The sequence below is a fragment of the Bufo bufo genome, chromosome 2 (assembly GCF_905171765.1).
Source record: "Bufo bufo chromosome 2, aBufBuf1.1, whole genome shotgun sequence".
NCBI classification, from domain to species: domain Eukaryota; kingdom Metazoa; phylum Chordata; class Amphibia; order Anura; family Bufonidae; genus Bufo; species Bufo bufo.
In genome coordinates, this window is record NC_053390.1 from 757187814 (window position 1) to 757331992 (window position 144179).

Genomic DNA, 144179 nt, shown 5'->3' on the forward strand with positions numbered 1-144179 from the left:
TCCGGAAATGTTCGGGTTCGGGATCCGAACCGAACTTCGTCCCGAACCCAAACCCCATTGAAGTCAATGGGGACCCGAACTTTTCGGCACTAAAAAGGCTGTAAAACAGCCCAGGAAAGAGCTAGATGGCTGCAAAAGGCAGCAACATGTTGGTAAATCCCCTGCAAACAAATGTGGATAGGGAAGTGAATTAAAATAAAAATTAAAAATATAAAAATGACCCAATATCAATTAGACAGAGGTCCCATAGCAGAGAATCTGGCTTCACGTCAGCAGAGAATCAGTCTCTTCATGCCATAGCAAAGAATCTGGCTTCATGTCAGCAGAGAATCAGTCTCTTCATGCCATAGCAGAGAATCTGGCTTCATGTCACCCACCACTGGAAGAGGCCACTGTCACATATTTAGGCCCCGGCACCCAGGCAGAGGAGAGAGGTCCCGTAACAGAGAATCTGGCCTTATGTCAGCGCAGAATCTGTCTTCATGTCATAGCAGAGAATCAGGCTTCACGTCACCCACCACTGGAACAGGCCACTGTCACATATTTAGGCCCAGGCACCCAGGCAGAGGAGAGAGGTCCCGTAACAGAGAATCTGGCCTTATGTCAGCGCAGAATCTGTCTTCATGTCATAGCAGAGAATCAGGCTTCACGTCACCCACCACTGGAACAGGCCACTGTCACATATTTAGGCCCAGGCACCCAGGCAGAGGAGAAAGGTCCCGTAACAGAGAATCTGGCCTTATGTCAGCGCAGAATCAGTCTTCATGTCATAGAAGAGAATCAAGCTTCACGTCACCCACCACTGGAACAGGCCACTGTCACATATTTAGGCCCAGGAACCCAGGCAGAGGAGAGAGGTCGCGTAACAGAGAATCTGGCTTCATGTCAGCACAGAATCAGTCTTCATGTCATAGCAGAGAATCAGGCTTCACGTCACCCACCACTGGAACAGGCCACTGTCACATATTTAGGCCCAGGCAGAGGAGAGAGGTCCCGTAACAGAGAATCTGGCCTTATGTCAGTGCAGAATCTGTCTTCATGTCATAGCAGAGAATCAGGCTTCACGTCACCCACCACTGGAACAGGCCACTGTCACATATTTAGGCCCAGGCACCCAGGCAGAGGAGAAAGGTCCCGTAACAGAGAATCTGGCCTTATGTCAGCGCAGAATCAGTCTTCATGTCATAGAAGAGAATCAAGCTTCACGTCACCCACCACTGGAACAGGCCACTGTCACATATTTAGGCCCAGGAACCCAGGCAGAGGAGAGAGGTCGCGTAACAGAGAATCTGGCTTCATGTCAGCACAGAATCAGTCTTCATGTCATAGCAGAGAATCAGGCTTCACGTCACCCACCACTGGAACAGGCCACTATCACATATTTAGGCCCAGGCAGAGGAGAGAGGTCCCGTAACAGAGAATCTGGCCTTATGTCAGCGCAGAATCTGTCTTCATGTCATAGCAGAGAATCAGGCTTCACGTCACCCACCACTGGAACAGGCCACTGTCACACATTTAGGCCCAGGCACCCAGGCAGAGGAGAGAGGTCCCGTAACAGAGAATCTGGCCTTATGTCAGCGCAGAATCTGTCTTCATGTCATAGCAGAGAATCAGGCTTCACGTCACCCACCACTGGAACAGGCCACTGTCACACATTTAGGCCCCGGCACCCAGACAGAGGAGAGGTTCATTCAACTTTGGGTTGCCCCGCAATATAATGGTAAAATGAAATTAAAAATAGTATTGAATGAGGAAGTGCCCTGGAGTAGAATAATATATTGTTAAGGGGAGGTAGTTAATATCTAATCTGCACAAGGGATGGACAGGTCCTGTGGGATCCATGCCTGGTTCATTTTTATGAAAGTCAGCTTGTCCACATTGGCTGTAGACAGGTGGTTGCGTTTGTCTGTAATGACGCCCCCTGCCGTGCTGAATACACGTTCAGACAAAACGCTGGCCGCCGGGCAGGCCAGCACCTCAAAGGCATAAAAGGCTAGCTCTGGCCACGTGGACAATTTGGAGACCCAGAAGTTGAATGGGGCCGAACCATCAGTCAGTACGTGGAGGGGTGTGCACACGTACTGTTCCACCATGTTAGTGAAATGTTGCCTCCTGCTAACACGTTCCGTATCAGGTGGTGGTGCAGTTAGCTGTGGCGTGGTGACAAAACTTTTCCACATCTCTGCCATGCTAACCCTGCCCTCAGAGGAGCTGGGCGTGACACAGCTGCGTTGGCGACCTCTTGCTCCTCCTCTGCCTTCGCCTTGGGCTTCCACTGGTTCCCCTGTGACATTTGGGAATGCTCTCAGTAGCGCGTCTACCAACGTGCGTTTGTACTCGCGCATCTTCCTATCACGCTCCAGTGTAGGAAGTAAGGTGGGCACGTTGTCTTTGTACCGGGGATCCAGCAGGGTGGCAACCCAGTTGTCCGCACACGTTAAAATGTGGGCAACTCTGCTGTCGTTGCGCAGGCACTGCAGCATGTAGTCGCTCATGTGTGCCAGGCTGCCCAGAGGTAAGGACAAGCTGTCCTCTGTGGGAGGCGTATCGTCATCGTCCTGTGTTTCCCCCCAGCCACGCACCAGTGATGGGCCCGAGCTGCTTTGGGTGCCACCCCGCTGTGAACATGCTTCATCCTCATCCTCCTCGTCCTCCAGTAGTGGGCCCTGTCTGGCCACATTTGTACCTGGCCTCTGGTGTTGCAAAAAACCTCCCTCTGTGTCACTTCGAAGAGACTGGCCTGAAAGTGCTAAAAATGACCCCTCTTCCTCCTCTTCCTCCTGGGCCACCTCCTCTTCCATCATCGCCCTAAGTGTTTTCTCAAGGAGACATAGAAGTGGTACTGTAACGCTGATAACGGCGTCATCGCCACTGGCCATGTTGGTGGAGTACTCGAAACAACGCAACAGGGCACACAGGTCTCGCATGGAGGCCCAGTCATTGGTGGTGAAGTGTGTCTGATCCACAGTGCGACTGACCCGTGCGTGCTGCAGCTGAAACTCCACTATGGCCTGCTGCTGCTCGCACAGTCTGTCCAGCATATGCAAGGTGGAGTTCCACCTGGTGGGTACGTCGCATATGAGGCGGTGAGCGGGAAGGCCGAAGTTACGCTGTAGCGCAGACAGGCGAGCAGCGGCAGGGTGTGAACGCCGGAAGCGCGAACAGACGGCCCGCACTTTATGCAGCAGCTCTGACATGTCGGGGTAGTTGCGAATGAACTTCTGCACCACCAAATTCAGCACATGCGCCAGGCAAGGGATGTGCGTCAAACCGGCTAGTCCCAGAGCTGCAACGAGATTTCGCCCATTATCGCACACCACCAGGCCGGGCTTGAGGCTCACCGGCAGCAACCACTCGTCGGTCTGTTGTTCTATACCCCGCCACAACTCCTGTGCGGTGTGGGGCCTGTCCCCCAAACATATGAATTTCAGAATGGCCTGCTGACGTTTACCCCGGGCTGTGCTGAAGTTGGTGGTGAAGGTGTGTGGCTGACTGGATGAGCAGGTGAAAGAAGAGGAGGAGGAAGCTGAGTAGGAGGAGGAGGAGACAGGAGGCAAAGAATGTTGCCCTGCGATCCTTGGCGGCAGAAGGACGTGCGCCAAACAGCTCTCCGCCTGGGGCCCAGCCGCCACTACATTTACCCAGTGTGCAGTTAGGGAGATATAGCGTCCCTGGCCGTGCTTACTGGTCCACGTATCTGTGGTTAGGTGGACCTTGCCACAGATGGCGTTGCGCAGTGCATACTTGATTTTATCGGACACTTGGTTGTGCAGGGAAGGCACGGCTCTCTTGGAGAAGTAGTGGCGGCTGGGAACAACATACTGTGGGACAGCAAGTGACATGAGCTGTTTGAAGCTGTGTGTGTCCACCAGCCTAAATGACAGCATTTCATAGGCCAGTAGTTTAGAAATGCTGGCATTCAGGGCCAGGGATCGAGGGTGGCTAGGTGGGAATTTACGCTTTCTCTCAAATGTTTGTGAGATGGAGAGCTGAACGCTGCCGTGTGACAGTGTTGAGATGCTTGGTGACGCAGGTGGTGGTTTTGGTGGTACATCCCATGTTTGCTGGGCGGCAGGTGCCAACGTTCCTCCAGAGGCAGAGGAAGAGGCCGAGGCGGCGGCAGCAGCAGAAGAGGCCGAGGCGGCGGCAGCAGAAGAGGCAGCAGGGGGAGCCTGAGTGACTTCCTTGTTTTTAAGGTGTTTACTCCACTGCAGTTCATGCTTTGCATGCAGGTGCCTGGTCATGCAGGTTGTGCTAAGGTTCAGAACGTTAATGCCTCGCTTCAGGCTCTGATGGCACAGCGTGCAAACCACTCGGGTCTTGTCGTCAGCACATTGTTTGAAGAAGTGCCATGCCAGGGAACTCCTTGAAGCTGCCTTTGGGGTGCTCGGTCCCAGATGGCGGCGGTCAGTAGCAGGCTGAGTCTCTTGGCGGCGGGTGTTCTGATTTTGCCCACTGCTCCCTCTTTTGCTACGCTGTTGGCTCGGTCTCACCACTGCCTCTTCCTCCGAACTCTGAAAGTCAGTGGCACGACCTTCATTCCATGTGGGGTCTAGGACCTCATCGCCCCCTGCATCGTCTTCCACCCAGTCTTGATCCCTGACCTCCTGTTCAGTCTGCACACTGCAGAAAGACGCAGCAGTTGGCACCTGTGTTTCGTCATCATCAGAGACGTGCTGAAGTGGTATTCCCATGTCCTCATCATCAGGAAAGATAAGTGGTTGTGCGTTAGTGCATTCTATCTCTTCCACCCCTGGTGAAGAGCTAGGTGGATGCCCTTGGGAAACCCTGGCAGCAGAGTCTTCAAACAGCATAAGAGACTGCTGCATAACTTGAGGCTCAGACAGTTTCCCTGATATGCATGGGGGTGATGTGACAGACTGATGGGCTTGGTTTTCATGCGCCATCTGTGCGCTTTCTGCAGAAGACTGGGTGGGAGATAATGTGAACGTGCTGGATGCACTGTCGGCCACCCAATTGACTAATGCCTGTACCTGCTCAGGCCTTACCATCCTTAGAACGGCATTGGGCCCCACCAAATATCCCTGTAAATTCTGGCGGCTACTGGGACCTGAGGTAGTTGGTACACTAGGACGTGTGGCTGTGGCAGAACGGCCACGTCCTCTCCCAGCACCAGAGGGTCCACTAACACCACCACGACCATGTCCACGTCCGCGTCCCTTATTAGATGTTTTCCTCATTGTTCCCGTTCACCACAATTTTGAGAATGGCAAATTTGGGAATAGCTTTTCAACCCAGAACAGAAAGTGTGCTTTCACTACAAATAACTTGACCAGCTAAAACAGTACAGATTTGGTTGAATAGAAATGTGAGGCCTGTTTTTTTTTTGCGCTGTGTGACAGGTATAGGTTTAATCACAGAATCAGACTTCTATCTGCACGGTAGCGTGTGTCTTAGGTTTTTCTGAATGACACTATCAGCACCTTCAATGTAAGATATCCTTTTTGGGATAGATTTCAAGTAGGCCTCATATACCAGAAACTAGTTATTTTGAGAATGGCAAATTTGGGAATAGTTTTTCAACCCAGAACAAAAAGTGTGCTTTTACAGTCACTACAAATAACTTGACCAGCTAAAACAGTACAGATTTGGTTGAATAGAAATGTCAGGTCTATTTTTTAGGCGCTGGGTGACAGGCTCAACTTGCCCCTGATGTAGTATATGGCCAAAAAATAACCACACTGTTGATGGTTAAATGCACTTGCGTGACACAGGCTCAGCCTGCACAAGATGTAGTATATGGCCAAAAAATAATCAGACTGTTGATGGTTAAATGCACTTCGGTGACACAGGCTCAGCCTGCAGCTGATGTAGTATATGGCCAAAAAATAACCAGACTGTTGATGGTTAAATGCACTTCGGTGACGCAGGCTCAGCCTGCAGCTGATGTAGGATATAGCACAAAATAACCACACTATTGATGGTTAAATACACTTGGTGATAGCTTGTGCTGGCGCACCACAAGTCACAAAATGGCCGCCGATCACCCCAGAAAAAAAGTGATCTAGAAAACGCTCTGGGCAGCCTCAAAAAAGTGAGCAAGTCAATATTAGCACTTCAATGATCCACAGCTGCAGATCGATCACAGAATGAAGTCTTTTGGAGGAGTTAATCTGCCTAATCTCGCCCTAACGTCGCAGCTGCAACCTCTCCCTATGCTTCAATCAGCAGAGTGAGGTGCAGCGCAACGTGACCCAAGCTTATATAGAGGCTGGGTCACATGCTGCACTGGCCAATCACAGCCATGCCAATAGTAGGCAAGGCTGTGATGGCCTCTTGGGGCAAGTAGTATGACGCTTGTTGATTGGCTGCTTTGCAGCCTTTCAAAAAGCGCCAAGAAAGCGCCGAACACCGAACCCGAACTTTTACGAAAATGTTCGTGTTCGGGTCCGTGTCACGGACACCCCAAAATTCGGTACGAACCCGAACAATACAGTTCGGGTTCGCTCATCCCTACACATGACCTAACCCTCAGGTGAACACCGTTAAAAAAAATAAAAAAATAAAAAAGGTGTCATAAAAGCCATTTTTTGTCACCTTACATCACAAAAAGTGTAATACCAAGCGATCAAAAAGTCATACGCACCCCAAAACAGTACCAATCAAACCATCATCTCACCCCACAAAAAATTAGAACCTACCTAAGACAATCGACCAAACAATGAAAAAATATGGCTCTCAGAATATGGAGACACTAAAACATGTTTTTTTTATTTAAAAACGCTGTTATTGTGTAAAACTTAAAGAAATAAAAAAAAGTATACATATTAGGTATCGCCGCATCCGTAAGAACCTGCTGTATAACAATATCACATGACCTAATCCCTTAGGTGAACACCGTAAAAAAATAAAAAAAAAAAATAAAAAAAATGAAATTTTTGGTCACCTTACATCACAAAAACTGTAATACGAAGCGATCAAAAAGTCATACGCACCCTAAAATAGTACCAATCAAACTGTCATCTCATATTGAAAAAAATTAGCCCCTACATAAGACAGTTGTCCAAAAAATAAAAAATAAAAATATAACTGAAACAAACAACCAAAAAAAGTAGTCATATTTGGTAGTGTCACATCCGTAACAACCTGCTTTATAAAAATACCACATGATCTAACCTGTGAGATGAACATTGTAAATAACAAAAAATAAAAGAAATTGCCAAAACTAGGGGTGCATCAGGTGCTCTTCAAATGTGACATGGCAGCTTAAAATTATCCCAGTGAAATCTGCATTCCAAAAACCATATGGCATTCCTTTCCTACTGTGCCTTAATTGTGCGGATCTCAGCCCCCTGATCGGGTGCTGCCAGGCAGCAGGGGCCAGATCCCCCTCCCTCCCCAGTATTAAAGCATTGGTGGCCAGTGCGGCCCCCCTCCCTCCCTCCCCAGTATTAAAGGCATTGGTGGCCAGTGCGACCCCCCCTCCCCAGTATTAAAGGCATTGGTGGCCAGTGCGGAAAACCCCCTCCCTCCCTCCCCAGTATTAAATTAATTGGTAGCCAGTGCAGCCCCCCCCTCCCTCCCTCCCCAGCATTAAATTTATTGGTGGCCAGTGCGGCCTCCCCTCTCCCCCCCCCCCTAATTAAAATCACACCCCCCTCATCATTGGTGGCAGCGGAGAGTTCTGATCTGAGTCCCAGTTTAATCGCTGGGCCTCCGATCGGTTACCATGGCAGCCAGGACGCTACTGCAGTTGGTTACTTAGCAATTTTAGAAGCATTATACTTACCTGCGCTGTCTGTGGCTGGCCGGTCGCTCCTCTTACTGGTAAGTGAAAGGTCTGTGCGGCGCATTGCTTATAGCACAGACCTGTCACTTACGGTCACGAGGGTATCGAGAACCACGCCTGACTCCGTTATACCCGGGGTCAGGAAGTCGCAGCGGTTGGCTGCACGCTCTATTTAAGATAGGGCTGTTTTCCTTATGGTAGCTTTCTGGGTTTGCTTTGCAAACCCTTTTGGCTCACTCAGGGATCCGTAGCTCCTTCTCCTCAGCTGTTCCTTGTCCAGCACTCCCAGACCTCCTTATATTCCTCTCTCACACTTCTCTGGTTGCCAGAGATAGAGCTTCCTGCCTGGACATCTATTCTGACCTTCTGGAGCTGTGTTGCTGCGTTCTCTGGTAGTTGGTCCAGAACGCTACCATCCGGATCCCTGTTGGACCTTTTTGGTCTATTGTGGTCGCCCACCTGGGTGTATGTGTTTGTCTGTTTTGTCTGTCCTCTCCCTGGTGTTTCCCTCCTAGTGATAGTGGTGCGGACTAGCGATCCCACCGGCCCATTCACTATCTAGGGCTCATATAAGGGAAAGCCAGGGTTTAGGCACGTGATCGCCGCACGGGTGAGGAACCCGTCTAGGGACATCAGGGCAGTCAGGTGCCAGCCGCAAGGTGAGTTAGGGGTCACCACCTTTCCCTCTCCCTTGGGCAGGGCTTTCCCCGTTTTCCTCCCTGTGCGTGACGTCGGTCATTACATTAGCTCTGGCCCTTATTTTGTGTAGGTAAAAAAAAAAATTTTTTTTTTAATTTTTTTTACCTACTTAGAATCCAGTATGGATTAAATTGCTGCTCTGTCCAAACAATTTCATGGCCTGTCTTTGGAGGTGGTAGGATTGAAGGCGTCGGTCCTCCAGCAACAGCAGCGATTGCAACTGACTGCAAGCCCAGCGGTTGCTACTGGTAACCAGGCTGTTGCGGAACCCAAGGTCCCTCTCCCTGACAGATTTTCTGGGGGAAGGGACAAGTTTTTGACATTCCGTGAGGCCTGTAAGTTATATTTTAAACTGCGCCCTTACTCCTCTGGTAATGAAGATCAGCGGGTGGGGGTTGTTATTTCCCTGCTGCAGGAGGATCCGCAGTCCTGGGCGTTCTCTTTACCTACTGATTCCCAGGCTCTTTGGTCAGTGGATGAGTTTTTCGGGGCCTTGGGTCTCATATAGGACGACCCTGACCGAGTCGCACTGGCTGAATCAAGATTACGGAAACTCCTACAAGGAGAGCGGCCGGTAGAGGAGTATTGCTCTGAATTCCGTAGGTGGGCTACGGATACCCAATGGAACGACCCGGCTCTCAGGAGTCAGTTCTGCTCTGGGTTATCTGAAAGGGTTAAGGATGCGCTTGCATTATATGAGACCCCCTTTTCCCTTGATGCGGTTATGTCCCTTTCTATTCGTATAGAGAGACGCCTTAGGGACAGGTTGAAAAAACCGGAGCAATTGGTAACCCCTCCCAAGCAGCAGTTAGTCTGTACGGACTTAGACGAGCCTATGCAGCTAGGAGGAACTACTCGTCAGGTCCGTCCTCCTGAGGCTCGCCGTAGGCGTGGGGTTTGTTTTTTTTGTGGGGAGAGGGGTCATTTCATTAATGTCTGTCCTTCTTTCCTCAGAAACAAAAGACCGTCGGAAAAACTACTAACCCCAGGCTGTGTGGAGGATGTCAGCCAGGGGGTATACGTTTCCTCCATACGTACATCGCAATTTGTGTTGCCAGCGGTTATTATTTTTGGTGATAAGACGGAGACTATTTCTTTCTTTCTAGACAGTGGAGCAGGGGTAAATTTGATAGATGCCCATTTTGCCCGCACTTTGGGTTTGTCTCTCTGTACTTTACAGAGACCCATTCTGCTCCCCTGTCTCAGAGAAACCTCACCCACATTGTTCATAATTTACACCTTCGGGTAGGGGACCACCATAACGAGATGCTTTCAGGTTATGTTCTGGAGGGGCTTCCCACTCCGGTAGTGCTGGGTCTTCCCTGGTTGGTAGCGCACAATCCAGTAGTGGATTGGCAGGCCAGGGAGATATTGGAGTGGAGTGAGCAGTGCAGAGAAAATTGCTTAAATAGCAATTGCTTAGTCGCCTCCATAACTACCCTATCTACATTTATTTCGGATTTTGAGGATGTTTTTTCTGAAAAGGGTTGTCAGAAGTTACTACCTCATCGTCCTTATGATTGCCCGGTTAACCTTATTCCCGGCGCAAAATTACCCAAGACCAAGTTATATAATCTTTTGGGTCCAGAGAGACAAGCCATGAAAGATTATATCTCCGAGAGCTTGGCTAAGGGACACATCAGACCCTCTTCTTCACCCGTGACTGCAGGGTTTTTCTTCGTTAAAAAGAAAGATGGGGGCCTGCGTCCTTGCTTAGATTTTCGCGAATTAAATCGGATAACCATCCGAGACCCATACCCTCTTCCTCTCATTCCTGACCTGTTTAACCAGATTGCGGGTGCTAGGTGGTTCTCCAAACTTGATCTTAGGGGGGCCTACAATTTGATTCGTATTAAGGAGGGGGATGAGTGGAAGACAGCGTTTAACACCCCTGAGGGGCATTATGAAAATCTAGTTATGCCTTTCGGTCTGACCAATGCTCCTGCCGTCTTTCAACATTTCGTTAATGACATTTTTAGTCATCTAATCTGCAGGTTTGTGGTAATATACCTAGATGATATTTTAATTTATTCGTCTGATCTGAAAACACATGAGGTGAATGTCAGACAAGTACTGCAGGTCCTACGGACGAATGAATTATATGCTAAAATTGAAAAATGTGTCTTCGCCGTTCAGGAGATACAATTCCTGGGTTATTTTTTATCTGCTTCAGGTTTCCGTATGGATCCTAGGAAGGTCCAGGCAATTTTAGATTGGGATCTTCCTGAGAACCTCAAAGCACTACAACGGTTCTTGGGCTTCGCGAATTTCTATAGGAAATTCATAAAAAATTATTCACTTATTGTAAAACCGCTTACTGACATGACTAGGAAGGGGACTGATTTTTCTAAATGGTCTGACGCCGCTAAAGTTGCTTTTTCCTCTCTAAAAGAGGGGTTTACCTCAGCACCTGTACTAGTCCAACCTGATGTCTCTCAGCCTTTTATTGTTGAAGTCGATGCGTCAGAGGTGGGAGTGGGGGCGGTGCTGTCTCAGGGTCCGTCTCCTGGCAAATGGCATCCTTGTGCTTTCTTTTCTAAAAAACTATCTGCAGCAGAAAAGAACTACGATATTGGCAATAGGGAACTATTAGCTATTAAACTTGCGTTTGAGGAGTGGCGTCACTTCTTAGAGGGGGCAGTCCACCCCATCACTGTGATTACGGACCACAAAAATCTTCTGTACCTCGAATCAGCTAAGCGTCTCACCCCTAGACAGGCTAGGTGGTCGCTATTTTTTACCAGGTTTAACTTTGTGATTACCTATCGTCCTGGGGCAAAGAACACCAAGGCTGATGCACTATCTCGTTGTTTCCCTGGAGGGGGTAATGTGAGTGATCCGGTGCCCATTCTTCAAAGAGGAGTGGTTGTTTCTGCGGTACACTCTGTTTTGGAGGGGAAGGTGTTAGAGGCCCAGGGGGACGCCCCGGTCTCTTGCCCCTCAGAGAAATTGTTTGTACCGTTGAACTTACGTTTCGAATTATTAAAGGAACATCATAATTCGGCACTTGCTGGGCACCCGGGTAGTAAAGCAACCTTGGAGCTATTGTCTCGTTGTTTTTGGTGGCCAAGGTTGCGTCAGGATGTATTGGATTTTGTGTCTTCTTGTTCTACCTGTGCGCGCGCAAAAGTTTCGCATACACGTCCTGCAGGGTCTCTATTACCACTCGTCATTCCCAATAGACCGTGGACACATCTGTCAATGGATTTTATCACTGACTTACCTTTGTCTGCGGGTAAAACAGTTATTTTGGTAGTAGTGGACAGGTTTAGCAAAATGGTACACTTTATTGCGTTACCCGCACTACCTAATGCTAAGACTCTTGCTCAGGTATTCGTCAGTGAAATCGTGAAGCTTCACGGGGTCCCCTCCGATGTTGTTTCGGATCGGGGTACCCAGTTTATTTCTAAATTTTGGAAAGCTTTTTGTTCCCGTTTGGGGGTACACTTGTCCTTTTCCTCAGCTTTCCATCCTCAGTCGAATGGACAGACTGAGTGTACCAACCAAAACCTTGAGACATATCTAAGATGTTTTGTGTCTGAAAACCAAGAGTTGTGGTCATCATATTTACCGTTAGCTGAGTTTGCCATAAATAATCGTCATCAGGAATCCACTGGCAAGTCACCATTTCTTGGTGCATATGGTTTTCATCCCCAATTCTGTACTTTCAAAGAGGGGGGGGGTCTTCTGGGGTTCCCGAAGAGGAACGGTTTTCGTCATCTCTTTCATCGGTATGGCAGAAGGTGCAAGCTAACTTGAAAAATATGGGAGGTAAATACAAATGCATGGCTGATAAGAGACGGTCGCCAGGTCCGGACCTAGGAGTGAATGACTATGTGTGGTTGTCTACTAGGAATATTAAATTGAAGGTTCCCTCTTGGAAACTGGGTCCTAGGTTTATTGGCCCTTACAAAATTTTTGCCATCATCAACCCCGTGGCTTTTCGCCTGGAGTTACCTCAGACTTTTAAAATTCATAATATTTTTCATAAGTCGTTACTCAAAAAATATGTCCTACCTCTAGAACCATCACCGCTGCCACCCCCTCCTGTTGTCGTGGATGGTAATCTAGAATTTCAGATATCCAAAATTGTTAATTATCGTCGGGTCCGCCGCTCTCTTCAATATCTGGTGCATTGGAGAGGTTACGGTCCTGAGGAAAGAATGTGGGTTCCTGCGTCTGAGGTAAACGCCGACAGGTTAGTTCGGGTTTTTCATGCCTCTCATCCTGAGAGACCTGGTCCTGAGTGTCCGGAGGCCCCTCGTAGAGAGGGGGGTACTGTCACGAGGGTATTGAGAACCACGCCTGACTCCGTTATACCCGGGGTCAGAAAGTCGCAGCGGTTGGCTGCACGCTCTATTTAAGATAGGGCTGTTTTCCTTATGGTAGCTTTCTGGGTTTGCTTTGCAAACCCTTTTGGCTCACTCAGGGATCCGTAGCTCCTTCTCCTCAGCTGTTCCTTGTCCAGCACTCCCAGACCTCCTTATATTCCTCTCTCACACTTCTCTGGTTGCCAGAGATAGAGCTTCCTGCCTGGACATCTATTCTGACCTTCTGGAGCTGTGTTGCTGTGTTCTCTGGTAGTTGGTCCAGAACGCTACCCTCCGGATCCCTGTTGGACCTTTTTGGTCTATTGTGGTCGCCCACCTGGGTGTATGTGTTTGTCTGTCCTCTCCCTGGTGTTTCCCTCTTAGTGATAGTGGTGCGGACTAGCGATCCCACCGGCCCGTTCACTATCTAGGGCTCATATTAGGGAAAGCCAGGGTTTAGGCACGTGATCGCCGCAGGGGTGAGGAACCCGTCTAGGGACGTCAGGGCAGTCAGGTGCCAGCCGCAAGGTGAGTTAGGGGTCACCACCTTTCCCTCTCCCTTGGGCAGGGCTTTCCCTGTTTTCCTCCCTGTGTGTGACGTCGGTCATTACACTTACTCTCGGAGGGCGGAGCTCAGGAGTTGCCCCCTCACTGGGAGTATGATTGTCCGGTCAATCTTATCCCCGGAGCAAAATTGCCAAAATCTCGGTTATATAATCTTTGTCCGTGATCCTTATCCCCTTCCCTTGATTCCGGATCTTTTTGATCAGATTGTTGGTGCATAAGTGCAAGATAATGCACCTGGGGCGTAAAAACCCAAGGGCAGAATATAGAATATTTGACACAGTCCTGACCTCAGTATCTGAGGAAAGGGATTTAGGAGTAATTATTTCAGAAGACTTAAAGGTGGGAAGACAATGTAATAGAGCAGCACGAAATGCCAGCAGAATGCTTGGATGTATAGGGAGAGGTATAAGCAGTAGAAAGAGTGAAGTGCTTATGCCGCTGTACAGAACACTGGTGAGACCTCACTTGGAGTATTGTGCGCAGTACTGGAGGCCATATCTCCAGAAGGATATAGATACTCTAGAGAGAGTTCAGAGAAGAGCTACTAAACTAGTACATGGATTGCAGGATAAAACTTACCAGGAAAGGTTAAAGGACCTTAATATGTATAGATTGGAAGAAAGAAGAGACAGAGGGGATATGATAGAAACTTTTAAATACATAAAGGGAATCAACTCGGTAAAGGAAGAGAGCATATTTAAAAGAAGAAAAACTACCACAAGAGGACACAGTTTTAAATTAGAGGGGCAAAGGTTTAAAAGTAATATAAGGAAGTATTACTTTACTGAGAGAGTAGTGGATGCATGGAATAGCCTTCCTGCAGAAGTGGTAGCTGCAAATACAGTGAAGGGGTTTAAGCATGCATGGGATAGGCATAAGGCCATCCTTCATATAAGATAGGGCCGGGGGCTATCCATAGTATTCAGTATATTGGGCAGACTAGATGGGCCAAATGGTTCTTATCTGCCGACACATTCTATGTTTCTATGTTTCTATAGTCATGCCCTTTGGTTTAACTAATGCTCCAGCAGTCTTTCAGCGCTTTATCAATGACATTTTTCATCATTTGGTGGGGAGGTTCGTGGTTCTTTACCTCGATGACATACTAATTTACTCTCCCGATATGAAGACTCATCAGGAACATTTGAGACAAGTGTTATTGATCCTTCGGGAGAATAAATTGTATGCTAAATTGGAAAAATGTGTGTTTCCTGTTCAGGAGCTGCCGTTTTTGGGGTACTTGCTTTCTGCCTTCGGTTTTCATATGGATCCCGAAAAGGTCCGTGCGGTACTGGAATGGGATCGGCCGGAGAATCAGAAAGCCCTGATGCGGTTTTTAGGATTTACTAATTACTACAGAAAGTTCATCCTGAATTATTCCACCATCGTCAAACCTTTGACAGATATGACTAGGAAGGGCGCCGACTTCTCTGTCTGGTCGGATGAGGCATTACAGGCTTTTTCTGCTATTAAGAAATGTTTTGCTTCTGCGCCCATTCTGATGCAACCTGATGTGTCTCAACCCTTCCTTGTGGAGGTTGACGCGTCAGAAGTGGGAGTCGGAGCAGTCTTGTGGCAGGGTCCCTCTCCTAGCAAATGGCGCCCGTGTGCCTTTTTCTCCAAGAAACTCTCGGCCGCCGAAATTCTGATGTTGGGAATAGAGAGTTGTTGGCCATCAAATTGGCCTTTGAAGAGTGGTGCTATTGGCTAGAAGGGGCTACCCATCCGATTACGGTATTTACTGACCATAAGAATCTGGCCTACCTGCAATCTGCAAAGCGTTTAAATCCTAGGCAGGCTAGATGGTCATTGTTTTTTACCAGGTTCAATTTTGTGGTCACCTATCACCCTGGGATTAAAAACGTCAGAGCGATTGCGTTGTCACGTAGCTTTCGGGGGGGGGGGGGGGGGGGGAGATTCGGAGGACCCCGCTCCGATTTTGGCTGATGGGGTGGTGGTTTCCGCTCTTTACCCCGAGCTGGAGATGGAAGTGTTGGGGGCTCAAGAGGAGGCTCCCGATTCTTGTCCTCCAGGGAAGTTGTTTGTTCCTTCTGAACTGCGATACAAAGTGTTCAAGGAACATCATGATACTGTCCTTGCGGGACATCCTGGAAGTAGATCCACTGTAGAACTTATTTCCTGGAGATTCTGGTGGCCTGAGTTGCATAAAAGTGTTGAGAGTTATGTAGCAGCTTGTGAGACCTGTGCACAGCCATCAGGATCTCTTCTTCCTTTGTCCATCCCACCTCGTCCTTGGACGCATTTGTCCATGGACTTCATTACTGATTTGTCGAGTTCCTGTGGGAAATCTGTGATTTTGGTGGTAGTGGACCGCTTCAGCAAGATGGCTCACTTTGTACCATTATCCGGTTTGCCCAAGGCGAAAACTCTCGCTCAGGTTTTTATTGATAACATTGGGAAATTACATGGCATTCCCTCTGATGTGGTGTCTGATAGGGGGACGCAATTTATTTCCAGGTTTTGGAGGGCGTTTTGTTCTCGTCTGGGTATTCAGTTGTCTTTCTCTTTGGCTTTCCATCCTCAGTCGAATGGTCAAACTGAGCGCACTAACCAAAACCTGGAGACTTATTTGAGGTGTTTTGCCGCTGGATGAATGGTCCTAGTTCTTGTCTGATAAGTGACCATTTTTTGGCGCATATGGTTTTCACCCTCAGTTTGGTACTAGTTTTGAAACCGAATCTTCTGGGATACCGGAAGAGGAGAGATTATCTTCCTCTTTGTCATCTATCTGGCGGAAGATTCAAGTTAATTTGAAAAAAATGGGTGAAAGATATAAACGGATGGCTGACAAGAGACGTATCACTGGTCTGGACCTGTGTGTGGGTGATTTGGTGTGGTTGTCCACTAAAAACATTAAGCTGAAGGTACCCTCTTGGAAATTGGGTCCAAGATTTATTGGCCCTTACAAAATCTCAGCCATTGTCAATCCGGTGGCGTTTCGTCTGGAACTTCCGCAGACCTGGAAGATCTATAATGTGTTTCACAGGTCCTTGCTGAAGAAATATGTGGAACCTGCGGAACCATCTCCTTTGCCTCCTCTTCTTGTTTTGGTTGATGGTAATCTGGAGTTTCAGATCTCTAGAATTCTCAACAGTTGGGCCTGGGTGTCTGGAGGTCACCCGTAGAGAGGGGGGGGGGGGGGTACTGTCACGCCCTGCCCTGTGGGTGTTCTGAGACGATCTGTCAGAGTTGCTGCACATGGCTCGATCTCACAGTTTGTTTTGGGTTTGAACAGAATCCCACCTCCTATCAGGTGTGGTTCGTTTGGTCATTGGGGAGGCTTTTTATTCCTCCCTCTCCCTATAGCCTTTGCGGGTTATAGTTCTTCCTTGTTGAGCGCTGGAAGTTTTGGTGGATCGTCTGCTCCAACTCATCTATAGAAAAGTCCTTTTCCCTTTTGTGTCTGTTTTTACTAGGCCCCTAGAGTGACGCTAGCTCCTTCGGTGGTTGAAGGAAGCTGGTAGTCTCTATCCTTTTTCCCTACTGCTGAGGGTTTGGTCCAGTGTGTTACAGCTTTAGGTACGTGGGCATGTGCATATCTACCATTGAGATATGCACATGGGCATAACAGCGTAGGGAAAGTCTTTTAGGGATTGCTAGGAGTTGACCCCTTTGTTCCCTAGCTTTTGGGGCCTAGTCAGTAGTTTTGTTTGCTTTGCCGTTTCCGGTTTCCTTCCCTTATCTTACCTACCGTGACACATATGGGGAATGTAAAGTAATAACTATTTTTGGAGTTATTATTATCTATTATAAAAGAGAAATTGAAATTTGCCAAAATTTTGGGTAAATTAGTTTTTTTTTTATGAATGAAAATTAAATATTTTGACTAAGTTTTACCACTGTCATGAAGTACAATATGTGACCAGAAAACAATCTCAGAATGGCCTGGATAAGTAAAAGCGTTTTAAAGTTATTACCACAAAGTCAGATTTGCTAAAAATGGCCTGGGCAGAAATGTGAAAAATGGCTTGGTCCTGAAAGGGTTAAATACCAATTCTAATTGAACCAGGAAATTTATTGGGCGATTCATGGATCAAACCCCTGTTGTGAATTTTGCTGTTAAGCTCCTTGTTCGAGAACAGCAAGTTGTGTAAAAAGTGCTGAAACATTGAACAGTTGGACAAGTGCATTCAAAAGTTTAGAGAAGGTCACATTAAAGGGAACCTGGGGGTCATTCTAGATAAAAGTGGTACAATACCGACTATAAATGAGTATACATGAATAATGGAAGCTCTTAGCGCACATACGTGTCGGGCCCATCTACCAGGCGTCAAGGTGGCTTCCGCAGATGGGTCCCTATCACTAAAGAAACTGCCTCACTTTGGACTTACTTAAGCCTACAATATTCAGGGCAGTGTAGGAACCAGCTACAAACATATTCTGCTCAGAAGTCCCAGGTAGATGGGCGTGTCCAGTCTAAAAGGGGTGCCACCCCCAACATGTTGCAAGAAAATTTAGACTAAAACCTTCAGGATCACAGGTGCATATCCATGAGGCAAACATAATTACAAAAAACAAAATGGCTGCACACCATTATATATACAAACAATAGAGCTAGGAAATGGGGGTCATTCTAGATAAAAGTGGTACCATACCGACTATTCATGTATACTCATTTATAGTCAGTATTGTACCACTTTTATCTAGAATGACCCCCATTTCCTAGCTCTATTGTTTGTATATATAATGGTGTGCAGCCATTTTGTTTTTTGTAATTATGTTTGCCTCATGGATATGCACCTGTGATCCTGAAGGTTTTAGTCTAAATTTTCTTGCAACATGTTGGGGGTGGCACCCCTTTTAGACTGGACACGCCCATCTACCTGAGACTTCTGAGCAGAATATGTTTGTAGCTGGTTTCTACACTGCCCTGAATATTGTAGGCTTAAGTAAGTCTAAAGTGAGGCAGTTTCTTTAGTAATAGGGACCCATCTGCGGAAGCCACCTTGACGCCTGGTAGATGGGCCCGACACGTATGTGCGCTAAGAGCTTCCATTATTCATGTATACTCATTTATAGTCGGTATTGTACCACTTTTATCTAGAATGACCCCCATTTTCTAGCTCTATTGTTTGTATATATAATGGTGTGCAGCCATTTAGTTTTTTGTAATTATGTTTGCCTCATGGATATGCACCTGTGATCCTGAAGGTTTTAGTCTAAATTTTCTTGCATTAAAGGGAACCTGTCATCAACTTTATGCTGACCTCACGGAGGTCAGCATAAAATAGTAGCAGAAAACTAGATTTTTGTACTCACCGTCAAAATCTATTTCTCTTCCGTTCATTGGGGGACACAGGCATTGACCATGGGTATAGCTGTTGCCGCTAGGAGGCGGACACTAAGCACACAAAGTGTAAGCTCCTCCCTCTTCAGCTATATTCCATCCTGCAGGGACCAAGCTAATCAGTTTAGTGCAAAAGCAGTAGGAGAAGCCAGACAAGAAAATCACATTATGTACAAACCACACAGGCTCGAAAAGGCCCATAAACAAAAAAATGGGTGGGAGCTGTGCCCCCCAATGAACACGAGTGAAACAGATTTTACGGTAAGTACAAAAATCTAGTTTTCTCATCCGTTTCATTGGGGGACACAGGCATTGACCATGGGACGGTCCAGAGCAGTCCCTGAGGGTGGGCTTAACTACAACCCCCCTGCCAATCAGACAACTGCTGTTTGCAAACTCTACGCCCCAAAGAAGCATCAGAAGATGCAAAGGTGTGCACTCTGTAAAACTTAGGAAAAGTATGCAAAGAGGACCAGGTTCCGCCTTGCACACCTGAAGGGCCGAAGCCCCGTGATGCACTGCCCAAGAGGCCCCCACTGCCCGAGCCGAATGAGCAGTTACCCGGAAGGGCGGGACCCGGTCCTTAATGCGTTACGCTTTCACAATAGCCAAACGAATCCACCGGGAAATGGAAGTCTTTGACGCTGCCAGCTCTAGTCTCGGCCCCTCTGGAATCACGAACAGGGCATCCGTCCGCCTGAAAGATGCCATCTGGGACAGATAGATACGCACTGCACGCATCAGATCCAGAGTATGGAGCGACTGTTCTCGAGGATGATACAGGTCCGGAGAAAATGACGGAAGAATAATTTCATTTAGATGGAATGTCGACACCACCTTTGGCAAGAAGGACTGCACAGAGCTAAAAGGACCACCTTATCCTGATGGAGAATCAGGAAGGGCGACCGACATGACAGAGCCGCGAGTTCCGACACTCTATGGATAGAAGTAATTGCAACAAAAAAAAACACCTTATAAGACAGGAAGCGCAGCGACACCTGCTGCAAAAGGCTCAAACGGGGAAGATTGGAGAGCGTTGAGCACTAGATTAAGATCCCAAGGATCCAATGAAGGACGGAAAGGGGGTGCAGCATGAGCCAACCCCTGCAGAAAAGTCTGAACCTCCGAAAGCAAAGCAAAATTTCTCTAAAAAAGAATGGAGAGAGCCGACACTTGCCCTTTGAGAGAGCCGAGAGCCAGCCCAAGTCTATGCCCGACTGCAGGAAAGCCAAAAGTCGCGGCAAAGAAAAACGAACAGGAGAGAGCTGTCTCCACTAGCACCAACTAAAGTAGGACTTCCAAGTCCGGTGGTAGATTCTGGAAGACGACGGCTTCCTGGCACGAATCATATAGTCTGGACCACTGCATCTGAAAACCCCAGAGCCTTCAGTAGGGCGGCTTCAACAGCCACGCTGTTAAATGTAGCGACCCGAAATTCGGGTGGAGGATCGGCCCCTGCGACAGCAAGTCCTTCCAAAGAGGAACACGCCAAGGTTTGTCGGCGAGAAGTGAGACTAGGGATGCGTGCCACACCCTACGCGGCCAATCTGGGGCCATGAAAATTACGGGCAGTCCTTCGGACTGGATCTTCCTGAGAAGCCGCAGAATGAGCGGAAGAGGCGGGAACACGTAAGGAAACGTGAACCGACTCCACGGGATCACCAGTGCATTGTATGCCAGGGCCCTGGGGTCCCTGGACCGTGCAACAAAGTCCTCGACCTTGTTGTTGAACCATGAGATTCACATCCAGCTGACCCCACCTCTTGCAGATGTCCCAAAAGACCTGCGGGTGAAGAGCCCACTCGCCGGGATCGAGACGCTCCCGGCTGAGAAAGTCCACGATCCAGTTGTCTACGCCTGGAATGTGAACTGCCTATAGTGCCAGAACCTGTTTCTCCACCCAGCTGAAAATCAGCGCCGTCTTCTCCATGACTGTCGGGCTCCGGGTGCCGCCCTGGTGATTGATGTATGCCACCGCCATGGAGTTGTCAGACTGCACCACCCGCACTGGACAACCCCTGAGATGGTCGGCCCAGTGTTGCAGACAGCTGAATCGCCCTCAACTCCAAAACATAGATTGGAAGGGAGCCCTCCTCGCGTGACCATACCCCCTGGACTGAGAGATTTTCCAACACTTCCCCCCCAACCCCTGAGGCTTGCATCCGTTGTTAACACCCTCCAACGGAGAGGGAGAAATGAAGAGAGGTCATCCACCATCTGAGGGTCCGGCGCACTGGGGAAAGGAGACCCTTACCGATCCGGGGAGCGATCCCAGCTGGACAGAATGTCTCGCTGAAGCGCTCTGTTATGGAACTGAGCATAGGAAACTGCTTCGAAGGAAGAAACCATGTGCCCCAGAGCCCGCATGCAGCGACGAATGGGAACCGGAGCTGGCTGCAACAATGAGCGAATCTAAAGATGGAGAGCGGATAGTTTTTCCGGAGGCAAGAACACCTTAGCCTGACAAGTGTCCAGTACCATGCCCAGATAATTCAATCACTGTGATAAATAAAGACAAGACTTCTGTCTGTTCACGATCCATCCGAAGTGCTCCAGGGTGTCCAGGACTATGCTCAGGCTGTCTGCCTTCCCTTGGAACGACGGACCCTTCACCAGGATGTCGTCTAAGTAAGGGATAGCCATGATCCCCCTGGCATGACTGCCGCCAGAACCTTCGTAGACCCTGGGAGCCGTGGCCAGGCCGAATCGGAGGGTCACAAACTGGTAGTAAAATGGACCCACTGCGAACCGGAGAAACCTCTGATGACTGACGCATATGGGCACGTGAAGATAAGCTTCCTTGATGTCTATCGAGGACAGGTACTCCTTCTGTTCCATGGACACAATGACCGACCTCAGTGACTCCATCCAGAATCTGCGGACGCGAAGGAAACAGTTGAGCGCCTTGAAGTCTAGAACGGGACGGACCGTCCCCTCTTTTTTGGGAACCACAAAGAGATTGGAGTAAAACCCCTGAAAACGGTCTTGCGGAGGAATCGGAACAATAACACCTTGCTGCAGCAGCGTGTGAATTTCCAGAAAAAAAGAATCTGCGGCTGCGGCCGCTGGAAACGACCGAAAAAAACAGGATGGAGGGGAGGATTTGAAATCCAGCTTGTAGCCCTCTGCAATTACCTCCCTCACCCACGCATCTGAGACGTGAGCCAGCCAAACATGCCGAAACACATAAAGCCGGCCGCCCACCCGAATGGAGGGCGCCGGGAGCCACCCGTCATGCAGCGGAGCTCTTAGGGTTAAAGGACTTGGAGCCCTGTTGACGGGAATGCCAGGAAGGCCGTGTTTTGAAGGAAGGCTTGCGCTTCTGGCCTGCGACCAACTTATTGGACGCTCCCTTGGGGCCGGAAAAACTCTGAAAGGGACGGGGAAAAAAGCTTCCGCTTTTTTGCCTTATTAGGCCGCCCACCTGTAGCGTCCGAAATAATCTCATCCAGGTGCTTACCAAAAAGTCTGCTGCCGGTAAAGTGGAGGGCCGTCAGGGTCCGCTTTAAAGCATTATCTGCCACCCAGCAGGAGAGCCATAGGGTACGGCGAATAGCCACCAACTGGGCTGACGAGCGAGCCATAAACCTGGCCGCATCCAAAGATGCTTCACAAATATATGCACTGGCATGTGAGAGCTGCAGGGCCACATCTGCAAGTTCCCCCAAGGGGACTCCCGAGTCGAGACCCTGATGTAAATTACTTGCCCACTCTCCCATAGCTTTGCTCACCCATGTAGAGGCAAACACCGGCTGCAGCGCTGTGCCCACTGCTTCAAAGGCAGATTTTGCAAACGCTTTCAGCTTCTTATCTTTGATATCAGAAAAAGAAGCCCCATCCACCATTGGCAAGGTAGTATGTTTAACCAAGCGGGAAACTGGTGGGTCCACTATAGGTGAAGCCGACCATTTCTTAGTCAAATACTCTGGAAAAGGATGTTCAAGCGTTTTGGCAACATGAAATGTTTATCAGGTAAATTCCACTCCTTGGAGAGAGAGGAATAAAACTCCTGGTGGCTGGGGAAACACTTGTGCGAATGACGGGACTTCCTAAAGGAAACACCTGCGCTGGCAGATGACGGAGCTGGATCCTCAACCTGCAACGTCTCAATAACTGCCGTAATTGAATTGTCCACCATAGAGGATAGTTTGGGCGACTGACCCTCCGATAAGACAACATCCTCATCTGACCCTCTCTCCTGAGAACATACCTCTTCAGCTGAGGACACGTCGGAGTGAGACTCTCTAAAAGGAGGAGGAGAGGCCGAGGAAACGGGAGACACAGACACCCTTTGGAGGAAGATGTTCTGGCCCGTTTTGTCGGATGGTCGCGATGGGCACGTGCCCCATGATCCCCAAAGTCGGACCGGTCAGAGGACTGCTTCGAAGTCTTCTGCCCTCCTGGCTCCAGCCGGATCACCACCTTCGTTGTGCGGCCCTTTGGTGAGGGACGCTACACCGGAACAGAGCGGTTTCGCTGGGGCGGGCGTGGTGATGCGATTGCCGGCGGGAGACAGAGGTTTTTACGGGAAGCTCTGGTCCTCCTTTTCTTCCGTAGAGCGGGAACAAGCAAGGGGTTTATGTGACCCCCTGGTCTCCCGTCTTCTGCCGACAAACGCCCCAATATATACACAATAGCTTTGTTGGTATTGGAGACATCCTATAACACCCTAGACAGGGAACGCGCCCATTCCGGTTCTTCCGTAGGTTGGGCAGCGGGAAGCAATGGGTTTGGAGCCGAGCCACTTAATGGCAGTGCAGCACACGCAAAGCAGATGGAGTCTAACTGAGGGAATGGAAATTTTGCGTGACATTATGCACAGGCAAAATGACGCACCAACGGGACTGCCTACTTCGGGACCTGGGTTCAGACATAATGACACCCCTGTCACCCCAATTAGGAAAATGGGAAGGTTAGGCCCTGCAAGAAGGGACAAATAAAACTTACCCAGCCCGAGTCCCTCCAAGCAGCCAACACCATCAGAGTCCCGCCAGGTGCTTTAAATATCGGAAGTGGGCTCTGCCGCGCTCGCCGGTACACATGTCGGCATCCCCGACTGAACCCAGATGCTGGCCATGGAAAAATAATCCCGGGGGGGGGGGGGGGGGGGGGGAATGTTTGGGGGCCCTGCAGGAGTAGGCCGCACAGAAGCCGGGACCTCAATTAATAATGGTCCCGGCTGCCCAGCAGACGTGCCTACCAGGAAGTGGCGCTCAGGAGGAAACTCCACCCCTCTCCTCTCCCCGGCACGTTCAGGAGGCCGCCGTCGTGGAAATGGACACCCCCAGGTGCAACCAGGGACTCAATTACCAATGGCCCCGGAGGCCCTGTGGAAGCCGCCGGACCAAGGAAGCGCCGTGCGTGCGGCCACACAGCAGGAGCAGTCCCTTGAGCCCTGCACCAGGTACCATTTAAACATTACCGGGCTCCCATTACCGTCCATATTACCTAGGGCGACCACATGGGGACCATCACATGGGGGGAGGAGAAGGTACTGGAGGGGGCACTGTGGGCAGTCTCCTACTCACCTGTCCGAAGTCTTCTTCCCCCCTGGCTCCAGCCGGATCACCGCCTTTGATGTGCGGCCCCTTGGTGAGGGACGCTACACCGGAAACAAAAGGGGACTTTCACTGGGGCTGCCGTGGTGATGCGCTTGCTGACGGGAGACAGAGGTTTTTACAGGGACCTCTGGTCCTCCTTTTCTTCTAGAGAGCGAGAATGAGCAGGGGGTTTCGGGTGACCCCCTGGTCTCCCGTCTCCTGGGTGGGAGTGCAGGCAGTTTTTACCCGGACTGCCTGAAGCTTCCCGCTAGAAAAAAAGAGAGAGACAAAATTAGTAAATCAGCAGACCTGCAAAGCAGGAAGGTCTTCCTCCTACAGACACTAAGCTAAAACAACTGATTAGCTTGGTCCCTGCAGGAAGAAATATATGAAGAGGGAGGAGCTTACACTTTGTGTGCTTAGCGTCCGCCTCCTAGCGGCAACAGCTATACCCATGGTCAATGCCTGTGTCCCCCAATGAGACAGATGAGAAATGCTGATTTCAGCGGTGTGTCACTCAGGAGCTAAAAGTAAGTGGTTGCTGAGAACCAGCATCATAATCATGGCAGCCCGAGCCTGGAAAAGAGTCAAATCTACCAGAGAAGAGTCATGGTTATTCATAATCTCCTGCTCTCCCGCCCACCTGCTGATGATTGGCAGTTCTCTCCTAGAGAGAAAGGGAGAAAACTAAGTAGAAGACTGTCAGTCATCAGCAGGTGGGCAGGAATTCATGAATAACTATGACTCTTCTCAGGTGACCATGACTCTTTTCCAGGCCCAGTCTGGAATAATTGTGATTTTGGTTCTCGGCAACCACTTAATTTTAACTTATAAATGACAGAAATCAACTCACCTGTCTCTACTTTATGCTGCCATTAGTATGGGCAGCATAAAATTGATGACAGGTTCCCTTTAAGTTCACCTGTAAAGGTTAGAGTGCATTTTAGATTGTGTGAATTTAGAAGCAAACGCTTACACAATACATACATGTGTATGGGTATTTTAACTGCGCAATCATGATGCAATGTAGGGATTAATGGAAAAAGATTAAATGTGATAGTATACATATGTAGAATACCTAATTGAACTGTTGGGTAGAACTAGTGTAGACAGACAAATATTTCATGTATGAAATGACGGAATAAGTGGTTTAGTAAAACCCAGGAGTTGGGTCAGTTTAATAATTACAAAGATCTTTCGAAATAGAAGAAAGGACAATGAAACACAAAGGAACAAGAATGTACTAAACAAGTGCAGACAGTAACTTTGACGTCATGCACTACAAGTTGGGCTGATTTCACATGGTGTCTTGCAGTGTCCATAAGAGGTATATGTCAGGAGGATTTCCAGATGTATAACCCAAACAGTTGTCACAAAGGGACACTCATTTGGCCCTCAATGGGGGCCTATGGATAGGGCAAATGGACCCTGCAAAGCAGTGTGAAAGCATCCTTATTGTGACGTGCACTCAGGATGACGGCTTCTTCTTCTGTTTATTTTTCTTCTTCCAAAGAGCTGGAATCCGTGAAGACTTCTTTACACTTATTTTTAGACTTCGTTTGCTCTGATTTTGCTTTCTAAAAAAAAGATGATTTTTTTTTTATCAGAACACGCTATACAATATACAAGACAGTGAACACACACATTACACCTAGACAGAAATCTATGGCAGCTCTGAGCTGCCGTAGAGATCTGGCTTCATTTGCGGCAGAAAACTGGCATAAATGAAGATAAATTTGTCGCGGTGTCTGGCCACAACCCCTTCCAGCCCTTGCCACGTCCCTTTCTGAAAAGTGGCGAGGGCAGGGTAAATTTTTGCGACTTTTTAACTCCACTTTTCTGGCGCAGGGAGATAAATCGGTCGATATGTTCTTTGATACTGTAAAGACATGCAATGTACTGTATACACGCAATGCTCTATACAATGTATAACACTTTAAAGATGCGCGAGGCAATACAGTGAAGACACACACCATGAAATGTCATAACTCACGATTTATGGCGCGGACAGCTGCTGCGTTTATGATCTTTGTCTCCACACAGAAAACAGCCTTCTACCTTACTGCCGCAGGAATGACCTTCAAGAGCACAACGCCCACAAGAGGAACAGTGTGTCCATGCTGTGAAATAAAGCCCTGGACCAATCAGTCGTGTTATTGGCTACAGTACAAACAATTATTCTGTCTGGCACAAACAGTAAAAGTCATGCAAAAAGTTTTCCAAGCCTTAAACAAAGTTCGAAAACTTCCCTGGTCATATTCTAAAAGAAAGGTTATTGTGTTCCAGTTTGGGTGAAATGAGCCTTACATTAGCATAACAACACAGGGGGCTATTCCCAGACTACGACTACACAGAGGTTCCACCACACCGATCAGAGTCCACCAGCCCAGCTGGGGCTGAACCTCTAGCCCTGCTTAGAATGAACAAGCTCTTTTCGGGTCTGTGAAGCCACGCACTGTGCTACTCCGTAAAAAGGGAAACAAACGTGAGTGGCCCGTCAATGGGGAAAAGAAAAACAGGTCATGACAGAGCCAGAAATGGATCCTGTAAAAATAAAAGACATGGGGCCAGTGTAAACAAAGTCACACATCGATACATGGCTTAGGGTACTTTCACACTAGCGTTTTTGTTTTCCGGTATTGAGTTCTGTCACAGTTTTATCCCAATGCATTCTGAATGGAGAGCAATCCGTTCAGGATGCATCAGTTCAGTCCCTCTTACGCATGCTGCAGTTTTCTCTCCGGCCACAAATACTGAACACTTGCCGGGATGCCGGATCCGGCATTAATTTACATTGAAATGTATTGATGCCGGCATTAAATGTTCCGGCAAAACGGATCCGGCTTTCGGGTCTGCGCATGGCAGACCTTTAAAAATGCCCAAAAAATGAATACCGGATCCGTTTTTCCGGATGACAGATCCGGTATTTCAATGCATTTGTCAGATGGATCCGCATCTGGATCCGTCTGACAAATGCCATCAGTTTGCATCCTGATGGCCGGAATCCTATGCCGCAAGTGTGAAAGTACCCTTATCTATGAAAATGCTTACAATTCTGGGAGCCCAGATGATTGTTACACTGAATAATCCTAATATAACTATACAGGTTTCAGGGAGATGTTCCAAGTACATGAAACAACTACAACACAGTCCTAGTGAGGCCTTCTCAGATACGTGCCAACTTCAATAAATCGCCCCATTGCAGTGTTCTCCAACACACACACAATGTCCGCAGAAGAAAGCGTTTGTGAAGGTATGAGAAGGTAAGGCAGGGCTGAGCAGACCAAATACAAATTCCATATCTTGTACTGTATGCTATATAGTGAGGCTGAGGACACACAGACTTTTTGTAGCTACAGCCATTCTCCAAAGGAAGACAGTAAGTTGCAGGCAATTTATTCTACTGCATCTTAAGTGAAAATCGATCTCTTAGGCCCCTTTCACACAGGCGAGTATTCCGCGCGGATGCGATGCGCGAGTTGAGCGCATTGCACCCGCACTGAATCCCGACCCATTCATTTCTATGGGGCTGTTCACATGAGCGGTGATTTTCACGCATCTCTTGTGCGTTGCGTGAAAATCACAGCATTCTCTATATTCTGCGTTTTTCACACAACGCAGGCCCCATAGAAGTGAATGGGGTTGCGTGAAAATCGCAAGCAAGTGCGGATGCGGTGCGATTTTCACGCACGGTTGCTAGGAGACGATCGGGATGGAGACCCAATCATTATTATTTTCCCTTATAACATGGTTATAAGGGAAAATAATAGCATTCTGAATACAGAATGCATAGTAAAATAGCGCTGGAGGGGTTAAAAAAAATAAATATATAATTTAACTCACCTTAGTCCACTTGATCGCGCTGCCGGCTTCTCGTCTGTCTCCTTCTTTGCTGAACAGGACCTGTGGTGACGTCACTCCGGTCATCACATGGTCCATCACATGATCTTTTACCATGGTGATGGATCATGTGATGACCGGAGTGACGTCACCACAGGTCCTGTTCCTGCAATGAATGCTCACCACAGGTCCTGTTCAGCAAAGAAGGAGACAGACGAGATGCCGGCAGCGCTATCAAAGTGGACTAAGTTGAGTTAAATTTTTATTAACCCCTCCAGCACTATTTTACTATGCATTCTGTATTCAGAATGCTATTATTTTCCCTTATAACCATGTTATAAGGGAAAATAATACAATCTACACAACCCCGATCCCAAGCCCGAACTTCAGTGAAGAAGTTCGGATTTGGGTACCAAACATGTGCGATTTTTCTCACGCAAGTGCAAAACGCATTACAATGTTTTGCACTCGTGCTGAAAATCGCGCGTGTTCCCGCAACGCACCCGCACATTTTCCCGCAACGCCAGTCTGAAAGAGGCCTTAGCACTCCAAAAAGTCGAGGTGTAAGCCTAGGTTAAAGCAGATCCCGCAGGTTGTTCTGGCCGGGAATAGTCTGCCAGATCAGTTACTGTCAGGCGGTGAAGGAATGCAGTGCACGGCAGTAACGGATCCGGCAGGCTGTTCGCGGCCGGGAACAGCCTGCCGGATGTGCTTAACGCAGATGTGAAACAGGCCTTAGCCTAAAAGGCAATGTGTCAGACTGTGCAGGGCCCAACTGGTAACAACCATCTGGATCTTTATTGCAAACTGCTAGTCAGGGCCGGCTCCAGGTTCATGTGGGCCCTTGGGCGATAAATCCCAGTGGGCCCCCATGAGGCATTTTTTTACATTGACATGTCCCCCTGCGGCTCCTACACGGTATAATGACCCCCAGTGGCCCCTATACAGTATAATGACTACTAGTGGCCCTTCACACAGTATAATGAACCCCCAATTCCCCCCCCACTGTATAATGACCACCTGTGGCCCTGCATTCAGAATAATAACCCCCAGTCGCCCCCATTTAGAATAATGACCCCCAGTAGCCCCCACACTGGGGGAATACTGTATGGAGGGGGCTCTGGGGGTATTTATACTGAATGGAGGGTCATTGGTGATCATTACTAAATGGGGGACACTGGGGGTCATTATACTATGTAAAGGGCCCTCACAGTATAATGACCCCACAGTGGCCCTCCATTCAGAATAATGACCCCCAGTCGCCCCCACACTGGGGGTTATACTGTATGGAGGGGGCACGAGGGGTTATTATATTTAATGGGGGCTCTGGTGGTCATTATGCTAAATGGAGGGTCAATGGGGATCATTATACTAAATGGGGGGCACTGGGAGTCATTATACTGTGTAAGGGACCCTCACAGTGTGATGAATGACCCCCCAGTGGCCCCCTCACATACCTATCATTGCAGGGGAGCTGGTGGTCCTGTCATTCACTAACCGCAGCTCCCAGCTCCCCACATGAACCTAGAGCCGGCCCTGAATGACCCCCAGTAGCCCCCACACGGGGGGAATACTGTATGGAGGGGGCTCTGGGGGTCATTATACTGAATGGAGGGTCATTGGTGATCATTATACTAAATGGGGGACACTGGGGGTCATTATACTATGTAAAGGGCCCTCACAGTATAATGACCCCACAGTGACCCTCCATTCAGAATAATGACCCCCAGTCGCCCCCACACTGGGGGTTATACTGTATGGAGGGGGCACGAGGGGTTATTATATTTAATGGGGGATCTGGTGGTCATTATGCTAAATGGAGGGTCAATGGGGATCATTATACTAAATGGGGGGCACTGGGAGTCATTATACTGTGTAAGGGACCCTCACAGTGTGATGAATGACCCCCCAGTGGCCCCCTCACATACCTATCATTGCAGGGGAGCTGGTGGTCCTGTCATTCACTAACCGCAGCTCCCTGCGCTCCTTCTCTCCTCCGGCCCGCTGCAGCAGTGAGCCAGGCCTGGAGGAGAGAAGGAGATGTGCAGTGATGGAGCTAGAACTGACTGGGCCCCACAGCGAAATTTAGTACGCCCCCCTCCCCCCCAATGTGTGTTCACATTACGTTTTTCCTATCGGTTTGATGTATACACATGTGCAGCACTCCACGTTTTTGTATCCTGCAGAGTCAAGTAAAAAATGCAGACGTTAACGTATATGTTTTTTTACCATGGAACTGTATGGTGAACGGAAGTCACTGTACGGCATCAGTCTGAGGCATCTGTCAATGCATACATTTTCAGTATGCATTAAATGGATGGCAAAAATGTGATGTGAACCCAGCCCTAGTGTCAGAATAAGCACCAGTACACAGCGGAGCTGCGTGGCGGAGAGGGGAGGCCGCCATGTACTGACAGAGCGCTAACTGGTCCTGATGGTCAGGGATGAGGACTGTGCTTCCCAAGGATCATTTTCTACTGGAAAATACAGGGCGCAGTATAATACACTAGAATCTATATAATATAAAGATATTAGCCCTACCCCCGAATAATCATACGATTAGGGGGTCATTTATTATATAGAAATACGTCTATATTAGGCGTATTTCTGACACAGATGTGGCGCAAAGGTCCTTAACACCGCAATCTGTATCTTTTCCCGCTCATGCCAGGTCTAAAAAAAGTGGTGTGGGCAGAAAGGGATACAGTTATGGCCATCCAATTATTGGATACCACCGCCATATAGTGATACCACCGCCATATAGTGATAACACCGCCATACAAGGATAAAACCACCATACAGTGACCGGATAAAAGGGTATAAGAGGGCACAGTACAGGGAATGACTATGGGCACTGCACAGGGTGTGGTAGGAGGGCACAATGCAGGGTATAAAGGGGCACAGTACGGGGTGGGGGGCACAGTCACATGACCCTGTGATGTTAGAAGGTCCTTATGGTGAATGCGGTTCAGATGCCACCATAATGAGAGGCAGAGGAGTGAGACAGGGGCCCGGGGCCCTGGATGGACAGGAGGGGTGGACACAGCAAGTAGGTTGAAGGGGCTCTGAGGGGGATTCATACAAGTAGTGGCAGGAGGTCTGTGCAGGGCAGCAATAGGAGATAGGAGGGTGGGACAGGATCCCTGGATACATGAGGGAGGAAAGGAGACAGCAGGGGCTCCATGAGGATGAGATAGGACAGGATATAAGGGGGGGGCAGGTGTCATGGAGACAATCAGCTTAATAAAACAGTAACACAACTAAATAGAATGAAGCAGCAGTGTGCCCCCCTTTCCTTCTGTCCCACAGAGAAGAGACAGTCACAGTGCAGACTCACTCACAGACTGTCTCCACACTTCTCTGCTCCAGCCGTGCGGTCTCTCTCCAGTCTCCTCAGGCAGCAGTGTCCCCCCCCCTTTCCTTCTGTCCCACAGAGAAGAGACAGTCACAGTGCAGACTTACAGACTGTGTTCACACTTCTCTGCTCCAGCTCCAGCTCCAGCCGTGCGGTCTCTCTCCTCAGGCAGCGTGTGTCCTGTGTAGAGGGGGCGTGTCCTGAGTCTCTGCAGCTCAGAGGGCCCACCAGAGGGGTACTGCGTATGTGAAATGACAGCAGTGAGAGCTCCCATCTGTATTGATGGAAGTGCTCATAGCAGCTCAGTGGGCCCCCCCAGGAGCATTGGGCCCCGGCACTTGCCCGGGGATGCCGGGTTATGACGCCGGCCCTGCTGCTAGTAATTCATTCATAACTTCTAGAAGGAAGATTAAAGGAATGACAAATTATAGTCATAAGAATAATGCTCCAAAATTGCTATTATATGGGGAAAGCAAACATGTCTGGAGAGGTGACAGGTCTTCTTTATACACAGGCTCCCAGGATAAAAAAAAAAAAAAAAGTATGCCAACTTGCACCAGCCTAGCAGAGAACAAAAGGACCTCTCCTCAGTCTAATTAATGGGCACTTATGGATATGTTTGATGTATACACCGGGGGATTCTCCAGCACATTTTTTAATGCACCCTTATGGTGCAGACAGACGTTGATGTTGCAGAGTCTGAGCGTGGCCTAAGGCCACATAACTGTGCAAGCAAGACAGAGGTACAACCTTCAAGACTGTGCCGCTATTGCCACCGCATAGTTGGCAGCACCTGAACCTCGCAAGATCTATTACGATAACATGACATGACATCACACAGCGAGGACAACTAAAAAATTAATAAATAAAAAATTAATTCCTGCAGTTTTTGCACTGGCCACTAAGCCTAGTAATAGGTGCTACATCTTGGTGTGTACAGATCACTTTTCAGCAGTCATCTCATTATCATCACAAGCAGGATTAGAAGATTAGAATGACAGATATCACCTATATACACCGTATATAGCACAGGATTCACCATTCACAATAGGTGATATCACTGCTTATCTACTCCCTCCTGACCTCTGCACAGGTCACAGAGCATACAGTACCTAGAAAACTCTCCTACAGAAGTTAATGAGGTCCCCTCCTGTCCATTGTGTCTATAGCCCATGATGGCTGCTGTCAAAGTGCTACAGATGGTGACCAAAATGGTCGCCGATGCAATTCAGAATTTGAAAATGGAGACAAGACTTTTTAGTCTTGTCACCATTTGCAAATAGACCCACCCAGGAAGGTGATGTAGTTGAATACGGCAGCGAGGCACAGGAGCTGAGAATTCCCTGCCCCACCAATCACCCTCATAGGGCTCAGGCTTCAGGTCCAGTAGGCATGAGGCCTATGCAAAAGTAAATCTCGGCGCAGACGGGCGTGATGTCATTTTTTTTTCGGAAGCCTCCGTCTGGCAGCCCGAAGGAGAACCCGGTACGTCACCGGAACTCCACAAAATGCATTTGCCCTGCGCGATTGTGTTATAGTAAATAAAAAGCCCCTGCCTTTCGCGATCCTACGCTGGGCAAATGAGAGCATCAGAGCATGAATTGCTCCGATGGTCAAGTCAGAGGGGCTGCCTGGGTGAAATTCTGGGTATGTCCGGGTTCAGCTCTAAACCCGGACAACCCCTTTAATGCTCGTGGTATTGCAGGGACATTTCTATTACAGGGGCATATTAGGGGACATTATTTTTGGTGACACTATACAGGGAGTGCAGAATTATTAGGCAAGTTGTATTTTTGAGGATTAATTTTATTATTGAACAACAACCATGTTCTCAATGAACCCAAAAAACTCATTAATATCAAAGCTGAATATTTTTGGAAGTAGTTTTTAGTTTGTTTTTAGTTTTAGCTATTTTAGGGGGATATCTGTGTGTGCAGGTGACTATTACTGTGCATAATTATTAGGCAACTTAACAAAAAACAAATATATACCCATTTCAATTATTTATTTTTACCAGTGAAACCAATATAACATCTCAACATTCACAAATATACATTTCTGACATTCAAAAACAAAACAAAAACAAATCAGTGACCAATATAGCCACCTTTCTTTGCAAGGACACTCAAAAGCCTGCCATCCATGGATTCTGTCAGTGTTTTGATCTGTTCACCATCAACATTGCGTGCAGCAGCAACCACAGCCTCCCAGACACTGTTCAAAGAGGTGTACTGTTTTCCCTCCTTGTAAATCTCACATTTGATGATGGACCACAGGTTCTCAATGGGGTTCAGATCAGGTGAACAAGGAGGCCATGTCATTAGATTTTCTTCTTTTATACCCTTTCTTGCCAGCCACGCTGTGGAGTACTTGGACGCGTGTGATGGAGCATTGTCCTGCATGAAAATCATGTTTTTCTTGAAGGATGCAGACTTCTTCCTGTACCACTGCTTGAAGAAGGTGTCTTCCAGAAACTGGCAGTAGGACTGGGAGTTGAGCTTGACTCCATCCTCAACCCGAAAAGGCCCCACAAGCTCATCTTTGATGATACAAGCCCAAACCAGTACTCCACCTCCACCTTGCTGGCGTCTGAGTCGGACTGGAGCTCTCTGCCCTTTACCAATCCAGCCACGGGCCCATCCATCTGGCCCATCAAGACTCACTCTCATTTCATCAGTCCATAAAACCTTAGAAAAATCAGTCTTGAGATATTTCTTGGCCCAGTCTTGATGTTTCAGCTTGTGTGTCTTGTTCAGTGGTGGTCGTCTTTCAGCCTTTCTTACCTTGGCCATGTCTCTGAGTATTGCACACCTTGTGCTTTTGGGCACTCCAGTGATGTTGCAGCTCTGAAATATGGCCAAACTGGTGGCAAGTGGCATCTTGGCAGCTGCACGCTTGACTTTTCTCAGTTCATGGGCAGTTATTTTGCGCCTTGGTTTTTCCACACGCTTCTTGCGACCCTGTTGACTATTTTGAATGAAACGCTTGATTGTTTGATGATCACGCTTCAGAAGCTTTGCAATTTTAAGTGCAAGATATCTCACTATTTTTGACTTTTCTGAGCCTGTCAAGTCCTTCTTTTGACCCATTTTGCCAAAGGAAAGGAAGTTGCCTAATAATTATGCACACCTGATATAGGGTGTTGATGTCATTAGACCACACCCCTTCTCATTACAGAGATGCACATCACCTAATATGCTTAATTGGTAGTAGGCTTTCGAGCCTATACAGCTTGGAGTAAGACAACATGCATAAAGAGGATGATGTGGTCAAAATACTCATTTGCCTAATAATTCTGCACTCCCTGTACATACATTATTAATGGGAGTTCAATGTAGGGTTTTATTATTACTGGGGGCACTATAAGTACATTGGGGGTCATTTACTATACTGAAATACTCCTAAATTAGGCGTAGAAAAAGGTCTAAATGTATGACCGCTCGGAAGCTGTCTTACATTTAAAACTGGTGCTGGATGCGCCAAAGTTATGGAGAGGCCTGCACCTTTTCATAACTTCGGCGGATCCCCCGCCAGCACAGGGACTTTATTAAGATCGGCATCTAAAACATCGGTCTTAATAAATGTGTCCCATTATTTCTAATCAGCAGTACAGTATTTGTGAACCTTGGGGAACACAGTGGGCACAGTACTGGGAGTGGCAGCAGGATGACATTGTTGGGTGAGGAGTTTGATGGAAAAAATTGAGAAATATAATATGTCTGTGTAGCAAACTCTGCAGAGACGCGGCTGAAAGAATTTGTCATGGTGGTCTGGCTCAAACGGAGTAGATGGGTCAAACGGAGGAGATGAGGAAAGAGGAGATCTACATTACAGGGGATGTCACTGGATGCAAGAGGTATGTGGTGCTGTATTCTCCTATAGGTTTCCTAGTGCTGGCAGGCAGTATGCTGTAAGTAGAGCGGACTCACTGCCGTGACTTGCATCTTACCTCCTCCTCCAAGTCTTTTTTTATTATAATTATACGTTTTTTAAATTCGGCGACTCAAAATATAAAAAATTTAGTGCCTACATTTTTTAGTTTAGGAGCCAATGGCTTCTAGGCAACGTTTAAGGCAGGTCTCTAAATGCTGTTAAGAACAGCACAGACAAGACAGGCGCCCCCAAAATCAAGTTCAGAAACTAGTAAAAAAAAAATCTACAATCAGAAAATAAAATCAGATTAGAAAATCTGTGTCACCATTTGGTTTTAACTGACATAAAAAGTTTTCAGTGACAAATTCCTTTTAAACGGTAAGTAGACAATGTTTTTTTACACAATTTTCTACCAATATGAAAAGATTTTCTATGGGCAGTAATAACTCCTTTAATAATTATGCAATATCCTAATATGTTACTTGAAGAAGCTCTAATCCAATGCTCCGTTTCCAAATTTGTGGCTGGCTAGAAGAGCTCTGCTTCCTGAAAAAGGTGCGCGCCAATTTATTTCCGTACTGCAGCAGTGCAATTTGTTTTGTTTTCCATCCTTCTGGATATATTTGCATATGGCTCATTGGGCCTAACCTAATCCCTTTAGGTATGGATGACAGCGTGTTATAAAGGTATTATAAGGAAACAGCCGTTAATAATTAGTATACAGCACAGACTACTGTTCAGTTACAAGGGGAATACACGGTTGGGTACTTACACGGCTTCACGCATCTATTACACAGGTGACAGTGTTTCCACGCTCGGCCATCCTATAGGAAATAATAAAATCTTACATTCAGTTGTTTACACTGCAGAAATCTAGATTTAGGCCCCTTTCACGCCTGCGGCAGGGTGTTCCGGCTGGCAGACAACGTCGGGAATCGACGTGACAGTTATAAGGAGAATGCAGCAGCAGAAAGACACACCCCTGAGCAGTGACAGAAAGAGAGCGGGGGCAGAAAGACACACCCCTGAGCAGTGACAGAAAGGACACGCCAATGAGCTGTGATAGGGATAGCTGTAGCAGAAAGGACATGCCACCTGGGCTGTGATAGGGAGAAAGCTGCAGCAGAAAGTACATGCGGGGACCCACAGGAGGAGTGCTGGGAGGAGGATGGGAGTGGTAGTGGTGGCATAGATAGGAGTAGCAGGCCCGTTTGGTTGCAATAAAAAAGTCCCATCTATGGAATAGATAATGGTTACTCTCTGGCAGCTTTTCAGTCTCAGGAGAGGCTTCTCTTTGGCAGGAGCTCACCCGTGTAGGTCTCGTCTCTGCTCAGCTAAGACTCACAAACTGACCAGAGGAGGCCAAAGCAGCCAATTTCCACAGCAACCTAACCAAGACTGCCAGAGTTAACTGTCTACATACAACTATTTGGAATACATTGTGCAGAGAGACACAAATGCTTTTAGCATTAAAACACAACATTTACATTTTTTAAAACAATTAACTTTTAGAAGTGATCCACTGGGTCACTGCAGACTAGGGCTGAAACGATTACTCGATTGAATCGAGTAATTCGACACCAAAAAATCCTCGAAGCAAATTTTTTTTGCATCGAGGATTCATTTGTGTCATGTGACCATGGAGCTGGAGTGAAGGGCTTGCTATAACTCACTGCTCCGTGGTCACCCGCCGGCCCGAACCGCGCTGCACTTTCCTCCTGACACATCGTCAGGACATAGTGTACATAAGCGTGCACTATGACCCGACGCTGTGTGACGTCAGGATGACAGTGCGGCGCGAGGAGAAGAAGATGGACACTATGTGGAGCGGAGCACCTACAGGAGAGGTAAGTATTTTATTTAATTGGCGCTGGGGACATGGCTAGGAGAGGGAGCTGGTGGCACTGGAGAGCAAGCTGGTGGCACGGGGGGCACCTGATGGCACTGGGGGGGGGACAGCTGATGGCACTGGGGGGGGGGGGACAGCTGATGGCACTGGGGGGGGTACAGCTGATGGCACTGGGGGGGGGGACAGCTGATGGCACTGGGGGGGGGACACAGCTGATGGCACTGGGGGGGGACAGCTGATGGCACTGGGGGGGGACAGCTGATGGCACTGGGGGGGGGACAGCTGATGGCACTGGGGGGGGACAGCTGATGGCACTGGGGGGGGACAGCTGATGGCACTGGGGGGGACAGCTGATGGCACTGGGGGGGGACAGCTGATGGCACTGGGGGGGGACAGCTGATGGCACTGGGGGGGGACAGCTGATGGCACTGGGGGGGGACAGCTGATGGCACTGGGGGGTGGACAGCTGATGGCACTGGGGGGTGGACAGCTGGTGGCACTGGGGGGTGGACAGCTGGTGGCACTGGGGGGTGGACAGCTGGTGGCACTGGGGGGTGGACAGCTGGTGGCACTGGGGGGGGGGACAGCTGGTGGCACTGGGGGGGGGGACAGCTGGTGGCCCTGGGGGGGACAGCTGGTGGCCCTGGGGGGGCAGCTGATGGCCCTGGGGGGGCAGCTGATGGCACGGGGGGGGCAGCTGATGGCACGGGGGGGGGGAGCCTGATGGCACTGAGGGGGCAGCTGGTGTCACACGGGGGGGCAGCTGGTGACACTGGGGGGAGGATGAGATTTTATAAAGAAAAACGTTCTTTTAATTGGTTTTCTGTTATTAGAATACTCGATTAATAGTTGGATTAATCAATAGAATACTCGATTACGATAGCTGCAGCCCTACTGCAGACGTGCCCCGAGCTACCAGCTGGAAAAAAATCTAGCACATCAATTGGAGCAATGAATGTGGAGATCTCTGGACCCATGTGAGGTACAGGGCTGGTTCTAGCTTTGTTAGAAAGGATTTGTCATCTACTATATGATGTACACTTTTTTAAGCATCAATCATGACATAACCCCTTTAGTGTGAAAAAATATTCTGGGCCAAACAAATTGAGTAAGATCGCTCCAAGCAGTATGAATGTAGAACATGATGTTATGCCGTTCATTAGATTTGTCCATCTTGTTTTTGTAGAACGGCTTCTTTGAGTGCAGTCCCCAGGCAGTGCGAGACGTCGCGCCATCTAAATTATGGAAATCTGTCCGGGTACTATTACATTACATATTTTTATGCTGCTAAGACAGGTGATTGCACAACGTTGTTTATCTAAAATGTATGCCCGTCTATTGTGTAATGGGGAATTTCCTGCTGGCATCAAATAATACATAGAACAACAGTGTCCTGCCCAGGGATAAGAGTGTATAGTCACCAGCCTCTATAATAAATAGCTTGGGGCCCTGATGCAATATTTACATTTGCCCGCGATCATGACAAGCGCCATTTGAGAGCTGTGGGAGATACATGTATATATCCATTCATGCACATATTAGTAGGAGCATTGCGAGGCATTTAGATATGGGCCTGTACTCAAGGTGACACGCATAGTGCACCGAACAGCCAGCAAGTGCCTAAGGGGAATACCAGGACTCCTCCACTCCTATCTTTGGCACCTAGCAGAGCTAGGACAGAGTCCAACTCTCACTCACTTCTTACTAGACCGAGTCCACTTCAGCAGCAGCAGCAGCACATAAGACATTGCTCTCCTGCTTGTGTCCCACGTATGCCAGGCTTTAGCGGAGCAGAGCTGGTACAGGCAGGCAGAGTGATGCTCCGGCCTGTACTGCGCTCAGTGCAGCCGCTGGGAAATCTGTACTCCCATACACAGCAGTGTAAAAATAAATGGAAGTGTATGACAAAAATTATTTTCGCACATTCAGAATAGGATTTAAAAAAGTTTAGTTAAAAGTTTACGTACAAAAATTATGAAAAAGAATACAGCACTTTAAGAGAGAAAGAAAAAAATAAGAAAAAACATACTGTTACCTTGGAGGTACAAGATGTGCAGGTTTCACAATGTCTGTTTTCCGAGGACACGCATCTCTTACAGATTGAGCAGAACCTACATTATAAAATAATATGTAAGTGCCAAGAACAATACTAATTTACATAAAAAAATACCATTCTATATCACACACAATAATGTTACATTATTAATCAAAGCAGAGGAACTTTATAGGCGTTGTATAGAAGCGTTGCTACATATATATATATATTTTAATTATGTTTAAGTTCACACCTACGTCACAGCTAGGGATGAGCGAATTGACTTCGGATGAAACATACAACTTCAATGTAATCTGTGATAGAGGCTCAGACTAGGGATGAGCCAATCGACTTCGGATAAAGGATACAACTTCAATGTGGTGCCCGCGGCACCTGAATGTTTAACGGCTATTTCAGTTTTTAGTAAATCTATATGGGAATGGACGATTGCAGTAACTCATTCACATACAAAAGGAAGGACTGCTGCATGTAATCAGTTTATTCCCAATAATTGCTTGTCAATTGGCCCATGTAAAAGGGCTTTAAGAGGTATTCTAGCTTTTTGTTATTGATGACCTATCCTCCTCCAGATAAGTCATCAATATCAGATTCCTAGGGTCCGACTCCCGCCACCCTCATGATCAGCTGCCAGTGCCAGAAACTAAACAGTAGACAGCGCTTGAAGCAGAAGGCTCCATCCCCTTGTAGTTTCTGGCGTCTGGATTACACTGGCGAGGCCACTATACAGTCTGCTGCCAACCCTGCCCACTGTTTAGTTTCCACCGATGGAATCTGCCTCAAACGGCGGATCGGTGAGGGTCCCGGGTGTCCTACCCCATCAATTGGATATTAATGACCTATCCGGGAAAAAGCTTGTAAAAGACCTTTAAATGCAGCAATTCTTCCCTCTGTATGTGAATGAGTTACTGCGATTGTTCATTCTCATAAGGATTTACTCATTTGCGGCAGCAGATCCCTGCTTATACAGTGACCTGCAGCCAGCATACTATAATTTTAGGTGCCGCATAGAAGATGTAACCACCTGATGGAAGGGCGTTTGCTCGTTCATTGGGTAATTGGCAGCACATTTACATGGGGTAATTATCAGGAACCCTCATGCCTGATAATTCCCCCGATCCTTAGTCCAAGTAAAACAGCCTTTAGGGGGTGATGGCATGGAGCAGCACCAGCTGAGGGCCTCATTTTTGGCTTGGCTATGCTGCCCTCTGTGCTTTATGTATAACATTATGTATGGGTCTAGAGGACAACCTCAGCATTGGGTAACTCTTTTTCCTTTATGACTTTGGATAAAATCTGCGTGTTTAATTGTATGATGGTGAGAAGCAGAATCCTGCCGACATTTAGATGATTTTGACAATGACTGAGAAGAATCAATCAGAAGGCAGCGTGGCCTAGGTGCTGTCCAAGTGACTGAAATCCTTAGCTAGTCCTATCCATGTGAAACAATACTTTTGCGTAATCTTGATGCAATTAACTCATATGGAGTTCCATTTCTCGATATGCATGAACCAGTCTGCCTGAAAGAAAATGTACACATCATACACCGTTCTGTACCTGTAGCCCTCGCTTGCTGGGAGGACAATACTTTCTGGGGAAATGTTGGTAAAAATGCGAACGGGTGATTGCTTCCTTCCAGTCTTGCCGTGTTTGAACAAGGTGTGGTTATCATAATCTACCTGGGAAGATACATAGAACGTTCTATTATATTCTGCAGTATCATGAGAAGGATTATGGTTTTATAAACTCAATTTCTTTCTGATTGTCGGATGGACAGAAAGACAGAAACATAGATCTTCAACCGATCCTGAGCCACAGAAAACAGCGCAGTGCTGTGCTGAAGACACCAAATAGTGTGAGTTATTGGCACTTTTTCAAGTTAGGCTACTTTTAAATTTGGCTTTCCGTTTGTGAGGTCCGTTCAGGGCTCTCGCAAGCGGTCCAAAATGGATCAGTTTTGCCCATTCTGGATGGAAAAGGATCCGCTCAGAACGCATCAGTTTGCCTCCGTTCCGTTTCCATTTGGCTTTGGAGGCGGACACCGAAAGGCTGCTTGCAGCGTTTTGGTGTCCGTCTGACGAAACTGAGCCAAACGGATCCGTCCTGACACACAATGTAAGTCAATGGGGACGGATCCGTTTTCTATGTTAAAGATAATACAAACGGATCAGTTCTGAACGGATGCAGACTGTTGTATTATCTAAATGGATCCGTCTATGCAGATCCATGACGGATCCGTACCAAACGTGAGTAGATAAAGGGATCATCTCACTAGGACATCCTTTTCATGTGGTAATTCCAGCAAGGCCACCTATGACATATCAAAGAGGACGCAATCTAAGTGATTGATTAGTCCATTGTCACCACACTGGAGGAGACTTTGCTGATAAAAATAACCAGGGATGTTCACATTTAGAGGGTGAAAACCTTGGAAAGCTTATCAAGCAAGGCAAGACCTCCACTAGAGCAAAAATACAAGACAAATTCTCCATCAGAGAATGTATAAACTGTAGAACTAAAGGCATGACCTATTTAGCCCTATCAAAGAGTTCTGGACAACTGGGGGTATATTAACAGAAGGGACTCCGATAGGCAGGCACATGTGGTCCCGTCACGGTGGAGATGTAGATGTCAATTGCTTTACAGGTCTTCAACATGTGAGGCCGTGTATATACGGGGCCAGGTGAATGTCTGGACATATCCTTTACCTGGTGTAATTGGTAGAAAATGGACTTCTAATGTGTGAAACTATTAACTGTGAAGGAGGCTGCGTTATTTTGTGGAGGAAACGCTTTCGGCTGACATTTTGAAATCCCCCATATTGAATTCAGCTCAGGTTTTTCCAATGGGAAGGGGGAACTTGTTGATATATCAATCTTGGCTACAATTTAGGCCTCATGCACACGACCGTTGTGTGCATCCGTGGCCGTTGTGCCGTTTTCCGTTTTTTTTCGCGGACCCATTGACTTTCAATGGGTCCGTGGAAAAATCGGAAAATGCACCGTTTTGCAGCCGAGACCGTGATCCGTGTATCCTGTCCATCAAAAAAATATGACCTGTCCTATTTTTTTGGCGGACAACGGTTCACGGACCCATTCAAGTCAATGGGTCCGTGAAAGAACACGGATGCACACAAGATTGGCATCCGTGTCCGTGATCCGTGGCCGTAGGTTACTTTAATACAGACGGATCCAAAGATCCGTCTGCATAAAAGCTTTTTCAGATCTAACTTTTCACTTCGTGAAAACACAGATCCGACAGTATATTCTAACACAGAAGCGTTCCCATGGTGATGGGGACGCTTCTAGTTAGAATACACTACAAACTGTGTACAAGACTGCCCCCTGCTGCCTGGCAGCACCCGATCTCTTACAGGGGGCCGTGATCAGCACAATTAACCCCCTGTAAGAGATCAGGGCTGCCAGGCAGCAGGGGGCAGACCCTCCCCCCCTCCCCAGTTTTAATATCATTGGTGGCCAGTGCGGCCCCCCCCCCTTCTATTGTAATAATAGGTTGGTGGCCAGTGCGGCCCCCCCTCCCTCTATTGTAATAATTTGTTGGTGGCACAGTGTGCGCCCCCCATCGGCCTCCCCTCCCTCTATAGCATTAACAACATTGGTGGCCAGTGTGCGGCCTCCCATCTCCCCCCCCCCCCCCCCCCATCATTGGTGGCAGCGGAGTTCCGATCGGAGTCCCAGTTTAATCGCTGGGGCTCCGATCGGTAACCATGGCAACCAGGACGCTACTACAGTCCTGGTTGCCATGGTTACTTAGCAATAGTACAATAGTAGAAGATTCATACTTACCTGCTCCTGGCTGCTGCGATGTTCGTGTCCGGCCGGGAGCTCCACCTACTGGTAAGTGACAGGTCTGTGCGGCGCATTGCTAAATGAACTGTCACTTACCAGTAGGAGGAGCTCCCGGCCGGACACAGACATCGCAGCTCCCAGGTAAGTATGAATCTTTTACTATTGTACTATTGCTAGTAACCCGCTGCCACCAATGATCGGGGGGGGAGAGATGGGAGGCCGCACACTGGCCACTAATGTTGTTAATGCTATAGAGGGAGGGGGGGCCGATGGGGGATGCACACTGTGCCACCAACGATTTATTACAATAGAGGGAGGAAGGGGGGGGGGGCGCACACTGTGCCACCAACGATTTATTACAATAGAGGGAGGAAGGGGGGGCGCGCACACTGTGCCACCAACGAATTATTACAATAGAGGGAGGAAAGGGGGGGGGGCCGCACTGGCCACCAATGATATTCAAACTGGGGAGGGGGGGGTCTGCCCCCTGCTGCCTGGCAGCCCTGATCTCTTACAGGGGGATATGATAGTACAATTAACCCCTTCAGGTGCGGCACCTGAGGGGTTAATTGTGCTGATCACGGCCCCCTGTAAGAGATCGGATGCTGCTAGGCAGCAGGGGGCAGTCATGTAAACAGTTTGTAGTATATTCTAACTAGAAGCGTCCCCATCACCATGGGAACGCCTCTGTGTTAGAATATACTGTCGGAAATGAGGTTTCACGATCTAACTCATATCCGACAGTATATTGTAACATAGAGGCGTTCCCATGGTGATGGGGACGCTTCAAGTTAAAATATACCATCGGATTGGAGAAAACTCTGATCCGATGGTATAAAAGGGACTCCAGACTTTACATTGAAAGTCAATGGGGACGGATCCGTTTGAAATGGCACCATATTGTGTCAACGTCAAACGGATCCGTCCCCATTGACTTGCATTGTAATTCAGGACGGATCCGTTTGGCTCCGCACGGCCAGGCGGACACCAAAACGACTTTTTTTTTTATGTCCGTGGATCCTCCAAAAATCAAGGAAGACCCACGGACGAAAAAACGGTCACGGATCACGGACCTACGGACTCCGTTTTTGCGGACTGTGAAAAAAAACGTCCGTGTTCATGAGGCCTTACTCAGTTTTCTCCTATCTCTACTTGTGTAGGAGTTAAACAAGGACAAAGTTTCCTAAAATGCTTTAGATGAAGTGTCCAATGTGTCCACCATGTACAAGATGACTGTGCTGTGATGCTGAATGGAGGGATCAATCACCTCAGAGAATGGGCCTAGCAGATGGCAGAACAGATCCTGTAGGTTATGGCCGACTTACAATCCAGCAATACCCTGAGGCGACCCTCAGGAATGATGATGAAGAGCCTGAAGGAAAAGACTGCGGATAAGTACTGCTCTAGTCTGACCACATTGTGCTTGTGGAGAGACCGCTCTCCGGGATACGAGGTGGAGGGACAGAAGGATGGCAAAACTATTTCTTTGTTAAGGTGGAAAGCAGAGAAGGCTCTAAGAAGGATGGAAAGGGGAATGTATTCAGAGATCCCCCCCCTCGCTGGATGCTCTTAAAGGGAACCTGTCATGTGGATATTTGATTATAATCTAACTAATTATATACAATCATTAACTACTAAAAAGTACCTTAGATGTATTCACTTACTGGGGTGACAGATGGTTATCTCATAATATACACACAAAGATGCCTCATGCTAATGAGCTGATTTGAGTCCAGCGTGATGTCATTGAGTCCAGCGTTTAATTAATTCAGAGCTATAGCCACTCCCCTGACCACCTGCTGCTGATTCATATGGAAAATAACTGTCAATCAGCAGCAGGTGGGCGGGGAGAGTCAGGCGCTCATGAATATTCATAACTCATCATTATGAGCTGGAGCTTTTCAACACAAGATGTTGGCAAATTGACTGGGTCAATTAAAGAAAGTGACCCAGCATTTTGCTAAGAGAATCAGTCACTTATTTATGTTGCCCTTAGTTAGGACACCATAAAACTGGTGACAGGTTCCATTTAAGGTTTCTTTATTTGTACACAGCTAGTTACAGAGGACATGTTGTGGTCATGCAGTGGTCATTCACTCTGCAGTTGTATAGCACCATGTAAAGCCACATATGGATGACGGCAGGTGCAATCACCCTGGCAAAAGGAGGGCATACAAAAAGTAAATTGTCAGAACATTACCAAGCACTGAATAAATGGTCTGACATTACAATCAGACTGCATTATAGAGGGCTAAATACAAAGTTCATCTGTGCTGTGACGTCTGCAATGAAAAGAGAGGTTAAAGCTTCATACAATTAAACCTTTGGTTCTAGGGTGTGCAGTACACGGATCCAGTAATAATAAAGATAGTATATCGCCTCTCCTCCGGGAATGTTCATCTGTTCTATCATCAGATATTTTAATTGAGCAATGGTGTCATTATTGTGATGAAAGTGATATGGCAAAGGTAGAAGCAGCTTCCCACACCCAATAGTGGACTTACGTTTACTTACGCAGTTAATGTCTCGCCCACGTATAAAAGACACATGGACACTATCCAATACATTACAATCCTAGAGGCACAGGTGTAATAGCCCCTGATTGTGTAGGATTGACCCATTTTTTCAGGACGGAGATAATACTGCGCATGCGCAGACCTTTAAAAATGTTAAAAATAAATAAATACCGGATCCATTTTGCCGGATGACACCGGAAAAACGGATACGGTATTACAATGCATTTTTCTGACTGATCAGGATCCTGATCCAACGGAACTGCCTGCCGGAATCAAACAACGCAAGTGTGAAAGTACCCTAAGTTGGAATGTGTCTGGATAAGAGACTGCACATTTGTCATGCTGAATGACGTTGCAAACTCTGACCTCTCCTTTCTTTGCGCCCAGCACAGAGGACGTTTATATTTATACCCTTTTTTGCAGTCTGATTGTAATACCAGACCATTTATCTACTGCTTTAGGCCCCATTAAGACAAATGTATGGCCTCCATGTCCATGTTGCGGACCGCAAATAGTGGTCGGTAATACATGGGCACCGGCGGTGTGAACTCTGTGCTGCGGTGCAGACTCAATGACTTGAATGCATCCATGATCCAAAAGATATGGCTATTTATTGCCGTATCTTGCAGACTGTGGCCCTATTCAAGTCAATGGGTCTGCATCACAGTAACTTGGAGGGTAGTGAAAAGACCATGTGGGAGACGTGATTCAGAATTAAGACCAGATACAGTAGTAAATGCTGGAAAAGGAAGGCTTCTGAGCCCTGATCATGGTCAGTATACCCAAATGAGCAAGCCAGTGGCTTCAGCAGCCATGCCATTAAAGGGGTTATCCAATACTATAAAATGCCCTCCCCCCATATGCCGTGCCCCTCACAGGGAATATACTTACTGGCTCCTCAATTCGCTCCTGGTCGCCGCACCGCCGCCGCTGCTGCTCCCCATGCGCCGATGAAAACATCCGGTGTCGGGGGGGGGGGGAGCAGCCAATGGCAGGCGGGGACGAGCCTCCCTAGCGTCACCTGCGATGCTAGGGAGGCTCGTGCCCGTCCACGGCTGCCATTGGCTGCTCCCCCTCCCCCCAGCAGCGGCGGCTGTGTGGGGACCAGGACCGGCGCAGGGAGCGGGGTAAGTATATTCAGTGGGGGGCCCGGCATATGGGGGGGTACTGAACTAGCCCAACCTGTGGCCCAAGATGCTATTCTATGTGGCCCCTGCCATCTGGTCACAAGAAATGCTTGTTCATGTCTGATGGCTGCTTACAGATATTTTTCATTTCAATGGTGTATATTGTGGGAGCAGGGACAGGCAAGTACTAATGGTACACTGTGGCAATCTCTGGGACCCTCATACAGTGCCTTGAAAAGTATTCATATTCCTTGAACATTTCCACATTACACCCACAAACTTGAATGTATTTTCTTAACATTTTATGTGATAGATCAACACAAAGTATGTATGAAGTGAAAATGATACATGTTTTCATAGTGGGGTGTACATTTGTATTCAGCCCCCATGAGTCAATACTTTGTAGGACCACCTTTTGCTGCAATTACAGCTGCAAGTCTTTTGGGGTAAATCTCTACCAGCTTTTCACATCTAGAGGTTGAAATTTTTGCCCATTCTTCTTTGCAATATAGCTTAAGCTCAGTCAGACTGAACTGAGAGCGTCTGTGAACAGCAATTTTCAAGTCTTGACATCGATTCTCTATGGGATTTAGGTCTGGACTTTGACTGGGCCATTTTAACACATGAATTTGCTTTGATCTAAACCATTCCATTGTAGCTCTGGCTGTGTGTTGTCCTGCTGAAAGGTGAACCTCCAGGATTGCCCTGTATTTAGCTCTATTCATCTTCCCATCAACCCTGACCAGCTTCCCGAACCCTGCTAAAGAAAAGCATCCCCGCAGCATGATACTGCCTCTACCATGTTTCACGGTGGGAATGGTGTGTTCAGGGTAATTTTCAGTGTTCGTTTTCTACCACACATAACATTTTGCATTTAGGCCAAAAAGTTCAACTTTGGTCTCATCTGACCAGAGCACCTTCTTGCACATGCTTGCTGTGTCCCTTACATGGCTTGTGGCAAACTGCAAACTTTCAAAAATGGCTTTCTTTTTATCACTTTTCCATAAAAGGATGATTTGTGGAGTACATGACTAATAGTTATCCTGTAGACAGATTCTCCCACCTGAGATGTGACACTCTGCAGATCCTCCAGAGTGATCATTGGCCTCTAATTAGTACTCTCCTTGCCTGGGCTGTCAGTTTAGGTGGACGGCCATGTCTTGGTAAGTTTGATGTTCAGAGCTTGGGATAATAGGACTTTTTGTGCTTACCTGTAAAATCCTTTTCTCGCTGAGTTCATTGGAGGACACAGAAGACCATAGAAGACCATGGGTACAGCTGCTGCCACTAGGAGGAAACACTAAGCTGAAAAGTGTTAGCTCCTCCTCTCAGCTATATCCCTCCTGCAGACACTAAGCTAATCAGTTTGTACAACACAGCAGCCAGGAAACGCCAACAGAAAACGGGTGGACCCATCAGGAAGATCCAGTAATGTACTGACTGGGTGGGAGCTGTTTCCCTCCAATGAACCCAGCGAGAAAAGGATTTTACAGGTAAGCACAAAAAATCCATATTTTATCGCTCATACCATTGGGGGACACAGCAGACAATGGTTCGTTCTAAAGTACCATGGGGTGGGGAAAAAAAGACCAGAATAAGTCTAAGGCTGGCCTTGAGGTCCCGCATGGAAATGCGGGAGAAGGATGCACAGGAAACCCTGACTAGGACAGGATGAGCATGTACCGGGAAGGAGAGCCAGAGAGAGCGTAGAAGATGCAGTGTCTTAGGCTGGGCAGAAAAGAAGAAAGCCCAGTTAAACGAAGACAAGGGGCTCGAGAGGCTTCAGAAGATGTGGATAGCAGCACAGAATATCCACAAGAAGGATAAGCATATCTGACGAGTTAAAATTATGACCGGAAGGTACATCTGGATATTGAGGACCACAGAACTGCTGTGAAACTCCAGACTGGAAATCCAGGACATCTTGCTAACAATAGACCCCACAAAAAACCGAGGGAGGTCTACCCAATAGAAGAGTGTCTGTAGAATCTGGGTACATATGAGACCCGGCCAAACCTAGCGACGGGGGGACCCAGACAAAACCTTACCAAATGTGTAAGTAACAAGAAGGGATATTTCAATATAGGATAAACTTGGTAATTTGGAAGGAATCAACTGGGCAGATGGGAGAGGATCAGTCCTAGAGAGACCTCCCAGGTAGATTATGAAACATTTGTGCACTAATTCGTAAGAGCTACTCCCTTGCGAAATAACCAGCACGAGAAGAGGATAAAAATGATGGACTATAATCACTCAAGAAAGAGATAAGAGTAGGCCAAGGGAGATAAAAAAAAAAAATACCTTGGCGATAGGTAGAAGCAATGCCAGAAGCATCGGAGATGTGTAGACTCGTTAGAGACTATCTACCGCCATAGTGTAACAACTCTACCTGAAGGGGAGAACGTGGTTATCAGAGGAATGCACAAAGTGGCCAGAGATGGAAGAAATACTCCGCCAGAAGGGGAGTGTGAAGTCGATGCCCAATGCCACAAAAGTAACAAACAAAAAACTGGTCATGTAGAAAAAAAAACAGCATTAGTGCAGGCACTCCAGAGCAGTAAAATGCAAACCCAATGGATATGGATTCTGGTCAGGTAGACAGAAACAGTATCTAGGGGGAGTGCAACTACTCGCCTTGTGGAAGGGGATCAAGTAGAAAGGGTGTTGCGTTCCAGCAACGAATTATCTATTGGCGATGACATGTGGCTGCGCAACCGCCCCGTGCACTGAGGGGGGAGCAATGTAGGTGTCTCACAGAATGGTATGTCCACTACAGAAGGATATGTCAGAGCCATTCCTCAATCTCCTGAGGCAATGCTGAGGCTGTCACAGCATGAACTGTAAGCACCAATGACAAGTGCCATAGAAACTAGTAAGTTATGCCAGCTGAAGAAACCCGTACTGGTGCACACTAGAAGTGAGGGACTCATCAGCTACAGCATCAAATGCTATTGCAAATACCTGGTCTGATGATGGAAGTAATGACCAGTGCCATCAGGAAAGCTCCACCTGAGAAGGAGGAGTGCTGGTAGTGGATACAGTATTCAGAGTCGACAATACTTGACGCGACGACGGGGTGAATGTGGTAGTAACCACAGTATTCTGTTATAATGCAGATGCTCTCCTTATTGAAGGTGCCAATGACAATGACTAACATTTTAATGCGGTTTTCCACCCGGATTTAAAGCACAAGAAATGTTATGTTGTGGGGTAACACCCCTGGGAAGGGCCGCCGTGAAGGCGCTCAACACCGACACAAAAAGTGGTTCTGATGAAGGGGGTAATTCTGCAGTAACCGCATTATCTGGTGGTAGCGCCCATATTCACCCCTGTTGAGGAGGATAAGGCGATAGAAGGTATCGTCTCTTGCAAATACTCTACCTGTGTAAGGGGAGGAATATGATAAGAGGTACAGTATTCAGTGCTAGGACCAATATTCCACTGTGGCATAGTAGTCACAGTATCCAATGTTGGTGCAATAACTCCACTTGTTAGTGTGATTACTCTACCTGTGGAAGAAGGTAATGGGATAGGGTATTCAGTGGTGGTGCAATTACTCCGCCTGCGGACAGGGATGATAGGACAGGATGTACAGTATCCCGTGGAAGTGCAATTACACCGCCTGTGGAAGGGGTTAATGCGACAGGATGTACAGTACCCAGTGGTAGTGCCTGTTGGAGGGGGGGGGAATGGTAGTGAGACAGCACTTGTTGAGGGGGAAGTGTGGTAATAGCTACCGCATGCACTGGTAGTGCAAAAACACCACCTGTAGAATGGGTTAGAGTTGTAATATTCACCACGTTCAGCGCCAGATAGCACCAGGGGCTAGCTGGGCTCTGTGTTTTTTTTTTTTTTAAATAAACATTTATTTACTGAAATCTTCCCAGCCTCAATTAGGTTAAGAGGCCAGGAAGTTTTTTTTTATTTTATTTTGAGGACTGGGGGCGGAACTCAGCGGGCTCCTGGAAGAGGAGAACATATGGGTGCAAAGATTTCGCGCCTGGGGGACAGTTCCAGCGCACTCCCCCAAACCAGCCTGGAAGGTACAGCCTATCAGGCCGCAAAGCCAGGACTGAAAGGACTTCCGGACAGAAATTCCCAAACCATGGGACTGAGGGCCCAGGAAGTGAGATGCAGCGGCCACTCCAGGAGGGGATGCGACCACTGGGAAACTGCACCAGCAGGTCCAGGAGGGGGCGAGGTGGAGAGGTGGGCCTGCAAGCACTAGGTGAAATAAAGAGGAGGAAACCCAGGCCAGAAGGATTGAGGAGGATGGGAGGAGTGGAATTGAGTGGTGGAGTTGCAGCGTACTCAAGTTAGGTTTAGAAATGTTCCTGGGTGTTGTAGTGCAATAGACACTAACCTGAGACGGCTGACTCTCTGCAAGGGCAGGTGATGATCAGAAATGTTCGTGACGCCAGTGCCAATTAAACGGTGGCACGCCGTTTGCTGACAGCAGGAATAACTGAGGAACCACGTGATGTTAAAACAGAATTCAAACTTTAGTAGTCATCATATAGGGACATTGACAGAAGCGCAGTTCCTTTGAAGACAGTTGATTTTCAATACAGTTGATGCAGGCAATATATATATATATAGCAAGGTGACTTTAGAGTGTTAAACACAGGACTTGCAGTTCAGGCGGCTTGCACTCTATTCCTGACTGATCCTGGAACATAGAAACTCTTCTCCAAGGCCCGATGCCCTAGCTCTGGCGTATATCCTTGGTTTTATCTCTATCAAGTACCTCCTCTGTAGTCTTGAGTACCTCTTGCTTTTCTGGACTTGCCTCTGTCTCTCTCAGTTTCCTCAGGCTGATTAGCTGTGGTGTTCCTGCTTCTGCATATATAAATTCAGGAGGGGAACCTTTTCCTTGGATCTGGAACCCGGTTACAGGGACTGCATTACCCTCTCCTGGTCCACAGGCTTCAGGCCTGGACTTGACTCTGACATAGTCTAATCTCTGGTTAGACTAGACTACAGACTTCAGACTCCAACTCCAACTCCAACTCTAGACTGACCTTCCTTTCCCTGACTGGGCCTTATATAAACTCTCTCTAGTGACTAAGAGCTGAAATGACACCCCTAGCAGGCCTGTACGTGCACATTTTACAGCAACAGGGAAATACATAGCATTACATTACATTAAATTTTATAAAGACGACTTAGACCAACTTCCCCATAGATAAGGGGGACGACAGCACACAAGTGACCCTTCTGTAGTGACGGGCATTACAGTCCCCGTACACTACATAGTGAGTGGGGATGGTGGAGTGGATAGAGGGGGTTATACTCACCCAATGTTCACCATACTCCCCTCATCTTCATCCACTTCGCTTCATTCCCTCTCAGGGAACCAGCAGGGTCACCTCTTTAGCTGCTAGCACTTAGGTGGTGGTAGGGAGGCAGGAGTGGAGGGGGGGCGGGATGACTGCAGAAATGGCTGGTGGAATGCAGGAGAGCTGGGCTGCCCTGATCCACTTTGTCTTCTTGGGGGAGATCGGGTGGTGAGGGGAACCAACACCGGCCTTTCCTCCCTGGGTAAGCAGAGAGGCGAGTCGTCTCTGTTTCCTATACCTAAAGAGGAAAAGGTAAAAATAACAAACCAAAATAATAAAAGAAAAATGGGAGAAGGTAGGGAAGGGAGGTCTGCTTCCTACGGACACTAACCTAAAACGGATTAGCTCAGTGTCTGCAAGAGGGGGATAGCAGAGAGGAGGAGCTAACACTTTTCAGCTTAGTGTCGCCTCCTAGTGACAGTCATCTGTGTCCTCCAATGATACGAGCAAGATTTTTTTTTTTATAACCTAACTACGCTTTGCACTTCTCCACAACTTTATCCCTGACCTGTCTGTTGTGTTCCTTGGTTTTCATGATGCTGTTTGATCATTAATGTTCTCTAACAAACCTCTGAGGCTAGGGATGAGCGAATCGACTTCGGATGAAACATCTGAAGTCGATTCGCGTAAAGCTTTGTTTCAATACTGTACGGAGCGAGCGCCCCATACAGTCTTAGAGTGTATTGGCTACCATGAGCCTAAGTTATTACTTCGCGAAGTCTCGCAAGACTTTGCATAATAACTTCAGAAATTGATTTATACTGTAAAAAACCATTTCCCGAGCTCGGGTCCGGTTCCAAGGTACCACTTGGAATTGGCATTGGGGGAGGGCGTTTCAGTTTTTGCCTCAGGCAGCAGAAAGGCTAGGTGCTAGGTTCTTAATCATAGCCTCGAGGCTATAAATACATTGCAACGACAGAATTGTTCCGGTGCTGGATCACTTTCTTTTTTTATTTTTATGCATGTCGGAGTTTGCCTTGGCTCGTACCGCGCACGGAGGACATGAGATGAGCTGGACTTACTATTTGTTCACTAGCTGCACCCCTGTCTATTACATAAAATCTCAATAAAATACAGTTAAGTTTTTGGGTGTAAGGTGAAAAAGTAGAGAAGCTCAAGGGGTATAAATACTTTTCAAGGCACTGTATATTGGCAGAATGTGTGTGTGTGTGTGGGGGGGCGAGTCAGCTGCAGGGGCGGACTGGGAACCAAACACAAGTAGATGGGGCCAATACAAGTAATACACCATAGTGCAACACAGAATACCATCCCACAGAATCAAATACAGTACAGTACAAACCACCCCAGAAGCTTTCAATCTGTAGTGGCCATCAATTGCTGCCTCTCCTCCAGTTGTCTCTAATGTAGATATGAAGCAGGGGGCTTAGGAGGTAAGATGTGGGCCACAGCACAAAACCAGCCCTACCTTCAGCATGGTGTCTGGACTTCCTGTAATAATGACCCTTATAGTTCCCCCATTAGTATGTACCCATGAAGCAGCAGTGAGGAGGGCTGGGTGGCCCTATGGGCATCGGCCCACCGGGAAAATTCCCTGTAGAGACTATGGCCAGTCCGCCACTGGGGGTGGGGGTCTCCTGATTTCTGTGTGGTACTTTAGAAAGTAGTAGATGAGATGGGGAGGCTATCTTCATTGTAGTTTATGGGAGTAGTAACACACATCAACTACAATAGGAAGAGTCTGTGGCTCTCTCTATCTGGAGCACAAACAGGAGAGAAGGCGACCCTCTATCTCCTGACAGACTGGAGACCTGAATATGCAACTGCCAACTATCAGATATGTATGGCATATCCTTTCAATATGCAAAAAATCTCTTATGGTAACGTTTTATAGCCACCCTCGGAACTGGTTCTGTCTGACAATGTGGCTCTTGGTCCAGAGAAGGTCGTGCTTCCCTGCCTTTAAGTCTTTAAACACTTGTAGACTATAAAAATGTAGAATCGCTTACGGTGTCATACAATGCTGATTTTGTAATAAATACCGCGTCCAAAAAGATATACGAGAAAAGAAGCACAAACATGAACCAAGTCTAATGATAATAAAAGTTGCTTATTCACATTAAAGCAATAAAAGTAAAACATAGGTTGACCTTCCCAGTCCGGTGAGAAACACTCACCTGATAATCCAACATGCTGAAGTCAGGAAAACACTGGAGGATACGGGTCTCAAAGAAGTAGGGGAAGATCCAAAATATCGGCAGCTCTGTGGAAGGAACTACAAGAAATACACTTTACTGGTTAGTAATTCTATAAGGACGGGTTCGCACTTGCGTTAGTGTATTCTGTTATAGTTTCCGTTTATAACGGAATTCTCAGACAGAATGCTTACCCATAGACTTCTATTATGACGGATCAAAACGAAATGCCTCTTAAAAGCTTCCATTTTGCATTCTGTCCGAGAATTCCATTATATTCCGTTATAAACGGAACCTATAACAGAATACCCTAATGCAAGTGCGAACCCGCCCTAAGGCTACATTCACACGTCAGTATTTTTCTATATCCCGATTTTCGGTCTGTTTTTTGCGGATCCGTTGTTCCTGAAAATGTTTCCGTATGTCATCCGTTTTTTGCGGATCCGCAAAAAACGGAAACATGTATAAATTTCAATAAGCAAATAAAGTTGTTTGGATTTCTTTGAAAAAAAAAAAAAATTTAATTAAAATGTAATTTCCAGGAACGGAATCCGCATAAAACGGATGACATACGTAATGACATCCGAATGTCTTCCGTTTTTTGCGGATCCATTGACTTTGTATTGTACCAGGATCCGAATTTTGCGGAAAAGAATAGGACATGTTTTATATTTAAACGGACATGCGGAACGGAACAACGGAAACGGACAGCACACATTGTGCTGTCCGATTTTTTCCAGGACCCATTGAAAATGAATGGGTACAGATCTGGTCCAGATCTGTTCCGCAAAAAACGGAACAGATCAGGAAAGAAAAAACGGATGTGTGAATGGACCCTTAGTTGTATGATTATCTGCACAGATTACACAAAGCCCCAAGCATGGAGACCCTGCAGTCTACCCTCCACCCAATAAGGCCCACCCAATCATGGACACATTCATATTTTCTATTCCTGCCTGATCCGCATTTTTTGCAAATTGCACATCGATCAATTTATTTCTATGGGTCCGTTCCACAAAATGATAGAACATTTCCTATTCCTGGCGCAAAATGCGGACCATGGACCCATTGAAGTCAACGGGTCTGTTAAGAAAAACGGATGCAACATGGACGTTACACAGATGTCATCTGTGTTTTGCAGACTGCAAAATGGATATGGTTGTGTGCATGAGGCCCAATAAAAAAGGAAGAACCGGTGGAACCTGACACTAAATCCAACCCAAACTTGTCCAGAAGCTGCTTAGCAAGCAAAATCCTCACAGAAAAAAAATTCTTGAGACTCTGTAATGTAATAGGGTGAAGAGAAAACTTTTTTCAAGTCAATGACCCCAGAACGGCAAAGCACAAAGGGGTGATAACCACTAGCTCTAAACGATGTCAGTGAAGAAGCAGTAGAAGGCTAGTTACTAAAGACAGGCATGGCATGCCCTCTAGTGGACACGTGTGGTATACAACGATAAAGCAGGTCACATCTACTATAGTGGAGAATGTTTTCTGGCATCTTTCTCATCACATTCGGAGACTGTGTCAGATGTATACGGCGGAAGGATCTCCCACATACGTCCAACAGAGGGCTGATAATAGTCTCATTATAAAAAAAAATAATAAAGTATACCGTGTGGTACTGGATATGCTGTATACTGGTTTAGAATAATAAAGTAACTGGAGGGCACTCAAATATCTGAGAACATCCAAGGCAGGATATCAATAATCCTAATTTATTGCACCTAAAATAATAACCTAAAATACAAGGCGAAAAATCCTACACACATAGAATCTAAAAACATACATATATATCCCACAACATATAACTGTGTAAATGACCGCACAGTCAAATGTCCACACAAACATTAGGAGAGATTGAACGCGGACATTTATATTCGATCTGCACGCCATATCGGGCGAGTACACGCGGTCACAGACTTGACTTAGACTGCATGTTCATATTGCAGCCCTATCTAGTCCATCATCCGATTGTGTGGACATTTGACTGTGCGGTCATTTACACAGTTGTATGTTGTGGGATATATATGTATGTTTTTAGATTCTATGTGTGTAGGATTTTTCGCCTTGTATTTTAGGTTATTATTTTAGGTGCAATAAATTAGGATTATTGATATCCTGCCTTGGATGTTCTCAGATATTTGAGTGCCCTCCAGTTACTTTATTATTCTGCATTTTTTGTATCGGATTTGGGTGAATCCGTGGAGTGAGCACCGGGTCCTTGGGAAAAGGGAGGGTGAGCCGCTGATTACGAATGTATACTGGTTTAGCCTCCATAAGGTGAATGGAGGCCTACAGATACATTTGGCATAAAGAAGCTTTTCTCCAGTCTATACACCAAAGCTAAACTTAAAATATGACGTGAACAGAGATTGAGGGGCAAATACATATTTCAAAGTGCACTGCTTAGCAAATGGCAAATATCTAACAATAAACCTGCGAGGATAAAACTCAATTTTTGTACTTACCCTAAAATCAGTTTCTCTTCCGTTTATTGGGGGGGGGGGGGGGGGGACACAGGCTTGATCGTGGGTATAGCTGCTGCCACTAGGAGGCGACACTACGCATAAAAGTGTGAGCTCCTCCCTCCAGCTATACCCTTCCTACAGGGACTAAGCTAAAACAGTTTGTGCAAAAGTAGTAGGAGAAGCAAAAGAAAAACAGGAAAACCAAACAATATACAAACCCAGAACCACGTAGGCCACAAAAAGGCCCGTAACAAGAGAAAATGGATGGTAGCTATGTCCCCCAATGAACGGAAGAGAAACAGATTTTACGGCAAGTACGAAAATCTAGTTTTCTCATCCATATCATTGGGGGACACCGGCTTGACCGTGGGACGTTACAGAGCAGTCCCAGGGCTGGGCCATAAACGAAGAAGCCATCCGGCCAATCAGAGAGCCGCCGTCTGCAAAACTCTACGCCCCAGAGAAGCGTCAGAAAATGCAACGGTGTGTACCCTATAAAAATTGGAAAAGGTGTGCAAAGAAGACTAGGTTGTTGCCTTGCACACCTGAAGGGCCGAAGCCCCATGATGCACTGCCCAAGAGGCCCCTTACTGCCCGAGCAGAATGAGCAGTAACCTGGAAGGGTGGAGCCCGGTCACTGATGCGGTACGCTTCCACAATGGCCAAACAAATCCATCGGGAAATGGAAACTTTGGACGCAGCCAGTCCTCATCTCTGTCCCTCTGGAATGACGAATAGAGAATCCGTCCATTGGAAAGAGGACATCTGAGACACATAGATGCGAACAGCCCAAACCAAATCCAGAGTGTGGAGCGGCTGCTCACGAGGATGAGACAGGGCAGGACAAAAGGAAGGGAGAATGATCTCTTCATTAAGATGGAATGCCGACACGACCTTCGGAAGGAAGGACTGGACAGGGCAAAGGTCTACTTTGTCCTGATGGAGGATAAGGAAGGAGAACTGACAGGAAAGAGACGCTAGTTCCGACACCCTACGGATGGAAGTGATTGCCACCAAAAAGGCCACCTTGTAGGACAGGAAGCGAAAGGACACCTGCTGCAAAGGCTCAAACGGAGAGAACTGGAGAGCGCTGAGCACCAGATTAAGGTCCCAAGGATTCAACTGGGGACGGTAAGGGGATGCAGCGTGCGCCACACCCTGCAGAAAGCGAAGCCAAGTTTCGTTAAAAAAGAATGGAAAGGTCCGAAACTTGCCCTTTGAGGGAACTGAGAGCCAGCCCCAAGTCCATGCCCGACTGCAGGAAAGACAAGAGTTCCGGCAATGAGAACCGAACAGGAGACAACTGGTGGCGTTTGCACCAACTAAAGTAGGACTTCCAGGTCCGGTGATAGATCTGAGAGGACGACGGTTTCCTAGCACGAATCATGGTCTGGACAACAGCATCCCAGAAACCCTGAGCCCTTAGTACAGTGGCTTCAACATCCATGCCGTTATATGTAGAGACCCTAAATTCGGGTGGAAGATCGGTCCCTGCGACAAGAGGTCCTCCCGAAGGGAAAGACGCCAGGGTTTGTCGGCGATGAGGGAGACTAGGGATGCATGCCATACTCTGTGTGGCCAGTCCGGCGCCACGGGAATGACGGGCAGACCTTCGGACCTGATCTTCCGGAGAAGAAGCGGAATGGAGGTGGTAACACGTAAGGAAACGTGAAATGCGCCCACAGGATCACAAGGGCGTCAGACGCCCGAGCCAGAGGATCCTTGGACCTCACGACAAAGTTCTCTACCTTGCAGTTGAAGCGGAAGGCCATGAGATCCACATGCGGCCGAACCCATCACCTGTGGATGCAGAGCCCATTCACTGGGATCGAGTTGTTGACGCAGGGTATATGAACTGCTGACCGAGCTGAGACAAGGCTCTCCGCCCAGGAAAGGATGAGCGCCGCTTCCGACATGGCTGCGGGGCTCCAGGTGCCGCCCTGGTGGTTCAGATATGCGACTGCCGTGGAGTTGTCAGATTGAACCTGAACTGGATACCCCCAGAGACGGTCCATCCAATGAACCAGAGAGAGACGAATCACCTGCAATTCCAGAATATTGATCGGAAAGGAGCGTTCCTCGCAGGACGAAGTGCCCTGGACCGAGAGATTGTCCAGAACTCCCCCCCCCCTACCCAGCCCCGGAGACTGGTGTCCGTCATCAACACTATCCAGCGGAGGGGAAGGAAGGAGCGGTCCGATGTCAGCATCGGAAACATCAACCACCACCGAAGGTCTCGGGGCAGGGAGACGGATGAGTCGATCCAGGGAGGCTGGGGAATGGTTCCAAATGGTCAGAATGCACCGATGAAGAGCCCTGGTATGGAACTGAGCATAGGGCTCTGCTTCAAAGGAAGAGACCATGTGGCCCAGACAGAGCCCTCATGCACTGGCGAATAGGAAGAGGTTGAGGCCGCAACAAGGAGAGGATCTGATGACGGAGAGTGGAGAGTTTGTCTGGGGGTAAGAATATCTTGGCCCGATGTCGTACAGCATGCCCAGAAACGTCAGCTGCCAAGATGGTTGAAGACATGACTTTGATAGGTTCAGAATCCATCCGAAGTGTTCCAGGGTGTCCCGGACGATGCGTAGGCTGTCCGCCGTTGCCCGTAATGACGGACCCTTGATCAGGATATCGTCCAAGTACGGAATCGCCAAGATCCCCCTGGCATGAAGCAGAGCCATGACTGAGGCCAGAATCTTGGTAAATACTCTGGGAGCTGTGGCAAGACCGAACGGGAAGGCCACAAACTGGTAATGAAAAGGTCCCACTGTGAACCGAAGATATATCTGGTGACCGACGCAGATGGGAACATGGAGGTAGGAGTCCTTGATGTCTATCGAGGACAGGTACTCCCCCAGGTCCATGGATGCAATGACCGTACGCAGGGACTCCATCCGGAAGTGGCGGAGCCGAAGGAATCGGTTTAGGGCTTTGAGGTCTAGGATGGGACGGACCGTACCCTCCTTCTTGGGGACTACAAAGAGATTGGAGTAGAATCTGCGAAAACGGTCTTGAGGCAGAACCGGAACAATCACTCCCTGCCGCAGAAGGAGGAGAATAGCCCGAAAAAAGGAATGGGCGGAGGAGGGAAAGGTTGGGGGGGAGCAAGCAAAAAAAACGGGGTGGAGATGGGGACCGGAACTCCAGTTTGTAACCCTCCGAGATGACGTCACGTACCCAGGCATCGAAGACGCGAGCTAGCCAGACATGCCGGAACAGATGAAGATGACCTCCCATTCGAATGGGGGGGGAGCCAGAGACCACGCGTCATGCAGAGGAGGACTTGGGGGTATAGGGTTTGGAGCCCTGCTTGCGAGGACGCCAGGGAGGGCGAGGCTTGAAAGATGGCTTGTGCTTGTGCTCTGGGGCAGATTTGTCGGCTGGCCGCTTCGGGCTGGAGGAAATCCGAAAGGGCCGAAAAAAAAGGTCTGCACTTTTTAGACCGGTTGAAGCGCATCCTGCTCTGTGGCAAATAGGTGCTTTTACCCCCTGTAGCATCAGAGATAATCTCATCCAGACGCTTGCAGAAAAGTCTGCTACCTGCAAAGGGGAGGGACATCAAGGCCCGTTTAGAAGCATTATCCGCCGCCCAGCAAGATAGCCACAGGGTACAGCGAATAGCCACCAAAAGGGCTGAAGAGCAGGTCAAAAGCCTGGCAGCATCAAGAGAGGGCTCACAGGGAAAGTTGCACTGCAATATCTGAAAGTTCCTCCGAGGAGTCCCCAGAGGCGAGGCCCTAACGTAGCTTGTTTGCCCACTCGGTCATAGCCTTGCTAACCCATGTAGAGGCAAAAATCGGGTGCAGGGCAGTGCCAACTGCTTCAAAAGAAGATTTGGCAAAAGATTCCAATTTCTTATCCCTGGGGTCCAAGAAGGAAGCCCTATTCGCCATAGGCAAGGTGGTATTCTTAGCCAGGCGGGATACCGGAGGGTCAATAATAGGAGAGGACTACCATTTCTTTGTCAAATCCTCTGGAAAGGTATATAAGACTTCTAAACGTTTCGGCAAAGCAAAACACCTGTCACGGAAGTTCCATTCCTTGGAAAGGGAGGAATCAAACTCCGGGTGGTTGGGGAAAACGTTTGTCAAGCGACGGGATCCCCTGAAGGAAAAACTATAACCGGCAGATGAGGGCACATGGTCCTCAACCTGTAAGGTTTCTATAGCCACTGCAATGAGATTGTCTACCATAGTGGACAGTTTGGAAGGCTGGTCCTCCAGTGAGACAAAGTCATCGTCTGACAACTTTTCTTCAGAACACGCCTCTTCTAATGAGGACGTGTCGGAGCAAGACTCCCTGGGAGGTGGTGGATGCAGACGCCCTTCCAGGAGAGGGTGGTCTGGCACGTTTTGCAGGACGGCCGCGATGGGGAGTAGCAGAGGGGTCCCCAGAGTCCGACTGGTCAGAGGTTGGCCGCGCGGCCAAACGCCCCAGCATTTCCACAATGGCCCTGTTGGAATGGAAAACGTCCTGCACCATGGTGGTGGAGCAGAGCAAGAGGAGCAGAGGGGATCCAACTGACTGGATGGGAATTTTGAGCGACAAGAAGCACATGCAAAATATCGCACAGAAGTGACCGCCGGCTTTGGGGCCTGGGATCTTTGTTCGGACATAGTAAGTACCTGTAGTCAAAGTACCTGTAGTGGACTGGGAAGGACAGAAAGAAGTTTGGCAAGCACAGAGGGCTACCCTTCACCCCCACAGCCGTTAACCTTTTTTCCCGCCTGGGGGGACAAGGCTTCATGGGGGCCATCCACAGCAAGTAACCTGAGGGGGGCTGGAGCCAGGAATACTTACCCGTCTGGTGTGTTCTGCCCCCCTGGTTCCAGCTGGGTGACCACCTTCGGTGTGCGGCCCCTTGGGTAGGGCTGCTACACTGGAAACAGGGGACTTGCCGTGGGCGGCCGTGGTGACCCAAAGGCTGGCGGGGTGCAGAGGCTTTAGGAACCTCTGGTTCTCCTTGTCTTCTGGAGACTGGGAAGGAGCAGCGGGCTTGGGGACCCCCTGGCCTCCCGTCTCCTGGGTGGGAGTGCAGGCAGCTAGGACTGCCTGTAATCTCACTAGAAGAAAAAAAAACAGCAGACCTGCAAAGCAGGGAGGTCTGCCTCCTACGGACACTAAGCTAAAACGGTTTTAGCTTAGTCCCTGTAGGAAGAGTATAGCTGGAGATACCGTAGGAGCTCACACTTTTGCGCTTAGTGTCGCCTCCTAGTGGCAGCAGCTATATCCACGGTCAAGCCTGTGTCCCCCAATGATACGGATGAGAAACATCATTAATAATAGAGGATTCCAACTCCTCAATCTATTTGTCTGTGTATATTTGACATTAGACATTTCTGCCATTAGTAAAGATAAGGGATATAAAAATTATTAAATCTTCTCTATGTCTATTCAGCTCTATCTATACACCAAGAATGAGGCAGTGCTCCAATGTCAGAGTAAAATATACCATGGGCACTTCATTCACCCACAGCATTTCAAAATGTGCGCACAGATGAATAAAGTAATCGCCATCTTTTTCGTAAACAAATCTAGGTCAGTAGTCTTGGGAGGATCTGCACTTCATTAAGCAATTATATCAAATAAAATACATAAAAAATGCAATACGTTCATTACTATCAAATGTGCACAGACTGTGTCAAAGGGAATGGGTCATCAGGAAATTACTTCCTGTTTTAACTTTTTATGATCAAGAATTTTTGGTGAGGTTATCAAAGATGTTTTGGTGGTTATTTTTAATTTTCCATGTAACTATCTTAAAAGAAATCCTGCAGTTTTCACACCGGCCAATAATAATAGGTGCCACTTCTGTTCAAATCACTTTCCATCAGTCATCTCATTATCAAAGGTAGGATTGCAATGACAGATATCACATCTGTATAGATAATACAAGATCCAGCATTCACAATAAGCGATTGTCAGAGCTTATCTATTCTTCCCTTGTACAATGAGCTCTGCACAGGTCACAGAGCAGGCCTAGAAAACTCTCCCATAGATGGCAATGAGGTCCCCTCCTGACCATTGTGTCTATGGACCATGGGGCTGCCGTAAAATATCTTTAAATGCTGTTAACAACAGCTCGGGCAAGATGGCCTTGAGGCTAGGGCTAAAGACGGACACTGGTTACAGCCAGGATCTCAGAGTAGCAGTGATCCCATAGAAGTGAATCAGATGATAGCAGTGTTGGATTTTTTGCTACTCACGTTCCGATCCCATTCATTTCTATGGGCTCACTGCTACTCTGTGATCCTGGCTGCAACAGCGTCGCCATGTTGCCCCATGCCCCGACCGAGCAGGCAGTAACTGGGAAGGGACTGTTCCTCCCCGGTAATTGCCTGCTCATCAGAGGAGGAGAGAGCTGCGTTTACATGGAGCAATCTCCTCCACTCATGGGGACGAGCAATGAGGACAGACGGCTGATGGATGGAGGCTCAGACACCGGTATACCCATTATAGGAGACCATTTAAAAAGTTTTATCTTACCTAGCCAAATGATTTAATAGCCTATGGCAGGGCTGGCCAACCTGCGGCTCTCTAGCTGTTGTAAAACTACAATTCCCACCATGCCCTGCTGTAGGCTGATAGTTGTAGGCTGTCTGGGCATGCTGGGAGTTGTAGTTTTGCAACAGCTGGAGAGCCGCAGGTTGGCCAGCCCTGGCCTATGGTGTAAATGTGAACCCAGAGGAAAACCATGGCCATAAAGCTCCCCCAACCATATTTCATCCCTTGACTGGCGCTCACCTTTAGCTGATGTCGTCTTCCACATATCCCTAATTTTGTTAAAGCTAAAAGCCAAAGGTTCAACTAAACCTCCAAACGGTGGATCGGTCACCATGATAACCCCTCGTCCATTATCTTCCTGTAGAAACTTCTGACAGATTTTCTGTGAGGCCTGAAATGACACAGGATATAACGCAGCTCATTTACAACCAGGGCTGGATTTACCTATATTAGGTCCATGTCTATGGGAGCCTCTGAGGAGAAGGATCAAGACTACAGCAAGTGAGTTTACAATGAAAACTACAGCTGCCTTCCTATTGTTTGAATGTATTTCCTAGAAATTAGCAGCATAGCTAACTTGTTAAGACTAGTGGATCACTTCTTAGTACAGAGCACCAGTCACACATACAATGCTTTCAGATTGCTTTGTTAAGCTGCAACCTTGGGTTAAAATTGAAAAAAAAATTATAAATCATGTTTTCCGGATCATTCTGCACTCAAAACAGAAAGTGAAAACAGAATGTTCAAAATCACAGAGTTGTCCCCAAGCCGCTCCTGTGTTGTCTTGGCCATGTGCTTAGGGTCATAGTGTTGTTAGAAGATAAACCTTTAGCCCAGTGTGAGGTCCAGAGCACTTAGGGTTTGCTTCATTCAGCTTTCCCTCAACCCTGATCAGTCTCTATGTCCGAGCCACTGAAAGACATCCCCACAGCACGATGCCGCCACCACCATGCTTCATTGTAGGGATGGTATTGGGCAGATGATGAGCAGTGCCTGGTTTATTCCAAACATGAAGCCAAAGGGTTCAATCTTGGTTTCATCAGACCAGAGAATCTCGTTTCTCACAGTCTGAGAGTCTTGTCCTTTTCACACTCGCGTTTTGGCTTTCCGTTCGTGAGATGCGTTCAGGGCTCTCACAAGCGGTCCAAAACGGATCAGTTTTGCCCTAATGCATTCTGAATGGGTAAGGATCCACTCACAATGCATCAGTTCCATCTCCATTCCGCTTTGGAGGTGGACACCAAAACCCTGCTTGCAGCGTTTTGGTGTCCATCTAATGAAACTGAGCCAAACGGTTCCGTCCTGGCACACAATGTAAGTCAATGGGGACGGATCCGTTTTCACTGACACAATAGAAAACGGATCCGTCCTGCATTGACTTTCAATGGTGCTCAAGACAGATCTGTCTTGGCTATGTTACAGATAATACAACGGATCCGTTCTGAACGGATGCAGACAGTTGTATTATCTGAACGGATCTGTCCATGACGGATCCACACAAAACGCGAGTGTGAAAGTAGCCTAGATGTCTTTTTGTAAACTCAAGGTGGCCTTTCCTGGGTCTTACTGAGAAGAGGCTTCTTTCTGGCAATAAAGCCCAGATTGGTGGAAAGCTGCAGTGATGGTTGACCTTATGAAAGTTTCTCTCATCTACACCATTGGGTTCTTGGTCACCTCTCTTAACAAGGCTCTCCTCCCCCGACTTGTTATTTTGGTGGGCTGGCCAGTTCTACATAGAGTCCTGGTTGTTCCAAACGTTTTCCGTGTAAGAATTATGGAGGCCCCTGTGCTCTTGGGAACTTTCAGTGAAGCGCAAAGTTTTGGTACCCTTCTACAGATCTGTTCCCCTACAAAATCCTGTCTCTGAGCTCTACAGGCAGTTCCTTCCTCCGCATGTCTTGGTTTTTGCTCTGATATGCATTGTTAGCTGTGAGACTTTATATGGACAGATCTGTGTTTTTCCAAATCATGTCCAGTCAACTGAATTTACCACAGATGGACTCCAATCAAGGTGTAGAAACATCTTAAACATGATCAAAAGAAATGGGAGGGCCCAGAGCTAAATGTAAAGTGTCATAGCAAAGGGTCTGAATACTTAAGTCCATGGAAAATTTTAGTTTTTCCTTTTCAATAAATTTGCAAAAATGTATAAAATCCTGTTTTCACTTTCTTTTTATGGGATATGGAGTGCAGATTTATGGGGAAAACTTGCATTTTTTTTCCAGCACAAGAACACAACATAACAAAATGTGAAAGGATCTGAAGACGTTCTGAATGCACTGTATACATAAAAACAATCTCTGGTGCAATATCTGTTTCTACCACTAGGGGGCAATTTCTACAAGGCTACTTGCTATTCAGGTCAATGGGAGCCATATACAGCTGTATACAGATTCCCAACTGGGAACCAGTGCTCTGCGCAAAAGAAAAGGGTCTGTATAGCCTTTCAAGTCACAAGGAGACTGGGAACATGTCCAAACTAGCACGCTGCTGGCTTTTATATACCCACTGGTACACGCCATCTCCAGTATACTACTGTTCATATGTAGGGTACCACAGGTTGTTAAATTAAATACCTTTCCTGACCTGCAAAATGAATTCTCATCTGCACCGCTTTACTGCCTTGGCCAATACATACTATATGTGACCTCTTCTGTCTAGGTTTGTGGTAAGCCTCCATGCCAACGTGAGCAATGTGTAAGGTGCTGGTCGGGGATGCAAACTGACAAATTGATTAAAAGAAAATTACCATTAATAATGGAGATCGATAAGCAACGTGCAGAATATTTACCTCTCCACCAAAAAAATGATGATTGAACATGTTATAATGACAAAATTCTTCCTTGCCATAGAACTGGGAATACCTGGAATAAGAGAAAAAAATCTAAACTGCCATAAAGGTGTCAAATAGAGATTAAACAGCAATGTAATAGCTGTCACCACGTATCTACAGTAGATGGGGAGGTATGAAAATGTATTAAATAATGTATCTAAATCCAGAGACCAATGACGTCCATGGGGTGGTGCCCCACAGATGGCCGCTTGTGAATGACGTAAGGCTGAGACGTAAGCTATTAAAGGGGTTCTCCAGGCTTTTAATATTGGTGACCAATCCTCAGGATAGATCATTAATATCAGATCGGCGGGGGTCCGACACTACCGCCAATGAGCTGTATGAAGGGAAGGTGCACTGCGTGATCGGCAGGGGTGCCGGGATCTGATTTTGATGACCTATCCTGAGGATAGGTCATCAATATTAAAAGCCTGGAGAACCCCTTTAAGACATCCCATTGAAGGGGCTGCTGGAAGGTCTCAGCTCAGCCCCGTGTGGCATTTGCATAATAAATGTAGGTGGCATTACCTGTGATGACAGCCTAGAGTATTAGTGAACGGTACATGGGCGTTCTCCCTTACCTGAAGTCAATGTCTAACAGGAGACTCTTCACTTTTGGTTTTGAGTTTTCGGGTGACTTTGATTTTATCCACTCGTGTAATCTGAAAAATAAAATGCAGCAGACAGGTCATGACTGAAACCTGAGACACATTACCTCCTTACCAGGGCAGTGCCCGTGATAATGCTGCTCAGATAGTTATCACACCCTCACATGGGTGACCTGTATGGTATCGACTTAGAATCTTCTCCAAAGTTGAATTTACTCCTCCAGAAAATCACTCAGTGATGGAAGTAGGGTTGTCACGGTACCAAAATGTTAATTTGGTTTCAATGCCGAGAAAAAGTATTGCGATACTCTATACCAGGGGTCAGCAACCTCCCCTGCTCTATACTATGCGGGGGAGGGGGGGGGGGGCCCCCCCCAAAAAAATACCCACATATTAACCTTATATTCATTTTGGTTTATTACTTATAAACCTGACTTTTAGTTTTGGCCCAATGAGCTATATGAGGGCTTGTTTTTTGCAGAACAAACTGTAGTTTTTATTGGTAGCATTTTTGGGGTACATACAACTTTTTGATCACTGTTATTCAACTTTTTTGGGGGGGACAAGGTGACTAAAAATGGTGAACTGTGTGTTTTTATTTATTACGGTATACCCCTTAAGGAACATTTTTTAATCGTTTAGTAGTTCAGACATTTTCGGACACGGCGATACCTGATATGTTTATTTTTTTATTGTTTATATTTTTAATATGAAAATTGGGAAAGGATGGGGATTTAAACTTTTAATATTTTTGTGCTTTTTTTTTATCTTTTCAATCCTTGTCCCATTCACCCTAATAGAGATCTATTAGGGTGAATAGGATTTTTGACACACTCCCTGCTGCGCTCTGCCTTGTGCACAGCTTAGCAGGAAGCCTACCATGGAAGGCCTGGGAACCTTTAGCAGTGCCCAGGCTGTCATAGTAACCAATTGGAGGCCCACAATTTCACTGCGTAGGCTCTAACCTCAAAAGGTGCCACAATCTCTGAGGGGTTAATTTACCGGTTTCGTCGTGATTGCCATTCCTCGTCATTGTGGCCGGATGCCTGCTGTATTATACAGCCAGCACCCGCCGCGTATGTTGCTGGCTCCATATGCAGCCTTGTATAATGTCGTGCATGTACGGCAACGATATCAGTTGTTCTTCGGGTGATTCAGAACTGAACCTCGAGTTGATCAGCTGATTGCTTGTCCCGCATCCCTTGAAAAAAATAGTCGTCTGGATGCTGCATCCCCTTTAAATCCGAATCAGTCATGCCAAGGTTACAAGCCTATATCAGCTCCTGCTGTAAGGGAGGTACTGCTGTATACATAGCCAAACTCAACAGTTAGAATTCTGGAAAAGCTGGGTGAAAACCCGAGTGGGAAATAAGGGCCATGTTGGTTGTCAGCATGCTTTAACAGAAGCATATACACCGAAGAGCAGCTAAATAACAATTTTTACACTTTACCATACTTTGGTAGATTATCTGGTATTTTTTTTTTTTTTTTTTTTAGGTGGTAAAGCCGATTGTAGGTTGGAACGTCCTTCAATCATCTGACATACCTGGGAGTGCCCACACACAGTACCCGGGTATTGCCCAGGCTGGTAATGGTGTCCAGGAGAAATGTGCAGCTTCTATCTGAGAACAGGTACTGGGCATTACTTCTCTTGTTCTCCAGCGGACGCAGCAGCTGACTGGGGGTCTTCAGATGAGATATGGCGACATCACCAAGAACACGGTGCCCCGAGTGCTCCTGCCAATCACCCTCCAGCAAAAGCTGCTGACAGTCTCGGCAAAACTTCCTTTTGGCTAATGGCAGTAGAATGAATTCTTGGAACCTGTTGTAGAGACATATAATCACTTCAAGCACGTTCATGAAGATGTTTCCAATCGGCCATGACTTATTAGGTACCTGGTCATGTACTGCTGATGGGTCATAGGGGGCTGGCAGCTGCGATTATACTCCTCTCTTGCTAGAAGTCTGGCTTGTGAGATCTGCCCAAACATACAAAGATTATATATATGAAGTTGTTAAAGCTACGCCATCGATAGGAGATAACTAGAGATGAGCGAATTTCATACTTTGAAAATTCGTTCACGCTTCCTTTACTGGTAAAAGGTGAATTGCGTTATGGATTCCGTTACCACGGACCATAACGCAATTCTATGACGGAATGCCTTTAGAGACGTTCCGTTATTTATTCAGTCATAATAGAAATCTATGGGCTGCATAACGGATCCGTCCCGTTTCCGTTATGCTGGAGTCCTCTGCTTTCAAACAAGACCAGTTGCATGTTTCTAGCTGCTACCATTCAGGAGATAGCAGCATCTAAAGCAGCCCTCCGCCTTCCAGTTAGCTACTTTTCCCACTGCTGGAGCTGGACTCGGGCAAAACAGTTAGGTGGTTAAAGGGGTTGTCTCACTTCAGCAAGCGGCATTTATCATGTAGAGAACGTTAATATAAGCCACTTACTAATGTTTTGCGATTGTCCGTGTTGCTTCCTTTGCTGGCTGGATTCATTTTTCCATCACTCATTATACACTACTCGTTTCCATGGTTACGACCACCCTGCAATCCATCAGCATATGCAACAACAAAAAAAGCACCAGCCTATGTGTGCGCCCATGGTGCCAGTCACCAGAGGCTAGTTTGCAAGCACGACCACCACTGATGAATTGCAGGGTGGTCATAACCATGGAAACGAGCTGTGTGTAATGTGATGGAAAAATGGATCCAGCCGCAAAGGAGGCAATATGGACAATCACAATACATTAGTAAGTGCCGTGTATTAACTTTCTCTACATGACAAATGCCATTTACTGAAATTAGACAACCCCTTTAATTACATATATAAACTGTGACACATATCATATGATAAGTGCCCTCACAGCAGAAATATATATATATTTTATCTTTCCCTACTATGTAGATTGTAAGCCCTCACAGGCAGGGCCCTCTCTCCTTCTGTACCAGCGCCATGGAATAAATGTCGCTTTAATAATAAATACATTTAAAAACACACACACTATACATATATATACACACATATATATATACACACACACACACTATACATATATATACACACACACACACATACATTGAGGGAGATTTATTAAACTGGAGTAAAGTAGAACTGGCTCAGTTGCCCATAGCGACCAATCAGATTCCACCTTTCATTTTCCAAAGGAGCTGTCCAAAATAAAAGGTGGAATCTGATTGGTTGCTATGGGCAACTGAGACAGTTCTACTTTACACCGGTTTGATAAATCTCCTGCCTTATTTCTCTGAACAGGTGACACTTACCTTTTCATCCGCCCACTGGAAGAAGCGACAATCCTTCCTGTCACGACAGGCGGAGCAGGCATAGAATCTTCTCCCCTGCTCCTTTCCTCGAGACACCTTTACAAACAATAGTGCGGGGCCTGAGGGAAGAAACAGTGATGTTATAGTGACCCCCTCCCAGTCAGAGATTGTACTGGTACCATAAGACAAGAAGCCAGGCGATAAATAACACCACAGAGGATACGGAGAGAAAACGTAGATCCATGGTCAGTGATGGCGTCAGCCCCTGCGGACAGCACAGCGCCACCGATGACCCAGGAAGTCTACTGCGCTCTTTCCAAACAGCGGAGCATTACAGGCGCGAGGTCCGGACCTGCTGCCGCTACGTCTCCAGCCATGGACGCCTCCTTATATGAAACATCCGAAGTCGATTCGCATAAAACTTCCTTCTAACACTGTACGGAGACTTCGCGCAATAACTTCATAGATTAATTTGTACTGTAACTCGGGTTCGGCTCCAAGTGGTACCGCGTTCGGGAAATGTTTTTTTACAGTACAAATTAATTGATGAAGTTATGGCAGCTCATCGGAGCCAATACATTCTAATACTGTACGCAGCTCCTCCTCTGTACAGTATTAGAAGGAAGTTTTATGCGAATCGACTTCGGATGTTTCATCCGAAGTCGTTTCGCTCATCCCTAATAATTACCTCTACGTTTTTTTATTAGACAATGCCTTTTTGGATTATTTTACATTACATCAGAGCACCGTGTTTAGGAAAGTAGCACCCTTCCCCCGTACACAGGTGACTATATGGCGACACTTTGTTACAAAATGCATCCACTGCAGATGATCTCGTCTCTTACCATGTGGGCAGCAGGGGGGGTGTCCTCTGCTCTGGTCACCCAGCAGCACTTGGATGCCCTCAGACTGCAGCTCTTCCCCTGCCTCCTCCATGCTGCCAGCAGCGTGTGATGACGTCACTGGACCTGGTCATGTGACTGATCCTGGGCGGTGCCAGCCCTGCATCATGTGACTAGTCAGTACTGGGAGGCTGAAGGCATGGAAGGGCTGTGCTGGCAGATGTTCACACTCAGCAGAGCAGTTTGGAAGTTAATGGGTTAAAAATGTAGTCCTTCAGATCTGTTGCAGACATTTCTGTGAAATCCATGCGCTTGCTGCTGAAGCAGCCCCATTCAGAATAAATCTGCCACATGGGAATTTAACCTTTAAGGGGTTGTGCAGCGCAGACATTGATGGGATACCATCTCCGGAAGGGGTCCCTGAAGTGAAGGAGAGAGCATGGCAGTGCCAACAATAGCGGAGCAGACGCACTTGGCTATTTTCGGAAATCCCATAGAATGAATGGAAAACACGGAGCGCAAGTGCGGCCACCGCTCTATTGACTTCTATGGGACTGCTGGAGAAAGCCGAGCCAGTGCTTAGCTATCGTCAACAGTCCCGCAATGGAAGGCGGCCATGCCTGCGCGGATGCTCTCTTTGGCGGTCCCGTTCACCACCAATGTCTATGAGACAACCCCTTTAACGAGGGCCCAGTACCTGACTGCAGAGCAGGCATGTCCTTAAAGGGGTTGTCTGGATTCAGAGCTGAACCCGGACATACCTCTATTCTCACCCCGGCAGCCCCCCTGACTTGAGCATCGGAGCAGTTCATGCTCCGATGCTCTCCTTTGCCCTGCGCTAAATCACACAGGGCGAAGGCATTTTTATGAGTTCCGGGGCTCTCCATGGGGCTGCCAGGAACCCCGGGGACGTCACAGGCACTGATGGGCGGGATTTAGCGCTGCCCTAGCCCGTAAAACGGCTAGGGCAGCGCTAAATCACGTCCATTAGAGCCGGTGACGTCACCGAACACACTGCCGGGCGGAAGCTTCTGCCCGGCAGTGTGTTATTGTAAACAAGGGAGCGCATCGGAGCGTGAGATGCCCCGATGCTAGCCTCAGGAGGGCTGCCTGGGTGAAAATATGGGTATGTCCGGAACCCCTTTAAACATGGTTTATGTACATCTGAAAATAAAAAATTTAAAAAATTACATTGGTATCTTGCTGGTTATCTCAGTTTTTCAAGCAAGCAATGAAAATAATTGAAAATCAGGAGTAACCAAACTTGATATTTTCTGAACACCTCAATGACATTATAGGATTTATACCAAAGCAGAAAACAGAGCCATAAATTTACCAAAGAGAAAAAAAAAAAACTAATGGCCCGTACGGGGATCGAACCCGCGACCTTGGCGTTATTAGCACCACGCTCTAACCAACTGAGCTAACCGGCCGTGATGACGAGTAGCTTTCTGCACAGTCTCAAAACAGATATCTGACACGTGACTCCAATGCATATTTCTCCTCCCTATTGTAGGCGTGGTCTAAACATAGTGCTGAGTAATCTACGGCTTGACTTTTGCCAGAGACTGACACCAGTAGTTGCCACCTGATTGGTTGAGGCGGTACGTTTGCTCTCCTGTTCTCTTTTCATTGGCCAGTTTTACCAGTGTGGGCGGGACTTGGTCGCGGCCGAGTCACGCTGGGACACAGAGTGATGACATCCCACCTGTTCATGTAGACTGCTGGGCGCCATGAACGCAGAAAGTTTCCAGGCAGGAGAGCAGCTCGTGTCTGCGGCTTACATTCGGCAAGGCAGGGAGGCGCGACGCGGCCATGAGCAGCTGATAAGACTGCTGCTGGAGAAGGTAAGAGCGGGCCTGAGCCGCGGCGTCACGTGACAGCCGGCCGCAAGGGATCTTGGGATTTGTAGTTCTAGAGGTGGCAAATGCCCCTGCGAAAATACATAGGCGCTCAGTAGCTATCCATAAACGCACATGAATAGAAGACTGTTCACACAGTGCAGTCAGTAGAGGATGCGTCTTTCCGCTTAGTGGTTACATGGTGGCCCTGTGTGTGTACTGTCCATACACAGGGCATGTGGTGGAGCATGGCACTATTCCATAGTATGGCAGTGTGTAAAATTAGGGAGACAGTGGAGCCCCATGTCCTATAATGGGACCCCACTGATCATGAGAACAGGGACCTTGCGAGTGACTGGCGCGGTGGTCCCGTGGGCATCCATGTGATCAGTGGGGTGCGGTGTCCCCCATATACATTGGAGGTCCGGTATGTTACAGATCATCGGCCTTGGGTCCCATCTAATGGCGCTGTCTGCATAGCACCCGCATCCCCTGTCAGTCCCCTAAATGTCCCTCTCCTCGGTCTGTCCTCCCATTTGCTTTATTCGGCCGCTCCCCATGATCCTCTTTTATGTTTTTCAGGGAAAATGTCCGCAGGATGCTTGGGACGAGAGCACGATTGAGCTCTTCCTGCAGGAGCTGGCCGTGATGGACAGTAATAATTTCCTTGGGAATTGTGGCGTGGGAGAGCGAGAAGGAAGAGTGGCATGTGGCCTGGTAGCTCGGCGCCATTATCGGTATTCTTCTTTTCTAATAATATGTAAAGGGGACACCGCCGTCAGAGGGGTTCAGCCATGACTGATGTAAAAAAGGAAAATCGGCCATCATATAGTACATGACAGTCTCTATCTAAGGCTACTTTCACACTTGCGGCAGTGTGATCCGGCAAACAGTACCTTCGTCGGAACTGCCCGCCGGATCCGCCGATCTGCCGCTGACTGAAAGCATTTGTTGAGACTCATCCGGATGCGGATCCGTCTTACAAATGCATTGCAAGAACGGATCCGTCTCTCCGCTTGTCATGTGGTCAGACGGATCCGTCTTGTATCTTTTTCACTTTTTTACCGGTCTGCGCATGCGCAGACCGGAAGGACGGATCCGGCATTCTGGTATTTTGAATGCTGGATCCGGCACTAATACATTTCTATGGGGAAAAATGCCGGATCCGGCATTCAGGCAAGTCTTTAGTTTTTCTCGCATAAGATAAAACCGTAGCATGCTGCGGTATTATCTCCGTCCTGATCAGTCAAAATGACTGAACTGAAGACATCCTGATGCATCCTGAACGGATTACTCTCCATTCAGAATGCATGGGGATATGCCTGATCAGTTCTTTTCCGGTATAGAGCCCCTAGGACGGAACTCTGTGACGGAAAAGAAAAACGCTAGTGTGAAAGTACCCTAACAAAGCTGGAACCAGCCCTGTACCTCACATGGATCCAGAGATCTCCACATTCATTGCTCTACTAGACTTATATCAAGCTGACAGCTCAGGGGGTGCGTCCTTTCTGCTGCAGCTCTCTCCCTGTCACAGCTCAGGGGGTGCGTCCTTTCTGCTTCAGCTCTCTCCCTGTCACAGCTCAGGGGGTGCGTCCTTTCTGCTGCAGCACTCTCCCTGTAGCTGCCACAGCTTCTAACACAGGGTTTCTCAACTCCGGTCCTCGGGACCCACCTACCGGTCAGGATTTGAGAATATCCCACAGAATGAACACCTGTGGTAAGTCCTGATGCATTGACACTAATTACATCACCTGCTCAATACTAAGGAAATCCTGCAAACATGACCGGCAGGTGGGTCCTGAGGACTGGAGGTGGGGAACCCTGTTCTAACACAACATATGGCTGGTGGCAGTTGAAGATTTAGAGGGGTTGTCGGCTTTCTTTCTATTGATAACCTTTCCTCAGTGTAGGTCATTAGTATCAGATCGGGGGGGGGGGAGGGGGGTCGGACTCCCAGCACCCCTACCAGTCAGCTGTTTTTAGAGAAAGCAGTGCTCGCACAAGCGCTGCTTTCTCTTCATTGTTTACCTGCTCCTCGTCACAACCGCAGCAGTAAGGGTACTTTCACACTTGCGGCAGAGGATTCTGGCAATCCGGACGCAAACTGATGGCAAATGCATTGAAATCTCCGGTGTCATTGGGAAAAACGGATCCGGTATTAATATATATATTTTTTTTTTCATTTTTAAAGGTCTGCGCATGCACAGACCGGAAAGCCGGATCCGTTTTGCCGGAACACTTAATGCCGGATCCGGCACTAATACAATTGTAAATTAATGCCGGATCTGGCATTCCGGCAAGTGTTCAGTATTTTTGGCCGGAGAGAAAACTGCATCATGCTGCGGTATTTTCTCTGTCCGAAAAAACTTAAAAGGGACTGAACTGATGCATCATGAATGGATTGCTCTCCATTCAGAATGCATTAGGATAAAACTGATCAGTTCTTTTCCGGTATTGAGCCCCTGTGACTAAACGCAATACCGGAAAAGAATAACGCTAGTGTGAAAGTACCCTAACAGTGTGATTACAAGGAAGCCGTTCTGTTCCCGTCACTGGGACAGCTCTGTAGTGTTCACTTGACTAGGAAGGAGCTGTAATGACTCTGCTGCAGTGGCGATGACGAGCAGGTAAGCAATGAAGAGAAGGCAGCGCTTGCGCGAGCACTGCTTTCTCTTCAAACAGCTGACCTGAGCATAGGTCATCAATAGAAAAAAAGCGAACACACGACCCCTTTCATGGTATGGCACCGTATCTGAATGAAATCCACAGTGGCGCCAAATCATGCCCATTGTACTGTGGATTTCAGTGTATAAATCACCGTCTCCGTGGCGCAGGATGAAATCTGCATTGGATATTGGCAATCTAGGTTGACATGCTGCAGACTGAGCTCTGTGTGGATGAGGCTACTTTTAACTCCTGCGCTTTCCCTCTCCGATATTAATATTCGTCATAAGATGTCAATACCGGAGGAAAACGCTTCAGTTTTGTCCCCATTCCTTGTCAATGGGGACAAAACTGAACGAAACTGAGTTCGCCAGAATGCGTTCCACTTGGTTGTGTCCCCATTGCGGACAGAAAAACACTGCAAGCAGCGTTTTTCTTTCCGTCCTGGGATGCAGAGTAAGATGGATCCATCATGACCCACAATGCAAGTCAATGGGGACAGATCCGTTTTCTCAGAGACGGATCCGTCATGGCAATTTTAGAGATACTACAACCGAATCCGGGGGTCCGGCACCCACGCCGATTAGCTGGTTGAAGAGAAGGCCATGCTCTGTGTGAGCACAGCCTTCCCTTCATTGTTAACCTGCTCGCCATCGACAGCGCAGCGGTGAGCAGTGTGATTACAAGCCGTCACATCCACTTCTATGGGGCAGCTCATCCTTATACACTTGACTAGGAAGGAGCTGTCCCATAGGACGTCTTCTTGTAATTCATATATCAGGACAAGAAAAGGCATTTTCTATGAGAGTGCCGGCGATGTGCTGAACGCACACTTCTGGTGTCCGTGTTTTGAGGATCCGCAATTTGCGGATTCGCAAAACACATACGGAGGTGTGCATGTACCCTTAAGATGCAGATGATAACTTTACTGAACTAATGGCTCATGTGCGCGACCGTATGTATCTCGTGGTCTGCATTTTGCGCCCCCAGGTATAGGAAAAGTTATGTCTTTTTGCCGAAAAGACCTACAGATCCGGAAAGCGCACAGATTATCCATGTGCTTTCCACGTCCTTGTGTCCATTCCACAAAAAGATAGAATATGTCTGCAAAATGCGGGCCATGGACCCCTTGAAGTCAGTAGGTCCCCAAAAAAGAATTTCAGACAGCACCAAAAATGTCATTTAACCAAAAATGTCATTTTCATTATATATATTTTTTTTTGCAGGCTTATACATGGAATCGGAAGGTCGGGGGACATATCTGCTGTACAACCAAAAGCGGCAGGCTCCAGTCTCCTGAATAAACTGACCAATGCCCTGATGCTGGATGTCGTCCGGACCGCAGGCAGGTGCACTGCGCACTTACAGTCACATCCGCGCCTGACACCGCGCACTGAGGAATGAGTCATTGTACTGCTGCCTTCTCATTACAGGGGTGCGGACCGCCACCAGCTGCTTTGTAGTTCCTATGGCAACCGGAATGAGTTTAACCCTTTGCTTCCTTACGCTTCGCCACAAAAGGCCAAAAGCCAAATACATTATTTGGCCTCGGATAGACCAGAAGTCGTGCTTCAAGTCAATGATTACCGCAGGTAATGCAATCCAGTTTTGAATGTTGAACACTTCGGGGGGAAATTCATCATGTTTTGATAAATCTCCCCAAGTAACTTAGGACATAGGACGCATGTGGGCATCAAGGAGTTGCCAAGCGGCGCCTCTATTTTGCTAGCAGAGGTCGCACTACATTTTTTTCTGGAAGAGTAAAAATACTCCTCTTACCATTTTAGAGGAGTATTTTAAGGCCAGGAGGAGTACTAAATTTGCAGTAATAGAAATAACTAATACTTAGGCCTACATAATGTTAAGGGCTTGTCCACATCTTGCATTGTCGCAGATTCCGTCAAAGACTGGACCAACAAGCCTTACGTGCGGGACTTTTCTGTATGGAAAACAGACAGAATCCTGAATGGACTCCGTAATAGTCAGTGGAGTCTGTTCAGTTCTGGTTGGGACAGTTATGTGTCCGATCCAGCACTGGCGTTATTTTCATTGTTCTGCTCATCTAACGGAGCAGAACAACAGAAATAAATAGTGGTGGTGTGAACGTGCCCTAAGAGGTGGGCATTTATGCCAGGGTACTATTACTTGTTACGGCAGGCAATAAAGTGAGAGAGTACAGTTCCATATAGTGGATCTTCCCCGTACTTTATCACAAGTCAGACAGGTCAGTCATAAAAGTGACAGAAAGAGTAGGCCGCAACAGCCCTCTGGTTATAGGTGGCATACAACCTCATGTAGGTCCATGGGATCTACAGGCAGGGTCCCATTAGCACTGGGACTTTCCTTGTCCGAACCAGTGGATCCTGTGACGTGTCACACGGGAGTGAAGCAGAGCTTCACTTCCAGCCTAAGTACTTCAGAAAGGCCTGAGAGCCACAGCAGGGCACAGGCCTTCTTGCCATTGCCTGCCGCTCACACACCCCACATGTACAGAACAGGGCAACGTCAGAGCCACAGCTCCTTCTGTGCCCATACACCCTGGATGAATACACACACTGTAGAGATGACAGCTGGTGCCCCCCTACCCACAGCGCCTCTCGCCACAGGAGCTCATCCTGAGCAGGAAGTCGGCCCAGTTTTGACTGAGCAATACCTTCATGTCACCCAGTCGCAGGATGAAAAGCTGGGCACAGTCCGGTATTATACAAGTTCACAGCATCCGGTAATCCTCAGAACATTCCTTTGGCGCATTGTCAGTGGCACACATTGTAGAGAAGATACCTGGTGCCCCCCTACACCGCAGGAGAAGAGGAGCTAACTTACCGGGCATATCCTGAGCAGCAGCTGGGACCGGAGGACGAACACTGCTCTAGTTTCTGCGCATGGTGCTCGGAGTGTTGTAGAGTGTGGGCACTGGCTGCCCTGTGCAGATGGTGTGCACCTATAGATGGATCGCGCCCTGCAGCTTAAGGGTCCATTCACACGTCCGTTTTTTCTTTCCTGATCTGTTCCGTTTTTTGCGGAACAGATCAGGACCAGATCTGGACCCATTCATTTTCAATGGGTCCTGGAAAAAAACGGACAGCACAATGTGTGCTGTCCGTTTCCGTTGTTCCGTTCCGCATGTCCGTTTAAATATAAAACATGTCCTATTCTTTTCCTGAAAAATCGGATCCTGGTACAATACAAAGTCAATGGATCCGCAAAAAACGGATGACATACGGATGTCATTCCGTATGTCATCCGTTTTATACGGAATCCGTTCCTGGCAATTACATTTTAATTTTTTTTTTATTTTTTTTTTAAAGAAATCCAAACAACTTTATTTGCTTATTGAAATTTATACATGTTTCCGTTTTTTGCGGATCCGCAAAAAACGGATGACATACGGATGACATACGGAAACATTTTCAGGAACAACGGATCCGCAAAAAACGGACCGAAAATCGGATTATAGAAAAATACTGACGTGTGAATGTAGCCTAAGAGTGGCGTGCTGAATGGTCGGCAGCCCGCTCAAAGCAACCAATAACAAAGCTGCTTGCTGTGAGGAGCTTTGCTATTGGTTATTTCAGGCACAGGCAGCATCGCTGCGCTGCCTGTGCCGTCCACTGCGCACCCTGAGCTGCTGAATGTAGGGGGAAAGTCTAAGGCGTATTGGTATGCCTTAGACTTTTTTCAAGGAGTAAAATGGTCTGAACAGGTGTCTATGACGCTTGTACAGGCGTTATTGCGACCTCTGTTTTCTAGTACACCTTATCACCCATTTCATACAAGGATACAGCAGGCGATCGTCTAGAGGGAAGCGTTCCTTTCTGGCAATCGTCTGCTTGTTAGTGGAGGAGACCGCTGCTATTACATGCAGAAATCTCCTCCATAGTATGGGGGGGAGTGATCATTACTGCCATCGCTCGTTCCCATACTGACCAATTGTTTGCCAGCAGCACAGCGTTTTATTAGACCGCACAATCTGCCGCTGGCAAACAATGATTTTTAAGCCAGTATTACACAGGTATATCATGGCTAACTAGGTCATTAGCGATGATCTGGTAGGCTAACAGCCTTAAAGGCTATGTACACCTTTTGGGGGCAATTTTGTCTTATTGCATTGCACTCAATTTGAGTTAAAAATCATTTTTAAATTAGTCTATTACAAATATGGAGCCCTTTATTCTGTACAGAGCTGAGATGCTTTAGTAGCAGGATCTGAATTTTCTCTCTGCTCTGTCATCCAGCTCCCCTGACATGCTCCTTATCTCTGCTCTCTGACATTATAAACACTCATTATAGCTCAGTTCTCATCTTACTGATAAGAATGGGGATTAGATAAGTATTTATGACCTCTCAGTAAATTAGAGATGAGGGTTATTATTTGACCTGCACAGAGTGAAAGTAAAAAAGTATGATTCACACAGCCAGACAAACAGTTAAACATTTGTGACACAACGGCTCAGTATTTTTAATAATGACCAATTGAAAAAAAGATTTTTAGCACAAAATGAGTAAAATGCAATCATAAAAAAAAATTGCCTCCGAAGGTGTATATAGCCTTTAATTAAGGCTCTGTTCACATCTCTTCGGAGCAAAGTCAGGTGAATCCCCAATGTATGCTTCTAACAGAAGGCTCCAGTGTATGCTACTGTACAACCATTCAGTGACCTACAGCATCCATCAACCACAGTGTTAAAGAAAACCTATACCACGTGGTATTTTTTTTTTTTTTAGTGGCCCACTGCGTAGTCTGCTTCACTCTCCCATACGGTAGCTAAAAACGGTACAACATCACCCCAACTGAGGCTATGGACACTCTTTTGTCCTCCGTCAGGGAAATTGGGTCTTATGGCTATATTCGGCATGTGCGTTGGGGCCTCTGAGCGTAAATCAAAGTTCTCTTATGACAAGATGTGAACAGAGCCTAACGCTCGCCAAGTCTCACCCGATTCCTTGTTAGAAATGCATGCTCGGATCAGCCACAGGGAGGAAGGAAAACTGATGTCTGACTCCTCTGACAGATCTTAAAGGGGTTGTCTGAATTATAGAAAAATTTTGGGCAAAGACTGAGACTGTAGTGATCTAATGAAAAAAAAAAAAAAAATACCCATTGGACCACCATTGCTTCTAGTGCGACTGCACCTCTCCCGTCCTTTGGTCTTTGTTTACCTGGCTTTAGCAGTGACATGCTCGTGACCACGGCAGGTAATCGCTGGTCTCGGTGGTCCTTTATAACACTGAGACTAGTGATTGGCTCCAGTGGTCACGTGTATACGGGCACATCACCGCTGCATCCAGGCAGACGAAGACCAAAGGAAAGGAGAGGTCCAGGCGCACATTTTTCCATAACTTGGACAGCCCCTTTAACTTCTAGGGGTACAAGACGTGTTGACATTGGGGATTATTTTGTGACACAACCATAGAAGTGACTATGTAATACATGGCTTCCTGAACATACCAGGGTGGGCGCCAGTCTTTGCTCATAGTTGGGGGGAGTGATTCCTCTCTAAGACATAATGGTGCACCATGATAAGACGGCCCTGACAGCTTGGCCTAGCTGACCACCACAGGCATCCACTGCGGTCATCCATTCACTGCCGCATTATCATTGATGTATGCGCCATCCAACACCGGTAACAGTTCATACCTGGAAGAAGTGGGAGTCACAGAACGCTGGCGCTTGTACCGTTATTAACCCGCTATATTGTCCCACTGTGGCTGATTAAGGTTTTGAGCCGGTTGTGATTGAGAACGTCCTGGAAGGGGATGAATTACGCACCGATCTGAATGCTGTCGAATCTAAAATCCGTGAGCTGGGAGCCGAGACTGTCCTGTGTGTTCACTCCACCACATCGTGTTTTGCCCCTCGAGTGCCTGACAGGTAAAAAGAAAAAAAAAAAAGTTTTTTGTTTTTATATATAGTTCTCTCAACTTTCAATCAATAATAAAATCTATATGAGCAGGTTTTATATTTTATTGCCTCTTTTTATTGCTCTTCTTTAGACTGGAGGAACTGGCGAAGATCTGCGCCGAGTATGATATTCCGCACATAGTCAATAACGCCTACGGTCTCCAGTCTTCAAAATGTATGCATCTTATCCAGCAGGTACTGTCTGCAATGTATCGTAATACCCCATAGAGATGAAGCATGTGCTGTGTATAGGAGGATTTCTTTTCGTGGTGTTTGTTGTTGTTGTTTTTTATAACTTTTTTTCATGGTATTTGTGACTCCTGACCGCGCTTTGACTTCATTTATTACATAACTAATCCTTAGAAAAAAGACCTTGGCTGATTACATTTAAAACATAACTTTTACTAATGATAATTAAAAAGATAAACCCACATAGTGCTTAAATAAACGGTGAAAAAGGTATTAAAAATGGAATAGTCTTACCAGTTCTATCAGGATATGCTCAGGTACCTTTCAATCGTCCTGGATAGTCAGATGACGGGGTCCGTATAAATGCTGTAATTCCGATCAGTCCCGGGCAGGGACGAAATATGTCATGTTGGGACATGAGAGAGAGGGATATGCTTAGGGACTAGGCCCCTACAAGGGAAAGGTTCCAGACGGGGTCGTCCCTATCGGGGCGGGTGCTCCGTATTTATGCTAGGTAGGGACGGCTCAGCCCCCATCGCAACTTAAGGACTATGTACGGACCCCGTCATCTGACTATCCAGGAAGGTTGAAAGGTAGAACCTTACCTGAGCATATCCTGATAGAACTGGTAAGACTACTCCATTTATTACCGGCTACCTGTATTTTTAATACCTTTTGTTCTATTTTTTTCACCGTTTATTTAAGCACTATGTGGGTTTATCTTTTTAATTATCATTAGTAAAAGTTAAATGTAATCAGCCAAGGTCTTTTTTTCTAAGGATTTGGACCTTTTTTCCTATACGCAATTATCGGGTATTTAGTGGAGGATTTATTCAATTATTACATACAGTATGTAGGCCATGAAGAGTTACTGCACGAAAAAAAAAGTTTCCGAAATAATGTCCATCATTATTGCAGCTGAGCTCAGTCTGGACATGGCCTCCGTATACATTATCTTAAAGGGGTTGTCCGGCTTCAGTAAATGGCATTTATTATGTAGAGAAAGTTAATACCAGGCACTAATGTATTGTGATTGTTCAGATCGTCTCCTTTGCTGGCTGGATTCATTTTTCCATCACTCATTATACCCTGCTAGTTTCCAGGGTTATGACCACCCTGTAATCCATCAGTGGTGGTCGTGCTTGCTCACTATAGAAAAAAGTGTCTGCCTCTCTGATGGCCGAGACCATGGGAGCGCACATAGGCTGGAGCTTTTTTCAGTAGTGTGCAAGCACGGCCATCCCTGATGGGTTGTAGGGTGGTCGTAACAATGGAAACGAATGATGTATAATGTGATAGAAAAATTAATCCAGCCAGCAAATCGGGCACTATGGAAAATAACAATACATTAGTAAGTGCCTGGTATTAACTTTCTCTACATGATAAATGCCACTTACTGAAGTGAGACAACCCCTTAACCATCTGTACCTACTTAGCTGCTAATCGTAACAGATGTGGCATTGACCAGAGCTGGTTCACACAGTGTATGATTAGGTATAGGTTTTAGCCTATAGACACAATGCGACATGGCTCCAACGGAGGCGTGAGTAAAACCCAATTAGATTTATTTATTTATTTTTTATTAGATTTTTATTTATTTTTTTGTAGTAGCATAACCACTTTTGTCCAGTACTAAAAGGGATGTTTCTCACTGATGAGATATCTTACAAAGTTTCTTGTGGTCGTCTGTACTATTGATTTATGCAAAGCTGTGTGAAAAGTTAGTGACAATTTAAGGGGTTAAAATGTTCCAACTATATTTAGTTCAGACGTAAATTCACATTTTCGGGAGGGTTTTTCCGATTTTGATGTGACTGTTGGGGGTTAAAGACTATGGACATCATTTCATCATTTTTTCTAATTAATGAATTGTGTGTACGTTGTTGAAAAAAAATAATAAAATCTTTCTAATTAGGTTTAATTAGCAGTTTAGCTTCTACAGCCGGCGTATCTATGCACCACACAGCCAGCCGCAGGGAGCAGATCGGTCACGGCTGTCAGTGATTGCCCCATTGTCCTCTCCAGAAACATCTTCCAAGATTTGAAGATGAAGTTTGATCTGGTCATATATCAACTTAGAAGGAGGTCAGAGAGGGGCTGGAGACCCTCGCTCTCAGGCAGTAGGACATGATGGCTTTGCTTCTGAATGGCAGCTGGCTGTCTAGTGTATATATATATATGCCAGCTGTAGATTGCAAACCAGGTGAAAAAAAATAATTAAATAATTAACCCCTTCACTACCGAGCCACTCTTCACCTTTTTTCAAATCTGACATGCGTCACTTTATATGGTAAATGACTTATCCAAGCCATTCTGAAATTGTTTTCTCGTGACACATTGTACTTCATTGAATTAGTAGAACTACAGGTAACAGCACAAAGATATAAGCAAAGGCTGAATAGAAAATGGCTGCTTGGTGGCCATACTTAGTGCAAGGGCAGTTAGAAGCTCTTCGCGCATATAATTGATCAAAAATATGTCGGGCCCATCTACCAGACGACAAGGTGGCTTCTCATCAGATGGGGCCTACTCTAACATGCCACTCCTGGGCTGTCAGCCTACAATCTGGGCAAAGTAGCCCCCAGCTGTATCCTACAGCTGCCTCTGTCAGGCTGTCAGCCTGCAATATGGGCAAAGTAGAATACAGCTGTACAATCTAGGGTTGGACGATATCAAAAATATTCAGACGATAACGATATTAAAAAATTTATCGCGATAACGATATATATCGCGATAAATACCCGTTTAAAAGAAAAAAAAACACAAGGAGACGTTATACTGTATGGGGGGCCACAAGGAGACGTTATACTGTATGGGGGCAGCCACAAGGAGACGTTATACTGTATGGGGGCAGCCACAAGGAGACGTTATACTGTATGGGGGCAGCCACAAGGAGACGTTATACTGTATGGGACGGCCACAAGGAGACGTTATACTGTATGGGGGCAGCCACAAGGAGACGTTATACTGTATGGGGGCAGCCACAAGGAGACGTTATACTGTATGGGGGCAGCCACAAGGAGACGTTATACTGTATGGGGGCAGCCACAAGGAGACGTTATACTGTATGGGGGCGGCCACAAGGAGACGTTATACTGTATGGGGGCGGCCACAAGGAGACGTTATACTGTATGGGGGCAGCCACAAGGAGGCGTTATACTGTATGGGGCGGCCACAAGGAGACGTTATACTGTATGGGGGCAGCCACAAGGAGACGTTATACTGTATGGGGGCAGCCACAAGGAGACGTTATACTGTATGGGGGCAGCCACAAGGAGACGTTATACTGTATGAGGGCAGCCACAAGGAGACGTTATACTGTATGGGGGGGCCACAAGGAGACATTATACTGTATGGGGGCAGCCACAAGGAGACGTTATACTGTATGGGGGGCCACAAGTAGACGTTACACTGTATGGGGGCAGCCACAAGGAGACGTTACACTGTATGGGGGCAGCCACAAGGAGACGTTACACTGTATGGGGGCAGCCACAAGGAGGCGTTACACTGTATGGGGGCAGCCACAAGGAGGCGTTACACTGTATGGGGGCAGCCACAAGGAGGCGTTACACTGTATGGGGGGGCCACAAGGAGGCGTTACACTGTATGGGGGGGCCACAAGGAGGCGTTACACTGTATGGGGGGGCCACAAGGAGGCGTTACACTGTATGGGGGGGCCACAAGGAGGCGTTACACTGTATGGGGGGGCCACAAGGAGGCGTTACACTGTATGGGGGGGCCACAAGGAGGCGTTACACTGTATGGGGGGGCCACAAGGAGGCGTTACACTGTATGGGGGGGCCACAAGGAGGCGTTATAATAAGGTCTTGTGGCCACAGGCCACCATACATGCAGTAATACTTTGCGATATACCTTTCCCGCGGCTGCCTCGCTTGTGTGCTCTGATTCTGACATCAGATGCCGGTGGGCAGAGATTTGAATATGGGAGCAAGGAGGAGGGAGAGCCGGGGGCGGCCGCTGCGGGAAGTAGTAAGTTTATAATTTCGTCACCAGAGCACACACTAGTGAGGCAGCTGCAGGAAAAGTCTCTCCAGAGACACCAGTACTCACACAGGGGATCGATTCGCCATCGCCACATATACAATAGAGCCGGTGGGTGACGACGGTGATGATGTCAGATGGTGGGTGGAGACTTGACTAAGGGAGGCGGAGCAAGAAGGAGCCAGGCCAGGAGCGAGAGGAAGTAATGTTACTCAGCAGCAGCGCTATGCAAGGTGCAGCCGCGGGCGGGCGCACATTTAGAAGCGGTCAGCGCACAATGTGAGCTGACCGCTTTGATGACGTCACAAAATACCGCGGTATTTTGGAAACAGCGATATCGCCATATCGCCGTTTTTTTAATACCGCGGTATATCGTGATACCGGTATATCGCCCAACCCTAGTACAATCTATCTGATTAAAAGCACATGTGACCAGAAAATGGCTGTTTTGGCCCTTTTTTTTTTTTTTTTTTCACCTGACTGGGTGGATCATGGGATATTTTTATAGAGCTACATACGGACGGGACGCGGTGATACCTAATATGCCTACTTTTCTTTTTTTCTCCCTATTATTAATTATTATATATATTTTTTTTTTTTAATTAATTTTGGGAAAAGGACGCTATTTTCCCTTGACACTTTACATTTTTTTATTGTGTAAAACTTTTTTTTTTTACTTTCTTTTTTTGTCCCACTCTGGGACTTCAACTTTTGGGGGTCTGATACCCCCCCAAAGTACATCTGTATTGTAATGCATTGGCTGTGAGTGTATTACACTGAGTAATAGACTTTAACCTGCTCGCCTGTGAGGTCCCGGGGGGAGCGGTGACCTGATGGGGGCTCCCTCCCTGCACAGACATCGCACGTTTGGGTTTTCCAAGACTTTAGAACTGATGACCTGTCCTCAGGATAGGTCATCAATATCTGATCGGTGGGGGTCTGACACCCGAGGGCACCAGCGTTCCTGTGAGCACTGCGCCGTACATGGTATAGCGGCTGTGCTTGGTATCGCACTCGGCTTATTCACTTTAATAGGGGTGAACTGACTGACGAACGTATCGCCACTGGACTAGGAAAAGCTAAGAGCAGGCTGCGGTGCTAATGCAGCTGATCGGTGGGTGTCCCAGGTATCGGACCCCCACGATCAGATACTGATGACCTATCATAGTTCATCAGTTGTAAAGTGGTAAAACCCCTTTAAGAATGTATTTAATCTGAAATCTATCATTCTGCTTAGTATACAGCTTCTATTTGACTGAGCCAGCTGAGTATGGGGGAGTCCGGAGGGAGAGCTATTGAATGCGTATGGCCGCCTTAAGAATGTGTTCAGACATTGCAGTAAAAAACTTCACTGGAAAAAACCCATTCGGTTTTCCCACAACTTGCGTGAGTTTTTTTTTATCCAATGCGGTTTTTGACTGTACCTCAACCGTCTGACCCCAATATAAGTGCTGAAAATCGGCCTGCAGACACATTGTACCTCTGTACATAAGGCCACCTGCATACCTGGTGTTAGACTAGGTTTACACTTGCATTTCGTTATGGGGTCTCTTTTTCAGCACCCCATCCAAGTTGAAAACCCAATAATAGTAATAAGTTGACCTTTTTTTTTTTTCCCCTTTAACCTATCATTCAAAAAGCCTTCAGTTTTTGGAAATTTAGTAAAAATTTTTTCTTTTTATTCTCCAGGGAGCCCGTAGGGGCAGGATTGATGCTTTTGTGCAGAGTTTAGACAAGAACTTCATGGTTCCTGTAGGTGGCGCTGTTGTCGCAGGCTTTGACAGTTCTTTCCTTGAAGAAATTAGCAAGATGTATCCTGGGAGAGCGTCAGCTTCTCCGTCTCTGGATGTCCTGATAACGCTGCTGTCACTTGGTTCCAGCGGATATAAGACTCTCTTGACGGAAAGGAAGGTATGGGGCTCTGCTGCAGATTTTTTTTAAGTTTTTGTTGCATTTTTTTAATCTAAAGTATATAATTATGCTCCTATACAGCTTATATGTGAAATCTAAGGAGTGAAGCCACCACGGGCATTTATTTAACACTGGTTTTTATGAATCCTGCAAAATTCTGGAAATGGATGTTCATGACACACATCCTGAGTATAAGGCCTCTTTTTTTCTTTTACGGGTCGTTTTTTGCGTTCCATATACGGAACCATTAATTTCAATGGTTCCACAAAAAAAACTGAATGTACTCCGTATGCATTCCGTTTCCGTATTTCCGTTTTTCCGTTCCATTGAAAGATAGAACATGTCCTATTATTGCCCGCAAATCACGTTTCGTGGCTCTATTCAAGTCAATGGTTCCGCAAAAAAATGGAACACATACGGAAATGCATCCATATGTCTTCCGTATCCATTCCGTTTTTGCGGAACCATCTATTTTATGCCCAGCCCAATTTTTTTCTATGTAATTACTGTATATGCCAAACGGGACAGAAACAGAAACAAAAAATGGAAAAACGGACTGCAAAACACTGAAAAAGCCATACGGTCGTGTGAAAGAGGCCTAACTCTGCCGCTATACACTTTTAGTCCATGTTGGACGTATGTTCAGGGATACCAGGAGAGGGACAAATGATCATTCTGGGAACGTTCTTTAATGGAAGGAAAAAGAAAATGAAACCTAGTCCATTTCTCCCCAGATTAGGGTTCTCGGCTAAGCAACCTTTTGCTCCAGTTCTCCCAGCCAGGCTCCGTTTACTGGTGACATCAACTTGACGACATGTGACCGCTGCAGCCAGTCGTTGGCTTCGTCAGGGGCCTGGCCATTAGCAGTGTTGTGAGATAAATACTTGCCTGTTCTTTATTTCAGGCAGATCCTGATTTATTTATTTTTCTCCCTGGCTGTGACACTCTCTGCTGTGATTGGACAGCGCTACAGCCAGGAAGAAGAAGACGCCCATTGAGAATCTCTGGCGTCTCCTCCTCCCTGTTCCAATGCTATTAATTAGCATACCAGGCGGGAGAATTAAACAGGGGCACAGCGGGGTGCTGCAACATATTTAGAAGTGGTGTGGTTTGTAGTTTTTTTGCTTGGTCCCAAAAAAAAGCCGTCTAGCGGTTTTATAGGCCCTCTTGATTAGTGTTGAGCGAACTTGTGTTTTAAGTTTGGCGTCTAAAGTTCGGGTTATCAAAGAATCGCATTATGGATTCTAAATTCCGTTATGGTCCGTGGTAGCGGAATCCATAACGCGATTCTTCTATAACCCAAACTTTAGACGCCAAACTTAAAACACAAGTTCGCTCAACACTACTCTTGATGTGTTTTTGCTCAGTGTTTTTTTTTTTTTATAGAAACGTATGTACCCCCTTTTTCCAACCTAGTATCACTTCCCCTGTAGAGTAGTAAAAAATGCACCACACGCTGACAATTGCACTGCAATTAAAAAAAACAATGTATGTCTATGGGATAAAAGTGCCAGAGTGAGAGGAAAACTGCCAAACCCAGAGTATGCTGTAACTTTTAAAAAAAATATAAAATTTGACCCAAAACACACCTCAGGGGTGAAAGAGCCCCACTGCAGGAAAAAAAAACCCTGTTTATCATGCGCTTTGATATTTTCCATGGACATCTGGAGCGAAAAACTCTACAAACGGTGCACGAAAAACTGCAGAACCCTTCAAACACCAAAAAATCCCTATGTGGCAAAAATCCAAAAGTAGATTCAAGTGGAACAAGAAAGAAAAAGGCAGGACCTCCTTGCTGCTGGATCTCCTTCTGGCTTTAGTGTAAAAAAAAAAACCCCTATTAAAAACGGCATGTGTGACTGCTGCCTTTTAAGGATCGGCTTCTTCTAGAGATGACCTTCCCTGGTGTTTATCCTTGAACCTATATAATATCCTTTCGAGGATCGATGGCTGTAAATGTACAGGGTAATTGGCTGTTCTATTTCTTCAGTCTAATTTCGCCTTCCCCCATCCTGGTACCTTCTACGGTTTGACATTGATTTCTTCTGTGGATTCTTCCCACCAAAATTATTACAGGATAAAATGTCCATTTCCTGCTACGCCGCGCGCGCGCTTTAATAATTGTTCGTCAGAAAAGGAAGGCTGAAATGCGATTTAAATATAGAACATAAAAATCAATGTCGCCATCTCGTTCCTCTGAAACCTTTCACCGCCTTTGCTTGGGGCGCTATTAAGTTCCCCTTCAAAGTGATTTGGGAAAGGAAAAAAAAGCCTGATATTGATTTGACCCCCTGAAAGAAACAATTGTCCTTATTAATCCTCGTTCAGTAGAATTCCCCAAAGCGGACGTGGGCCCGTATGTATATTGGGGGGGAGCGAGAAACTTATATTCGCTGCTAGAAGTTCTAAAAGTCAGTGTGATTGATGGCCATGACTTGCATGCTATCCCTTCCTTTGATAAAACCGCTGATACTTAATGCATTTTATCGATGGGTAAGACCAAGGGCAACCGTCATCCTACAGATCTGCGGTCAGCTGAAGGAGAAGCCACAATGATGGCGTTATCTGCTCCCTATCTGATTAAACCTAGCATATTATTCATTTAGCCTCCTGAGATTTACATCCCTGATAACCAGCAGGCCGACCGTCCGTGTGCCAGTCACCCTCCTGCGCCATACATTGGATAGCGTATACTACAAATCTATGCAAAGAACAATATCCTTAAAGGGGTATTTCACATTAAACTCAGGCCTCATGCACACCACCCCATTTATTTTTTATTCCGCATTAGCAATTTTTGCGGATTGGATGCGACCCGTTCATTTCAGCAGTAGGTCGTGTTCCGTCCGCATCCGTATGTCCGCATGTCTGTCCTGCAAAAAAACATAGAACATGTCTTATTCCATTCTGTGGACAAGAATAGACATTTTTAAAATGGTGCCCCATGAAAATTGTGGGGTGCACACAGCCGATATCCGTATTTTGCAGATCCGTGGTTTGCAGACTACAAAATGCAAATGGTCATGTGCATGAGGCCTAATAGGATACACGGATCTAGTATTGGACTAAAAGGGAACCTGTCACCGTGAAAATGCAGGGTAATCTGCAGGCAGCAGGTTATAGAGCAGGAGGAGCTGAGCAGAGTGATATATATAGTTTTGGGGCCCCATTTTGGCACTGTGTTCCACAGGATATCTGCACAGATTCTGTGCCAAAAACGCCTCTAAAAAGCCTCCCATTTATTTCAATAAATAAAAAAATTAAATAAAAAAAAACAGCATCTTGGTGTGCAATCCGCTCTGATTCTCCCATTGAAATGAATGTGAAGCTGAAAAACTGCTCCGAAAACCACGCAGAAAATCCCTGATTTTTTATTTATTTTTTTTCATCGTGTTTTCTAATACCGTTATGTGAACATAACCTTATGGGAAAAGATTCAGTATAATTTGTAATTTACCGTATTTTTCGCCCTATAAGACGCACCTGCCCATAAGATGCACCTAGGTTTTAAAGGAGAACAATAAGAAAAATATATTTTCCATTACACCTCAGGTCAGACCAGCAATCAGACCCCCAAAGTTAATCAGACCTCAGCTTACAGCCCCAATCAGACCCCCCAATGCCTCAGATCAACCCCCCAACCTTCAGCCATCTATCAGCCCCCATATGTCAGCCATCAGCCCCCAGTACAAATAAAATAAAAAAAACTCCCTTACCTCTCCTGCTCCTGGACGCCACCGCTCCTCACCATCCCGATCCTCTTCATCCTGCTGTTGGCTGTGTATCGCGGCGCACAGTGTGAGGTCACAAAGCGCCCTCACGCTGTGCGCAGCCAATAGCTGAGCCAAGGACCGGGAAGCGGTGAGTACAGAGCCTTCACCGCTTCCCGGTCCTCCGGTACTAATAAAGTGCTTCCATAATGGAAGCGCTTTATTCGTTTTGGGGAGGGGGGGGGGGTTGCGTCTTATAGGGCGAAAAATACGGGGTATACATTTACCTGTCCTTTTTCTTAAAAGGTGTGTTTTTTTTTTTTGTTTTTTTTTTACTGATGACCTATCCTCTGTCTGCCGTGCTAACATAATAGAGAGGAGTCATGTATGCATGCACAGCAGTCCTGACAATGTATTTCAGTGCAGCTATGAGCACGGGGGAATGGAGTAGGAAAATAAAAAATAATGATCTGGACTCTGCAGTGCTGCTAGTGTAATACTGCTGATAATAGCCTAAGAGCCTGTTGACAGATTCCCTTTAAGTTCACCCTGTGTACAACTGTCAGTGACTGACAGATGTCCCTGAATACACACTTACACAGAGAATGCAATTAATCACTGATAACACCTCCCCTGTGTACAGTTATCAGTGACTGACAGCTATCTATGTATACACACCTTCACAGAGAATGCTATCAATCACTGATAACACCTCCCCTGTGTACACACTTACACAGAGAATACTATCAATCACTGATAACACCTCCCCTGTGTACACACTTACACAGAGAATACTATCAATCACTGATAACACCTCCCCTGTGTACACACTTACACAGAGAATACTATCAATCACTGATAACACCTCCCCTGTGTACACACTTACACAGAGAATACTATCAATCACTGATAACACCTCCCCTGTGTACACACTTACACAGAGAATACTATCAATCACTGATAACACCTTCCCGTGTACAACTATCGGTGACTGACGGCTATCTCTGTATACACACTTACACAGAGAATGCTATCAATCACTGGCCCACTCTATGATCATAAGAAGCGGCCTACCGGGAATCTGCCCGGTAATGTACAAAGCCAATCCACCAGGGACCCACCATCTAAGTTTTGGGGACACGCACAAATAGGCTAAGTCCTCCAGAGTGAGGACTCTGGCTTTTTCATGTGGGTCTTGAAGGAAGGGAGAGCATCTCTATTCCTTACCCTTTCCTTAAAGGGTATTTGAAATCTAATCCAGGCTTCCTAAATTTCAGATTTTTTCATAGAGGGTTAAATATTGAAGGTGTTTGAAATCCTGCCCAAGATTTTTCCCACATCAAAATTTGGTATATCCAGTCCTCCTCTTGTGTCCTAGGAACATAGAGAAGTGAAAAGCCTTTGTGCCGGCGGCATGTAGAGGGTCCAGAAACATGGATAAGGGTCCATTCACACGTCCGCAGAATGGGTCCGCATCCGTTCTACAATTTTGAGGAACAGGTGCGGACCCATTCATTTTCAATGGGGCCGGAATGTGCTGTCCGCATTTGCAGATCCGCACTTCCATTCCGCAAAAAAAAAAAATAGAACATGTCCTATTCTTGTCCGCAATGTGGAACGCACATTGCCAGTGTCCGTGTTTTGCGGATCTGTGTGAATGGACCCTAATTCTGTGTAACTGCGCGGCAGACAGGATATTCACTGAAGTCCCTGCACTGCAACATCACCGGTTACCTGCATCTAGCCAGCAGACCTCTGCCTCTTGGTGTCACTGCAGATCACAAGACTGCGTCCTGAAGAGCGTTACGCCTACCATCTAATCATCTAACCATCAAATCTATGACGTGTGTAACTGTAACTCATTATTTTTATTTTTTTATTTTATTATCTTGGAGAAGATGCGACGGGGGGAATTTATCATGAGGGGAATATTAGAAGTCAGTTCTGCTGGAGTCTGCATTGATGTACTTTTCACCAGATTTATCAAATGTCACATGTTTGTTAAATTTGGAGATCTTTTTAAACCATTCTTGTCTAGAAATGTTACTCCAGTTTTTTTTTACACCCCCTCCCCCCAATGGAGTGAGTTTTTTAGAAGCTTTTAAAAAAGTCGCAGTGATAGATCTGGAGGGAACCTGAGATAAAAGCCCATTTTCCCACCCAGTTTTCAAAAATGAAGTGAGAAATGTAAAAAGTTGCAAATTTTTGCGTAACTAATCCCAAAAAGCTGCAAAGGCCCTCTAACTTTTTAAAGCTAGTGTACTGCTCTCTCCTATGTAGCAAGAGTACATGATAGATAATTTTTTGTTATCAAGGGCCTGCAGCCTGCCCCCTTAAAACAGAAGGTTCAAACTGTCCTGCCCCACAGTGCTCTCCGGTGGTCCACTCTGCCCCTGCTGTCTCCATCTTTTGACCCCCACGCTGCTTGCATACGGCGGTGCCAATGACTGCAGTGTATGTGATCGTGCCCATGCACCGCTCGATGTAGACAGTGCTAGGACCGGAAGATGGAGACAGCAGGGGCAGCACGGAGGACCGGATCAGCGGAAAGCAGGTAAGTGTGTATCTTCTGGGTGAGGGAGCTTGATACTTGAGCTTTACCAGAAAACCCATTTAAAGATGGGGGTGGAGCAGCCAGAATCATCTCTCAGGCTGGGGATACGGGAAGGAGATCTGAGTGGGGCAGTTTATAACCGAGGTTGCTGAGCTATGGTTTCTATAAGCTGCCAGCTGTCGTACAGGGACCTGATGTATAGTAAGGGCGATGTACAACGCACATTGGAAATAGAAGTGAGAGCTAAGAGAGAACGGGGCAGGAGTCATAGAGAAGTCCCCTGTGTCCGGACTAAGGTACCCAAATACGAGAGAAAACTTGATGTGACCTCGGTCTGACGATCTGGTCCACCTTCTTTAGCCAGTGTAGAGTTGAGGGAACATCTCTAGACTCCCAATGCAATGGGATTAGCAGCTGCAAGCATGTGGTTAGAAAGCCGTCTAGTTTTCGGATTTAAATCTGAGGGGTACAGCAAGAGCAGAGCTGTCTCAGGTTTAAGTGAGCGGGAAGTGTTACAGACTCCATTGGGCATCTTGAAGATCTGTTTGATTGATCGCAGTCCCACCAGATATCTAGGAAAGAGCCCCTCATACCCTCACATCTCCAGTAATTTGCATCTACTCTGTCGTACGTTTGTCTTAAGCAGTGTTAGATACCACCTTGAAACGGTTTTGTAAGAGTTCTCTTGCATCTAGAGATATGTTTGCGATTTGCGTAAAAGTGATGTATGTTGGGAGGGTGAGAATTTGGTTTGTGATTCTCTTTCCCACCTTCTGATGAGGCAATGAATGGACGGGTTCTCTAGAGGGAGGGGACATGTACGGCGGGCTGATCGGGCGGGTGCAGGTGCTGCTCCCGCCCCATCAGCGGCAGGGGTCCAGCAGTCACTGACAGTCGTACCCCTACTGCATACTCCGGCATCTGTGAAAACACCGATGCCAGCGTATTAACCCCTTTATATGCCACAGTCAAAGCATTGACCGCAGCATGCACGGGGTTTGTGGAGTGTACGTGTGCCCACCGCTTCCCCCTCGGGTCCCCGCGCTGCAGTGACGGGGACCCAATGGCAGAGAAGGCAAGCCCGATGCCTTCCATAGGCATCGGGGCTTGGCTTCTACGGAAGCCTGTAAAATCCAGCCCTTAGGGTGGGTCTCACAGGCAGGCTGTCTGCTTTCAAGCTGACATGCAATGTATTACAATACACGAGATATTGTAATGCATTGCAGAGGCGATCAGACCCCCAGAAGTTGAAGTCCCAGAGTGGCACAAAAATTAAAAGTAAAAAAAAAAAAAAACGCCCCTTTCCCAAAATGAAACACATAAAACTGTAAAAAAAAATTTTTTTTTTACATATTTGCTATCTCTGTATCCGTAACGACGGGCTCTATAAGAATATCACATGACCTAACCCCTCAGGTGAACATCATCAAAAAAAAAAAATGCTTTTTTTTTTGTCATCTTACATCACTAAAAATGCAACACCAAGCTATCAAAAAGGCATATGCCCCCAAAATAGTACCATCTGACCGATCACCTCATCCCACAAAAAATGAGCTCCTACCTAAGACAATCGCCCCAAAAAATAAAGAAAAAAAACTATGGCTCTCAGACTATGGAGACACTAAAACCATAATTTTTTTGTTTTTGTTTCAAAAATGCTTTTACTGTGTTAAATGTAAAAAAAAAAGTAGACATATTAAGTATCGTCGCGTCCGTAACAACCTGCTCTATAAAAATACCACATGACTTAACCCCTCAGATGGACACCGTAAAAAAAAAAAACAACTTACATCACAAAAAGTGTAATACCAAGCGATCAAAAAGTCATATGCACCCTAAAATAGTACGAATCAAACCGTCATCTCATCCTGAAAAAATGAGCCCCTTCATAAGACAGTCGCCCAAAAAAATAAAAAAAATAGCTATTGCTTTCAGAATATGGAGACACAATTTTTTTTTCATATTTGGTATTGTCGCGTCCGTCACAACCTGCTCTATAAAAGTACCACACGATCTAACCTGTCAATGAACGTTGTAAATAACTAAAAATAAAAACAGTGCCAAAACAGCTATTTTTTTTGTTACCTTGCATCACAAAAAGTGTAATATAGAGCAACCAAAAATCACATCATGTACCAACAAAACTGCCACCTTTTATCCCATAGTTTCCGAAATGGGGTCACTTTTTTGGAGTTTCTACTAGGGGTGCAAAAGGGGGTCTTCAAATGTGACATGGCAACTTCAAATTATCCCAGTGAAATCTGCTCTCCAAAAACCATATGGCGTTCCTTTCCTTCTGCGCCCTGCCGTTTGCCCGTACAGCAGTTTCCGACCACATATGGGGTGTTTCTGTAACCTACAAAATCGGGGTAATAGATATTGAGTTTTGTTTGGCTGTTAACCCTTGCTTTGTTACTGGAAAAAAATAGATTAAAATGGAAAATCTACCAAAAATGTGAAATTCTGAAATTTCATCTCCAGTTTCCTTTAATTCTTGTGGAACACCTAAAGGGTTAAAAAAGTTTATAAAATCAGTTTTGAATACCTTGAGGGGTGTAGTTTCTAAAATGGGGTCATTTAGGGTGGTTTCTGTTATGTAAGCCTCACAAAGTGACTTTAGACCTGAACTGGTCCTTAAAAAGTGGGTTTTGGACATTTTCAGAAAAATTTCAAGATTTGCTTCTAAGCCTTCTAACGTCCCCAAAAAATAAAATGGCATTCACAAAATGATCCAAACCTAAATTAGACATATGGGAAATGTAAAGTAATAACTGATTTTAGGAGGTATCACTATCTGCTTTTTTTTTTTTTTTTTTTCAATTTTTTTTTGTATTGAAATTTACATCTATCATGAGACAACTGTCTCACAATGGCTTGGATAAGTAAGTGTTCCAAAGTTTTTACCACATAAAGTGACACATGTCAGATTTCCAAAAATCGGCATGGTCCTTAAGGTGAAAAATGCCAGGGTCCTGAAGGGGTTAACTTGGATGGTGGTTTTGCTTGCATACAAATGCCTCTCGAACCAGGAAAGGGGGTATTGCTCTCCGCTTAAAATTAGATAAGGGCAAATATATTTGCACAAGTATTTGTACTGTTTATTCTCGAAAGGAGGAATGTTTACTAGATCTGATATTTTAGAAGCAGAAAGCTGTGTTTTTGTTTTATTCTTATGATGCAACCTTTTTCAGTAAAACCGGACCACGTGTATATCGATGTAGATATATAAATATAGTAGAAATCTGCAGCACTCGAAAGCCAGGTGCAAAAAATGTGACATTTATTCCCCCATGTACAGCAACATTTCTATCCTGTCACAGGACCTTTTTCAAACTTCTAAAAGGTCCTGTGACAGGACAGAAACGTTGCGGTACATGGGTGAATAAACGTCACTTTTAGTTTTTTTTAACCTGACTTTGCAGTACTGCTGATTTCTACTATATATTGAGATCTCCATAAGCTGGCACCCATTTGATACGTATTTTTGAGAAGTACTCAGAAGTACTCTCTCTAATACATAGGGGAGATTTATCAAACTGGTATGAAGTAAAACTGGCTTAAAGTTGCCCATAGAAACCAATCATTCCACCTTTCATTTTCCAAAGGAGCTGTTAAAAATGAAAGGTGGAATCTGATTGGTTGCTATTGGCAACTCTAAGCCAGTTTTCTTTTACACCAGTTTTTTTTATAAATGTGCCCCATAGTGTTTGTTCTTGTAGCTGTCCTGTCGTGACCATTGTCTTTATTACGTTATGTATTGTTGTGGTTTTCAGTAATTAATGAGCGCTGATTGTCTTTTCTAGGAATTATTTACATATCTTGCCATTGAACTGAAGGCTTTGGCTGCAAAACATAACGAGAGGTTACTAGATACCCCACATAACCCTATATCGATGGGTAAGTGAACATAACAAGCGGTTACCAATAGCCTACATAACTCCATATCACTGAGTGAGTGAATATAACGAGAGGTTACTAGATACCCCACATAATTCCATATCGTTGGGTAAGTGAATATAATAACAGGTAACTAGATACCCCACATACAGTGGGGCAAAAAAGTATTTAGTCAGTCACCAATTGTGCAAGTTCTCCCACTTAAAAAGATGAGAGAGGCCTGTAATTTTCATCATAGGTATACTTCAACTATAAGAGACATAATTAGAAAAGAAAAAATTTTGAAGAATTTATTTGCAAATTATGGTAGAAAATAAATATTTGGTCAGTAACAAAAGTTAATCTCAATACTTTGTTATATACCCTTTGTTGGCAATGACAGAGGTCCAGACGTTTTCTGTAAGTCTTCACAAGGTTTTCACACACTGTTGCTGGTATTTTGGCCCATTCCTCCATGCAGATCTCCTCTAGAGTAGTGATGTTTTGGGGCTGTCGCTGGGCAACACGGACTTTCAACTCCTTCCAAAGGTTTTCTATGGGGTTGAGATCTGGAGACTGGCTAGGCCACTCCAGGACCTTGAAATGCTTCTTATGAAGCCACTCCTTCGTTGCCCGGGCGGTGTGTTTGGGATCATTGTCACGCTGAAAGACCAGCCACGCTTCATCTTCAATGCCCTTGCTGATGGAAGGAGGTTTTCACTCAAAATCTCACGATACATGGCCCCATTCATTCTTCCCTTTACACGGATCAGTCGTCCTGGTCCCTTTGCAGAAAAACAGCCCCAAAGCATGATGTTTCCACCCCCATGCTTCACAGTAGGTATGGTGTTCTTTGGATGCAACTCGGCATTCTTTCTCCTCCAAACACGACGAGTTGAGTTTTTACCAAAAAGTTCTACTTTGGTTTCATCTGACATTCTCCCAATCCTCTTGTGGATCATCCAAATGCTCTCTAGCAAACTTCAGACGGGCCCGGACATGTACTGGCTTAAGCAGGGGGGCACGTCTGGCACTGCAGTATTTGAGTCCCTGGCGGCGTAGTGTGTTACTGATGGTAGCCTTTGTTTGGTCCCAGCTCTCTGCAGGTCATTCACTAGGTCCCCCCCATGTGTTTTTCGGATTTTTGCTTACCGTTCTTATGATCATTTAGACCCCACAGGGTGAGATCTTGCGTGGAGCCCCAGATCGAGGGAGATTATCAGTGGTCTTGCATGTCTTCCATTTTCTAATAATTGCTCCCACAGTTGATTTCTTCACACCAAGCTGCTTGCCTATTGCAGATTCAGTCTTCCCAGCCTGGGGCAGGTCTACAATTTGGTTTCTGGTGTCCTTCGACAGCTCTTTGGTCTTGGCCATAGTGGAGTTTGGAGTGTGACTGTTTGAGGTTGTGGACAGGTGTCTTTTATACCAATAACAAGTTCAAACAGGTGCCATTAATACAGGTAACGAGTGGAGGACAGAGGAGCCTCTTAAAGTTACAGGTCTGTGAGAGCCAGAAATCTGGCTTCTTTGTAGGTGACCAAATACTTATTTTATGTGATTTCCTGTATTCTTTCCCCCCATTCTGTCTCTCATAGTTGAAGTATGATGGAAATTACAGGTCTCTCTCATCTTTTTACGTGGGAGAACTTGCATAGGTGGTGGCTGACTAAATACTTTTTTTGCCCCACTGTATTCCCATATCACTGGGGAAGTGAAATAAAATTAGTATAGACAGTCTTCAGTGTGCTTTACAGTATTGCAATTTTCACATAAGTGTTTCATTAGACACATGGCCACATCACTTCCATAGTTGTGTGGAAAACAAAGTGGTGAGTCTACACTGTCCTAAAATTGCAAATACAGTAAAATTCCAGCCAATTGTACAAAAATCCAACAAAACAATTCAACAAAATTTTTTTTTTTTTTAAATAACCCGGTCCTAATAAAACTAACCCTGTTCTAATCATTCATATCATATAATAACATTTAGGTCTTGTGCACACGGCCATAGCTGTTTTTGCGGTTCGCAAATTGCAGATCCGCAAAACACGGATACCAGCCGTGTGTATTATGCTATTTACAGAATGGAATGTCCTGCCCTCTATGGAACTGTCCTATTCTTGTCCCTAAAACGGACAAGAATAGGACATGTTGTGTTTTTTATGTGGCGCTGTCGAACAGACATACGGTTTGGAAAGTGTGCACGCGCCCTGATCCAGTCCACATTAACTACCACAGACCACCTATGGACCATGGAATTGTAGAGATGACGTCATGATGTAGATGTTCCTATTCCATCGTAGTTTCCTGGGGATTACATTAGTTTTAGATTATTCTCCTATTCTGTAATGTCATTTATAATCTATGTAAGTGCCTATGTCAACCACTACAGAGCTCACTGCCGCTGACGTCCTCGTGTAGTTCTATATGGGGTCTGAATATATGACTGCATTACATTTGAGAGGATGTGCCATGTAGTTATCCTTAGGACTCATCCAATCACCTACTGAATTGTTTAAAGGGAGTCTGTCTGCCGTTTTGACCAAGCAAAACTGCTGACAGCACTAGTTAGGGGCAGGGAACTGCAAGACAAACATACCTTTCAAGAATCCAGAGTAGTGTGAATATTTTTGTATTCTGACACGGTCAGGTCCACCAAGGTGCTGTCAATCCAGTACACTAGACTATTGGAATTTTCAAATGGAATCTGTCAGTAATTTTGCGTTGCCAAGACTGCTGACAGACTCCCTTTAAAATTCCACTAGGCAGTGGCTACAAGTAGAAGCAAGAAAGGAGGAATCCAGAGGCGGCGCGGCTGTACGGAGAGTCAGAGGCAAGGTCTTTAGTCATGGAATTACTTTTTATTAACGCACTCGCAACACGTTTTGGAACCAAACCAGTTCCTTCGTCAGGTGACTACTTAATCATTAAGCAGTCACGTGACGAAGGAACCGGTTTGGTTCTGAAGTGTGTTGTGGGTGTACAGCCATGCCGCATCTGAATTCCTCTTTCCTTACTTCTACTTGTCACTTAACTGGCCAGGTTCCGGGTCTGTGAAGGATTGTGTGCAGCAGCTCAGGACAAGTCTTCTGTGTTGTAAAAGGTGCTATGCCCTCTGTATAACTGTAAAAAGTGAGTGGCAATTGCCAACTGTCTGTTCTGTACTTGTCGTCCTTCCCATTTCCTTTCTCTCTCCCTCTTTCTAGCTTTTTAAGTTTGACTAGGTAGGAGCTGGTATAGTAAGACAAAGATGCCTTCTGTTGAGCTTTTCTCATCAGGAATATTGTGACTATGAAGTTTTATTCTGCCAGGTTCTGCTCCTGCAAGTGCACTGGAGGCAGAGCTTCACTGTCAAGTGTCTTCTGCCCCTCTGCTCTGATTGATGGTTATAGTGGCCTCCTGGTTGCATGTTACCGCTGTCGCCCAGCAGATGAGACACTGAGAAGCAGCTCAATGCAGAAAGCACAGCCTCCTGGACACTTGCAGGAGCAGGACCTGGCAGGATAATATTTTTATTCTCCTCTCCTGGTAAGAAAGGCTTCACAGAAGACATGCTTGTCTTGCTCTTCCCATCCCCTACCTAGTTGAATTTTAAAGGGAGTCCGTCAGCAGCCTGACCATTTAAAACTGCTGACAGACTTCATTTAAAATTCCAGTATTCGAATGTATTGGATTGACAGCACGTCGGTGGACCAGACAGTGGCAGAATAGTTTTACTGTATGGTCGTTACCTAACATACAGGTTTAAAAGCAGTCTATGATTTGGGTATGGAAATAGGAGGGAAATAAGTGTACAAATATACAATATTACAGAGTTCAGCATTTTAATTTAATTATTAAATAAATAAAGTTTAGGTGTGCTTTAATTTTTTAAGACAATTAATGAGCTTTTCAGCCCTGTTTAATTTATGTAACAATGATGGGGAGGATCTAGCGAGTGCATGGCTTTCTGATCAAGGAGGCGGTGGTACACCAAAAGCCTTCTGTCCGCTGCTGTATAAATCTGATTCTTCCATCTAAAAAGCTTCATATTCAGATAAATGGATGTAAAATAAGTATAATCTGACTGCAGTGAATCTGTATTCTCAGCACAAAGGGATACTTGCCGTAAGCACTTAGACCGGACGTAATGGTTCAGTACAATCAATGGCTCAGTTTCTCTGCTGCGCTGTGTGAAGGCCGGGCACAAATGCTTTCTGATAATTTGCGCTATGTGACGTTAAAGTATTCAGCTGCAAGGAAATGGTTATTAGAGCCTCCTGGGATTCTGCAAACTACAGCACACACTTTTTAAGATGTCAAGATTGTACCTTACCAGTGTTTTCCAGAAGTAAAATATTGATGACCAATCCCCAGGATAGGTCCTCAATATCCCATGAAGGGTCCGACTCATGGCACCTCTGCCAGTCAGCTGTTTGAAGAGGCCTTAGTGCTCCGGTTAGCGCTGTGACCACTTCCTAGCCCAGTGACATCACGTTAAATGGTCACTGGAGAAAAGGGGGTGGGGCTTAGCTAGAGTGGCGGACCCTGCCGCGTTCCAACGGATTTAGGGCTCTTTCACACCTGCGTTGTTCTGTTCCGGCATAGAGTTCCGTCGTCGGGGCTCTATGCCGGAAGAATCCTGATCAGGATTATCCCAATGCATTCTGAATGGAGAGAAATCCGTTCAGGATGCATCAGGATGTCTTCAGTTCCGGAACGGAACGTTTTTTGGCCGGAGAAAATACCGCAGCGTGCTGTGCTTTTTGCTCCGGTCAAAAATCCTGAACACTTGCCGCAAGGCCGGATCCGGAATTAATGCCCATTGAAAGGCATTGATCCGGATCCGGCCTTAAGCTAAACGTCGTTTCGGCGCATTGCCGGATCCGACGTTTAGCTTTTTCTTAATGGTTACCATGGCTGCCAGGACGCTAAAGTCCTGTTTGCCATGGTAAAGTGTAGTGGGGAGCGGGGGAGCAACACACACCGTCCGTGCGGCTCCCGGGGCGCTTCAGAGTGACGTCAGGGCTCCCCACGCGCATGGATCACGTCATCCATGCGCATGGGGCGCTCTGACGTCATTCTGGAGCGCCCCGGGAGCCGCACGGACTGTAAGTATACCTCTCCCCCGCTCCCCACTACTACTATGGCAGCCAGGACTTTAATAGCATCCTGGGTGCCATAGTAACACTGAACGCATTTTGAAGACGGATCCGTCTTCAAATGCTTTCAGTTCACTTGCGGTGTTACGGATCCGGCGGGCACCTCCGGCAAATGGAGTACACGACGGATCCGGACAACGCAAGTGTGAAAGAGCCCTTACTGTAACTTGCACCAGAAACTGGCGTAAGTTATAGCTCAAGTCTGCACCAGACCCTTGTAGACACCTATGGCACAAAGATAAGACATTTCGGACATTATGGCACAAAGATAAATGTCAAATCCGCTCCCATCTCGAGAACAGGGCCTTGACGTGAATGGAAAGAGCGCTGCACTTCCGTACCACCCTCCATTCACTGCTATAGGACTTCCGAAAATAGCCAAGCACTCTGTCGGCTATTTTTGGAATTTCCATAGTCGTGAAAGAAGGGGTGATGACCGATCCTCAGGATAGGCCATCAGTATCTGATTGTGGGGGTCCGACACCCAGGATCCCCACCGTCACCTGTATGAAGAGACTGCGGCGCTCCCTGGGTTCAACGTTCACAAGTGCAGCTCTGTCCCATTCAAGTGCTTGTTGTGCCTAAATTCCCCCCTCACCTAATACCCTTATGTAAGCATGCTGGGCTCGCATGTTCTCATTGGTGAGAGGGGAATAAGCCAGACCTCTTTGGTGGCCCTAACATTTGCTGTCAGGGTTGGGACACCCCCTTAGACAGATGGTTGACTGCTCCCACCTCTAGGATAGATAGGCCATCAATGTTTACTTCCCAGAAAGCCCCTTCGTTCAGCCTCGACTGGATGTAGTTGTGCCAGACTGAGAATTCATAGGTCTGTGCTGTATATCGACCTATATCTTAAGATTGTATTAGACAGGCAGATCATCCAGGCGATTTGGTTGGAGGGAAGCGTTCCTTCCCGGCAATCGCCTGCTCGTCAGCGGAGGAGACCACTGCTATTACATGCAGCAATCTCCTCCACAGTATGGGGGGGGGGGGGGTGATCACTAATGCCACCGCTCATCCCCATACTGAATCACGGTTTGCCAGCAGCAGATTGTGATTAGACGGCACGATCAGCCACTGGCAAACAATGGTTTTTAAACCTGTTGAATGATTTGGATTGCCCGATGAACGGGCGTTTGCTTGGGTAATCAGCGGCAGTGTTAGAGCTCATGTGACGGCTGGGCCCCTATTGAGGTACGCAATATACAGGCAATGGCCATTTGTGCACTGCATCACGGATGTAGACCCACTCACTTGAATGGGTCCGGAAGGTGCGGTTAGGACAGGGGCACGGCAGCACTACAGAGTTTTCTGTCCATGGCTCCCCACCAAAAAATAAGTAGCGCATGTACTACTTTTTTGCGGTGCAGACCACATTCAAGTGAATGCGTCCGCATACGGTGGCCCTACGTTTGTGTGCAGGAGCCCTCGTTAGCGATGATCTGGCAGACTATCTGCCAGTCTAATACACTCTTCACACTGACAGCAAGCGGAGATCTTGCAGCAGTGGTACTTGTCTGGCCTCCACCGGGTGAATGTATCTGCAGGAAGCTTTCCCAGCGTGTACTACACTGCCAACACAATAAATTTATAGCTTATACCTGTATATACGATGGTTAGGTTTCCCTAATTGTCAGACATGTGGCCTTGTATGTAATCCTTTCACTTCTTCTCACTTCCTTCTAACCATCAAGCAATGTCTTTGAAGAATCTGAGTGACAAGGGCGGCTCGGCCATCACCCAGCTGGGGTCCATGCTCTTCACAAGACAAGTGTCCGGTGCCCGGTGAGTGTTTCGTACACGGGGAACAAAGGCTTCCTAGGAAATGTGCGCTGATAGATGGGGTTGGCTATAAGGAGCGTAGAGGTAGCGGTCACACCGGAGTCCCCAATGGTCCCTTCTGCCACAAAAGGTCCACGGTAAGGTGGAGGCTTACTACAGTACCTCTCTTATTTAGGCTCCTTAGGTGTAGATGGGGCACAGTTACCTGATAAATTTCCTGTTGAACTTTTCCAAATTCACCTCCAGTCTGAGAGCTAAGCTGCAGTGTAAAGGATGAGTGACAGCAGCTGATAAGACAGTAGATGGACTTCAGACTACTGTAGACTTCAGTCACTCCTCATTGCTGTGTCCTGATGGAGAAAAGCTAAAAAGCAGCAAAGTAACCGACACTGAAGGGCTGAAATAGCCGAAACTCATTATCCTCAGGGAACGACTCGTATGCCCTTGTTTTAGCCCAAATTTGATCATCCACTTCCTTTATATCCTGAAAACCTTCCACGTATGTATATAGATGCTTTCTAACACAAACGGGGTAAATATCCCCTTTTCGCTTCTTGGAGACTGAATGAATGCTTTTCTGGTGTCTGTCGTCCTTCTCAAGAATTACCGCTAAAAGGGGAAGGCCCAGTGTGAGCTACAGATGTAGTAGAGTTAACACTAATGCTTTCTGAGGCGTGTTATCTAAACTAAATGCGTTAAGCAAACACCTTCAATTGCTTTTCAATGGCTTTTGTTTCAAGATAACGCGATGAGTTAAGAGTTTGAGTGTTAACCCTGCTACATCTGTAGTCCTAAGCGCGACCCGTGAGCTGTCCTGACCGCTCAGTTTTAGTAAATACCCACAATAAGTGATCCTGAAGCATCTTTTCTAGTAACTCTGTGTGGTGCAGTTCCTCTGTTATTCCTCCTGAACATTTATAAATTAATATGTAGTACCGTTCCCCTTGTTAAAAGGGTGTGTACCAAAGTACATAGGGGCATCCCCCCCAACTGGTAATACCTAGATGTCAGCTAACTTATACATTTGTAGGAGGAATAAAAGAGGAATGACATGATGCAGAGTTATAAGAGAATATGCTCCAGAATTTCATGTAGCGGACAATGATTCCTTATGGACTGATCAGGAAAGCCAATAAATCCCCTTTAAGTGCAAAATGCTTTATTACTCAGAATTATTGAGTTTTGACCAGCTCTGAGCAAAACTGCAGCGTCCACACGTCTGGCGATCAGCAGTCTCGTAGATCATATTCAGCTGAGGCGGTAATGTCTCTGTACTGCTGGGAAGTACAGAAGCTGATCCACATCCTAGGAAACCGATACAGGACATGGGAGGGGCAGTATGTTATTTTAACTCCTCTCCCATAGGACCTCATCTATATTTAAAAAGTAAGATTTCTCTCATAATCTCAGGATATCAGTGAGACATCAATGTGCCTCATACCTCGTTTGATCTGTATATAGTGATTATCAGCATGAACTAATATCTTATAATAATCAATATTCATATTTATATGGCTACTTGAATGGAAGAACTGAATATGTAAAGCGCCACCCAGTGGACAAAGCTTATAACCCAAGTGAGAGGATAGTATTGAATTGGACATGCATCTTGTGTCCAGGTAGTGTAAGCAGGGGCCACAGAAATGGTGTGTTTAACATAGAAACCTAGAATGTGTCGGCAGATAAGAACCATTTGGCCCATCTAGTCTGCCCAATATACTGAATACTATGAATAGCCCCTGGCCCTATCTTATATGAAGGATGGCCTTATGCCTATCCCATGCATGCTTAAACTCCTTCACTGTATTTGCAGCTACCACTTCTGCAGGAAGGCTATTCCATGCATCCACTACTCTCTCAGTAAAGTAATACTTCCTGATATTACTTTTAAACCTTTGCCCCTCTAATTTAAAACTATGTCCTGTATTTAAAAGTTTCTATCATATCCCCTCTGTCTCGTCTTTCTTCCAAGCTATACATGTTAAGGTCCTTTAATCTTTCCTGGTAAGTTTTATCCTGCAATCCATGTACCAGTTTAGTAGCTCTTCTCTGAACTCTCTCCAAAGTATCAATATCCTTCTGGAGATATGGTCTCCAGTACTGAGCACAATACTCCAAATGAGGTCCCACTAGTGCTCTGTAGAGCGGCATGAGCACCTCCCTCTTTCTACTGGTAATTCCTCTCCCTATACACCCAAGCATTCTGCTAGCATTTCCTGCTGCTCTATGACATTGTCTGCCTACCTTTAAGTCTTCTGAAATAATGACCCCTAAATCCTATTCCTCAGATACTGAGGTTAGGACTGTATCACAGATTTTATATTCTGCTCTTGGGTTTTTACGTCCCAGGTGCATTATCTTGCACTTATCAACATTAAATTTTAGTTGCCAGATTTTTGACCATTCCTCTAGTTTTCCTAAATCCTTTTCCATTTGGTGTATCCCTCCAGGAACATCAACCTTGTTACAAATCTTTGTGTCATCAGCAAAAAGACACACCTTACCATTGAGGCCTTCTGCAATTTCGCTGATAAAGATATTAAACAATATGGGTCCCAGAACAGATCCCTGAGGTACCCCACTGGTAACAAGACCTTGGTCTGAATATACTCCATTGACTACAACCCTCTGTTCCCTGTCCCTCAGCCACTGCCTAATCCATTCAACAATATGGGAGTCCAAGCCCAAAGACTGCAATTTATTGATAAGCCTTCTGTGTGGGACAGTCTCGAAAGCCTTACTAAAGTCTAGATAAGCGATGTCTACTGCACCTCCTCCATCTATTATTTTAGTCACCCAATCAAAAAAATCAATAAGATTAGTTTGACGTGATCTCCCAGTAAACCCATGCTGTTTTTCATCTTTCAATCCATGGGATTTTAGATGTTCCACAATCCTCTCCTTAAGTATGGTTTCCATTAATTTCCCCACTATTGATGTCAGGCTTACTGGTCTATAGTTGCCTGATTCCTCCCTACTACCTTTCTTGTGAATGGGCACAACATTTGCCAATTTCCAATCTTCTGGGCCGACTCCTGTTACCAGTGAGTAGTAAATAAATCTGTTAATGGTTTTGCTAGTTCGCCACTGAGCTCTTTTAATAGCTTTGGGTGTATCCCATCAGGCCCCTGTGACTTATTTGTATTAATTTTAGACAGCTCACTTAGACCCTCTTCCTCTGTAAAGACGCATGCATCAAAAGATGCATTAGTCTTCCTCCCTAACTGAGGTCCTTTTCCTTCATTTTCCTTTGTAAAAACTGAACAGAAGTATTCATTGAGGCAGTCAGCTAGTTCTTTATCTTCTTCCATATACCTTCCTTCTTTTGTTTTTAATTTGGTAATTCCTTGTTTTAGTTTCCTTTTTTTCATTTATGTATCTGAAGAATGTCTTATCGCCTTCTTTCACTGACTGAGATAATTTCTCTTCTGCCTGTGCTTTAGAAGCTCTTATAACTTGTTTTGGCCTCTCTCAGCCTAATCTTATAAATTTGCCTGTCATCCTCGTTGTTTTTTTTTTTGTTTTTTTTTATAATTACTAAATGCTATCTTTTTGTTTTTAATGATTTTGGCCACTTCTGCTGAGTACTACAGTGGTCTCTTCCTTTTTTTGCTTTTATTGACAAGCCTAATGCAATTATCTGTTGCCCTCAATAGTGCCACTTTTAAGTAGTCCCATTTCTCCTGGACTCTATTGAAACTGTTTCAATCTGATAGGGACTCGTATATCACTAATCTAATTTTAGAAAAGTCAGTTTTTCTAAAATCTAAATCTTTTGTTTTTGTGTGGTGTGACTGTCACTGTACTTAGTACTGAGTACCACAGTGGTCTCTTCCTTTTTTTGCTTTTACTGACAAGCCTAATGCAATTAGGCCTCTACATTACAGCGATATCGGGCGTGCACCCATTCACTTCACATTGGTTGGCTGCGCGGGCTGCCATAGTTTATTAGTCAGGTATTCTGATTGGCGTGCTTCCTGCAGACATGGGATTGCTAAGGACTCATGCACAGGAACGTGTGCCACCCATACCGTGCAATGGGGAACGCAAATTGCACCATCCGTGTGGCCTGCGATGACGGATGCAGACACATTCAACTTGAATAAGTCTGCGATCCGTCCGCACTGCAAAAAAAAATAGAACTTCTTGTTTTATGATGCAGAGACACGGACCGAAATGTGTTTTTGCTCCGTGCCTCCTCTCTGTATCTTCCGGATTGCGGACCCATTCAAGTGAATAGGTCCGCATCCGTTATATGGTGCACATATGGCTGGTGCCCGTATATTGCAGACCCGCTGTTTTGTGGGCCGCAATACGGGGGAACCGCCACACGTTCATATGTATAAGCCCTAACACTTAGTCTTGGAGCTCGTGCCGTGTTTTGCGGTCCGCAATTTGTTAAACGGAACGAACAGCCGTTTATAGAAATGCCTATTCTTGTCTGCAAAACGGACAAGAATAGGACATGACTTATAATTTTTGCGGGGCCACATAACGGAGCAGCGGATGCAGACAGCACACGGACTGCTCTCCGCATCTTTTGCGGCCCCAGTGAAGTGAGTGGGTCCGCACACGAGCTGCAAAAAATGCGGCTTGGATGCGGAACCAAACCACGGTCGTGTGAACGAGCCCTTATGAAGAGGGTAAGAGCAGCTCGACTTGAGAAGCTTCAGACATGGTAGGAAGGGGTTACCACGGATAGTGTGCCCTTAAAGGAGCTAGGCCCATGAGGGGCAATTCGGGAAATTAGACCGGTGCTTTTTTACGGAGGTCCTTGACTGTCAAGGGGGAAGACATTTCCCTTAGGCCTCCTTCACGCACATTTTAGGTCTTAATTTTTGGGAAAACCGCATGTACAAGATGATCTCAAGTGGTTTTTATGGAATTTTTTTATTTTTAATTGGCACCATCTATTACATGCAACTTTTTATGGTATTTTTAAAGTTATATATTGGAAAATGCCAGAAACCAAAATCCTGACAAAAAAACACAATAGAAAACATAGGTAAACTATGTGTAAAGCTGGCCTATACTAAATTCTGGAGGAACTCACCCACAACTGCATTGTAGGAATTACTGTCCTTTCATCCAGGTGGACAGAGCTCCTTATGGCCTCACCCCCAACTTCTCTGTATCCTCTGAACATGGTTCTTAAGGTGGGTTTACACCGCGCGATGTTACAGCCGATTGTCGGGAAGGAAGCGTTCCTTCCCGACAGTCGGCTGCTCGTTCAGTGAAGGAGGCCGAACATTTACATGCAGTGATCTCCTTCACAGTATGAGGATGAGTGATGGCTATTATGATCGCTCATCCCCATACCGAATCATAGTTTCTGGGCAGCAGATCACTGTTTAGACCACACGATCTGCTGCCCAGAAATGATGATTGGTGTTCCTGCACGAACGTCAGCATTACCCAATGAACGAGCCGTTTGCTCATTCATCAGGTGATCGGCGGCACATTTAGATTGCCAGGTTTTCAGGAATGTTCATTCTCGATAATCTGCCCGAATATTGGGCCGTGTAAATCCACCTCTACACTAAAGAGCTTTATTGTTTTTTTATTTTAATAGATTTTTATTTTTATTTTTTTACAAAAAGACTTAGACATAGACCAGAACCTACACCCTAACATAGTCCGACAGATAAGCCTTCTCCTCCTGTGGTATACTGAATATCCGCCACTTGTTTTCTACTGCACAGTACTGACTTTCTTCCCGCTGTATCTCCTCCAGGGTTGTGCCACTTGGAACATCACAAACAGTCAGTGGATACGTTTTCAAGGGTTTTATGTCTCACAGCAATGACTATCCATGCGCTTACCTGAATGCTGCATCCGCCATTGGCATTAAAAAGCAAGATATTGACCTGTTCATCAAGAGACTGGACAAGTGCCTCAAGCAGTGCAGGAAAGAGAAAGCCGTGGAGGATGCAGCCTCGGGTACTCCATCGGCAATAGAGGAGGATGTTACAGAATTAACCAAGGATTTGACCGTCTCCCTGCGAGTGGACGCTGTGTAAAAGTGGAAGATCTAGACGGTGCACGTGTCATGAGTAACGTGTAGTAGACTGTTCACAATGGGAAATCCTGATTTCAAAACCTCAAAAATTTGGAAGAAAAAAAGGGCCGCTTTCTCTGGACGAGTCATGTCTTCATTATTCCAACAGACCAGAAATAAGGTTTGTTTTGGGTAAGAAATGGGACATGGTGAAGCCAGTTTTACATAAAACATTACGCTGAAGTGCCTTTGACCTGTATCCTCATTGCCCGGTGCTGCGTTACATGTTTTGATTTATTTCATTATTAAATCGTTTTAATGTTTTGTTTTGTTTTTCTCACAAATTCTTACTTAGTATTAGTGTTTCACAAAGGTGCATCAAAGACAGCGAGGGTTAATGTGTCCATCAAGATAAGACTATATCTCAAAAAAGTCTAATGAATAAGATGGAGGTCAAGGCTTTTTGGTAGCGCTGAATACGACTAAGGGCTCATGCACACGACCGTATGTATTTTGCAAATATGCATGACATCAGTGTGCATTCCGTATTTTGCGGAACGGAACAGCTGGCCCCTAATAGAACAGACCTATCCTTGTCCGTAATGCGGACAATAATAGGATATGTTCCATTTTTTTGCGGAACGGACATATGGGGACGGAATGCACACAGAGTAACTTCAGTTTTTTTGTTTTTTCGGACCCATTCAAATGAATGGTTCCGCATACGGTCCGCAAAAAAAAATGGAACGGACAAGGAAAGAAACTACGTTTGTGTGCTTGAGCCCTAAAGGTGATGGAAAACAGCACCAGGTCTGATTGGTTATTGTTTTTAGTAATCAGACCCTTTACTCGGTATTTAGTTGAGATCAAAGTTCTAACTTGTTTTCATCAGACCAGAGAATCTTGTTTCTCACAGACTGAGAGGTATGCGCCTCCACGCAATCCTGTCTCTGAGCTCTATAGGCAGTTATTTCCTCCTCATGGTTTTTGCTCTGATATGCTTTGTCAGATTTGAGATAGGAGAAGTGGGAGGCGCCCAGATCTAAATCTCAAGTGTCATAGCAACGTGTCTGATTACCATACTTATGTCCATGGGAAATTTTAATTTATCCTTTTTGAATAAATTAGCAAAAAAATACTTTGAATTCAGTTTTTACTTTCACTTTATCGGGTATTAAGTGCAGATTGATGGGGAATTTTATTTATTTTAGCACAAGGACACACATAACAAAATGTGAGGAAAGTGAAAATCTTATCTATTGTAAACAATTGTCAGAAAGCAATCATTTTACTACATTAAATTTTACTTCACACACAGATTTGTATGGTCTTTTTTTACTGCTTTAAAAAGGCATAAAAGCCACTTGCGTTTTGCACACAGCATGCATTCTTAATGGTGTTTTTGTTAAATGCTTTATTTTTTTTTCCAGTCATTTTTTTTCCCTATACAGAAAGTGATGAAAAATGCTTTTGATTCGACATGCCTTTGTTTAAAAAAAAAAGACACCAAAAACACCAAACAACAAAAAAAAGTGCCTGTAGCCCAAAAAAGTTTTGCCTTTCATATTTCTTATAGACTTTTATGTTACATCTGGAGCTGGCATTATTTTTTTTTTTTTTTTTTTTAGCAAAAATGCAACTAAAAAGCTATGTAAGAATCCACTCTAAAGTTGCTGCCACACATGTGCATTTTTTTTTTCAATAGCACACCCCAAAAATGCCTGGCTTCTGGTCAAAATGGCACTAAAAACACTACAAAAATGCTGCAAATAGTGTTTTAGCACACTATTTATTTTTTGCATGATTTATTTATTTTTATTCATTACTAATATAAAGCCAATGCAAAATTGCCTTAAAAATGGGGGGGGGGAAACATTGCCATTTGTGGTGTTTGTCAAGAAGGTGAAAAATATGTCTGAGTAGTGTTTCCATTACGGAATTCATAGATATCCCGAACCTTGTACACCAAACTTGAAAACACAAGTTCGCTCATCCCTATCTATGAGACTAAAACAACAGAGAATCCGCCACACCCAGAGCATGCTGTGATTTCACAACACCAGTGACCAAAAAAGAAAAAGCAACTTACCATAGACTTCCATGTAACATCAGGAGCTGATGCCTTTTTGCCTAGAAAAGCATCAAAAATCGGACAACCCTTAAAAAAACACCTGAAAAAAAATCATTCAGAAATATAAAAATGCTTTCAGTCACAAACATTTAACATGTAGATTTGTTGCATGAAATGTGTGTAACTGAAAAAAATTTCCAACCATTTAAATAGGGTTGTATTGGCGGCATGTACGTGAATTTCTGCAAGCGCCATTCAGATGAATAGAACAATCGCCGAAAAGTTTGCAACAAATCTCGGCAATGAGAGGCCACTTAAAGAGGACCTTTTCATGTTTTTTTTTATTTTTATAAAAGGTCCTATTGCGGGGTACTGATGCTGCCTCCCTGTCTGTTGTTTTTTTTCAATCTCGCTCCTAAGCCCCGCTGTGCCCCCTGTAGTTTTCCCGCTCAGTATGTTAATCCTGAGCATTGGAACAGGGAGGAGGAGACGCCAGGGTTTCTCAATAGGCGTCTCCTTCTCCCGCTGTGACACTCTGCGCTGTGATTGAACCGCACTACAGCCAGGGAGAAAAAAAAGCAGCTCACCTTCTCCCGCTGTGACACTCTCCGCTGTGATGGGATCGCGGCACAGCCAGGGAGAAGGAGACGCCCATTGAGAAACCCTGGCGTCTCCTCCTTCCTGTACCGATGCTCAGTATTAGGGCTCATGCAGACGGCCGTTGTCCGGCCGTGTGCATCACGGATCGTGTACTCCTTCACTTCAATGGGTCCGCAATCCGGGAGATGCGGAACGGAGGCATGGATCGGAAGCACTACGGAGTGCTTCCGTGGGTTTACTCTACGTGCCTCCGCACCGCAAGAAAGTAGCACATGCACTACTTTTTTGCGGTGCGGACAGATCATGGACAAGTTGAATGGGTCTGGATCTGTCTGCGGCAGCCGCACGGATGTTGCCGCGCATTGGGAACCGCAAATTGCGGTCCCCAATGCACGGAGCGGCCAGCACACGGTCATGTGCATGAGTCCTTAACATACTGAGCGGGAGAACTGCAGGGGGGCACAGCAGGTATAGGAGCGATATTTTAAAAAAATCAGGCAGGGTGGCATCATCAGCGTACCCCACAAGTAAAGGTATTTATCCAGAATAAAAAAATAAATCATGAAAGGTCCTCTTTAAAGGGGTTGTACCACCATAAGAGCTTAACCCCCATCCAGAGGATATGGGATAAGCATCTGATTAGTGGTGACCCGACTGCTGGGGCCCCCACCAACCACAAGAGGGAGGCACCGGAGGCCCGAGAGTGAATGGAGCGGCGATCAAGCATGCTGTTCTACTCTATGGGATTTGGCTTCTGTCAGTCTCGTAGAGTAGAATGGAGCAGTAGTGTGTATGAATGTCCACTACTCTTGTGATTGGTGGGGGGTCCCTGCAGTCGGATCCCCCCTGATCAGATGCTTATCTCCTGTCCTGTAATGTAGTGTCTCTATAAGGGTCCATTCACACATCCGCAGTGTTTTGCGGATCCGCAAAACACTGGGCCGGCACCCCAATAGAAATGCCTATTCTTGTCCGCTGCATTCATTGAAAATGGATGGGTCTGGATACGTTCCGCAACGTTGCAGAACGGATCTGGACCCATTCATTTTCAATCCGCATTTCCCCAGCTGCGGACAAGAATAGGAATTTCTATTGGGGTGCTGGCCCAGTGTTTTGCGGACGTGTGAATGGACCCCTAAGGCACATGACCAGGAAAATCATGATGTGGGAAAATGCTGACATGCTTTTGTATAAAATAATTTTCCAATAGTGTCTTTTATTTCTGGTACTCCATTTTCTATATGCCGTAGGGCTCTTTACAGACGTGCACATCACTCACTGCCCCCTATGGAGCTCACAATCTAAGTGCCCAGTCTGTAGGTCTCTGCCTGTTCACCAGGCTTTAAACATGGCTTACACATTAGACTAGTGTGGGCCGAACTTGCCAATTGTCTGGTATTGGAGTTTAAACTGATGATCGTTAACCTCTTTTTCTAGGGCAGGGGTAGGCAACCTCTGGCACTCTAGCTGCTGTGAAACTATGACTCCCAGCATGCATACTTGCAGAACTCCCATAGAAATGAACTGAGCATGCTGGGAATTGTAGTTTCACAACAGCTGGCGTGCTGAAGGTTGCTGACCCCTGTCTTAGGGAATGGAAACTCCACAAAAATGTAAAAAAATTAATTTATTCTGTATATGCAGACTATAATCTGATGGGAAAAGTTTACTGTGTGAAACGAGATGACAAACTCCCTTTAAGTCCAGCACTGGAATTACTTTTAGAGGAATGCAGCGGGCAGTAATGCTATGTATTTACAAAGTTACTTAAAGAGGAACTCTCGCCTCTCCTGACATGTCTGTTTTAGAATTAACTTGTATCTCCCCCATGTAATAACAATTTTGGAGCATCTATTCTTATGACTCTGTGTTGTGCCGTTCCTTTATTATTCCTGCTAGAAGTTATGAATGAATTACTAGTAGTCTGCAATGAAGGTCCAGCCTGGTGTTACCAGTTGCGAGTGTATCCCTGCACAGTCTGCAGTGGCTGCACTGATTGGATAGTGTCAGACTGTGCAGGGACACACCCCCAACTGGTAACACCAGGCTGGACCTTCATTGCAATCTGCTAGTAATTCATCCATAACTTCTAGCAGGAATAATAAAGGAAGGACACAACATAGAGTCATAAGAATAGATGCTTTAGAATTGTTATTACATGGGGGGGATGAGCGTAGTTACTAAAACAGACATGCCAGGAGAGGGGACAGGTAGGGAGGAGTGGACCCGAACTTTACAGGTTCGGTGTTCAGGTGCTGTAGGAATTCCGTTATCACAGAATATAACGGAATTTGTAGACGGAATGCAAAATGGAAGCCTTTTAGAGTCATAATAGAAGTCTATGGGCAGCATAACGGATCCTTCTGGTTTCCCTCATGCAGAACGAAAAACAAAGTCCTGCATAACGGAAACCAGACGCTTCCTTTATGTTTGGCCATAGACTTCTATTATGACAGATCAAAATGGAATGCCTCTTAAAGGCTTCCATTTTGCATTCCGTCTACAAATTCCTATATATTCCATTATATTGGGATTCCTACACCACCTGAACCCGACTCGAACCTGTCAATTTCGGGTTCGCTCATCCCTAGTTACAGGCCCTCTTTAAAGTTTTATCGATGTATTTCACTTGTGTCTATGGAATGCACACTCTATATGCATTTATACATAAATATGATGAACTGTATATTACCTATTTTTTATCTCGCCACATCCCATTTAATTGTCAATTCTATAACGACATGGACCATGAATATCAAAGGAATTGAAACTGACTGACAAATTAACGTCAGCAAAAAATAATGGTAGGAAACGGCCTCTGGGTACATTGCAACCGTGACGAAGATGACCTGTCTGGCGCCCGCGTAGAATAAAATTTCCAGGTAGGACTGTGTTCCGCGGCTGCACATTCTGTAGCACTTCACATCCCGTCAAGGTACATTAAAGTTGGATTTAAAATTAAAAGGGACCCCAGTCGGAGGTAGAAAGGAAAGGGCAGAATGATCTGCTGTGTAATTGTGTTTTGCGTTTGTTGAAATGAGCACTTTATAATTTGTAGCTGCTGAGAACGGAACAGTGCAACCAGATGCATCGAGTCTCCAGAGCCCAGTAGGTGGGGGGAAAGAGATAATGTTCCAAATGTTAATGCTGGCATTGCAATTTAGCTCATACAAACTGAAGGCGCATTATCGAAAAGTCATTTGTAGTGTATAATCATCATTTTTAGGACAGCTGGAGTCCAGAGACCCACATACTCCTCCACTCCGCTGTACATCAGCAATTTTTCGATTTTTCATTGCGAAAGGAATGATGGAGCTAATTGAAGATTAATTGAAAGATTAATTGCATGGCCAACTTTTATGACTAATGGTCGCAGCAGAACATAACGCTTTCTAAACAGATGGGGACGGGGCCGCGATGATCTCCGAAATGCTCTTTAGCCAGATGAAAGTTAACACATTTAAGGGTCTGCTCCCTCAAGATACCATCCAATGAAACGGATCATTACACAGTGTAGAACGGAGGAGAAGGAAAACCTTAAGATGGTCTGCCTGTGTGACTTCACCCAGAGTTTATTCAGATGAGCACTTGAGGACTGTCATGGTGATGAAGCGGCCGCAATAGTTGCTTTTCACGATCGTTTTGATGTAAAATGATGGAATTAAAACGTGTAGGTTTATAACAAGATTATTTGCTTCTTTACCAAGGAAATTACCTTAAAATCACTTCGCTCCAATGGAAAAACAAATCACTGGTTAATATCTGTGACTTGTCGGGTGGATAATATTTTTTTTTGTAGCCCTTTACTAGTTATATCTGTTTCGGTAAATGCATACAGACTGGAAAACTGCATTCTGGCCAATTGGGGCGTACCCAGGGTGAAGAGCAGGAAGGTTTAAAATGTCCCATGGTTAAAGCGACCCTCCAATCCAAGAAGAAATCATATTAGCGGGGGAATGAACACAACATTTACCTGGTGACCTCCTTTTCAGCTGCCCATCCACCAGTTCCTGGGCTCCACTTCTGCCATGCAAGATGGCTGAACCGCTTCTCAGACAACGTGCAAGTTTGGTAGTCCAAGACACTTCCTGCTACCCTCGAATTGACCAGAACTGCTCATGTTAGGAGTGCTGGCCAATCCAGGAACAGAGATGGACAAACAGAAAGTGTCTTGGACTATCGATACACAGTGGGCATCAGGTAGTCTGAGAAGCGGAGTGGTCATCTTTGATGATGCACCTGCTCTCTTGCCTTGCACCCAGATCAACAACTAACATCAAGAGCACGCAAACTACCACCAAGCAAGAGCCCCAAGGGAAGAAATGATGTGCGCTCCGGTCACTACATGTCCCAAGGGAGCGCCAGAGGTAAAGATTGCCATTGTGAACTCTGAGCACTGCTATTACCCTCCAAGCCACAACTACCACTCCCATATTCCACGATTCCCTTCGGGCATCGCTGCATTAAACCCCTCAGATGTCCTGGTCAATTGTGACCATGGCATCTGAGCAGTCAATTACTAGGAATGCTGCGGGACCGATCAGCCCCCCCTGCGACGATATCGCAGGAACCATTTGGTTGCTAGGACTGCCTGAGGCCTGTCATAGTGATCAATCACATGTTCAAGCCTCCCAGGGGGCCTAAAAATGTGTGAAAAAAGTTTTTAAAATATATATTTAAAAAAGTATATATGTAAAAATTCATGCAACTTGTTTAGTAGAGGTGCAGTGACCAAGAGTCTGCTTCGGAGCCCCATAAAGACATCTTGTAGCCCCCTGGTTCATTTTGGCGTCACCGCAGCGTGTCTGTCTACCCTTGTGCACATCATAGCCAACGTTCACCTCTCAAATCGGTGCCACGTGGTGCTCCTTAGTTTCCACATGGCTTATTCACAATGGTGCCATTTGTCCACTCACCATACACTTTCACCACAGCAGCATGAGAACAGTTCACAAACTGCAATTTTACAAATACTGCCACCCTTTTACCCTTGACAGCAATGAGGGATATGTGTGCAGACAGACTATCGCACACCTATATGCCCACCAAGCCAGCTTACCACACATGACTTCCTTCGAAAGCAGGAAGTCTGCCCGGCTCAATTATCATTTTTCGCATCGATTTTTGGTGTGGAGAATGGCTTAAATCTACAGCAGTAAAGGGGTTGGCATACATTTAAGCCTGTCGCATGGCCTGCCGGATGAAGTGGCAAACTTATGTAGAGACCTGAGCATCTACATAACTTTGGCGCTTCCTCCGACAGTGCAGAGGGACTTGAAACTGGCATGGAAAACGCCATTCTTCATAAATAACCCCATAAGTGTTTATGCGAGTTGTGATGATTGCAGTATGCCACATATGTGTATTTTTGTTTGAAACTTTTACAAAATAAAAACACTTTTCATGGAATTTATCTTTAGTCCCACTAGGGCACTTTACAATGTCTAATAGGCATACAGCCATGGTAAGAACCTGACTGCCTTTTTTGTTTGTACTTTGTGTTAATAAAGAGGTTTACTAGAAGTTCACCATTTTTGTTGTTGGTATTATTTTTTCACCTTATGCCGTTGATTGGTCTATTTTGTTAGGAACTTGACTGGGGGACCCTTTCCCCCTATCTAACCACCTAGATATCACAGTTTCTATTAAACGCATCTAGGGGATTAAACTGCCTAGATTGGAGAAATTTACAACCCCAATTCCAAAAATTATAAATAAAAACAGAATGCAATGATTTGTAAATCTCCTACACCCATATTCCATTCACAATAGAACACATCAGATGATGAAAGTGAGACATTTTACCATTATATGATAAAAAATTAGAACTTGCTGGAGTTTTGGGAGAGGAGTGTTGTGCCATTCTTGTCTGATGTAGGATTCTAGCTGCTCAACAGTCCTGGGTCTTCTTTGCTCCATTTTTCGTTTGATGATGCACCAAATGTTTTCTACTGGTGAAAGATCAGGACTGCAGGTACATCAGTTCAGCACTCTGACTCTTCTTCTACGAAGCCATCCTGTTGGGATGGATACAGTATGTGGTTTAGCAATGTCTCGCTGAAATATGCAGCGCCTTCCCTGAAAGAGATGTTGTCTGGATGGGAGCGTATGTTATTCTAAAAGCTCTGTATACTCTTCAACATGGGCCTTTCCAGATTTGTAAGCTGCCCATACCATAGGCACTAATGCAACTCCATACTATCAGAGATCCAGGTTTTTGAACTGTGCGCTGATAACAAGCTAGATGGTCCATCTCCACTCAGGCAGAACTAAAAAAGAATTTCATATTTTGATTCATCTGACCACAGAACAGTTTTCCATTTTGTCCGCATCTGCATTTCCACAGCGCGCCCCCGATCTTCCGGTACACGGCTCCGGAAAAAAATAGAATATGTCCTATTCTTGTCCGCAATTGCGGACAAGAATAGGCAGTTCTATGGGGGTGCCGGCCGGGTGTATTGCAGATCGTGTGAATGGACCCTAACAATAACGTCAGTATCTTTGTTTCTCCAAGTCCGTTGCTGGGTTTTCCCATTGAATTTGATGGGACTGTAATGTGCATGTGCCAGCAGTACCATTGATGTCAACATGACAGGTATTGGAGATCCTAAGTTACCATGGGTACCGGTTTACATATCAATTGCATTCCTGCTTCAGTAATCACATTTATTATTATTTTTTTTAGAATATTGGGAGTTTACGGAATAAATAATTTAAACTACACTGAAAAATGTCTGGCCAGGGCTCACAGTACCATCAAGAAGGTAATACAATTGTGCAACAATGCAATAAATTGAATTTTAATATAAAATTCTGTGTTCAAATGCATATCCTATAGCACAAGATTTTCAATATGGATTTTCAAATTAGTTTAATTTGAATTTCATTAAACATACCTCTCTGGTGTATTCTAAGGGAACATGATATGAAAGAAACATTTTGACAAACATCACCAAACACGTGACTGATGGACCTCATTGACTTATAATGGCCATTGAGGGGGTTTCTTCGAGGTTCCGTCACTTTGATGGAAAGATTAAAGTTATATGGCGGATTGTGTGAGTTCACACACGGAAGATTTGTTGCATCAATTTCTGCATTGTCCTATTCATGGGAGCTTGCAGAAGTCGGTGTGCTTGCTGCAGAAGCTACCCAATTCATATTTATGGAACTCATTTTCAGTGTTAGCCCTGCGCTCCCTGCTTGCGCTGCTGGCCCTACACGTGGGCACAGGCACCGGGCTCCCTCATTCCCTTCTGCTGCCGTGCACCATGCTGACAAGGGTGGGCAGCAGGTAGCCAGTCTAGTTCCTTGTGTGAAGGTGTAGTTTCTGCTTCTCTGTGTACCGGACCCTGCTTTTCGATTTAACTGATTTTGCTTGATTGCCGCCTGCCTCTGACCTTGGACTTTGATTACAGACTTTGCTCGATTGCTGCCTGTCCTGACTCTTGACTTCCTGACTGTCTTTCCCCACGGTGCTTGCACCAGTATCTCTGACCACTGACCTGGGAACTGCTCTGGAGTTTACCTGGTAACTACCCTAACGGCCCAAGCCTATCTTCACCATCAGAGGCTCTAGTGAAGACCATGTAGTTACTTAGTCACACCCCTCCAGTGTATAGACGGTCAGTGGCACAGTGGGTTCACACCCGCTTGCATAATATTCAGTAAAAAAATAAAAATACGGAATGAGGCTTAAAGTGGTATTCCGGTTAGGGCTCATGCCCACGGATGTAAGGGCACTGTTACCATGCTGCGGACCGCAAATTGCAGTCCGCAATGCACTTGAATGGGGTCCGCACCGCAAAAAAGTATGCACTACTTTTTTGCGGTGCTGAGGCACGACCAGAAACACCACGGAAGCACTCCGTAGTGCTTCCATGGGCTTCCGATCCATGCTTCTGAACCGCATCTCCCAGTTTGCGGATCCATTTTCAAGTAAATGGGTCCGTGATCTGTGATGCGGCTGCACATGGCCGGTGCCCCGTCTATTGCAGACCCGCTGTATGCGGGCTGCAATACAGCCCCGGGCAGCACACAGCCTCTTGCTGTTTTTTTTCCGTCCCGTTTTTTTGGGGTCCGTATGCGGAACTATTCACCTCAATGGGTCCGCAAAAACACGTTTCCGTATTTCCGTTCCGTTTAAAGATATAACATGTCCTATTATTGCCTGCAAATCACGTTCCGTCGCTCCATTCAAGTCAATGGTTCTGGAAAAAAAAAACTGAATGCATACGGAATGCATCCGTATATCTTTATATCGTTCCGTTTTTGCGGAGAAGCTGGGAGCACCGGAGATAGCTAAGAGCTGTACTCGGCTATTTCCGTTGCTCCCATGAAAATTAATGGAGCAGCGGCGGCACCCTTTCAAACCAGCTGCTCTGTTCATTTCAGGGAGCTCCACATGGTATGGGGCCCCCTTTCTCGTCATCCCAGCGGTAGGACCCCCACCGATCTGATAGTTATCCCCTATCCTGTGGATAGGGGTTTCCTTGTTATAACCAGAATACCACTTTAAATTAAAACAAATGTACCGCACTTACCTTTGAAATGCTTCGACACTCCCATTCCAATCAGTTTTAATGTTTTGGGTGTCATATTCACATGGACAGCACACAGAGCCACAGAAGTGCTGCTCCTCATTCCACAAATTAAATGAACGGAATATGATGTATTACCACTACAGCAGTAACCCTATACTAATATTATTGGCAATAATATAGATGTGCTTAAAAAAGGGGCCTATAGCCGTTACCGTTAACAACCAAAATTATAATTGCCTATTACCTTGATAAAAACCCATGATTAACTTAAATTACACTTTAAAATATTCAGAGTAATTAGAGCAAAAATTCAAACTAAGAGTTTACTAATATTTCTGCCAACCGAGTGACAACAGTTTTTCGAACAAGCGGATTATAGAAAAGTATTTTTACATTTCTTCAGCTAAACTTTTTTCACTGTGTGTTCCAATGCTGTCCAAGTGATTTGCACATTGTTTGTGTTCCATTTCCTTTTTGCTACCTGAATGTGTTTCTCAGCCAGCTCAATTGGCCAGAAATGCTTATGTTTTCATTGCTGCCGATCGCGAGCTTCCTGAGCATGAAATGAAGCGATGCTGTAGGCAGCAGGTGTCTGTACACATATCATTAGTTCAAGTTTTTGTAGGTCTCAGCTCCAACTGATGTGTTACAGATGCTATTTTAAGTGACTTGCATGTAACCCTCTCAATACCAGAGTATACCTGCCTTCTACTGAATACAATGGGGGTCTTTTATCAAACAGAAATGCTCCTAAATGAAGCATATTTCTGGTGAAGATTGCAGCTCAAAGGTCCTTTGCGCGGCAATCTGCAACTTCTCTCACTTACGCCAGGTCTAAAAATGTGGGTGTGCTGAGGAAGGCTCATTTACTATTTTCTAAGCCTGTTTTAGGCGTAGAAAATGGTCTAAATGTAAGACAGCTAGGAAGCTGTCTTACATTTAGAAGTGGCAGAGGATCTGCCAAAGTTATGTAGAGGCCGGCGCCTCTTCATAACTCCAGCGGATCCACCGCCAGATATAGGGGTTATTAAGTCCGGCATCTAAAATGCCGGTCTTAATAAATGTGCCCCAATGTCTTAACCTTAGGTATGTATATGAAAATATTCTGTATTTATTTAAGGAGTAACAATAGGTATAGCAGGAACAACTGCATTCTTGGGGTGTATGGTGTATTTTTGATATGCAAAGAAAATAAATTAGGGTTAGGGCTCTTTCACACCTGCGTTATTGTCTTCCGGCATAGAGTTCCGTCGTCGGGGCTCTATGCCGGAAGAATCCTGATCAGGATTATCCTAATGCATTCTGAATGGAGAGTAATCCGTTCAGGATGCATCAGGATGTCTTCAGTTCCGGTACGGAACGTTTGTTGGCCGGAGAAAATACCGCAGCATGCTGTGCTTTTTGCTTCGGCCAAAAATCCGGAACACTTGCCGCAAGGCCGGATCCGGAATTAATGCCCATTGGAAGGCATTGATCCGGATCCGGCCTTAAGCTAAACGTCGTTTCGGCGCATTGCCGGAGCCGACATTTAGCTTTTTCTGAATGGTTACCATGGCTGCCGGGACGCTAAAGTCCTGACAGCCATGGTAAGTGTAGCGGGGAGCGGGGGAGCAGTGTACTTACCGTCCGTGCGGCTCCCCGGGCGCTCCAGAGTGACGTCAGGGCGCCCCAAGCGCATGGATCACGTGATCGCATGGATCACGTCATCCATGCGCATGGGGCGCTCTGACGTCATTCTGGAGCGCCCCGGGAGCCGCACGGACTGTAAGTATACCGCTCCCCCGCTCCCCGCTCCTACTATGGCAACCAGGACTTTAATAGCGTCCTGGGTGCCATAGTAACACTGAAAGCATTTGGAAGACGGTTCCGTCTTCAAATGCTTTCAGTACACTTGCGTTTTTCCGGATCCGGAGTGTAATTCCGGCAAGTGGAGTACACGCCGGATCCGGACAACGCAAGTGTGAAAGAGGCCTTAGTCAGCACATCCCAGTGCACAGGTACACATCACCATGGCTGAAAGCACGAAAGCAAAAACAAACACAATGTCACAGCACTCTGCAAATACAAATAATAAAGTAAATACAATTGTGCCATACTCACTATAGAAAATGTACTAGTGCTAATGCTACATTATAAATGTGAGATTCTTGGCAAATACATTTTGTACAAAATTATTTGTGCCTGTCCGCCAGCGTCAAAGTGATCTCTTTAGGACAGGAACCTACACTAAATATTACCTCAGGTGGTGCCGTGCTGGCTCCATTAAATTCAGGGAATACAGGTATCACATGCATGCTGTGGCACTAAAAGAGGTATAATGTAATGTGGGCCCAGCATGCATGTGGAACATACATTCCTTGAATTTATTTTTTATTTTTATTGAAGAAATGACAAAGCATATCCACAACAGATCTATGCACATTAGTACAAAGTATGAGGTATAACATGTGAAGCATCGTATTCACAGTAACTTAGGCATTAATAACATTCAGTAATATTCTATAACAGAAAGAGGAATGTCAAGCATTAATATGACAATAAAGTGCACAGAAGAAAGATGAACTATGTCTGTCTTTAATCAGTCCATTATAGGACCACTGAATAACAACGAGACAAGACAAACGACAAGGACCAAGACACAAAAGGGGGGGGGGGGGGAGATACACCATTCTCGCCAGCTCTCTAAGGATGTCTCATAGCCCAGTAATCGTCCCAGGGATCCCATATGGCATTGAAGAGAGCAATTTTGTCCTGAAACATAGCTGTGGAGTATTCCAGGGTTCGGACTTCCGTCACCCTAGCATACAAATCAGAAACCCTTGGTGGTTCGGGGCTTTTCCAACATCGAGGTATTAGACAACGGGCTGCTGTAAGTATCATTAGTAGTAACTTAAGTGAGTGTTTTTTAACTTGACGAGGTACCACATTAAGCAGGAAGGACATAGGGTCAGGCTGGATCTCCACTGCAAAAATGTCACTTAGAAGGGTGCCCACTCCAGTCCAGTAGGGGAGTATTTTGGGACAGTCCCAATAGATATGAGGCAGTGTACCCCTATGTAACTCGCACCTCCAGCACTCTCTCGGAACTACCGGATTAATTCAGTCAGGAGTGTGATACCAATGCATCAAAATTTTATATTGATTCTCCTGATGTAGTACCGCCATTGAGGATTTCGCTGCCCTCCTCCATATAAGGCGCCACAGTTTGTCTTCCCCAGGTATTCCTCCCACCGTACCATGTAGGAGTGCCGTTGGACCCGATCAGGAAAGGGGGTCAATAATATGGAATAGATTTCAGAAATCAAACCCTTCGTGTGTACACCTTCCCTACAAAGGTGTTCAAAGGCAGTCGGGAGGGAGACTGTAACCCCCGAGAAAATGGACCGGGCAAAGTGACTAATTTGGATATAAAAGTAATTGGAGGAGGAGGGGAGATCATATTTGGTCTGGAGGGTTTAAAACGGCAAAAGGTCCCTAGTGAAGGGGTCTACAATATCTGCAAACCTGAACACCCCTCGTTGAAACCATGGTCTCGTCGTGGATGCGGTAAGACTAGTGGGGAGCTTAGGGTGATATAGAAAGGAGGTCATGGTGGAGTGGGTAGACACTAGAGGGAACCGACCACTACATAGCTGCCATATGGATCTAGTGCAGGCCATGGGTCCTAAAAGATCCCTATTTGGCAGGGCGCCATGAGATCCTGACCATAGCATAGAGTTGGGATGAATCGGGGCTAGCCAGAGTCTTTCTATCTTGACCCAGACAGAGTACGGGTGCAGAGAAGCCCAGGCCGTGACATAGCGTAATTGGGCTGCCCAATAATATTTGGACAGATCCGGTACCCCTAACCCACCCTGGTGCTTACTTGATAGGAGGACTGACCTTGGGATTCTATGACGTTTCCCCGTCCATATGAAACTAAGGAGCTGAGATTGGGTGGATCTCAGGTCCCTAAGGGGGACTGCAATCGGAAGAGTTTAAAAGAGGTATAGTAGCTTGGGCAATATTGTCATTTTAGTCGCGGCAATGCGTCCCAGGAGAGACAGTGGGAGAGAGTGCCACTTATCCAGTAGACCCCTGATTTATGCATATATGCGTGGGAAGTTGGCTTTATAAAGACCCCAATATCAGGGCACAAGATCAACACCCAGGTATCGCAAGGAATCCCTCTTCCATTGGAATGGGAAGTTCATCTTAAGAGAGTTCAGGACCGCATGAGGAACATTGAGTTTTATGGGTGTTGACCTTATACCCCGAGAGCCGACCGAATTCCTGTAGAATGGAGTGGAGATTTGGTAGGGAAACATGAAGTTTGGTAAGGGTAAGGAGGATGTCGTCCGCATACAGAGACAATTTGAATTCCTTGTCCCTAACCTGAACCCCTCTGACATCCGGGCAGGATCTGATTTTGGCCGCCAGGTGCTCGATACACATAGCAAATAATAGAGGAGACAAGGGGCACCCGTGTCTCGTCCCGTTGGCAATGCGTATGGGTGAGACTGGGCATGAGAGAGTTTGATTGTCGCTGTGGGGGAGGAGTATAAGCTACGTATGGCGTGATCGAAGGGGCCAGAAAGACCGTATGCTTGCAGTGTAGCAAAGAGGAATGGCCAGCTTAAACGGTCAAACGCCTTTTCGGCGTCTAAACTAAGAAGTAGCGCCTCCTCCCCCGAGCGAGATACAACATCTATCAGGTCAATGCTTCTGCGGGTGTTATCAGCTGCCTGGCGGCCTGGGACAAACCCCACCTGGTCTTTATGGATCAGGGCGGGGAGGAAAACATTTAGTCGGGAAGCCAGGACTTTGGTATAGATCTTAAGGTCTGAGTTAAGCAGGGCAATGGGCCTGTAATTTTGGCATTCGTGGGGATCTTTCCCAGGTTTCGGGATCATCGTGAGATAAGAGTGGGACATCGGCGCAGGTACCGCGTTGCCGGCTAGGAAATGGTTAAAAAGGGTCACTAAGTGAAGGGTTAGTTCGGTCTTGAAAGTCTTATAGTATTTATATGAAAATCCGTCAGGTCCTGGGGATTTACCTTCAGGCAATTGGTCTACTATTTCCCCTATCTCTTCAGGAGTGACCGGATCATTAAGGATGGAGAGATCGGAGGCTGTCAGGGTAGGAAGGTGACAGGAGGCTAGGTACGACTGGAGTGTACTGTCTCTGAGTCCCTCATCTGAGGGGAGGTCAGAGGGTAGATTGTACAGGGCAGTGTAGTAGGTCGAGAATCTCTCCGCTATCACCCTAGGGTCATAGTGAATTGTTCCATCTGCCCCCTTAATAGCACTCGGACTCGCTTGGGGAGTGCGGTTCCTGAGTTGTCTGGCCAGTAGCGTGTGTGGTTTGTTCCCCCAGGCATAGTAACGCTGTCACGTGTAAAGCAATAGCTTGTTGACACGACCTAAAGCTAGACTCTTTAGTTGGGCTCTAGTGTCGACAATTCGTCTGAGTGTGGAGCACGAGGGAGAAGCAGCCATCTTGCCCTCTAGGGTTCACAGGCGGGAGGTAAGAGTCTTGACCAGGGCAACAGAGTCCCTCTTTAGTCTAGAGCTTATCCCAATACAATGACCCCTCATGACCGCCTTATGGGCCTCCCACAGATGACGAACATCTCCCACTGACCCCTCATTCAAAGCAAAGTAGGACTTCAAATGTTCACGAAGTTCCTCCCTAGTAATGGGCTGCTTCAAAAGGGAGTCATTAAGTCTCCAGTGGCATTGGCGGACATGACCCGATCCACTACTAATGTCAATCATTACCGGGGCGTGATCGGACCAGGTGATTTGGCCCATATCCGCCCCCTCCAATAACCGGAGGGTCGAGATTGTACCAAAAAAATAGTCAATACGGGTGTGGGATCCGTGTGGGGCAGAGTAAAAGGAGAAGGATCTGTCAGTTGGGTGGGAGAGCCAGAGGTCATACAGGGAATACTTCCGCACTAATTTACGAAAGTCCCTAGCCAAGCGCTGCTGTGTAGCGTGCACTGGCCTACCCGGTAAAGCTAGGCGATCCATTGAGTCAGAGAAAACGGCGATAAAGTCCCCGCCCAGAAGTACCAAAGGCTCCGGAGAGTCCGCTCCTTCAACAAAAACCTTGCGGAAAATTCAGCCGAGAAAGCGGATCTGCGAAGTATTTGGGGCATACATATGGCAAATCATCTGACACAAGAGGAGAGTCAAAAAGAGCCACCCCATGAATGCACATCCAACCGTAAAGGGTAAAAATATATAAAGTTTATTGGACACAACAACACACACGCATTAAAAAATTGTATACAACATAGAACAAAGTGCGGTGTGCAATATATGAGACCGACACACACAGGTCCACTGAACTATCACATGTAAATGTATGCGTTATCAACCAGCATATGAAACAATACAGTAAAACACATATAGCAAATGTAGGGTAAGGTAAGACCACTAAAATAAAGATACAGATAGACCAGCATAAGGTCGAATATCAAGAGCCAAACCTACATATCTAGCTGGTGCAGTGGACCTGGAAACATAGCAAGCGCCCAACGCGTGTCGCCGGAGCAATCCGGCTTCCTCAGGGGTAAAGGACTGTGTGTTGGGGCGTCAGTAAATATAGGGTATTAGATGAGGTATAATTATATTCACCTGTGCAGCAGGAACTGTGGCCAGTGTGTGTACATCTGAAGCTCCAATCAGAGCCGGAAACCGGAAGTGTGGATCACATGATCGGCTGTTGGAACGCATGGTGGAACGCATATGCGCTCCACCAGCCAAAACACAGCCACATGACAGACGCGGACACAGTGGGCACAGACAGTTGAGCTATACAATAAAGCTAAGAAAAATGAGGCTATTTATAGCCACAGAGGCGATGCCAGGCAAGCTGGTAGGTAGGTAGAGCGATATCTCCAAACCGGATGTGAGGAATCACATGACCGGAAGTGAGGTGCCGCTGTGGAACGCATGGTGGAACGCATAGCGCGCTCCACTGTAACAGTGGAGCGCACGATGCGCCCAGCATATGCGCAGAAACGCGGCAGCATACTGAAGGGGACCAGGGAGGGCAGGGGTAGTCTGGTGATGGTAATAAGCCATAATAGGGGGCAGAGCATTTTCTACAGATGTCTGGGGCAAGCAGTATTGTACCCGATCAGATAAAGGCATGTACATGATGTCTCACAGTAGTACAATAGGTGCATATATAACCACTAATACATATATAGATAATACTCATAATGAATCTGCTATAATGATATAATAATGAAAATAGAGATAGATGCATGGCAATGAACACACTGGTGGACAATAGAGCATATATACTGTATGCGCAATTCATGCACACAATATATAGAGAGGACATGGACATCAATTATATGCAACACAATAACTACACGTAGAGGTATCTATATATATATGTATCAGGAATACCTGACTAAACACCTAAATTCCTGGTGCTGTCGGTATTCCCAGTACACATCCCTTAATGAACATAATTATTAATCAAAGTGAACAATAATATACAAGTGCATAATAATGGATGACCCTAATATACAATCCAAGATCCAGAAAGGACCTAAAATAGAAGGGAAATGTGATGAGGTGAGGCCAAAGTAAAAAGACCACAGGTGTGGAAGTGAAAAGCATGGTGGATACAGTAGTGCCCGAAACGTGAGTGCGCAGTGATGATGAAAGTGAAGGAGTAAGAAAAACCTGTAAAGAATGACAAAAAAGGGATTAAATCATTAAACAGGATAGCCATAGTAATATAAGGCTTAAGCCTTTCATAATCCATGCCCTAACTGCAGCCCCCATATAGAGCCCCCGTAGAGGCAATAGTAATTCCGTACCCCATTTATACCATAATAAATGACCATTGCCCATCTCAATGCAATAGCTGGATAGTGCACCATAGGATAAAATGACATGAGTACTTCCACATGAAGCAAAGGCCCCCCAATGTACCCCCACTGTTAGTACACACCGGGCATAAGGAATGTATATGGCTATTCCTGTGTTCTCGCCATGTTTTGTAAAATACATCCCGACTGCCTGAATGGGGGAATGGTTGATGGCCCCCAACCATAAGGGTTAAAGATCCACCCTCCATATCAAGTATGGTAAAAACCAGTGAACGTAAGTTCCTCATTTAATCCATATGGAGCCACCGTGTCCAGATTAAAAATCCATTTGGATTCGAGACGCAATAATTGAGAGGCAGCCGATCCTCCCCTCAAATTTATGCGTACCAGATCAAGTCCCGCAATCCTGAGTCCGGAGATTATACACTGGTGACAATCCAGGAAATGTGCAGCAACTGAAGTTAATGGTTTCTTTGCCTGAGTCCTGTCCCGTCGGGCCAAGGCGATGTTTGATAGATGTTGTTGAATACGTTTCCGTACTTCCTGGCCAGTCTGACCCACATATAGCTTCCCACACTCACAAATAAGAGCGTATATCACATTTCTTGTACGACAGTTGATATAATGATTCAATGATATCGCCGCCGGGAGCCTGCAGGTAGAAAAGGAATCAGCACAAATCATGTATTGGCAGATATTACAGTTTCCGCATGGGTATGTCCCGCGTAGTCTGACACCCCTCCCCAACCTCTGTGTGGGCCTCTGAAAATGACTACGTACCAATTTATCCCGTAGGTTTGGGGCTCTGCGTGCAATGATCTTCGGAGTTGGATTTACATGATCGCTCAGCTTGGGATCCGCCAGTAGAAGATGCCAATGTGCATTTAATATTGTGTACAAATCACGCCATTGGTTGTTATATTTGGTGATAAGGTGGACCTGGGTATTCCGGGGTTTAGGCTTGGATTTCAACAATTCCAGACGGTCAGCTGTCTTCGCCCTTTCAAAAGCCCCTGATATGACTTTCTTCGGGTAACCACGTGCTCTGAATCTGTTGGTCAAATCAATAGAGGCCTCACTGAAGTCAGGAGTGGTGGTACAATTGCGGCGTAGTCTTAGGAACTGGCCCTTAGGAATCCCTCTCCGCAGGTGGGCCGGGTGGAAACTGTTGAAATGCAACAGGCTATTTGTTGCAGTTTCTTTGCGGAAAAGTGATGTGCGAATGCCCTGTTCGTCCAGTTTCAGTCGCAGATCCAAAAAGTCAGCAACAGTGTCCGAGATCTTATAGGTGAGTGAGATGTTGAGTGAGTTGGTATTCAACAAACTAACAAACTCGGTACACTGTTCAACTGTGCCCTGCCAAAAAATCAAAAGATCATCAATATAGCGGAACCATGAAATTACATGTTCACCATACATGACAGTGGGGTACACGTGTGTCTCCTCCCACCAACCCAAAAATAGGTTGGCGTAGGAGGGCGCACATCGTGCCCCCATCGCAGTCCCCGATACTTGTCTATAGAAAACCCGATCAAACACAAAATAGTTATGGTGGAGGACAAACTCCAAAAGGCTCACCAGAAATGTGTGGTGTGCCGGATCTCCAGAGGCTGATTTTTGGAAGAAATACTGGATGGCTTGTAGACCATCATTGTGCGAGATGTTTGAGTAGAGGGACTCAACGTCACACGTGAGTATCAATGTCCCCGGTGGAAGCTGCATCTCCTGTAGATGTTGTACCAGCTGCATGGAGTCCCTGAGATACGATTGAAGACCCAAAACATAAGGCTGTAAATAAAAGTCAAGATAAATACAGGCTTGTTCGCACAGACCCCCTATCCCCGCCACAATAGGGCGGCCCGGAGGCACAGCCAAGTTCTTGTGTACCTTGGGGAGCATGTAGAAAGTGGGGGTTACAGGGCTGTTGACTTTCAAGAATCCCATCTCTTTTTTAGTGATGATGTTATATTGGCATGCAGAGGTAAGGAGTCTATCCAATTTCTTCATGAATGTTGCGGTGGGGTCTGTAGGTAATGGGGTGTAAAAATGACGGTTACTCAATTGTCTTCTCGCCTCTGCAGTATATAACCCTGTTTCCCATAACACTACATTACCTCCTTTATCCGCCTCCTTGATAACAAAAGCCGCGTTATTCTGTAAACTCCTGATCGCCAACAATTCCGCCTTAGACAGATTTTTATCCTGGATTTTATTCGCTTGTAATTTCTTAATTTCCACTATCATGACCTGGAAAAACAACTGAATATTAGGAAAGAGGTTGAGTGTGGGAGTAATGATGGAAGGTTTGCGTGGTGTAAACTGCCGCCTTCCTGTCTCACCTTCACTTTCCTTCAATAGATCCATCAGATCCATGAAGACCCCCCTTTCGTCCTCAGGTAGCTGTTGTACAAGGGAAGGTTGAGCATATAGTGCTCTGAAGCACAGCTGTCTGCAGAATAAATATATATCCTTGATAAATTCAAATTTGTCTAGCGTATTCATGGGGGAAAAAGAGAGACCTCTTACCAGCACCGATCTTTCCATTGGTGTAAGTGAGCATGTTGAGAGATTGATGATCCTTAAGGTGTCCTCCTCCATCAAAGTGTTTGAAATGGAGGGATCCGTTAGTACTGAGGTCGCCGTTTGCGGGTCGCATACTGATGGTTGCTGCCCCTCTGCTGTGCAAATGACCTTTTTCTTGGATTTACGTAATCCTCGCCTAGTACGCCTTCGTCGCTTGTCTCGGATAAAAAACCATCACTGGAATTGCTGTTAATGCCAATAGAACTAGATGCCATGTTGTCACTGCGGTTATTGGGAACATTGTAATTCGCACGACCCCTGCTCATATTACGTGGGTTGCCAGCATGTTTCCATTTGTACGCCTGTTTACATTCAAAGTCAGATTTATCTCTCTGGAATTTATTTTTCTTCCCAGTCATGACTTCCTTTTCATAACTCTCTAGATTAGCCTGTAGTTTGACCTTAAATGCTGTTACTTTATCCTCGTCCATTTTGGACAGATTGTCTTCTAAGTTTTTAATTTTACTTCTGACCTCGCTCAATAAAGCCTTATCATGGTCAATAAGTAGACCCATCATAATTTTGGAGCATTGTAAAAGGCCCAACTCCCAATTAGACTTAAATTCGGGAGTGACCTCCCACGCTGGAAACTTCTGGACTCTGAGTCCCCTAGGGGCAATGGAACATTTTAAATATTCCTCCAGACTACGGACATTCCACCAGACCCGAGTAAATAACCTCTGTGCCTCCGTAAGTTCTATGGTCAATTGTCTAAAATCACTGCCATTGTTGCCCACATCAACATCCACATCATGAAATACGGCCGTGACCTGCGAATTCCACATGGCTTCCTTAGCCTCCAACGAGGCCGCCATAACAATATGTCTGTACAACACACACTAAACAGCAAAAAATAATAATAACAGTATGCTGCACAGGGGGGGTGCCACTCCCTCAGAAAGGGAAAGAATACACTTCTGTCCAAGGCAATTACATATGTTTGAAGAGACAGGGGGCACACCAAATACTTAAAGGAGTGCAAAGGGTGGAAAAACTACATATGGCAAATCATCTGACACAAGAGGAGAGTCAAAAAGAGCCACCCCATGAATGCACATCCAACCGTAAAGGGTAAAAATATATAAAGTTTATTGGACACAACAACACACACGCATTAAAAAATTGTATACAACATAGAACAAAGTGCGGTGTGCAATATATGAGACCGACACACACAGGTCCACTGAACTATCACATGTAAATGTATGCGTTATCAACCAGCATATGAAACAATACAGTAAAACACATATAGCAAATGTAGGGTAAGGTAAGACCACTAAAATAAAGATACAGATAGACCAGCATAAGGTCGAATATCAAGAGCCAAACCTACATATCTAGCTGGTGCAGTGGACCTGGAAACATAGCAAGCGCCCAACGCGTGTCGCCGGAGCAATCCGGCTTCCTCAGGGGTAAAGGACTGTGTGTTGGGGCGTCAGTAAATATAGGGTATTAGATGAGGTATAATTATATTCACCTGTGCAGCAGGAACTGTGGCCAGTGTGTGTACATCTGAAGCTCCGATCAGAGCCGGAAACCGGAAGTGTGGATCACATGATCGGCTGTTGGAACGCATGGTGGAACGCATATGCGCTCCACCAGCCAAAACACAGCCACATGACAGACGCGGACACAGTGGGCACAGACAGTTGAGCTATACAATAAAGCTAAGAAAAATGAGGCTATTTATAGCCACAGAGGCGATGCCAGGCAAGCTGGTAGGTAGGTAGAGCGATATCTCCAAACCGGATGTGAGGAATCACATGACCGGAAGTGAGGTGCCGCTGTGGAACGCATGGTGGAACGCATAGCGCGCTCCACTGTAACAGTGGAGCGCACGATGCGCCCAGCATATGCGCAGAAACGCGGCAGCATACTGAAGGGGACCAGGGAGGGCAGGGGTAGTCTGGTGATGGTAATAAGCCATAATAGGGGGCAGAGCATTTTCTACAGATGTCTGGGGCAAGCAGTATTGTACCCGATCAGATAAAGGCATGTACATGATGTCTCACAGTAGTACAATAGGTGCATATATAACCACTAATACATATATAGATAATACTCATAATGAATCTGCTATAATGATATAATAATGAAAATAGAGATAGATGCATGGCAATGAACACACTGGTGGACAATAGAGCATATATACTGTATGCGCAATTCATGCACACAATATATAGAGAGGACATGGACATCAATTATATGCAACACAATAACTACACGTAGAGGTATCTATATATATATGTATCAGGAATACCTGACTAAACACCTAAATTCCTGGTGCTGTCGGTATTCCCAGTACACATCCCTTAATGAACATAATTATTAATCAAAGTGAACAATAATATACAAGTGCATAATAATGGATGACCCTAATATACAATCCAAGATCCAGAAAGGACCTAAAATAGAAGGGAAATGTGATGAGGTGAGGCCAAAGTAAAAAGACCACAGGTGTGGAAGTGAAAAGCATGGTGGATACAGTAGTGCCCGAAACGTGAGTGCGCAGTGATGATGAAAGTGAAGGAGTAAGAAAAACCTGTAAAGAATGACAAAAAAGGGATTAAATCATTAAACAGGATAGCCATAGTAATATGAAGCTTAAGCCTTTCATAATCCATGCCCTAACTGCAGCCCCCATATAGAGCCCCCGTAGAGGCAATAGTAATTCCGTACCCCATTTATACCATAATAAATGACCATTGCCCATCTCAATGCAATAGCTGGATAGTGCACCATAGGATAAAATGACATGAGTACTTCCACATGAAGCAAAGGCCCCCCAATGTACCCCCACTGTTAGTACACACCGGGCATAAGGAATGTATATGGCTATTCCTGTGTTCTCGCCATGTTTTGTAAAATACATCCCGACTGCCTGAATGGGGGAATGGTTGATGGCCCCCAACCATAAGGGTTAAAGATCCACCCTCCATATCAAGTATGGTAAAAACCAGTGAACGTAAGTTCCTCATTTAATCCATATGGAGCGACCGTGTCCAGATTAAAAATCCATTTGGATTCGAGACGCAATAATTGAGAGGCAGCCGATCCTCCCCTCAAATTTATGCGTACCAGATCAAGTCCCGCAATCCTGAGTCCGGAGATTATACACTGGTGACAATCCAGGAAATGTGCAGCAACTGAAGTTAATGGTTTCTTTGCCTGAGTCCTGTCCCGTCGGGCCAAGGCGATGTTTGATAGATGTTGTTGAATACGTTTCCGTACTTCCTGGCCAGTCTGACCCACATATAGCTTCCCACACTCACAAATAAGAGCGTATATCACATTTCTTGTACGACAGTTGATATAATGATTCAATGATATCGCCGCCGGGAGCCTGCAGGTAGAAAAGGAATCAGCACAAATCATGTATTGGCAGATATTACAGTTTCCGCATGGGTATGTCCCGCGTAGTCTGACACCCCTCCCCAACCTCTGTGTGGGCCTCTGAAAATGACTACGTACCAATTTATCCCGTAGGTTTGGGGCTCTGCGTGCAATGATCTTCGGAGTTGGATTTACATGATCGCTCAGCTTGGGATCCGCCAGTAGAAGATGCCAATGTGCATTTAATATTGTGTACAAATCACGCCATTGGTTGTTATATTTGGTGATAAGGTGGACCTGGGTATTCCGGGGTTTAGGCTTGGATTTCAACAATTCCAGACGGTCAGCTGTCTTCGCCCTTTCAAAAGCCCCTGATATGACTTTCTTCGGGTAACCACGTGCTCTGAATCTGTTGGTCAAATCAATAGAGGCCTCACTGAAGTCAGGAGTGGTGGTACAATTGCGGCGTAAGTCTTAGGAACTGGCCCTTAGGAATCCCTCTCCGCAGGTGGGCCGGGTGGAAACTGTTGAAATGCAACAGGCTATTTGTTGCAGTTTCTTTGCGGAAAAGTGATGTGCGAATGCCCTGTTCGTCCAGTTTCAGTCGCAGATCCAAAAAGTCAGCAACAGTGTCCGAGATCTTATAGGTGAGTGAGATGTTGAGTGAGTTGGTATTCAACAAACTAACAAACTCGGTACACTGTTCAACTGTGCCCTGCCAAAAAATCAAAAGATCATCAATATAGCGGAACCATGAAATTACATGTTCACCATACATGACAGTGGGGTACACGTGTGTCTCCTCCCACCAACCCAAAAATAGGTTGGCGTAGGAGGGCGCACATCGTGCCCCCATCGCAGTCCCCGATACTTGTCTATAGAAAACCCGATCAAACACAAAATAGTTATGGTGGAGGACAAACTCCAAAAGGCTCACCAGAAATGTGTGGTGTGCCGGATCTCCAGAGGCTGATTTTTGGAAGAAATACTGGATGGCTTGTAGACCATCATTGTGCGAGATGTTTGAGTAGAGGGACTCAACGTCACACGTGAGTATCAATGTCCCCGGTGGAAGCTGCATCTCCTGTAGATGTTGTACCAGCTGCATGGAGTCCCTGAGATACGATTGAAGACCCAAAACATAAGGCTGTAAATAAAAGTCAAGATAAATACAGGCTTGTTCGCACAGACCCCCTATCCCCGCCACAATAGGGCGGCCCGGAGGCACAGCCAAGTTCTTGTGTACCTTGGGGAGCATGTAGAAAGTGGGGGTTACAGGGCTGTTGACTTTCAAGAATCCCATCTCTTTTTTAGTGATGATGTTATATTGGCATGCAGAGGTAAGGAGTCTATCCAATTTCTTCATGAATGTTGCGGTGGGGTCTGTAGGTAATGGGGTGTAAAAATGACGGTTACTCAATTGTCTTCTCGCCTCTGCAGTATATAACCCTGTTTCCCATAACACTACATTACCTCCTTTATCCGCCTCCTTGATAACAAAAGCCGCGTTATTCTGTAAACTCCTGATCGCCAACAATTCCGCCTTAGACAGATTTTTATCCTGGATTTTATTCGCTTGTAATTTCTTAATTTCCACTATCATGACCTGGAAAAACAACTGAATATTAGGAAAGAGGTTGAGTGTGGGAGTAATGATGGAAGGTTTGCGTGGTGTAAACTGCCGCCTTCCTGTCTCACCTTCACTTTCCTTCAATAGATCCATCAGATCCATGAAGACACCCCTTTCGTCCTCAGGTAGCTGTTGTACAAGGGAAGGTTGAGCATATAGTGCTCTGAAGCACAGCTGTCTGCAGAATAAATATATATCCTTGATAAATTCAAATTTGTCTAGCGTATTCATGGGGGAAAAAGAGAGACCTCTTACCAGCACCGATCTTTCCATTGGTGTAAGTGAGCATGTTGAGAGATTGATGATCCTTAAGGTGTCCTCCTCCATCAAAGTGTTTGAAATGGAGGGATCCGTTAGTACTGAGGTCGCCGTTTGCGGGTCGCATACTGATGGTTGCTGCCCCTCTGCTGTGCAAATGACCTTTTTCTTGGATTTACGTAATCCTCGCCTAGTACGCCTTCGTCGCTTGTCTCGGATAAAAAACCATCACTGGAATTGCTGTTAATGCCAATAGAACTAGATGCCATGTTGTCACTGCGGTTATTGGGAACATTGTAATTCGCACGACCCCTGCTCATATTACGTGGGTTGCCAGCATGTTTCCATTTGTACGCCTGTTTACATTCAAAGTCAGATTTATCTCTCTGGAATTTATTTTTCTTCCCAGTCATGACTTCCTTTTCATAACTCTCTAGATTAGCCTGTAGTTTGACCTTAAATGCTGTTACTTTATCCTCGTCCATTTTGGACAGATTGTCTTCTAAGTTTTTAATTTTACTTCTGACCTCGCTCAATAAAGCCTTATCATGGTCAATAAGTAGACCCATCATAATTTTGGAGCATTGTAAAAGGCCCAACTCCCAATTAGACTTAAATTCGGGAGTGACCTCCCACGCTGGAAACTTCTGGACTCTGAGTCCCCTAGGGGCAATGGAACATTTTAAATATTCCTCCAGACTACGGACATTCCACCAGACCCGAGTAAATAACCTCTGTGCCTCCGTAAGTTCTATGGTCAATTGTCTAAAATCACTGCCATTGTTGCCCACATCAACATCCACATCATGAAATACGGCCGTGACCTGCGAATTCCACATGGCTTCCTTAGCCTCCAACGAGGCCGCCATAACAATATGTCTGTACAACACACACTAAACAGCAAAAAATAATAATAACAGTATGCTGCACAGGGGGGGTGCCACTCCCTCAGAAAGGGAAAGAATACACTTCTGTCCAAGGCAATTACATATGTTTGAAGAGACAGGGGGCACACCAAATACTTAAAGGAGTGCAAAGGGTGGAAAAACTACATATGGCAAATCATCTGACACAAGAGGAGAGTCAAAAAGAGCCACCCCATGAATGCACATCCAACCGTAAAGGGTAAAAATATATAAAGTTTATTGGACACAACAACACACACGCATTAAAAAATTGTATACAACATAGAACAAAGTGCGGTGTGCAATATATGAGACCGACACACACAGGTCCACTGAACTATCACATGTAAATGTATGCGTTATCAACCAGCATATGAAACAATACAGTAAAACACATATAGCAAATGTAGGGTAAGGTAAGACCACTAAAATAAAGATACAGATAGACCAGCATAAGGTCGAATATCAAGAGCCAAACCTACATATCTAGCTGGTGCAGTGGACCTGGAAACATAGCAAGCGCCCAACGCGTGTCGCCGGAGCAATCCGGCTTCCTCAGGGGTAAAGGACTGTGTGTTGGGGCGTCAGTAAATATAGGGTATTAGATGAGGTATAATTATATTCACCTGTGCAGCAGGAACTGTGGCCAGTGTGTGTACATCTGAAGCTCCAATCAGAGCCGGAAACCGGAAGTGTGGATCACATGATCGGCTGTTGGAACGCATGGTGGAACGCATATGCGCTCCACCAGCCAAAACACAGCCACATGACAGACGCGGACACAGTGGGCACAGACAGTTGAGCTATACAATAAAGCTAAGAAAAATGAGGCTATTTATAGCCACAGAGGCGATGCCAGGCAAGCTGGTAGGTAGGTAGAGCGATATCTCCAAACCGGATGTGAGGAATCACATGACCTCACTTCCGGTCATGTGATTCCTCACATCCGGTTTGGAGATATCGCTCTACCTACCTACCAGCTTGCCTGGCATCGCCTCTGTGGCTATAAATAGCCTCATTTTTCTTAGCTTTATTGTATAGCTCAACTGTCTGTGCCCACTGTGTCCGCGTCTGTCATGTGGCTGTGTTTTGGCTGGTGGAGCGCATATGCGTTCCACCATGCGTTCCAACAGCCGATCATGTGATCCACACTTCCGGTTTCCGGCTCTGATTGGAGCTTCAGATGTACACACACTGGCCACAGTTCCTGCTGCACAGGTGAATATAATTATACCTCATCTAATACCCTATATTTACTGACGCCCCAACACACAGTCCTTTACCCCTGAGGAAGCCGGATTGCTCCGGCGACACGCGTTGGGCGCTTGCTATGTTTCCAGGTCCACTGCACCAGCTAGATATGTAGGTTTGGCTCTTGATATTCGACCTTATGCTGGTCTATCTGTATCTTTATTTTAGTGGTCTTACCTTACCCTACATTTGCTATATGTGTTTTACTGTATTGTTTCATATGCTGGTTGATAACGCATACATTTACATGTGATAGTTCAGTGGACCTGTGTGTGTCGGTCTCATATATTGCACACCGCACTTTGTTCTATGTTGTATACAATTTTTTAATGCGTGTGTGTTGTTGTGTCCAATAAACTTTATATATTTTTACCCTTTACGGTTGGATGTGCATTCATGGGGTGGCTCTTTTTGACTCTCCTCTTGTGTCAGATGATTTGCCATATGTAGTTTTTCCACCCTTTGCACTCCTTTAAGTATTTGGTGTGCCCCCTGTCTCTTCAAACATATGTAATTGCCTTGGACAGAAGTGTATTCTTTCCCTTTCTGAGGGAGTGGCACCCCCCCTGTGCAGCATACTGTTATTATTATTTTTTGCTGTTTAGTGTGTGTTGTACAGACATATTGTTATGGCGGCCTCGTTGGAGGCTAAGGAAGCCATGTGGAATTCGCAGGTCACGGCCGTATTTCATGATGTGGATGTTGATGTGGGCAACAATGGCAGTGATTTTAGACAATTGACCATAGAACTTACGGAGGCACAGAGGTTATTTACTCGGGTCTGGTGGAATGTCCGTAGTCTGGAGGAATATTTAAAATGTTCCATTGCCCCTAGGGGACTCAGAGTCCAGAAGTTTCCAGCGTGGGAGGTCACTCCCGAATTTAAGTCTAATTGGGAGTTGGGCCTTTTACAATGCTCCAAAATTATGATGGGTCTACTTATTGACCATGATAAGGCTTTATTGAGCGAGGTCAGAAGTAAAATTAAAAACTTAGAAGACAATCTGTCCAAAATGGACGAGGATAAAGTAACAGCATTTAAGGTCAAACTACAGGCTAATCTAGAGAGTTATGAAAAGGAAGTCATGACTGGGAAGAAAAATAAATTCCAGAGAGATAAATCTGACTTTGAATGTAAACAGGCGTACAAATGGAAACATGCTGGCAACCCACGTAATATGAGCAGGGGTCGTGCGAATTACAATGTTCCCAATAACCGCAGTGACAACATGGCATCTAGTTCTATTGGCATTAACAGCAATTCCAGTGATGGTTTTTTATCCGAGACAAGCGACGAAGGCGTACTAGGCGAGGATTACGTAAATCCAAGAAAAAGGTCATTTGCACAGCAGAGGGGCAGCAACCATCAGTATGCGACCCGCAAACGGCGACCTCAGTACTAACGGATCCCTCCATTTCAAACACTTTGATGGAGGAGGACACCTTAAGGATCATCAATCTCTCAACATGCTCACTTACACCAATGGAAAGATCGGTGCTGGTAAGAGGTCTCTCTTTTTCCCCCATGAATACGCTAGACAAATTTGAATTTATCAAGGATATATATTTATTCTGCAGACAGCTGTGCTTCAGAGCACTATATGCTCAACCTTCCCTTGTACAACAGCTACCTGAGGACGAAAGGGGTGTCTTCATGGATCTGATGGATCTATTGAAGGAAAGTGAAGGTGAGACAGGAAGGCGGCAGTTTACACCACGCAAACCTTCCATCATTACTCCCACACTCAACCTCTTTCCTAATATTCAGTTGTTTTTCCAGGTCATGATAGTGGAAATTAAGAAATTACAAGCGAATAAAATCCAGGATAAAAATCTGTCTAAGGCGGAATTGTTGGCGATCAGGAGTTTACAGAATAACGCGGCTTTTGTTATCAAGGAGGCGGATAAAGGAGGTAATGTAGTGTTATGGGAAACAGGGTTATATACTGCAGAGGCGAGAAGACAATTGAGTAACCGTCATTTTTACACCCCATTACCTACAGACCCCACCGCAACATTCATGAAGAAATTGGATAGACTCCTTACCTCTGCATGCCAATATAACATCATCACTAAAAAAGAGATGGGATTCTTGAAAGTCAACAGCCCTGTAACCCCCACTTTCTACATGCTCCCCAAGGTACACAAGAACTTGGCTGTGCCTCCGGGCCGCCCTATTGTGGCGGGGATAGGGGGTCTGTGCGAACAAGCCTGTATTTATCTTGACTTTTATTTACAGCCTTATGTTTTGGGTCTTCAATCGTATCTCAGGGACTCCATGCAGCTGGTACAACATCTACAGGAGATGCAGCTTCCACCGGGGACATTGATACTCACGTGTGACGTTGAGTCCCTCTACTCAAACATCTCGCACAATGATGGTCTACAAGCCATCCAGTATTTCTTCCAAAAATCAGCCTCTGGAGATCCGGCACACCACACATTTCTGGTGAGCCTTTTGGAGTTTGTCCTCCACCATAACTATTTTGTGTTTGATCGGGTTTTCTATAGACAAGTATCGGGGACTGCGATGGGGGCACGATGTGCGCCCTCCTACGCCAACCTATTTTTGGGTTGGTGGGAGGAGACACACGTGTACCCCACTGTCATGTATGGTGAACATGTAATTTCATGGTTCCGCTATATTGATGATCTTTTGATTTTTTGGCAGGGCACAGTTGAACAGTGTACCGAGTTTGTTAGTTTGTTGAATACCAACTCACTCAACATCTCACTCACCTATAAGATCTCGGACACTGTTGCTGACTTTTTGGATCTGCGACTGAAACTGGACGAACAGGGCATTCGCACATCACTTTTCCGCAAAGAAACTGCAACAAATAGCCTGTTGCATTTCAACAGTTTCCACCCGGCCCACCTGCGGAGAGGGATTCCTAAGGGCCAGTTCCTAAGACTTACGCCGCAATTGTACCACCACTCCTGACTTCAGTGAGGCCTCTATTGATTTGACCAACAGATTCAGAGCACGTGGTTACCCGAAGAAAGTCATATCAGGGGCTTTTGAAAGGGCGAAGACAGCTGACCGTCTGGAATTGTTGAAATCCAAGCCTAAACCCCGGAATACCCAGGTCCACCTTATCACCAAATATAACAACCAATGGCGTGATTTGTACACAATATTAAATGCACATTGGCATCTTCTACTGGCGGATCCCAAGCTGAGCGATCATGTAAATCCAACTCCGAAGATCATTGCACGCAGAGCCCCAAACCTACGGGATAAATTGGTACGTAGTCATTTTCAGAGGCCCACACAGAGGTTGGGGAGGGGTGTCAGACTACGCGGGACATACCCATGCGGAAACTGTAATATCTGCCAATACATGATTTGTGCTGATTCCTTTTCTACCTGCAGGCTCCCGGCGGCGATATCATTGAATCATTATATCAACTGTCGTACAAGAAATGTGATATACGCTCTTATTTGTGAGTGTGGGAAGCTATATGTGGGTCAGACTGGCCAGGAAGTACGGAAACGTATTCAACAACATCTATCAAACATCGCCTTGGCCCGACGGGACAGGACTCAGGCAAAGAAACCATTAACTTCAGTTGCTGCACATTTCCTGGATTGTCACCAGTGTATAATCTCCGGACTCAGGATTGCGGGACTTGATCTGGTACGCATAAATTTGAGGGGAGGATCGGCTGCCTCTCAATTATTGCGTCTCGAATCCAAATGGATTTTTAATCTGGACACGGTCGCTCCATATGGATTAAATGAGGAACTTACGTTCACTGGTTTTTACCATACTTGATATGGAGGGTGGATCTTTAACCCTTATGGTTGGGGGCCATCAACCATTCCCCCATTCAGGCAGTCGGGATGTATTTTACAAAACATGGCGAGAACACAGGAATAGCCATATACATTCCTTATGCCCGGTGTGTACTAACAGTGGGGGTACATTGGGGGGCCTTTGCTTCATGTGGAAGTACTCATGTCATTTTATCCTATGGTGCACTATCCAGCTATTGCATTGAGATGGGCAATGGTCATTTATTATGGTATAAATGGGGTACGGAATTACTATTGCCTCTACGGGGGCTCTATATGGGGGCTGCAGTTAGGGCATGGATTATGAAAGGCTTAAGCTTCATATTACTATGGCTATCCTGTTTAATGATTTAATCCCTTTTTTGTCATTCTTTACAGGTTTTTCTTACTCCTTCACTTTCATCATCACTGCGCACTCACGTTTCGGGCACTACTGTATCCACCATGCTTTTCACTTCCACACCTGTGGTCTTTTTACTTTGGCCTCACCTCATCACATTTCCCTTCTATTTTAGGTCCTTTCTGGATCTTGGATTGTATATTAGGGTCATCCATTATTATGCACTTGTATATTATTGTTCACTTTGATTAATAATTATGTTCATTAAGGGATGTGTACTGGGAATACCGACAGCACCAGGAATTTAGGTGTTTAGTCAGGTATTCCTGATACATATATATATAGATACCTCTACGTGTAGTTATTGTGTTGCATATAATTGATGTCCATGTCCTCTCTATATATTGTGTGCATGAATTGCGCATACAGTATATATGCTCTATTGTCCACCAGTGTGTTCATTGCCATGCATCTATCTCTATTTTCATTATTATATCATTATAGCAGATTCATTATGAGTATTATCTATATATGTATTAGTGGTTATATATGCACCTATTGTACTACTGTGAGACATCATGTACATGCCTTTATCTGATCGGGTACAATACTGCTTGCCCCAGACATCTGTAGAAAATGCTCTGCCCCCTATTATGGCTTATTACCATCACCAGACTACCCCTGCCCTCCCTGGTCCCCTTCAGTATGCTGCCGCGTTTCTGCGCATATGCTGGGCGCATCGTGCGCTCCACTGTTACAGTGGAGCGCGCTATGCGTTCCACCATGCGTTCCACAGCGGCACCTCACTTCCGG

The 144179-nt window shown here is 46.0% G+C and overlaps 2 protein-coding genes and 1 non-coding gene across 4 annotated transcripts; 1 reads left to right on the top strand and 2 right to left on the bottom strand.

The window, feature by feature from the left end:
- Window positions 1-25329: 25329 nt before the first annotated feature.
- On the bottom strand, window positions 25330-70754 carry ZCCHC4 (zinc finger CCHC-type containing 4). 2 transcript variants are annotated; one of them, XM_040419019.1, is made up of 13 exons: window positions 70644-70754; window positions 69799-69917; window positions 68404-68486; window positions 68054-68329; window positions 66481-66561; window positions 65858-65930; window positions 63307-63457; window positions 54071-54156; window positions 40702-40823; window positions 39127-39202; window positions 36015-36066; window positions 26168-26294; window positions 25330-25751 (listed from the first exon to the last, which is right to left on the bottom strand). In XM_040419019.1, the coding sequence occupies exons 1-13, from the start codon at window positions 70732-70734 to the stop codon at window positions 25643-25645; spliced, it is 1446 nt and encodes a 481-aa protein (XP_040274953.1). In that variant the 5' UTR covers window positions 70735-70754; the 3' UTR covers window positions 25330-25642. The 2 variants fall into 2 exon arrangements, with proteins under 2 accessions (XP_040274953.1, XP_040274952.1); XM_040419018.1 differs by having other exon boundaries at window positions 54071-54168.
- A 1245-nt stretch (window positions 70755-71999) lies between these two features.
- On the bottom strand, window positions 72000-72073 carry TRNAI-AAU. The gene has a single exon. It is a non-coding gene; the product is annotated as a tRNA-Ile (tRNA).
- A 194-nt stretch (window positions 72074-72267) lies between these two features.
- Window positions 72268-110539, top strand: SEPSECS (Sep (O-phosphoserine) tRNA:Sec (selenocysteine) tRNA synthase). The gene is made up of 10 exons (XM_040419020.1): window positions 72268-72487; window positions 73064-73218; window positions 76372-76490; window positions 76579-76737; window positions 80864-81017; window positions 81140-81242; window positions 86928-87149; window positions 97217-97310; window positions 104131-104221; window positions 109953-110539. Exons 1-10 carry the CDS (start codon window positions 72374-72376, stop codon window positions 110236-110238), a joined length of 1497 nt encoding a protein of 498 aa, XP_040274954.1. The 5' UTR covers window positions 72268-72373; the 3' UTR covers window positions 110239-110539.
- The last annotated feature ends 33640 nt before the right edge of the window (window positions 110540-144179 follow it).

Excerpts from the sequence above, each read along its gene's own strand:
- ZCCHC4 (XM_040419018.1), bottom strand. The coding sequence starts at position 70,734 with ATGGAGGAGGCAGGGGAAGAGCTGCAGTCTGAGGGCATCCAAGTGCTG. Across the intron at positions 68,330-68,403 it reads CATCAGCAGTACATGACCAG|GTTCCAAGAATTCATTCTAC; the intron begins GTACCTAATAAG and ends TCTCTACAACAG. Across the intron at positions 25,752-26,167 it reads AGCTGTCCGCGCCATAAATC|AAAGCAAAATCAGAGCAAAC; the intron begins GTGAGTTATGAC and ends TCTTTTTTTTAG.
- SEPSECS (XM_040419020.1), top strand. The coding sequence starts at position 72,374 with ATGAACGCAGAAAGTTTCCAGGCAGGAGAGCAGCTCGTGTCTGCGGCT. Across the intron at positions 73,219-76,371 it reads GTAGCTCGGCGCCATTATCG|GCTTATACATGGAATCGGAA; the intron begins GTATTCTTCTTT and ends TTTTTTTTGCAG. Across the intron at positions 81,018-81,139 it reads GCCCCTCGAGTGCCTGACAG|ACTGGAGGAACTGGCGAAGA; the intron begins GTAAAAAGAAAA and ends GCTCTTCTTTAG.